Raw genomic sequence first — 137484 nt, 5'->3', positions numbered from 1 at the left:
TACCCCAGGCCGGCATGGAAGGTGACACACGGGGCGGGCTCAGCCCGGTGCCCACATGGCAGACTCACCAAGGGCCGGCGTCACTGCCCGTCGGGCCAGCACCTTCCACGCTCAGAGGAGGCGCTTCCCCTGAGGAGCGGCCGGCTCCTCCCTGACCCCCGCCCCCGGGTCAGACCAGGTCTGGGAACGGGGCAGGGCTCCAGGGTGCTGGAGCACGGGGGCCCACCTGACGCGCAGGCCCTGGATGCGCCGGCCCGGCGCGCCCGGAGCCGAGGGGCTTGCCGGCCCCCAGGCCGCAGTGGGGCCTGGGCGGAGGCGTGTGCGTCGCCCGCCCCCCCGCCTACCTCCGCCGTGGCTCTGGCACAGGTAGGGGAAGCGCCACACGTTGCCCAGGCCCACGCAGAAGCCCACGCAGGTGAGCATGTACTGAGCCTTGTTGTCCCACTTCGGCCGGGAGCTGCTCTCCTGCTTCTCCAGGGTCTCCAGCTCGGCCAGCGTGGGGATCCGGGCCTCCAGGCCGGGGTTGGGCAGCAGCAGCCTGACCATGGCGGGCGCAGGTGGGTCCCTCAGGCGCGGCCGGAGCAGAGGGTAAGTGGCCACGGGCCGGAGCCCCAGCACTTTATAGGGAACCTTTGGCACCTCACCCCGAGCACCTGGGCCGAAAGGAAGCGTCAGCAGATCTGGAGGGCGAGTCCACCAGACTGTTAATGCCTTATCTGCAGAGGCGCCGTGGACCCTCCGGGCTGCTCCCTGGCGCTGCCGGCCCCTCCCCCTGTGCAAACGCCAAGGCAGCGGCTCAGGTGAGCCTCGCCCACCCCCACCCCCACCACGCACACCGGACTCTCCGGGAAGAGGGACCCGATGGTAGGACAGCCGCCTGGCTCTGCAGGACTCGGGCTCTCCGCACCCTCGGAGCCCCGCCCACCGGCCACAGCCCCCCCTGAGGAGGACGGGAGGGGCCCTCTTTCCCCAGCTCTCGCTGCCAGCGCGGGGACGCGGGGCATCCTGACCGCCTTCCAGCTGGAGCCCTGGATCCTGGCAGCAGCCCGCAGCCCTGTCTACGCTGAGCTCGGTGCCGCCTAGACCCTCCGGCCCGAGCTCTGGGCTCTAAATAGGTCCTCAGAGAGCGGGGCCACCGGCGCCCGGTGCCCAGAGCTGCTTCAGGTGGGGCCTCCAGGCTGGGTCCTCATCCCCACGGGCTCTCCTGGGGGCTCAGAGCCATTGCCCTGCCGCCCCCGCCCCTCCCCCGCCCCCCAGCTGGAACCCTCCACCAGCTCCTATGTCTCTACGGGCAAAGGCCTCCGGAGCCTGCAGGTCCTGCCTGCCCTGCCGTGAGCTCTCACCTCGCCCCCCACTCCGGCCGAGGCCCCTACTGCTCCTCCGGCCCTGCCGCCCTCCGGGTGTCCAGGGGGCCATCCTCCCGCTTCGAGCGGGACACAGACTGCGGGTGGCCCTGCTCTCCATCCACAGGAGCATCCTCTCCTGTGACGGACGTGCGGCTTACTTAGCTCTCTGGCTGATTGCCTGGTCCCCCGTTCCCGGCTGCACTCTCCTCTCCCTGTCTCTTCACTCACATTTGCCCTAGCAACTTTTTATTACAAAACAAATACATGCTTAGAGTAAGGAAAATTGGAGAGTTTACACCAGGAATTTTCTCACTGTTCTATACAGTTTTATGAATGTGTATGACACCCACTCACCCACTACTTGACATGTCAGTGTCTGTGCATGATTTTTTTTTTTTTGCGGTACGCGGGCCTCTCACTGCTGTGGCCTCTCCCGTTGCGGAGCACAGGCTCCGGACGCACAGGCTCAGTGGCCATGGCTCACGGGCCCAGCCGCTCCGCGGCACGTGGGATCTTCCCCGACCGGGGCACGAACCCGTGTGCCCCGCATCGGCAGGCGGGCTCTCAACCACTGCGCCACCAGGGAAGCCCCTGTGCATGATTTTTACTTAACATCATATCTTGAGAATGTTCCGTTCGTTAAATTAAAACTTTTAAACTAAATTTAGATTCTTCTTTATTTTATTTATTTATTAGCTCTGTGTTAAATTTTTCTTTCAAACATCATTTTTGATGCGGAACGTCAAGCGTGCTCCGGGTGTCGGGCCTGCTGTCATTTACTACAGAAACTTTCCCTGACGTGGCGCACCTCTGCTGCTTCCGACTTCTCCCTGTTATAAATATCGCTGTGATAACTGTATGTGAACACATGTCTTTTTGTTACTGGTTGACAGGTTGGTGAATTTTCGTAGAGTGGGCACATCCCTGTAACAATCACGCGGATCAAGAGACAGAACATCCCAGAACCCAGAGGCCCTGCCCACCCCACCCCCGGGCGCCGTCTGTCCGTCCACCTGCAGCTCTGAAAGCACAGCTGGGTTTGCTGCTCCGGAGGGCACCTCCCGCTCCCGGCTTCCCGGGCCAAGCGAGGTCCCTGGCTTCTTCGTGCCTCCGCCCCGCTGTCTTCTCGCGGGAAGTGCCCGGTCCGTCAATCTGTCCTCAACCTGCGGGACAGCGTCTGGTTTGTGCCGTTTCCACGAGTGCCGCTCTGAAGCCCGTCCTCGCCTCCCGGTGCACTCGGGACGGTACCGGGGCGGATGACGCCCCCGGGGCGTGCACTTGGCCCAGCCTGAGAAGACGCTGCAAAGCCGCTTCCGAGAGGACTGAGCCAGCTACCTGCAGGCCGGCCCCCGGGGATGGTCCACACTGTCACCAATCACCGGCCTCTGGACCTTGTGGCCACAGTGACGCCGCTAAAGGCAGTGCACGGTGGCCTTAACCGGCGTTCCCCCCAGGCCTGTGACACCGCTGTCCTCCCGTGAAACCCATTCAATTGTCCTTTGCTGGTGGGATGCTGGCCCCGTCCCGCTAACCTCGAGGACCTGGTCATGCGCTCTGGGACCCAGAGCTTCCCAAGCGTCTTCCCGCTTAGCCTCTGGCCTCCTGTCCTCTCAGGGTGCCTCTGATGAGAAGAAGCTCCCATTACAATGTTGTCGGATCAGCTCACCTTTAAAAGACCTTGCCCACATCAAGGTCATGAAGACACCGTCTCACGTTTAATCCAGAAGCTTTAATGTTTTCCTGTGTGTTTAAGTCAATGATCCTCTTGTCACGTGCTGTGTGCGGGCAGCTGTTGGCCAAGAGTCCTTCTTGGGGGTGGGGGGGGCGGGGGGACACGTCCAAACAACCTGTGGCACCTTTTACCCAGACTGTCACCCTTTCTCACTTCCTGCAGAGCTGCGCTTGCCATAAATGTTCATACCTGTGGTCTGTTTCTTCACTTTCCACCGTGTTCCTTTGGTCTTTCTGTCCACTCTCTTCTCCAGGGCACACAGCCTTCATTCCTGAAGATGTATTCCTGAAGGTCTTACGTCTTCCAACTGTGTTCTTCAAGGATGCATACTTTGTGGGATAAGCTTGCCAATTTCCACAGAAAACCTGCTGGGATTTTGATTCAAGTGCATTCAGTCTATAGATCAGTTTAAACGGGACCTTAACAATATTGAGTTTTTCAAACCGTAAGGGTAGTACATCCCTCCATTAATGTAGGTCTTCTTTTTCTCAGTAATGTTTTACAGTTTTTGTGGGGTTTTTGGCCACTCCACATTGCTTGTGGGATCTTGTAGTTCCCTGAACGGGGCTTGAACCTGCACCCTCAGCAGTGAAAATGCAGAGTCCTAACCACTGCACCACCAGGGAATTCATTTTATGGTTTTGTTCGTGTGGCGGTCTTGGAGATCTTCCATCACATTTATTCTTGCACTTGGCATTTTTTTAATGTGCTGTTGGATTCTGTTTGCTAGTATTTTTTTTCACACACACTGTATTTTATGTTTACAAGAGATAAATCAACTGTCACCAAGCATTGTAAATGGGTGACCACAACTAAAGCAACAATGATTGCAATTACCAAACACGAAACACACTCACACTATGTTTCTCTGACATGTTTAACCATTGCTTTTAAAAGACATTCTTGGGCTTCCCTGGTGGCGCAGTGGTTGAGAGTCCGCCTGCCGATGCAGGGGACACGGGTTCGTGCCCCGGTCTGGAAAGATCCCACGTGCCGCGGAGCGGCTGGGCCTGTGAGCCATGGCCGCTGAGCCTGCGCGTCCGGAGCCTGTGCTCCACAACGGGAGGGGCCACAGCAGTGAGAGGCCTGCATATGGCAAAAAAAAAAAAAGATATTCTCAATAAAAAAAAATATTTTTTAAAATTTATTTATTTGGCTGTGTCAGGTCTTAGTTGCAACACGCGGACTCTCAGTTGCGGCGTGTGGGATCTAGTTCCCTGACCAGGGATGGAACCCAGGCCTCCTGCATTGGGAGCGCAGAATCGCAGCCACAGAACCACCAGGGAAGGCCCATCAATACAAAGTTATGCCAAGTGAGAACGACAGTTTTAATTCATCTTTTCCCATCCTTTTACCTTTTCCTCTTTTACTTTTCTCACCTCAGTACGTTGTGTCCAGCACTGCACACAGCTGGTAACAGGAGCAGCCGGCTTCGTTTCCCGTCTTGGGAGAAGTTTTCAGCATTTCCCCACTCGGACCATTGAGTACGGCGGAGGTTTTTGTAGAGACTCTTGTCCGGTTAAGGACGCTGCCTTCTGCTCCGCGCGCGCTCAGAGGCCGCTGCCTTCTGCTCCGCGCGCGCTCAGAGGCCCTTGCATTTTGCCGTGACAGCTTTGCTGAGGCGGGATTCTCACAAATGACAATTCACTCCCTTTAGTGTATTCACAGCGCTGTGCACCCGTCACAACAGCAGAGGTCAGAGCGTTCCGTCACTCCCAGAAGAAACCCGGCCTTCAGCCGCTCCCCCCGTCACCCTTGAGGGGCCCTTTTTCTTTTAACGGTCAGCTATAAACTCCTTTTCCTTTGTTCTCTTAAGGTGGTGAACATACAGCTTGATTTTTAACTTTGAAACAACCTCGCATTCCTGGGATGACCCCAGGTTTCCCAGGAATTATTTGTACCCCTGGCTGCAGTTTGCCGCAGGTTAGCCCAGAGGTTTCACAGCTACGTTCCTTTCCAGAGGAGTCAGTCCAGAATCCCAGTTGCTCACGGGCTCTGGTTCCTCCACCCCCAGAGCAGACGCGGGTCACAAACCACCCCTTCCTCCTGCCAAGACGAAGACGGGCAGCCTACTCTCCGCACTTTCACCAACCGTGGGGATTCGTGTCCTTAATCTCTGCCAATTTCATAAGCTTTTTAAAATGTGCTTGAAACGGACCAGATGGTTTGTTGACGCCTTTATAAAGTGGGTCCCCCCCGATCAATTTCGCATCTTTTCTATCAGGTTCGATCTCGATGGGGCTGGAGGCCAGCTTCCTACTTCTCTTCCAGTTGTGTTAAGAGGACGCCCACCTTTCAAATCCTCGGGAAAAGGAGCCGAGCTGTGCCGTCTCCCTGGGCCGGGCAGGACGGCGCCCGTAAGTCCCGGACAGCAGGGCCTCGGACAGAATTGACTATGCTTGAGTCCTGCCCTCGCGGGCTTCGGGCGACAGGTGGGGGGCCGTGTGGTCCCCTGATCCCCGCAGCAGTCACCTTTGCCTCTCGGGCGCTGTGTCCTCACGGAGGAGCTGATTGCAAGGCCCCAGGTACTGAGTCGAGGTCCCGGGACTCTCAGGACCTTGGCTGCTTCTCCGTCCCGTCCCCGCCTGCCCCCCACCCCCAGGCTGGATTCACTGCCTTTGGGGCCCAGAGTTGAGCCCACAGCTTGGCGCCAGCCACCCGCAGGAGAGGCTCCTGGTCTTTATCTGTGTTTGCTCTGTGTTTGTCTTCTTAAGGGGAAGAGGGAGCAGAGCACTGTCTCTGCAGGAGAGAGACAGAGACAGAGAGAGGGAGCTGGTGCGGGCTGTCCAGCCCCTGCACCTGCCGCACTCGCCCATCGCTTTCCGGAAGCGCCCCACGGCCCGCTCTCCAGCAGCAGGACTCCCCAGGGCGCCTGCCGGAGTGCAGCTGGTGCCCAGGGATGCTGGCTTTGGGCCCTTGCTCACCATGGCCGGCAGAGGCCAGAGTCCCCTGGAGTCCCATTCCCACCTGATTGTTTACCGCTGGGTTATCTAGAGAACTGATCGTTAGCAACAGGATCTCTGAGGAAATAACCCCAGATAAGCAGGGATGAGATGCAGTGTGGTTCTGCCTTCCTTATGATAACAGCTGCCCTCAGAGCTCAGCGGAGAGAAGTGGGAGGGGCAGGGAGGATGCCGCGGCTGTCCAGGAGGCCTGGGGAGGGGGTGGTCCGCCTGGGAGCCCCGGGTCCACTGCGCAGAGCCCTCCGACTTGTATTGTGTGGTTGGAAAAAGCAGACAAGGCATTAGCTACAGGGTCTAAAGTTTTGTCAGGTCAGTAGTAACACGTCCACATTTATATTTTTATAACTTGTGATTATAAAAGCAATACATTTTTGTAATGGAAATGTGCAATGTAATTTGGAAAATGCAGGACAAATACAAGACATGGGTAAAAAGCATTCATGATTTCACCATCCGCAGACGGTTGTAAAAAGCTAATTTCGCATTTTTCTTCTGATACGTATGTATGTACGTGTATATATATGTGCATACACACATATGACACGTATATCCTAATATATATTCACAATCGGTATCATTTTGCATTTTCCAGTTAACATATTGTGTTTTCCTACACTATAAAACACACTACCCACTAGCCCCCGTGTAGGGACATACTAGAATTTTTATGACCCATCTTTACCAGTAGAACAGGTTTACTCAGGAGCCGCAAAGAATTGCAGTCCTGGCACGCAGGCACGGGGAGCCGGGCCAGCCCGGAGGACACGGGGGAGGCACGCAAGCACGGGGAGCCGGGCCAGCCCGGAGGACACGGGGGAGGACCTTCTTTCACAGGAAGCAGAGGAGTTGGGAGGGGCTTCTACACCCAGAGAGCCCATCGGGGGGAAACGGGCTGTTCATTGGCTGAGCCGTTGCCGGGCGGGGTGAGGATCTTTCCTCCTCCTGCTGGTGACCGTGAAGGGGCACCATTTCCTGCGGGAATGCAAGGCGGTGGCGTCCTGCTGGCCTCTGTGCCCATTGGCTTCCCTCCTCCCTGCTGGCTCAGGCTCCTTCTGCCGGCTCCCCACCTGCTTGGCCCCCCACCTGGGACAAGGACTTCCCCGGCCTCTCTTAGGGGCTGCGTCACCTTCCACCTGCAGCTGAGGACGTCCGAGCCCTACCCTCTGCAGCCCAGAGAAATGGGCAGACGGTGGGCACAGGGGTGCCGGGGTCCCTTGTGAGAATGTGTATGGGGGTCCTCACGTCCATCCACTTGACCTCCGGGCTTTGGGAGCAGAGGGGTGGCCCGGCCTGCCCTCCCCAGCGAGGCATGAGCGCCCACAGTCACTGCCCCTCCCCCGCTCCCGCTAGCTGCCCAGGTCAAGTTGTTTTTATGCCTGGGCTCGAGATTAACCATCAACCTGAGGCAATGACTTCTCAGCGGCCTCCCAGGCCAGTACTTTTCCAAGAGGCCCTGCACCCCCCAGCGCCCCGCTGCACCCAGTGTCCCTGGGGAAAAATCCTGGAGGGTGGGGCAGTCCAGGAACCCCGCCTCTGCACCTGTGGTCCCTGTGGGGTTCCCCACAGGACCCCCACATGGCACCCCAACTCCCCCAGTTCAGGTCCCTTCTCCCCAAACCCTCTGGCCCCTCAGCTCCCTGCCAGCGCCCTCCCCAGCTCCCCTCAGACCAGTCCAGAGCCTTCACGCCCCTGCGTCTGCCCCTCCCCGCAAAAGTCAGCCCCCCCGTCCTGCATCCCAGCTCCCGGGACACTCAGAACCCTTCCTCGGGCCCCATGGGATGAGCTCAGCAGACCCAGCCCTGGGGCTGCCCATGCCACTCGCCCCTCCTTACAGGGGCCCTGAGTCCCCTGGGAGTGGGGGGCAGGGCTCCTCCCTTAGCACCTGGGGAGACCTGAGGTGCACAGAGGTCACCCAGAGCAGGTCCGGGGGCATCTGCTGTGGAGGGGCGCCCAGGGCCTCCGCCGCGGCCCCCGCAGCGCCCTCTGGGCCAGAGCGTGGGTGCTGGCGGCCTGGGCAGTCGCGCGTGAGCGAGAACCGTGGTTCAGGGGACATGTGGTTTGAGGAGCATTGCTGAGCCTGGACAGGCAGGTGAGGCCCCGGTGCCGCTGCACCTCTAAACAGAGGTGCTCAGGAGGGAATGTCGTTTACAGGGAGCATTTTTATCATGAGAGCAAAGTTCGAGGTTCACCCAAAAGAACAATTTTGGAACCGTTTCCATGTGATCCACAGCTCCCTGGGTGCCAGGGCCCGAGAGAGAGTCTTCACTGGAAGCCGTGTTGACCTTGGGCCAGAGTGGCCGGTTCGCGGGCTCTCCCAGTGGGTGTGGACTCTGCTGGGGTTCCCATGGCCTCTGTAACAGACGGGCGCAGCCGAACGAAGGGGTGACATCCGTGGGGCTACGCTCACCAGTAGGCCTTACGACGCCCGCCAAGAGGTCACCGACAGCCTTCAACACGGCGGCCCCGCCTGGGCAGACGGCCCCATCCCGAGCACCTACTGTGTGCAGACGCCCCTCGGGACGGGCCACTGTGGGGCTGGGCGGAGTGGAGAGGAGCCGGGCGAGGACACCAGGGTCCCCACATTCAAAGATGACCAGGGGAGTCAGGGTCGGGGCTGGGCCGGAGAGGCGGGCCGGGGTCAGGCCTGCAGGGCAGGCTAACCGCCCGAGGGCGAGAGTCATCAAGCCGGGCAGGTTGGGGGGCCCCTCGGAGCTCCTGGAGATGAGACGGTGCTGGCTGCAGGGGGGTGAGTGGAGAGGGCGGGGGCCCCTGCCAGGGGGGTGGCCTGGATGCGTATGCCTAGGGGACACTGGGAGGGACACAGGAGGGGTGCTGCGAAGATGCCACCCCCTAGTACCAGCGCCTCCTGAGGTGGGGGAGGTGACCCACCGCCCTTCCACTGCTGCCACTGGAGGGCAGACCTGGGGGCTCCTGGGTGCGGACGGGCCGACCTCAGGGATGCCCATGGTTGGAAGCCAAGAGCGGCTCTGAAGAGGTAACTGAAAAGAGTTAGACAGAGGGGGGCTTCTGAGCAGATCACGTTCCCACTTACACGGTGCGCAGTTTGCGAGAATTCGTGTACAGGAAAGTTAATTCCTTCAGGAGAGCTGCCGGGAAGGGAAGGAGACGGGGAGATAAGCCCAGGCATAGTCAGCTCACCGGGGGAGCGGAGGTGGGCTCAGGGCCAGGCGGTGAGGCTGGACGCCGGGGTTGCGGACACCACTGAAAGCCTGAGGTGGGGGAAGGGAAGCGAACCAAGCTCTGGGGACCCTCCTGAGCGTCAGAGGGCCCCCCGGGCATGGGGCCCCCCAGAGCAGACCCGGGAAATTTGGAGGGGGTGCCGGGGAGAAGGTTCTAGAGCGGGAGGACGGGTGAGGGCTGGGTGAGGCTGAGGGTCGAGGTGAGCACAGCCAGCAGGTGGGTGCTGCGGCCGGAGGGCCCAGGGTGTCAGGAGCTGCCCTGAGCTCCCAGGGCTGCAGTGCTGGCCGGGCTGGGCTGGGGTCGGATGTGACACAGGCCCGGGTGTGGTCTTGGCTGGCAGCCGGGGTTCGGAGGGCAAGATCACAGGGCGGCAGTGCCTGAGTCAGCCCTGAACACGTGAGAGGCTGGCAGAAGTGTCAAGGAGCGGGGCCGCCTGACCAGAGTCTTCAGAGCAGGGACAGGTCGGAGGTCAGAGGTCGGAGGAGGGGCCGCACGGGCTGGGGTTTGGGCAAGGCAGGGTCAGTGGTGGCTGGGGAGCAGGGTCGACCCTCCGCCCTGAAGTCCACAGGGCCGGGAGAGGGACAGCCTCCCCGGAAAGCCCTTCCCCACCTGAGCGCTCACCTGAGCCAGGAGGGGCCCACCTAACTCTGGGGTCGGGACGCCAGCCTCACTATCCCCGTCTAGGCCCCACTTCAGGTGCGGAAGCCAGACCCCTCCCCCCTGCCCCTCCCCTCCGTGACCCAGTGGCAGGTGTGGCCTGCCCCACCCCCCCCACCCCCCGGCCCTGGAACTCTGCCTGGGCGACAGCCACGCCCCGTCCCTTTGCTTCCCCTTGACCCAGGGCAAGGCCCGGGCCCACCACGGACCCTCGGTCACCATGGCTCAGACCCCATCTCGCCTGCCGTGCCCCGCTCAGAGCTCTGGGCCTCTGCCGGCCCAAAGGGCCAAACTGGGCCATCCAGGAGGGCCGTCCCGGGATCCACCTGACCCCCGCCCAGCGCTCCTGTCTGAAGTGCTGACAGGACAAGCCGGTCCCCTTTGCAGGGATGGTCCCCCCACCCCCGCCTCGGCCCTCACGTGCAGGGGAAGGTGTACAGGGTCTTGCTGGCATGTGTTTTGCTGTCCAAGAACCCAGAGGGCCCGGAAACTTGGGTCAGCGGATGCCTCTACTCTGTGGGGTCTCCTCCCTGCCCTGATGGAGGGCCCTCAGGCCCCCACCTGCCACGGTGGTCCTGCCAGGGGCGCCGAGGCTCCTCCAGACCTCCCCTCGCCCCCTCAAACTCCAGACTCTGGCCGGAATCAGATCCCAGGACACGCTGACCCGTCGGAGACGCTGAGCCCTGAGCCGTGCTTTCCCAGGATGCGAGCACGGCAGGTGCGAGGGTCCAGCTCCGACACGGCTGACGGTCTGCCGGCGGCTGGCCGGGCCCTGCGCTGAGACCCGTCGCCGGAGGGTGGAGACACTCCCCCTGGAGGTGACACCTGGTGGCCTTCTCGGTGTTTGGAACGTGGTGAGACGGCTCCGACGGAACTGCAGAAACCAGCAACGCGGCCGCTCCTGGCGCCTGAGGTCAGGAAGCAGCCCCCGCCTCGGCGCCTGCCCCGCACCTTGGACCCAGCAGGTGCCTCGTCTGTAGCTACAAGTCAGCCTGCTTACCGAGGGGCCGCAGGGCTGCCTGATCTCTGCACGGCCAGCCCACCCCACTGGGGTGCTGACCACGGGGGTTCCCGCGGGGAGGGGAGGGCCTTCAGGACGCAGAGCTCAGCCTTCCCACCTGCGGGCCGTTCACTTGCGTACAAGGAGCAGTGGCCGGAGGGACCATCTACACCAGCCCCTGGGCAACCGCTGCTGGTTTGGCTGACGGCCGGCCTGGAGGGCAGGCGGCCAGAAAATTGGCAGCCAGATGGCCTGGGAGGTGCTTTGCAGACGGACCCACCCAGATGCACAGGGGCCACAGGATGTTTGCGCCCATGCGTGCTCCCCAGAGGGCCCCAGAGCCCAGCAGGAAGGTGGACGACACGCCGCTCTCGGTGGGTGGACAGCCTCTTCCCAGCACCTCTCCTTCCCGGAGGAGCTCAGGTCTGCGAAGGGGAGGCAGAGAAGAGGCTCGGCCTCCCCTCGCCGAGGCCCCACTGGCTGCAGGGCGCCGTCCAGCACCGAGTAACCAGCAGGCCCCCTATGCGGTCTGGAACGCAGCGGTAACGCGTCCTTGCGGGGCACATGCGCCCATCAGTCTTCCCTGGCCCGGAGGTGTTCTCACTCCCCCTCCCGTCTGCCTGAATGTTTATTCAGAAGATTCTCCTCCCTGCGTTTCCGACCCCGAAACTTACTTCACAGCAAAGAATGAGGGATGGCCTCACGCTCACAGGGTCCCTGGGACACGTCCCGTCCCCCAGAAGCAGCTGACCCGAGGGAAAGCAGGACTGCACGCTGAAAGCCCAGCGCTGGCGTGGGGCACAGCCTGGGGCTGGCGTGCTGCCCGTCGGTGCCGACCTAGGGGGCCTCCGTCTCCTGGGGCCATGCGGGGCTTGGGGGTGAGGGTCATGCCCTTGCTGCTGTCCTAGTGCCCCACTTGCAAAATGCTGATCCCAGCCCTGCAGCTGGGAGGGCGCTCCCTGCAGGGACACCAGTGGGGCGCTGCACTGCCCGGGGCCTCTCTGGCTTCTGGGGCCTCCGAGCTACACGGCAGCCGGCTGGAGCGTGGCTCGTGGTCACCAAGGACCCCAGGCCGGGGGAACCGGCTGCCTGCTCGGCCACCGTGGCAAGCACTGCAGGCTGGCGGCTGAAAGAGCAGACATCTAAAACGGCAGACATCTACTCTTTCGGTTCTAGAGGCTAGAAGTCCGAGCGCAAGGTGCCAGCCCAGCCGGTTCCTGGTGCGGCCTCTCCCTGGCTGCAGACGCCCTTGTCCCCTGTGTCCTCGCGGGGCAGAGACAGAGCCCCCGGGCCTCCTCCCCCAAGGACACTAGTGCTGTGGGATCGGGGCCCCTCCCCATGACCTCATCTAACCGTAATCCCCTCCTTAGAGGCCCCATCTCCAAACACGGCCACACTGGGGGTCAGCCCCCAGCAGGTGAATCTAGGGAGGAACACAATTCAGTCCACGGCAAGGAGTGTGTCTGGAGGCGCTCTGCGAGGTGCCTCCTGGCTTCCCGGGGAAGTTAGGGGAAAGTTTCAGCCCCGTGCAGGCGGGACTCCAAAGGGGTGAGCTGCTCAGGAATGAGAGGCGTCACCGTGTGGGTCAGGACGGCACAGCTGAGCTGGGGCAGGCGGGGCGGAAGGACCGGCGTGGGGGAAGGACCCCCGTGGGCAGCCGGAGGTCAGCTTCTCTGGCTCTGGCTCTCTTGTTGTCCTGACTGAAGGGGTGTTTCTAATCCTCAGGCCAAGGTAGGCGCTGAGGCCGGGGGCAGGGGGGAGGGGGGCACACGGAGGCGGGACTTTGGACGTCCTGTCGGGAGGGGAGGGTGGCCGTGGGCACGGTGGGGGGAGGCGGGGAATGGTGCTGGTGAAAGCATCAGCTTGGGGGGCTAAATTTGGGGAAAGAGAGTTTACAGAGGCCCAAGCAATGAGCAGGCAGGGTGGCCTGGTGGGGAGGCGTTTCCCTCTTCCGAGCACTTTCCTGGGGGCTGGGGGCCTCGCTCCCAGAGAACTGCCACCGGGGCTGGGCCGCATCCACAGTGAGAGGCGGTCACTGAGCCTGGGGGCAGAGCGGGGCTGCTGCCTCCTCCCTGGCGGGGTCAAGTGGAGTGGGGTCCCTGGGGGGCCGGGTGGAGGGACACAGCAGAGAAGACCCTGCCTGTGGGGGACTCCCCCAGTGCAGCCAGCTATACCCAGAGGGAGGAGCCTGCGGCCCACGTGAGCTGACCCAAGAATGGCAGGTCCTCTGCCACATGGAAGCCCCCCTGGCCTCCCCCACCGCAAGGGATGGGCCGGGCTGGCTTCTGCTGCCCTCAGGGCCACCAGAGCCCTCCTCGGTCAGCCGCCCTGGCTGGGGGCACCTTTGGATCTGTGGCTGGAGGGGAAAAGGGTCCCCCCAAAGAGGGGGCAGTTCTCAGAGGAAGGGAGACGGTCCCAGGCCACCTGTGCTGGACCGCGGGCTCCCTCCATCGGGTGCTAAGGCAGCTGGTCCCCAGTTCCTTTCGGAGTGACATTCCCACAGTTCACTGTCAGTGTGAACGTCGATGAAGCGGACATCTCTGCGCAGCCTGTCAGGCGCCAAGACCCCCTGCCCTTTAACAGCCCAGGAAGCACCGGGGTTTCGGTTAATTCCAGGCACGCCTGATGAATGCAGCCTACTCAGGCTGCCCTGCTTCACTGTGATGACCTTCCCCACCCAGGAGGGACCCAGCGATCGCCCTCCCAATCTGGATGCGGTGCTGGGATGAAGTGGGCAGGCGGCGGGGTGGGGTGTGGGCAGAGCATGGGCTAGAATCCAGCCTCCCTCAGTCCCAGTCGCCCCTGCCAGGTCCATGGGAGGCTAGCTTAAGGCCCTGGGTGGGGGACAGGGTGGGGGACAGGGCAGGCGGTGGGTGAGGGTCACTCCCAGACAAGTCCGTCCTGGCTGGACCAGGTCACACACTCAGGACGCGCTGCTGACAGTAATGTCCGGATCGGCCAGCAGGGGGCACAAACACTCAGAGAAACGGAGAGACCCACACTGCAGGCGCCTGCAGAGGGACACAGGCACACACGTGCACACACACGCACACTAGCAGGGCCCCCGAGACTCCTCTGAGACTAAGGCTTGCAAATTAGCTGCTGAAAGCCCTACAGATGGCAGATGAAGGCATAAGCCACACGACCGTCCATCCCTAGCCCCCGGCTTTGTGGGACCCCTGGGAGTGAAGCGGTCTGGAAATGGGCACTTACCAGGCTCCATCTGCCCCGAGCTCACAGCCTCAAGAACAGCCGTGTGGAGGCTGAGACGGTGGGCAGGGGGACCAGCCCCTCGAGGGGCCACCTGGGGCTCTCACACAACTTCTCAGTGCTGCTCCTCTGGGGAAAGAGAAAAGGCTTAGACAGAAGTTCTAAAGTCTCATTCAAGTTGAAAACATGTTCATTCTTTAGCGAGGAGCACTGGAGATCATCTTGAAATGGCGTCCAGCTTCTGTCTGTCTGTCTCTCAGACCCACTGCCCGGAAGGAACTGGGGGTGCTCCCGGGGCGGGGCACTTGCCCAGCAGAGGGAAGGGTCAGAGCGGAGGGCCCTGGGAGGCGGGGGGAGGAAGGACACCCCCGAGGGCCTGAGTCAGGAGGCAGCGGGCTCTGCAGCTGCGGGGCGGGAATGACCAGAGGACCGGTATACGGCGCCCGGCCTGGCCCAGCCTCTCGGGCGGGATGGCTCAGACCCACGCGGGGTCGGCGTGTGCCAGCCTGGGGGCTATGGGCCGAGGCCCCTCCCAGGCAGGCTGAGGCCCTGACAGGCCCGCGCGTGCCCCGCAGAGACAGACCCTGTGTCCCCAGCCTGGAAGCAACTGCCTGACTTTGGATCTTAACAGTTGAGCTGAGTCGGCATTTGCGGCCGTCCCCTCCTGCAGGGCCTTGAGGCCGGCTGAGACCTGCTCCTGTCCTGGCTGCCCCTGAGGCCGGGGCGCGGCTCTGCCGGGCATCGGGGTCCACGGTCACACGGGGTCCTCCAGGCAGCCGTTTGGGCCAGTCCTCGGTCTGCGGCCCGTGGCCTCCCGCACATGCCCGCAGGCTCCTTCCCACGCTGGCCGCTCCCTGCTCTCAGGCGCAGGAAATCGGGGTGTCCGCCACGCAGGCCCTGCGGGCCGTTCCTGCTCTGTGCCCACTCTGCCTGGAATTTGCCTGTGATCAGGGCCAGCACCCATGGGGGCCCGTGAGGACCCCGGGAGCCGCCTCAGTTGGTGGCTGGGGAGGCCCTGCTGCCCCTGCCCTCATTCTGAGAGGCCACCTCCTGGGTGGGGCTCCAGGGCAGATCCGCCAGTGCCTCCCTCTCTGTGGCCCCCCCCAAGGCAAAGGCCCTCCCGCTCCGTGTCCGGGCAGGGCCCAGGCTGGGGGGCAGTTGGAAGGGGCTGATGGGCCCTCCAGTAGCCCTCAGGACCAGGAGGCGGGGGGAACGGGGGAGCCGGGCAGGGGCTCTGGGCACAGGCGGGGGAGGGACTGACAGTGGGGGGATTTTCCCTTCACTCTGAGAGACTTGGGGTGCATGTTGCCATCTACTTTAATACATATGTGACACACTGAATGCAGACAGCGGCCAGACGAGCCGTGAAACAGAGCTCGGCCCCGCGGCCTGCGGCTGGAAGCCACCCACCACCTACAACGGGCCCAGCGTCCCTGATTCTATGTCTCCAGCTCAGGACCAACCACAGGGGGCCAGGCGCTCCCCTCACCAACCTCGTGGGACGCCCCCTTCCAGCCCCAGCCCCCGGCCTCCCCGGGCCGCAGCCCCTGTCAGGGCACCTGCGCCCCTTCTCCGCTGGGACGCTCTCCCCCCGCGCCCGCCTGGGAGTGACGTGGCAGGGCCAGCCCCCTGCCCCGCGAGCCCGGAGGGCAAGCCACCCACTGTCTGCTGGGTGGTCTTCACTTGAGTCCACGGTCGGCCTCTTGCCACTTTGGAAGGTGACCCTGCTGACGGGGGCTCTGGGCTCACACAGGTTTTCACGGCCCTGGGAAGCTCTGTTCCCTCCGCACAGAGGCATGGTCCCCAGGGAAAGGCCGAGGGAAGCTGAACCGCGGGGAGGGGCTTCCGGGGCCCCCTGCCCTCTGCAGACACGGTCCTGCCGGGGTCCAGCTGGGTGGACCTCAAGGAGCGGGCCTCCCTCCCAGCCCCGCAGGAGCCCCCCCACTCGGCTGGCTCTGCAGCCCGGGAGCTGGGTGAGGGCTGGCGGCTGCATGCGCCTCCGTCACGCGCTTTTGCCACCCGTGTGACATCCTTGGCGTCTGGCCTCGGCCTTCCGAGTTTGCACATCTGCTCCTATGCCCGTGGGCTGGCCTCCAGGTCCATGACGGCCGCCAAGCTCACGAAGAGCCCCTCGGGGGTGGGGGACACAAGTGGCCGCCTGGCCTCCCAGACCCTCAGGCAGGGCCGTTCGGGGGACCACAGCCTCTCACCCTCGTGCGCATGGACTTCTGGTCGGTCCTGGCCCCCTGGCCCTCCCTCCTGCAACCCCAGTGCTCACGGTCAACTCGGCGTGATCCTCGCAGCCCAGAGCATCCCCCCCGCCCCAGAGAAGGTGAGCCCAGCTCCCGAGAGCGTCCGGAGCTGCTGCGAAGCCTGCTGCTCGCCTGACGTTGAAGGGCAGGGGCAGCTCCTGAGGGACAGACAGACAGTGCCCGCTCACAGGCCGGTGGGTGTGGGGAGCCAGGTGGACAGCCACAGCATGCAGTGGACTGTGGGGGCATTGGCAACAAACGTGGGTGACAGTGAGGCCAGGGGACCACACCGGCCCCGGGTGTCCAGGGAGCAGGGTACGTGGCCTCAGTGGGTGGTGGGCTGGGGCCAGACACCAGCAGGGATATGGGGACAGGAGTGCAGGGGCCCTGGGCATGATGATGAGATGGCCACCCGTGCTGCAGGGACCCCCATGGAGCCCCCAGGGGACAGGACGTGCTGATGCCTGCTCAGCCTCGCCTACCTGCTCTCAGTCCTGAGAACACAGGGCACAGGGGCCCTGCCTTCCTTGAGTCTCTCCTGGTCGGCAACTCCTGCCAAGCCCTCTGGCCCTGGCCTCCTGAGCATTCCCCCACCCAGCACCGCCCAGGCCAGCCCCCCGGTGAGCTCCAGGGCTGAGTTCTAGCCCGGGGTCTGGCAGGCATCTCGCACCCAGCAGCTCAGCCCTGCACCTCCCCCAGCTTACGAAGGCCCTGGCCCCCTTGGAGGCTTTCCAGAACAAAGCAGGAGCCAGTCCAGGCCAAGCGTGAAGACGGCGCTCCTGCCTGTGGGGGCCTCGCCCGTCACACAGCCGTGAGGACCTGTGTCCTCCACCCCACGGCCCGCCCGCGCGGAGGGCGTGGGGGGCAGGAGAGGAGCGGGCAAGGGGTCAGCTCCGAGCGGGCTTTCCGACGAGGAGATGTTTCCTGGTTCCCTGTTTAGGAAGGAGCTGCCGGACGCGTGTGAGCAGGCCACGCAGAGCGCCACACGCCATCCGTGTGGGCCCTTGGAGCTGAGCGTGGGGCAGGGGGATCGTGGTGCTGCAGCCAGTGACCGAGGGGAGAGGCGAGTCCCTGGGTCCCCCGGCGGGGACCCCGAGGCCGCCTCCTGGCCCAGGGAAGTTGTTCACTAGCTCCTGCCCTGCCAGGTGGGGGTATTTCCAGGCCCCTCTGTGCCCCGTCCACGTTTGCCCTGATGCGAGCGCCCCACTGGGCAGGGCAGACAGTCCCAGCCGGCTCTACAGGACCTCTGTCTGGGCGCCCCACTGCTAAACTGTCAGGTCCTCTGGAGGCGCTCAGGGAGCTGCCCTCGGGAGGGGCCTTCGCGGGGAGGGCGCTCATGGGTCTCGCTCACCTCTGCTCGGCCACCTGAGCTCCAGCCACACTGCTGCTCAAGCAGGTGGGACGGTGGCTCAGACCTGCAGCCACGGGGCTCCCCACCCCCAAGCTCACCCCCCTACGTGGGCATCCTCCGTGCCTGTCTCATCCTGGTGGCCTCTTCAGTATTGGAACAGGTCCCCCCGGCTCCATTTCACCCCAGCCTCCTCTTTAAAGGTCCCCGTCTCTCCAAACACATGCTCTGAGGGGCTGAGGGTCAGGACTCCAGCATACGAATCTGGGGGACACAGCTCAGTCCATAACAGCTGTGAGATGGCTGGATAATTTGCAGCTCCGGGTTATTCTATTCACAACCCTGTAACCCCACGGGGGAGCCCGGCTGGTGGTGTCTGGCCCCCCTCCCCAGGTGGTGACCTCACCCCTGCCCTTGCCGCTCCCCAGGGTCTGCTCAGAGGGTCTGAATTCCACCCAGTGCTCCGGAGGGGGAGGCCTGGATTCTGTCCGATGTTGCAGGTTCCTTTGCTGGGGGGCTGGAATTTCTTGTTTGTAACACGAAGATGCGGATCCTTGGGTCCTGCAGGTCTCCAACCTGTGCAGATCCTGGCAGAGCCCAAGCCAGACCCATCCCGGGGCACAGAGCACGCATACTTGAGGCCCTGGCCCTGGAGCTCTCTGCCTGGTGAACTCGGGCTGGGTGCACGTTCCAGGTCCCTGAGTGGCTTTCCACGGACCCTGGGGGCCCAGCGCGGTTCAGGCCGGAGCTCTCAGATCTCCTCTCCTGCGGCTCTGGCGTCGGGCGGGGCTGCCTGGCCGCCGGTCGGAGAGTGAGTCCTCCTGAGAGCCAGGAACCACCGTCCAGCAGACCTGCGGCCCCACCTCGCGACCGTGAACCCTGCCCCACGAGACCAAGGGAACCACACCAGCCGCCTGGTCTGTGCCAGGTTGGCTGGCCAGGACCCCGGCCAGGACGCAGGGTGGGGCGTCTGGGCTCCACCGGCTGGTGAAGCACGTGGAGACTGGGGTTTACTTGCAGGCACTCCTCTGCCCACATAGGCTCTGCTCTCCCACTGACCGCCCACCGTTCTGTCCCCGAGGCGGTGGCTCTCCCTCAAAGCTCCATGCAGCTGACTCTGTCTTGGGCGCCTCTCCGCTCTGAAGCCCTTCTGGAAGGTCAGCTGGGTCTTCTCAAAGGCCCTTTAAAATTGAAACACATTCGACCTTCAACCATTTATCCTCTGCTTTTGTCAACACCCCACACAGCTCAGCAAAGACTTCAGAGAAGGTTTCAAAGAACAATCCTGCTCAGGTGGCCCCCAAAGAGTTACCCGCCAGGGCCCCCGGGGGCCAGCGGAGGTCTCCATCCACGGCCACGTGGGAGCGTGTGCAGCTGCCGTGCCACGCCCACAGGGATGGCCTGGGACGCTTGAAATGGCCGGTGGCGTTTATAGCCCTCTCTGTTCCCACGTGGATGCGAGGTGACAAACAGATACAATTTAAACACTGGGGCAGAACATGACGCAAGGCCAACTATTTTGAACACAGTATGATTTTGGTTCTTATTTCTGTTTCAAATGTGACCTAATTCCCTTAAGTTTAAAAAAATCAGCGAACGTAAAGCCGCATTCACAAAAGTGTCATTTATCTACCAATGATGTGGCCAAAAAATGCACCCATGGTGAATTAATGACCAGCAGGCCTCAGAGAGGCTCCGCAGTGGCCTGGCCCCGTAGGGTGGTCCTTCAGGCACACTGCCCGGCCCCCTCCTGCCCGGCTGCACCCCGCGGTGGCAGGCTCCGGCTGACCTCAGAGGTCACAGTGCCGGGACCTTTGATGGGATGACAAGCGTTGTTCTTTAACCTCGCTACCACCCGGCACTCTAGAATGCTGGGGAAGCTGGGCACCCGCTGCCTCTGGCCAGTGCGGATTTAAGCCCAGGAGGCCTGGCTCTGGCGCGCCCGCCACAGGCGCCGCGTGCTGGAATGGCTGGTTGATGAGTGGACAGAGGGATGGGTGTGAGAAGCAGGCTGAGTGCACCGGCTGTGTTCTGTCTCAGACCTTCTCCAGGAGCAGGCTGGCCGCGGCGTGGGAACACTCTGGGGCTCAGACCGTCCATCCGCGGGCAGCGCCCAGGCCGCCCAGCGTGGGAGGCGGGGCCACCGGCGTCTGAAGTCCCTTGAGGCTTGACGATCACAGGCTCCAAAGCACCACGTGACCCCCAGGCTGTGGGAGGCGCCCTGGGGAGGCTCAGGGCCAGGGTCACCCCGGGTCCCCCGCGCTCCAGCGGGCTGAGAGGCCCAGCCCAGGAAACCTGACCTCCCAAGGGACCGAGGGGCTGGAGGAGCCCAAGGGATCCAGTCACCATGCTGGGCCAGGCGGTGGGTCAGGTGGCCCAAGTTTCCGTGTTTGCACATCCAAAGTGGGGCAGGTCTTGTTGCAGGGAGGGGCCCAGAGCTGAGGGCTGACCCGGAGACCTGGGAGCAGCGTGGCCAGGGTGGGCTGCAGTTTCTGGAGGGGGAGGCCAAACAGGTCCACCAGGGGGGATTCTGAGCACCCTGACCCTGGGGTCCCCCGAGACTGATTCTAGAGCCAGGACAGGCCCAGCTGAGGCTGACTGGACCCTGTGGCTGAATGAACCCAGGTAGGGACCAGGGCCATCTCCCATTGTACTGGTCGCAGAGTAGCAAGCAGACGGACCCCACACCCAGGCACGGGGTCCCCCACACCCTTACCCCACAGCTCGCTGGCCAGACCCTCATCACCTAAACCAGAAAAAGCAAGGGGGTGGGGCTGTAGAGATGGGCTCAGAGCCCCAGCACCTGCTGGAGTCCTTCCAGAGAGGCGGGTACCTGGGCAAAGCCGGGCTTCCCCAGCAGTGCAGAGTGACGTGAGGGGACGGCCATAGAGACGGAGGGCAAAGAGGCCGCCCCCACTGCCACAACCTGCCCCCGCTCTGTGGTCTCCCCGCCCCTGGATTGGGCTCCCATCAAGCCCCACTCAGTGACAACGCCAGCAGCCTCAGGGCCAGCCCAGCATCCCCTGGACCAGCCCTGGCATCTCCCCCAGCACAGCTGGGCCACAGTCCCCCTCCTGTGCGCCCAGCTCCTCACCCTTCTCTCCCTCTCTGTTCTCACCTAAACTCCTCGAGGGCAGTTACACTACCCTCCCTCAGCACGCGATTCAAGGTGGAGATGTGGAACTTAAGCCAAACAGCCATGAGGGTCAGCAAACAACAGCCATTTTGACGCTTTCCAGAAGAAAACAAGAATGAAAATTAACATTTACTCAGTGTCAGTTGCACTCTAAGGGGGACTTCCAGGCATTTATTCTTGCATCCATCATCCCTGCACCCACCATCCATCTACCATCTTTCCCTCCATCCATCCACCATCCATCATCCACCATCCACCATCCATCAAACCACCATCCACCATCCACCATCCACCATCCACCATCCACCATCCACCATCCACCATCCATCATCCTCCATCCATCAGCCACCATCCACCATCCATCACCCACCATCCACCATCCATCCATCCACCATGCATCATCCATCATCCACCATCCATCATCCATCATCCACCATCCACAATCCATCCACCATCCACCATCCACCATCCACCATCCACCATCCTCCATCCATCCATCCACCATCCGCCATCCATCATCCTCCATCCACCATCCACCATCCACCATCCACCATCCACCATCCACCATCCACCATCCATCCATCCACCATCCACCATCCACCATCCACCATCCATCCATCCACCATCCACCATCCACCATCCATCCATCCACCATCCACCATCCACCATCCACCATCCACCATCCACCATCCACCATCCATCCAACCACCATCCATCATCCACCATCCACCATCCACCATCCACCATCCACCATCCACCATCCACCATCCATCCAACCACCATCCATCATCCACCATCCACCATCCACCATCCATCCATCCACCATCCACAATCCGCCATCCGTTATCCGCCATCCGCCATCCATCCAACCACCATCCACCATCCACCATCCACCATCCACCATCCATCCATCCACCATCCACAATCCGCCATCCGCCATCCGCCATCCGCCATCCATCCAACCACCATCCACCATCCACCATCCACCATCCACCATCCATCCATCCACCATCCACAATCCGCCATCCGCCATCCGCCATCCGCCATCCATCCAACCACCATCCACCATCCACCATCCATCCATCCACCATCCACCATCCACCATCCATCCAACCACCATCCACCATCCACCACCCATCCATCCACCATCCACCATCCACCATCCACCATCCACCATCCATCATCCTCCATCCATCATCCACCATCCACCATCCATCACCCACCATCCACCATCCATCCATCCACCATGCATCATCCATCATCCACCATCCATCATCCATCATCCACCATCCACAATCCATCCACCATCCACCATCCACCATCCACCATCCACCATCCTCCATCCATCCATCCACCATCCGCCATCCATCATCCTCCATCCACCATCCACCATCCACCATCCACCATCCACCATCCACCATCCACCATCCATCCATCCACCATCCACCATCCACCATCCACCATCCATCCATCCACCATCCACCATCCACCATCCATCCATCCACCATCCACCATCCACCATCCACCGTCCACCATCCACCATCCATCCAACCACCATCCATCATCCACCATCCACCATCCACCATCCACCATCCACCATCCACCATCCATCCAACCACCATCCATCATCCACCATCCACCATCCACCATCCATCCATCCACCATCCACAATCCGCCATCCGTCATCCGCCATCCGCCATCCATCCAACCACCATCCACCATCCACCATCCACCATCCACCATCCATCCATCCACCATCCACAATCCGCCATCCGCCATCCGCCATCCGCCATCCATCCAACCACCATCCACCATCCACCATCCGCCATCCACCATCCATCCATCCACCATCCACAATCCGCCATCCGCCATCAGCCATCCGCCATCCATCCAACCACCATCCACCATCCACCATCCATCCATCCACCATCCACCATCCACCATCCATCCAACCACCATCCACCATCCACCACCCATCCATCCACCATCCACCATCCACCATCCACCATCCATCATCCTCCATCCATCATCCACCATCCACCATCCATCACCCACCATCCACCATCCATCCATCCACCATGCATCATCCATCATCCACCATCCATCATCCATCATCCACCATCCACAATCCATCCACCATCCACCATCCACCATCCACCATCCTCCATCCATCCATCCACCATCCGCCATCCATCATCCTCCATCCACCATCCACCATCCACCATCCACCATCCACCATCCACCATCCATCATTCACCATCCACCATCCACCATCCACCATCCACCATCCACCATCCACCATCCACCATCCATCCAACCACCATCCATCATCCACCATCCACCATCCACCATCCATCCATCCACCATCCACAATCCGCCATCCGCCATCCGCCATCCGCCATCCATCCAACCACCATCCACCATCCACCATCCACCATCCATCCATCCACCATCCACAATCCGCCATCCGCCATCCGCCATCCGCCATCCATCCAACCACCATCCACCATCCACCATCCACCATCCACCATCCATCCATCCACCATCCACAATCCGCCATCCGCCATCCGCCATCCGCCATCCATCCAACCACCATCCACCATCCACCATCCACCATCCACCATCCACCATCCACCATCCACCATCCATCCAACCACCATCCATCATCCACCATCCACCATCCACCATCCACCATCCACCATCCACCATCCATCCAACCACCATCCATCATCCACCATCCACCATCCACCATCCATCCATCCACCATCCACAATCCGCCATCCGCCATCCGCCATCCGCCATCCATCCAACCACCATCCACCATCCACCATCCACCATCCATCCATCCACCATCCACAATCCGCCATCCGCCATCCGCCATCCGCCATCCATCCAACCACCATCCACCATCCATCACCCACCATCCACCATCCATCCATCCACCATGCATCATCCATCATCCACCATCCATCATCCATCATCCACCATCCACAATCCATCCACCATCCACCATCCACCATCCACCATCCTCCATCCATCCATCCACCATCCGCCATCCATCATCCTCCATCCACCATCCACCATCCACCATCCACCATCCACCATCCACCATCCATCCATCCACCATCCACCATCCACCATCCACCATCCACCATCCACCATCCACCACCCATCCATCCACCATCCACCATCCACCATCCACCATCCATCATCCTCCATCCATCATCCACCATCCACCATCCATCACCCACCATCCACCATCCATCCATTCACCATGCATCATCCATCATCCACCATCCATCATCCACCATCCACCATCCACCATTCACCATCCACCATCCACCATCCACAATCCATCCACCATCCACCATCCACCATCCACCATCCACCATCCACCATCCACCATCCACCATTCACCATCCACCATCCACCATCCACCATCCATCCATCCACCATCCACAATCCGCCATCCGCCATCCGCCATCTGCCATCCATCCAACCACCATCCACCATCCACCATCCATCCATCCACCATCCACCATCCACCATCCACCATCCATCCAACCACCATCCACCATCCACCACCCATCCATCCACCATCCACCATCCACCATCCACCATCCACCATCCATCCAACCACCATCCGTCATCCACCATCCACCATCCACCATCCACCATCCACCATCCACCATCCACCATCCATCCAACCACCATACATCATCCACCATCCACCATCCACCATCCACCATCCACCATCCACCATCCATCCATCCACCATCCACAATCCGCCATCCGCCATCCGCCATCCACCATCCACCATCCACCATCCATCCAACCACCATCCACCATCCACCATCCACCATCCACCATCCATCCATCCACCATCCACAATCCACCATCCGCCATCCGCCATCCGCCATCCATCCAACCACCATCCACCATCCACCATCCACCATCCACCATCCATCCATCCACCATCCACAATCCGCCATCCGCCATCCGCCATCCGCCATCCATCCAACCACCATCCACCATCCACCATCCATCCATCCACCATCCACCATCCACCATCCATCCAACCACCATCCACCATCCACCACCCATCCATCCACCATCCACCATCCACCATCCACCATCCATCATCCTCCATCCATCATCCACCATCCACCATCCATCACCCACCATCCACCATCCATCCATCCACCATGCATCATCCATCATCCACCATCCATCATCCATCATCCACCATGCACAATCCATCCACCATCCACCATCCACCATCCACCATCCTCCATCCATCCATCCACCATCCGCCATCCATCATCCTCCATCCACCATCCACCATCCACCATCCACCATCCACCATCCACCATCCATCATTCACCATCCACCATCCACCATCCACCATCCATCCATCCACCATCCACAATACGCCATCCGCCATCCGCCATCTGCCATCCATCCAACCACCATCCACCATCCACCATCCACCATCCATCCATCCACCATCCACCATCCACCATCCACTATCCACCATCCAGCATCCACCAACCACGTCCATCCATCCACCATCCACCATCCACCATCCACCATCCACCATCCGTCATCCATCATCCACCATCCACCATCCACCATCCATCATCCACCATCCACAATCCATCCACCATCCACCATCCACCATCCACCATCCACCATCCACAATCCATCCACCATCCACCATCCACAATCCATCCACCATCCACCATCCACCATCCACCATCCATCCATCCACCATCCACCATCCACCATCCACCATCCACTATCCATCCATCCACCATCTACAATCCATCCACCATCCACCATCCACCATCCACCATCCATCATCCACCATCCACCATCCACCATCCATCATCCACCATCCGTCATCCGTCATCCACCATCCACCATCCATCATCCACCCAACCCAGTCCATCGTCCGTCCTTTCATCCTTCATCCCTCGCTCCATCCACCCATCCATCATCCATCCACCCCTTCACCCCAGCATCCATCATCCCTGCACCCGCTCAGCCCTCCATCCATCTACTATCCATCCACTCACATTCCACATCAGTTTCTGAATGTCAGAGGCACTGCACACCATCCTGGGTGCCGCAGCAAAGCAGGAAGTAATACAGAAGTGTCTCTGGGGAGAACCAAGGGCCACAGGCAGCTGCATCGTCCAAGAGGGGTGTGGTGGGCTGACGGGTGCCACCCAGTGGGCACTGGGATGGTTTCGAGCCTAAGGAGGACATTCTAAAAGTCGGGAGGGTGAAACCGAAAGAAAACCAACTCCCCCGTGGGTTGTCATACGGACCCCGGGGGGCACCTGCTGTGACCCTGCATGTAAGGGGTCCACCTCTGCTTACCCAGAAAGGCTGGGGCACCCCTTTTTGGCCTAGTGAGGACCCTCCAGCCAGGAATCATCTTTCAGAGGCGTGGGGGGCGGCTTTCCTGACCCCTCCTGAGGCCCCCATCAACGCCTCAGTCTTTAGCGTGAGTCACTTCCAGTTGGTGTCAGAGCCCAGCACACACCCAGCACCCTCCATCACACCCCCACCCCAGCCTCACCCCTAACCCCCTCACTGCACCCCTCCCTTGGGCTCCTCATGGCCAGCCACAGAGGGCTGGGCTGGGCAGCTGGGACAGAAAGCGGCCCCTGTGCTCCAGGGCCCAGGGGAGCGTCCCAGACTCCAGGGCTGGGATGGGGGTGGCCGCTGTGGGCCTCTGCGCTCCCTGCTGAGGGGAAGGGAGTGCTGAGGCTGGGTGGGCCGCTCAGCAGATGCCCCCGCCCGGGGCTGGGGACGCCAAGCCCCCCCAGGTAGGGGCTTTGTGTCCTGTCACCGGCAGGGCCCCCATTTCCCGAGGGCAGTGCCGTGCCCATAACACACCCAACCCTGAACCTGTCCCCCTCCAGGAAAGTCTCAGAGCTGCTAACGGGGTGCCCAGCCTTCCACCGAATCACAGGCAGCAGTGGGCCTGTGCTTCATCTTCTGCAGACAGGGTGGGCTTGGCCCTCGCAGCCTGGAGCCCTAAAGGAAGCCTGTCTCCATCTGAAACCAAACCCAGGAGACGTGAGGGAGTGACCGTGACGCGTCCACCTTGGGGGAGCGGGTCTTCCTCACAACAGCATGCTCGACAGCTTGGGACACGCAAAGCCCGGCTCTGAGCCCAAAGCGTCACACGACACTCTACAGCGTTAGGACACACCAGGCGGTCTGCCGTCTCACCTGGTCCTGGCGGCCTGTCAGGTGACCGGGGACCCCGTTCACTGGAAGCTCGCTGAGCCGCGCAGTTAATTCCCAGGACCCAAGTCACCTCGCACTCGAGCGAGCCCTGAGGGGGGCACCACTGTTATCCCCACCTCGTAAGCCGGGAAGCCAAGGCTTTGAGAGCGCACAAGCCCCTTAGCTGCCGCCCAGAACTACGCCTGTCGCCTCCCCTCACGCGTCACCGTCCGCTGGCTCACCTGGCCGTGGTGCCAGGCTGCAGGTGCGCCCAGACCTGCCCCCGGCTCTCCTCCTCCAGGGCCAGTGGGCTGGCCGGGCACGTCCCTGTCATGGTGACACCGGGGAACAAGCCAGCCTGGCCAACCCAGCACCACTGGGGCAGGAAGCCCCCCGCCGTGAGGGGCCGTCCTCCAAAAACTCCCAGGGGGCCCGTGACGGAGCGGGATGGAAATCAGCCACTCCGGCCACAGAGGCGGCAGGACAGTGGGGGCCCCAGCCCAGACTGGCCGCCGGCTCTGCCTGGAGTGCCTGGGCGCCTCGGCCCGCAGCTCCAGGCAGCCCTGGAGGAGCGCCTCCTGGCGTCCTGTCCAGAGCAAACGGGAGCGCCCCCTTGAGGCCTGAGGAGGGAGGCGGGTGCCCCTGCGGGAGCCGCACTGCGCGGTCCCTTACCAGTGTCCGGGGCTGGGGGCCCCGCCAGGCCCAGGAAGGCCGCGCCCCCTCAGGCCCTCGCAGGGCTGCAGAACGAGCGCCTCGGGCCGGAGCAGGGCCCAGCGTGTGCCTGCCTTCCCGCTCACACGGGGGCTGCGCGTGACCCGCCTGGCAGGGGCCTCCGTCCTGGATGGGGAGACCCTGCCTTGGGCCGGTGGAGGGCCTGGCACGTGAGGCCTGGACGTCACGCCTGTGCCCCCAGCCTCTCCTGGCGGTCGCTGCCTGCCCCATTCACTTGATTTTTTTTAACTTGCAGACTTTATTTTTTAGAGCAGTTTCAGGCTTACAGACAAATTTGTTGGAAAGGACAGACGGCTGCAGCTCCCCACCAGGATTTCGGAGCGCCACCCGTTAGTTTATAACACTTGACGAACCGACCTTGACACGTTATTGGCGCGGCTGTTATGATGTAATCTTCACTCCTTTGTGAACTTGCCTGAGCTTTCAGGACAGCAGGAGCGGCTCCCAGATCTGGGCTCAGAAGGCAGGACTGAGGGGCTGCTGTGGGGACGGGGCGGTGGGAGGGCCCGAGGCCTCGCTGCCCGCCCCCCAGGCCTGGACCCCAGGGTGCGGGGGGAGCAATAGCAAGACAGCCAAGGAGTGGAGAGAACGTCCACTTCGGGGGACCCAGCAGCAGAGCAGGACGGCCGGGCGCCCCGTCCTCTCCCCGCCCTCACGGGAGGACCACGCGTCCCACACGGGTGGGTCTGTCTTCTCTGAGCCCCAGGAAGCTCTGCCTTCAGCTGGGAGGGAGAGAGCACGGAGCCTTGGGCTTGTGTCCACGGAGGGAGGGGGTTGGGCTTGTTAAATAAAAGGGTCACTTGCAGGTGAGGCCCTCTGACGACTGGGTTTTGTTCCCGACGACACAGGTGGGTTGGACCCACCTGTGTGGGGCTCGGGCCGAGCCAGGGCGGGGCGGGCGTCAGGTCAAGCCGCCTGCCTCCGCAGGGTCAGACCCCTGCAGTAAAGAGCTGCAGTAAGGAGCTGCGGGGGGCTGCCTGCGACAGCCCAGCCCCCGCAGGGGCTCCTGACCCACGCACAGAGCCCCGGCCGCGCGGCATCCTTGCTGCCGTCACAGGTGTACCGGCCCAGGCCTTGCAACCACAGGGCTCAGCCCAGTCACAGACCCAGACGCAGGGCCTGGGCCCCAGCCGCCTCCCCGGCCCCGTCTGCCCTCACGGCGGCCTGTGGGGTCAGGTGCAGGTCCACGCCGAAGCCTTCCCACACCCTGGACTCACGCTGCCTGGGAGGCTCAGGGGGCTGGCCTCGGACACCGAGGGGCGATCCCCCCCGACGGCGCTGTGCACCCCTCACCTCATCTCCCCCCTTCCCCGTCCTCTCTTCACCTCCGAAGGAAAGTCAGACCCACGAGGGCCCAGAGGGGTCCCAAGGCCCAAGCACGCCCTGTGCTGTACAGGCTAGGAGGGCATGGGTCACGCAGGGCCCGCCCGGCTCAGGGGACAGCAGGAGGGCCAGCAGGCCCCGCCCCTCCCCGTCTGTCTCTCTCTCCCTCTCTCTGTCCTCTCTGTGTCTCCATCTGTTTCCCTCCTCGGTGTCTGTGTCTGTCTCTTCCTCCTCTGCCCACACCCCTGCTCTCTCTGCCCGGGAGCCTGCTCCTGGGGTGGGATAGGGGACATGTTACCTGGGGACGCTCACCTTCTTGAGGTCCTCACAGGACCTGCTGACAGCGGGGGTTGGGGGTGCGGTGCAGCCTCCAGGTTTGTGATGAGGCCCCCAGGGTCTCCCAGCAGAAGGCCTGCTGAGTGAGGTAGCAGAGCCCAGACCCCTGGAGTAGTTGCTCAGGCCTCTGACCGTGGGCTTCCCTAAGCCGCCCTGGAGGAGCTCCCTGGCCACGGAATGAAGCCCCGAGGCGCCCCGTGTGTGCGCGTGTGCGCGTGTGCGCGTGTGCGTGTGCATGTGTGCGTGTGCACGCGCACGCGTGTAGTGGGGTAGTCCTCCCTCGGGCGGCTGACAGAGGGCCCTGGGCTGTCCGCACCTGCTAGAGACAGTCCTGCCGTCACTCGAGCTGTCGGTTCCTCTGCTCTGGTCACAGCGGTCCGGGACAGCCCAGGGCAGCCACTGCCATCAGCGGGGTCTGTGTGGTCCGAGCCCCTGGAGTGACCGCCAGGGGCTCAGGCCAGCAGCAGGGGCAGAGGGGGCTCCTGTTCGGACGACTGATGGCACGCTGACCCTCATGGACGCCCAGAGCCCCTCCACACACGCACACAGTCCCACGCAGGCGTGCCTGCTGCCCACCATCTTCTGCGCACAAACCACCCTGAAGCTGTGCGTTTTGGGTCCCCCGAAAGAGCCTGTGCTTTGCCAGGACTGCAGCCTGGAGGCCCGGCTTCTGGAAGTTAGACGGTGCGTACAAGTGCTTCCCTAAGACGCTTTTATGGCCAGGATGGGCACTTTTAATGCTGCTTTGCAATTTTCCATTTCCATTTTCCTGCTGGTCCCATTCCTCAGAACCTGGGGAACTCCGCCGGGAAATGGTGAACCGTACTGCCTATACGTTAGACCTCAGTTAGTAAATCAGTGAATACACACAGACATAAAAAACAAATTTTTAAAATTCGAGGCTATAAACTGGTTGTTAGCTGATGAGATAAAATTATAATTACAGTTTACGTATAAAACAGTGACACTGAGAGGATGCTCAGAAAAGACCAACCTCAGCAACGAGGCCAAAGCTATTTTCAGAGGAAAATTCTAGTCTTCAATGTTCTGTTTATTTGCCAAGACACAATGCAGATCAGGTTTCTTAAACTGAGTATCCGGACCAAGGCGGTAGCAGGAAAGTGTGCACAGGAAGAGGTGATGAGAAGGGCAGCAGGATGTCGTGCACTGGAGGAGGGGCAGGCAGGGTGATGGCCAGTCCTCTGCCCTCCAGCCTTCACCTCTCCGCTCACCATGCACAGGAGAACTCACGTGGACCAGGCTGCATTCCTCTGTTCTGAACATTTTAAAGAAGAAACAGATATTTTCCATCTCCCCTCTCTCGCTGCCGTGGAGCCGGGATCTGGAGCCAGGTGGGCTTCCACGGGTCAGGTCCCAACCACGCCACAGGACAGGCAGGACCCGCCCACGTGGTGCCGAGGACCTGGGGGATGCAGTGAGCCCGTTCGCCTGAGGCCCACTAGCCGAGGTCGGCATGGCCTGAGTCTTCCGGATTCCCAGCCACGTCCTGAGGGTCTGGGTGGGCAGAGAGGGAGCCTGGCTGGACCAAGCAACTTTGGGCGTCGTGGACGGAAGTCTGGGGACGCAGGCTGTCCTCGGGCAGAGGCCGGGAGGGCCCCTCACCTGATGCGCCCTGGACAGAGGGAAGAGAAGGCATCTTCGTTCCAGGCCTCCACAGTCCAGCCTGTCCAGGACGCCTCCGGTCTTAGGGGTGGTGTCTCAGGGCTGAGCGGAGCTCAGTGGTCCTTTCCCAGATCGGGGGGCTTCTGATGACCGGGGATGACCACCAGTGCTGTTGCCATTTCAGTTCTGACCAGACAAGGAGCTCTAGCAAGCATGTTATTTATTTCCCTGCAATTTCTAGAAAATTCCAAAACAAGGACAAAAGGGGGGGAAGAAAACAGAAGAGGTAAAAGCAACGAAAAACGACAAAGCTATCGTTCTTTACAGGTAAAAAGAGTCCCAGCAAAACCACAGAGGAAACTAGAAAAACAAGCGAATAATAGAATTTAGAGCTCTGGGAGATAGCAGGCTACAAAATAAATACACAACGGCCAATCATGTTGGTCTTGTTTCTGTTTTTATTAACAGATTTCAGCATAGTTGCAAGATCCATTACAGTAGCAACAAAAAATGTGAATTCGTATGACTTAAGTTTACGAGAAAGATGTGTGGAACCTGGGTAGAAAGGTCAGACACCATAAAGAGAGTTCTCAGCAAATTTATTTTTAGATTGATTTTTCAACCAAAACATGAAGGGGAAAACTTTCCACCATGATTCAAACATTCATGTTGGGGGAAAAAGAAAAAATCAATGGGCAAAAATGGCCTAGAAAATATTGAAGAACGGGGTGGGGGAGGGGCAGAGCCGCCATCTCCGCGAATCACGGAAAGCCTGGGATCTGTGGAGGCCCCCCTCCCGCCAGGAGGGCTCCGGAGCACCCAGAAGAGCCCAAGGTGTGCCCAAGGCCAGGTGTGCCTGCCGTTGGGAGAGCCTAGGGCCTGGTCATCCCCTCCGCTGCCACGTGAATGGGTGCAAGAAAGGGGGTGTCACCGTCCACTGCCCTCCGTCTCTCCTCCTGTGCTCCAGGTGCCGCTGACCCTAACCTCTCGTCCTTCCTCCTTAGCAGAGCCCCAGACATTGGCAGGCACACGTCCCAGTCTTCCTAATGGGCAGCTGTGGCCACATGACTACGTTCCGGATAATGGGTTAAGCAAAGGTGCTGTGTGCAACTTCTGGGTCGTGCTCTTGGGGAGGGTGCTAGTTGCCCTTCCACCGTTTCCTCCACCCATTGCTGGAATACAAATGTGATGGCTGGACCAGGAGCAGCCATCATGGGTCATGAGGTGAGTGAGTAGAAGCCAGACACAACTGACCACCGACCTCCTTCAAGTCACTGCTTGAATCTCACCTCCTCCTGGTGCCACCCCAGACACCCCATTTAAAATTTCATCCCCCAGACCCCTTCGTTGTTTGCCTCTTAATCAGAGCTCTTACGGCTGCCTCTCCTCTAGAATGCAGGCTTCAAAGAAGCAGGGATTCCTGCCTCCTTACGGCACTGCTAGGCACCAATACACATTCACTGAATGAATGAATGAGTGAGTGAATGAATGAATGAATGAGTGAGTGAACGAATGAATTGCTACCAGGTAAGTGTGAGGTGGTGGCAGACTAACCCGAGACGTGGAGGGACAGCAAACTGGAGCACCCCTGGGGCCTCCTTCAGGCGTCCGCGTGCAGAAGGGCTGGTTCCCGCCCGGGGCCTTCCTGGCTCCCCAGCCCCACCTCCGCCCTCCCGGGGGCTTCCACCAGGTAGAATTCTGAGGGAGGCCATCGGCCTGACCTCCTGGGACTGAATGGCTGGACCCTGGTGGCCAAGAGGCCAGAGGTGGGGGGTGGAAATGCCCCCCAAACGTCCAGGGCTCCCTCCCTCGGGACCCTCCCCGTGGGAGGCCTTCACCCTCACTCACCCCTGGAATCTTTGGTCCTGGCCTTCAGTGGGCATCCTCAGTGGTCCCCGGGCCACTGCCTGCCGCTGGGGTGGTCAACCTTCCCACACCAAAGCCAGATCTCCAGCGTCCCTGGCCTGTCCCTCCCCAGACCAGGCCCCGGCGCTGAGCCCTGGCGCCTGGGGTGGGGTCTCCAAGGTCCTGTAAGGAGTCCCCGAGGCTGCGCTCTTCTGAAGGGACAATTGTGGCTCCCGGATCCGGTTTCCGTGTCTCACGGGGGGCAGGGGACCTCGGCGAAGGTGGGCACTGCCTCCGCCCGCTGCCCGACGGCTTTCCCTGGTGCCCTCGCCCCCCGCCGCGCTCCTGCTGCCCCGCCCGGCCCCCGGCACCCCCAAGGCCCACACAGCCCCCGCTCACTCCCGGGTCCCTGACGGCTCGGGTGCATCCTGCCTCCTCCCGCGGCGCCGCCCCGCCCCGCCCCGCCCCGCCCACGTCCCCCGCCCCGCCCCGCCCGCGTCCCCGCAGCCTTCGCCGCGCCCGCCCGGACCGGCGGCTGGGGCTGGCGCTGGGGCCACCATGTCCCAGCGCTTCGTGGTGACCCCTGCAGCGGGCGGGGCGGGGGACGCGGGGCCCAGACCCGGGGGCGGCGGCAGCCGGAGCTCCAGTCCCTGCCGGGGGCCTGATCCGGACCCCGCAGCCTCCCCGGAGCCGCCGGGGATGGACGCGCTGCCCATCTTGCACTACAGCCGCGAGCCGAGCCGCTACGGTAGGTGCGGGCAGTCTCCTCGGGGCGCGGCGTCCTCCGCGTCGGGGCGCGGAGCCGGGTCGGGCGTCGGGTGGGTCCCAGGCGGTGGCCGGTGGTCGGGCGGGAGGGCTGCCCAGGCGCTGGCCTTGGGGTCCGCGCGTGGCGTCGAGCTGGTGTCCACCTGGTGTTGATCTGGTACCGCACGTCCTCCGCGCTCTCCCCGGGGACCTTGGCGCTAACGCCCCCCATCAGCGGCCGCCCTGTGGTGGGGCTTGGACAGGAATTGGAGTCCTGGGCGGTTGTCTGCGGGGACTGGCTGGTGACAGCCCCTGGCGCCCTCTGACCTCATTGCTCCTGGAGCGCGGGGTCCAGGCCAAGTCACATTCCGGTGTGTGTGGGGAGGGGGCTTGGAGACCGCCGAGGAAGTGGCCGGTTCCTCCTGTCTGGTCGATGTGCTTGTGTGACTGCACCGCCCTCCCGTCAGCCCCTCGCTGTGTCCTTCCCCGGTGCCCCCACCCCTGCCTTTAATCCCTGAACTTCTGCCTGCAGCTCACCTTCGGTCCCAGAACCCTGAGGAGGGTGATGGGCGTGGGGCACATGCCCCCGTCTGATCTGCTCTGAGCTCTAGGTCAGGGGCGACTGGACACTTGTCACCACTGCTGGTTCTCAGGTCACCCTCTTGGCCCCGGGAGCCATTTCTTGGGCTCCAGGAGGGGTGCGTGTGGCACCTGATGAGTGACCTGTGGTCTCAACCCCAGAAGCGGAGGGGACCCTCCCCACGGCAGCCCTCAGTCAGCCGCCACGGAGGGCACTCCCCAGACGGGCTGGGCTGTCCAGCTCCGGCATACCCAGGAACCCTGTGAGCAGGCGAGCGTGAGTCAGAGCAGTGCGTTACTTCTGGGGTGCCGTGCAGCATTGGGTCTGTCCTGACGGAAGTAAGTGGCTTGACAGAGGGAGCCCGAGCGTGAGTGCCGGTGAGAGTGGCCGGCAGCCGTAGAGGCGCCAGGTCTCCTGGACCCTGAGGGAGCCGGTCTAGGCTCCCCCAGGACCCCAGCCTGGGCTTACTGGCCCCCCACCCTCCTCCCCACAGGAGCCAGGGCCTCCGCGGGCCGCAGCCTTGCCTCTTGGCTGGACTCCTGGCGGGCGCCACCCTGCTTAGGGCGGCTCTCACCCCAGAAGGGCCTGGGTCAGGCCGACCCTCCAGGCCCTCCTTGCACCTCATTGCCCTTTCTGGCCCCGCCGCTTTGCCCGCCCTCGGTGCCCAGTACACTGGCCTGAGCCGCTGGGGACGCCCCCTGCCGGGCTCTTGCTGTCTTCATCCTCACGCTGACGTGTAAGGAGGGCATCACCCCGAGTCCTTGACGATGCAGGTGGGAGAACGGGGAGCCCCCCGCCCTAGGACTCCCCCCACACCCACACACCTCTTCTCGTGGGGCGGCTGTCGGAGCTCAGGCTTCCCTCCCCCCTGCCCCTCCCTCCCCTGCTGACGCTCAGGGCCGGGGGACCCCACCCGTTCCCCGGTCCGGCCCTCGGGTGTGGAAACTGTGCTGAGCCCGCGGCCACTGCCCGGCCGCCCGGCCAAGGACAGCTGGGCTCCAGTGGTGCAGGAGTTACAGGGCACAGTGCCAGCCGAGGACCAGTCAAGTGATTTTCTGTCATTCCCACTACGTGAGGACAAAGGACCTACTGTTTGACGCTGCTATTAAGACAACGTTGGCGAAGTTTAAGAACGGGGATGCGGGCTGTTGGCACACCTTGGGCCAGAGCCCGGAAGTGGAGTGGAGGCACTGTGCTGAACTGCCCTTCACTGGCAGGTGTGCGCTGGGTGACGGGGCGGGGGCTTCCATCCTCGGGAGACACCCGGCCTCTCGGCGCACAGGCTGAGGCTGTCAGTAGCCCTCCCCGGCCTCTTGGCTGCTCACGACCCGGAGGGGGCCTCCCGCGGGTCTGGTCACCGACTTGGCCGAGCGCGCAGGGCTGGAGGGCAGTTGGGCAGGTGAGGCGACCGCACAGCCTCCTCCCAGGAGCGGCCCAGCCTCGGGGGACGAGCAGTGTCACAGATGGTCTGGGAGGACCTGGGAGTGAGTGGGGAACCAGTCCTCCCCCCTCCCCGGGGAAGGGATGCTGGGCAGAGACGCCAGCGCAGTTCTTTCGGTAGGATCGACAAGGGTTCCAGATCCCCCCCTTCTCCCATGGGCCCCGCACCCAGAGGCCCACACCTCTCAGAGGTCAGCTTGGCTCCCCAGGGCCAGATTCCCCTCGGCCACCTCCATGTCTGCGTGGCCTGGGGCAGGCCGCAGCTGAAAGAGACTCTGAGTGGAAGGTTCTGGAAGCGAGGGCCGAGGCCCCGCGCTGTGGCTCAGAGCCAGTGGGCAGCAGCCTGTCACTTCCGTGGGGCCCGTCTGGGAGGGAGTCTCCGCCTGGGCTGACGGGGCCTGCGGGAGGCTGTCTGCACTGCACTGGCCAAGGGAACACGAGGACCAGCCGGCCCGTCCCTCTGGGTGGCAGGAGCTGAGGCCCCCGGTCTGGTCAGCCCACAGCTGCCCGGGGAGGAGGGGGTTGTGGACACAGCAGGCCCTCTGCCAGGGTTCCCAGCAGCGCCCGCGGCATGGGCACGGGCCTTAGGAGCCTCTGTCCTGCCTGGTCCGGGCCCCACGTCCCAGTCCCGACGTCAGCGGGGCAGGTCTGCAGGCCTGGGGTCGGGGGAGACAGGGGCCTGAGGCTGAGGGGCTCCAGGGAGCTCAGCTGCCTCTGTGGGCCTGCCCTGCGTCTGGGCTCTCGGAGAGGCGGGGTGAGGGGGTGCTGGCCAGGGGCCCTCGCCCCGGTGCCTCCCGCCCCCATCCTGCCCTGGTACAGGCCGGTTTCCACCGGGTCGGATTTGGGTTGGCCCTTCTGGTCCTTCTGAAGCTGGGGCTGTTATGCTGGTGGGGCCGGAGTCCTGCAGACCCGCAGGGTTATGCCCGGAGGGTTGTAGTGCAGGCTTCTCGCTCTGAACTGGAGGGAGTGTGCTTCGTGGTGTCTGTGTGTGTCTGTGTGTACTGTCTGTGTGTCTGTATGTGTGTCCTTGTGTGTGTGTCCTTGTGTGTCCTTGTGTGTGTGTGTGTGTGTGTGTGTGTGTGTGTGTGTGTTTTGGCTGTTCACTGATCAGGGGATGAAGAGTTGACCACTGAGCCTTGGGAACTGCTCCGGCTGGAGAACAATTGAGGACCCGACGCCTCCAGTGCAGGGGCCCAAACTTGGAGGACAAAGCTCCTTCATGAGTTGGGACCCGGGGGACCCGGTGACATGAAGGGGACGAGGCCCAGAGCCAACCTCAGGTTCCGCCCGCTGTCCCCCCTCTGCCAGGCGCCAGAAGGGAGGCCCTGGCCCCGACACTTCTGTCCGTGGGGAGCTGCTCCCCTGTCACCCTCTGTGACGGGCCCCGTGCCGGGCGTGGACCCGGGGAGAGCCCACCTCCCGCCCTGACGGTGCGTGTGTGCCTTCACACGGCTGCACATGTGGGTCACGCCTTCATCCAGGGCGTCGGCCGTAGTCTCTGCTCGAGGTGCGTTTCAGGGAAGCGTCCTGTTTCTCTGGCTGCATCGGAGCTTCCCTTCGGGAGGGAGCGCAGCAGCCGTCTGGGCGGTGGCGGCCCAGCCCCGCCAGGCACGCTCCATCCCCTGCGGCTTCAGGATTTCCCAGAGCGCAGCCGCCGGTCAATGTGTAAGCGCGGAGGGAAGGAGCAGAGGCTCGCAGGCTTGTGGCTCAGCGGCCGGCCGAAGGGCTCCCGCCCAGGGATCCCTGCTGCGGCTTAAACCGCCCCAAGGCACGTCCCTCGCTTCTCTTCTTTGCTAACGAACGTTCAGCTCAGGTCTCTTCCAGGGAGGAGGGGGTGAGGCGTCATGGGTTTTGAGGCACCAGCTCCCTTTACGCATCAAACTTTTCTTTAAATAGAAGCTTTAATACCCCAATGAGAGAGTCCGGGCCCAGTGTGACAGGCAGTGGGGCAGGGCCTCGGCCCCTGACGCCTGGGTGAGCCTGGCTCCCAGCATCCACACTGCCCGTCGTGCACGTGGCCAGTGCACACCGGAAACAAACACGAGGTGTCGTGTTCGGGCGGCTACCGCAGATGTCCTTCACCCACCGGAGGCTGCGAGGACAGGTCAGCTCCACAGAGGGGGGCCCCTGCAGCTGCCCCGCTGCCAGGACTGCCTTCCTGCTGCCCTGCTGCCCTGTGCTACCCGCCTGGCCCCCAGATGCCCTGCCCTCGCCTCCTCCCACCCGGCCTCTGTCCCCATGAGCAGGGCTGTGCCTGCAAACATGGGCTCAGGCTGGAGTTCTCGATGTGTGTCCACAGTGCTGGCTACTGGACCAGTATGTTGCGGCGGGGGGCGGTAAAAAGGTAACTACAAACACAGGGTTGAAAAACGCAACTGTCAAAAGACAGCCCACACTTGGGAGGAAACCTTTGTAACTCACTTGTCTGATAAGGGATTAGTATCCAGAATATATAAAGAGCTCCCACAACTCAACAACAACAAATCCAACCGGTTAGAAAATGGGCAAAGGTCTCGAATAGACGTTTCTCCACAGAAGACATACGAATGGCCAGTAAGAATGTGGAAAGTTGCTTGACATCACTGGTCACCAGGGAAACACAAATGAAGACCACAACCAGCTACCATTTGAATGGCTATTATAAGAAAATACCAAGCGTTGCTGAGGATATGCAGAAATAGCAACGCCCGTGCGCTGCGGATGGGAATAGAAGATGCTGCAGCCCCTGTGGAGAACAATTTGGCGATTCCTCCAAAAATTAAACATAGGATTACCACCTGACTCAGAGGCTCCACTCCTGGGGGCGCACCCAAAGGAACTGAAAGCGGGGGCTTGGACAGACGCCTGTGCACCGTGTTCACAGCAGCCCTGTGGAAACAGCCCGGGTGTCTGTCGACGGATGCGTGCGTGCGTCCACAGAACGTGGTCTCTACGTGCGATGGGATGGGGTTCAGCCTTAAACGGGAGGGACGATCTGACACCTGCTGCAGCATGGGTGAACCCTGAGGACATCATGCTCAGTGAATTAAGCCAGGCTCCAAAGGACAGACCTTGTAGGGTTTTGCTTAGGTGAGGTCCCCCGAGCACCAAGTCCATAGAGACAGACAGAGTAGGATGGTGGGGGCAGGGGCTGGAGCAGAGGGAGCGGAGGTCAGTGTCAAATGAGGACAGACGTCTGGGAAGATGAAGTTCTAGAGATGATGGTGGCAATGGTCGCACGACCACATGAGTGTACTCAGTGCTGCTGAGCTGTGTGCTTTTAAATGGCTGAAAATGTAGTTTTCTGCCATATATATTTTACCATAATACAAAAAAATACCCAAAAAACGCAAACAGGAGAGAAGGGCTGGGCTGAGAGGAAAACTCAATTCTCCCCCAGGCCCCGTTCCTCCCACGGAGCCCTGGCCTTTTGTCTTCCGGGAGAGGCCACGTTGATTAAATCAATTCACACCATGCAGGCTCTCCCAGGAGTGGTCCTTTTTAATCGAAATTACTCTCTGCAGGGTGCGAGGCCAGGCCTCTTACCAGCGTGTGTTTGTCCAGGGACCTTCCTGTTTCAAGTGACCTCCTGTGTGGCCCTTCCTGGTCCTGGCAGCGGAGGGGGGCGACAGGTCAGGACGCCCCGGGCCACACTGCCACCCCTGACCGGCTCCCCATGGGGCTCGGTCACCCAGCGGGAACAGAAGGGCGTCCCGTCAGGCGCCTCCGCCCCCTCCCCCGGACGCCCGGGGGTCTCTGCAGACTGGCCCCTGTTAGCTCCAGGGCCGCCCTCAGCAGGCGGCACAGACCGCAGTCCCCCTCCCTCTCCCGCTGGCGGTCCCCAACCACAGACAGGGCGGGCGGCCAGATCTCTGGTGGAAGGAAGGGTGGGTGCTGGGTGCTGGGCGCCCTGGGGCTCTCGGCCTCGGGGTCCTTTCTCGCGGCCTCAGCGGTTGTGGGTCCTCTGCCCAGCGACGGGGAGACGCTGCTGCCCGCTCGGGGCGCGGTGAGCCTCCCTGCTCAGAGTCGGCCTGGGGGGCTCCAGTCCCGGCTTCGTGCCCTGGAGGGGCCACACGCGAGGTGAGACCCAGCAGGCGGGCGGTGCCCTGGGTTGACGTGTGTGCTGTGTCTTGACCACGGGCAGGGAGCGTGCGTGTGTGTGTGCGTGCGTGCGCGTGCATGTGTGTCTATGTGCTCCTGTGTCTCTGTGTGCACGAGTGTCCGTGTGTGCACATGTGTGTGGCGGCGAGGCCCTTGCGAGGGGCTCAGAGCCCACTGGTCCAGGCAGCCTTCCCCTCCCGCCATACAGCCGCCCTCTGACCTCTGTGGGGCCGCCCGGTCCTTTCGGGCGGCCTCTGAGTGAGGCAGGTGTGTGGCGCCGGCCTCCCTGCCTCCCTGCCTGGAGCTCGGGTGGGAGAGCGGGGCGGGACCCAAGAAGAGTCGGGGAGGTTCACACTCCACACGGCTCAGAGCATCTCCAGCTTTTTGGGGAGGGATGCTTGGGACGTTCCGGAGCTCCATGGGCGGGCTCACCTCCGGGGCTGTGGGGACGACCGCCTTCCAGGGGGACTGCCGGGGGTGCTGGAGGCTCCGGGGCAGGCGGGGCACACACAGGGCCTCCCTCAGGGGAACTGCGTCTCCTGATGCACAGGACCGCGCCCTCCTCAGCCCCTGCTGGCCTCCGCCAGCGCTCAGGACCCGGCACCCACGCTGCGGTGGGAACGGGGGAGTAAAGTCCGTTTTCTTCTCTGGTTGTCCAGCTGCGTTTGTCTGCCCTGAGCTCCACACACGCTGCCTGGAGAGCGGGGTCCACCAGGAGAGTGCGGGGGTGGAGGGATGGGCCCCGTGGAGAGCGGGGGCCACCAGGAGAGTGGGGGTGTGGGGGGATGGGCCCCGTGGGGTGGTACCACATGGCCAGTGGCCCGGGGCGGGTCAGCGGGCAGCTCACTGCCAGGTTTTCTGGGCAGTAAGTTCAGCCTGGGGGAGGGGGGCAGAGAGAGAGACAGAGACAGAGAGATGCAGACAGAGAAGGAGGGGGTTGGGGAGAAGGGGGGAGAGCACGCTTTCCTCCTCCGTTAGGAAGGTCACCAGGGTTTGCAGCCCTGTGCCGCTCCGGCCCGTGGAGCGTGTAGGGACCGGGTCAGTCCAGGTCTCTGTGGGGTGGCCCTGTCCACCGGGAGGGTGGCCGGCCCCGCAGGGCCCAGAGGCAGAGCAGCGTGACTGTGGCCGAGTGTGGCTGGGGTGAGGCTCGGCCCCGAGGCCCCGGGGCCACGACAGAGGCCGTGCCCAGCTCCCGGGTCTGCAGGGAGTGGCCGTCGTTCCAGGTGGTGACCACAGCCCTTGACCCCTGAGCGCTTCCGACTCGCCTCACGGGATGGGACTTGGGTCTCCGAGTTACAGTGGCTTCGACACAGTGAACGTTCATTTCTCTCTCACCGCGTGGCACGGGAGGCCATGCTGGCGTGCGTTCATTCATTCATTCCTGTGAGCCCTGTACCCTGGGCGGAGGTGTCCTACAGAACGTCTGTGCTGTCCGTACGGCGGCCATTGGCCACAGGTGCCCACTGACCGCTTGAAATGCAGCCAGTGCAACCCAGGAGCTGGATTTAACTTTTAAATTTTTTAATTAATTTAAATTTAAGCTTAACTGACCACGTGTGCTTAGCAGCTGCTGAGTCAGACAGTCCAGGAGCTGGGGACACAGCAAAGGAGAAAACAGAACCCCGGGACCTCGGGGCTTCTGTCCAGGAGATGACAGGTGGTGGACCAGGGGCAGCTGTGACACCGTGACATCGTGACACTGTGAGGCTGTGACACCGTGACGGCCGTGCTGCGGACCGGCTTGTGTCCCCAACATTCTTCTATCGGAGCCCTGAGCCCCAGGACCTCAGAATGTGACTGTCTTTGGAGACGGGCCTGTAAACAGGCAATTAAGGTAGAGGAGGTCACTAGAGTGGCGCTCGTCGCACCCGTCCCTACAAGAGGAGCTCAGGACACAGACGCGCGCAGAGGGACGACCGCAGGAGGACACAGGTGCTCGTTACGCGTGAGCGGGTCGCGGCCTCCGTCCCCGTAGGCGGGCCTGTCTCAGCTCAGCCTCCTTGCCGACCCGGGCCCCGCCCCCTGCCGGCCACCTGAGCCCTCCCCCGGGCCGGGCTCCTGTTCTTGTCGCCTGGAAACCCGAGCGCTCCTTCCGCCTGGATTAGACTGAGCAGAGCAGGCGGTACCGTGCTTACGAGCAAAGGCCAAGGCCGTGCCGGGCACACTGGGCAGCCGCTGAGCCCTCATCCCCTGTTACCAAAGGCCACCTCCCTGGGGGGGGGCGGGAGGGGCCGTGAAGCTGGCAGGTGAGGCCAGCAGCCCACCTCCGTCCCACCCACCTGTGTCCACTGGCCTGGGGTGTTAGAGAGCCGAGGGGACCAGACACAGATGTGCCCGTGTTCAGAGAGCGGTCAGCGTTTGCCCCCGGGACCTCAGGGGCCCCTGGGCCACAGCACGGGTGGAGCCGGCTGCCGCCAGGCTGCCCGCGCCGCACAGGCCACGGCTCCCCTACCTGGGCAGGGGCTGCAGGTCCTGAGCGCCTGGTGCTCCCCCGAGCAGATGGCACAAGGCGAGACCCCTGCCTCCGGTGGACAAGGTCCCTGTGGTGGCCTGCAGGGCGTGGGCACCTGCCCACCGCACGCCCTCTGCGGGGTCCCGACCTTCAAACCTGCCTGGTCCTTGCCGCCCTGCAGGGTTTCGCCGTCCGACGCGCGTAGTGCCTGCAGGTCCTCACGGCGCCCCTGACGAGAGCAGTGTTGCCACGGGTCTGCTGAGGGTGGCTGCCTCGGGGCGCCGACCGCTGCAGGGAAGCCCCGATCACACCTCGGTCTGAAACGCTGGGCTGAGGTGTCTGTGCCCGCTGCCTACGATGAATTGAGACGAGGATGTGCCGGGGGCCGCGGCGCGTCTGTGGCCAGAGGTCTTAGCTGCGCACTTCCCGGGCCTGGTGGCCGGAAGCATGGGCACTCAGGGGGTCCTGGAAACGCGCTTTAAGGGCAGATCGTGAGGGCCTCAGAACGTGGGGGGCTGGGACGACGGGGAGGGGCGCTCACGGATGCACGTAAGATGAGCAGACCCGCGGTGGGGGACTCAGGTCGCGGATGCGGAGCCTGGCTGCCCAGGGGTCCAGCGAGGCCTCTCCGCCCGTCTGGGACCACGTGTCAGAGAGCCTTGTCTGCTGGGCGGGCCAGGCCTCACTGCCCCCAAGTCTCTGCCGGGCTGTGCCCCCCACGGGGGGGCCGGGGGCTCAGGGCACTCGCTGCTTTCTGCACTGCCCACCCTGCGTGCACGGCCCTCAGCCCCTGCTCTGGGCATGTGTGTGGGACCCGGTTCTGAGGCTATTAGTGGGCCGAATGGTGATCCCAAAAGATGTGTCCTTTGCCCTGACCCCCGGTTCCTGTGATGGGACCTTACCGGGAAAAGGGTCTTTGCAGATGTGATTAAGGGTCTGGAGATGAGGTCATCCTGGGTTACCCGAGGGCCCTGAATCCAAGACATGTGTCCTTAAGAGACACAGAGGGGAAGAGACAGGCCCACAGAAGAGAGGCCACGTGAAGACGGAGGCACAGGCTGGAGGGACGCGGCCACGAGCCCAGGACCGCCTGGAGCCTCAGAAGCTGGACGAGGCGGGAAGGACCCTCCCCCAGAGCCTCTGGAGGGAGCAGTCTGCGACACCGCGCCATCAGACTTCCAGCCCCGGAGCCGGGAGCCGACGTTTCTGAGTTAAGCCACCGGCTCCTGGTTCCGGGTCACAGCAGCTGCAGGACCCTCACACGGGCTCTTGAGCGGTGCCACTGGGGGCCAGATGGGTTTGCCTGGAGGTGTCTCTGGGGCTCCCTGAGCCCCCTGGGTGCAGAGGAGACTAGGCACAACGCCTGCGCCTGCCTCCCCAGACTTCCGAGGGCAGCCCCGCCGTGTGGCATCGTCGTGGCTTCGTGTGGCCGCCATCCGGGGGTCTTCCGTTCGCTGCTCTGGGCACCTGGTTTGGCCTGCGGGCAGCGCCACCGTCTGCATCTACAGAGCTGGAGGGGGAGCCAGGGGGCAGCAGGCCCCAGCCTGCACCCACAGCCCGTCCTGGAGCGCCCACCCTGCAGCCCAGGAGCCCTGCACATCCTCCCCGAGAACCACGGACCCGCCTTCCCTGGGGCTCACAGGGCTTCCTGAGGCGGCCCCAGTGTTACCCCAAAACCGGGTCCGCCTCTTGGTGGGTGCTGAGCCCAAAGGCACAACCAAGCCAGAGGGCGGGAGAGGAAGGATGTGTTACTGCTTGCGGCAATAAGGAGAACACCCGGGATCTTCCCCAAAGCAGGGTCTCCCCGAAAAGCAAGATTGGGGCAGTTTCAAGTGAACGGGACATGCATTTCCCGGAAGGGGCTTGAGCAGAGGAGAGATCAGCACAGAGCTGGGGCAGGTATTGAAGTCGGGCGGGTCCGCATCATCACGCTGTCCCTCCTCCGCTGGGTGGGGGCCGCAGTTCCTGCAGGACCACTCAGAGGCTGGATCAGGCTGTGGTGTACGTCCCTCGAGGAGGAACTAGGGATGAACGGAACTGGCGTTCCTTGAACTCCTGTTCCTTGACTACTGTCGTTTGTTCCGACGTTCCCTCACTTCCCTAAAGGTCACTGATTACCGAGACCTGTCCAAGGGCAGGCACTGTGGCCAGGCTTCAGTGACGAAGTGGCTTAGGCCAAAAAACATCTTCTCTGAGGTCAAGGAAGCCGTGCCTGGTTCTCTGTCTTCAGGGACTCCCACTGTCTGCTTACACCAGGAGGAGGGGGCTGGACCCGCTCCCAAGCGGCCCTGGAACCAGTGGGAGGGGATCGTTGTGTCCTGGAGCCGGTGGGCTGGACAGTGAGAGAGCGGGACTGAGGGGTGACCCGAGGAGCTCACAGAGGCTGCGACCTGGCGAGTGGCGGAGCGCCACCCCCAACCGGTGCCCTGCAGCCTCGCCACCCCCAGTGCCACTCGGTGATCCGCAGCCTTCAGAGCAGCCCTGCAGGAGGGACCCCCACCGGCTCCCCGTGGCCAAAGCGCCCTCCCACGCAGACCCTTGTTCAGACCCAGGGGTCCCCCCCCGGCGCCTCGGCCGAGCGCCCCTCACGGTGTCCACGGGGACGCGGCACCGAGCACAGGCCGTGAGTGTTCTCGCATCAGCTGCCGGCTTGCAGGGACAAAGGTGTCCCCTGGAATTCAGCGGGGCCGTGTCCGTCCCTGGCCGCTGTGTCCTGTCCCGGCGGTGACCGCGGGCGGCGTGAAGTTGGTTCACATTTGGGAACAGACTCGCTCTGCGCGGAAGCTGGTCGTGACCCGGAACCTGTGGGGCGAGTGTCTCGCCCGCCCGCCCGCCCGCTGCTGCGGCAGCACGGGGGCGGCTCCAGGGTTGCCAGTGATGATGTCAGGGGCAGACGGGACAACGGTCCTGGGGATGCGGAGGGCGCCGCCCCAGGCTGAGGCCACCGCAGCATCCTTGGCACGGAGCGCGTGCGCGAGAGGAGCTGGGTGAGGACCCGCGGGTGCCGTCTGCCCAAGCGGGGAGGTGGTGCCTGGGTGGGGCAGTGGGCGCCTCGTTCTCACTCACTCTTATTTGACGGCAAAGGGCGCTCGCAGGGCTTGCTGATGGCAGTCCCACCACTCGCGGTGGTGCCGACTGGCGCCTCTCATGGGTGACGGGATGCCTGTGGGCGAGCCCTCCCCACCGGAAGGCCCTCGAATCAGTGCAACCCCCGGAGGGAGCGGCCCCGCCGCAAGCAGCCTCAGAGGGGCCCTGCGTTGTCCAGGTAAAGCCTGGTTGACCCCGGGGGGGCACCTTCACTGGCTTCAGAGGCCGGGAGGGTGTGGGGCCCGGCAGAGGCCGCTGGTGGCCCGAGCACAGGGAGTGAGGGTGGCAGGCGGACCTCGGACTGGCTGAGGCCCCAGAGCCGCCCAGCACAGTGGGGTTGCCCCGTGGAGGCCAGTGGTTTCTCCCGGAGCGGCACCTGCCCGGGCGTCATAAGCTTCAACCTGGCGATTATCCCCAACCTAAAGGCAGGTCGCGAAGTGGGGGTGCAAAACGTCCCTGGTCTCAGAAGCGGGGCCGGGGGGATGGATTGCCTACCGCGTGCGGGGCCCTGATCTGACTGCCGCGGGCACAGCTCAGATGTCGGTGCCCGGCCGTCTCCCCGCTCCGTCCTGACCGTGGGTTCTGATGATGCTCTGGGGTGAGAAGGGGGGCCTCAGCTGCAAGGGCCACTTCCAGGAAGATGTGTCCTTGGCTGCCAAGTGCAAAGGCCCTGGGGCAGTGCCGGCTCCAGGATGGGGCTGTGGATGTGAGTGAAGACCTGCTGAGCTCACAGGGTGAGGGGGCGGCCCCGCCAATCCCTTGTTCGGCAGAAAACCCCAGGCGGGCGCGGGGGAGAGCATCCCAGCCGAGAGCGGGCACGGGTGCCCTGACAGGGGCCGTGGCCCAGGGAGGCCGAGGGGGGCTGGAAGGTGGCGTCCCACAAGCTTGGTGAGGGGAGCGCTGAGCCTCTGTGGTCGGTCCTGAGCTGGAAGAAGACTGGTGCTGACCGGGGCCCGTCGCTGCCGAGGCTGCAGTTCGGCTTCTGGGCTGGTGGCTGCAGAGGTCGTGGGCCGAGGAGCCGTGGTCACCTGTGGTCCGGCTGCCGTGCGCTCGGTGTCTCTGGGGCAGGTGACGGGGCTGCGTGCGGAGCGGGACTCGAATGTTCCGGCTGTTGGCACGTTTTTAGGTTTCCGGAGGGGAACACGTGGCCCTGCCTGTGTGGGGTGGACACAGGGGAGCTGGAACCTCGTGATGGCCAAGGGAGAGTTGCCAGCCGGGTGGTGGGGCTCACCGAGAGGCACTTAGTCCGGAACAAAGTCCCTGCAGCTGCAGGCACCCGGGCGTGACTTGAAGGGTGAGGCCTGGGCCTGGGGACGCAGGTGTCAGCCTCCACGGCAGACCCGCCAAACAGCAACTGGAGGGAGCCAGGCCGGCCGCCGGCTTGGAGAATTCACACCCCCGACCTGTGAGCTGGCCAGGCGGCCCGTGTCGACCGCTTTCTCTTTCACTCTCTGGGCCTTGATCGCCTCTCTCCCAGGTCCCTGGCCTCCTTGCGATAGGAGGGTGCGATTCTGTTCCGAGGAAAAGTCCCCACGGATGCTGAGTCATGAGTCACCCGCGGTGTAACCGGCAGAGCAGCTCGGTCCCCACACAGGCCCCTGGGAGGGTGTGAGGAGCTGATTTCACCCGGCCGGGCGTGGTCACAGCCCCGGTCACAGCTCCAGTCACAGCCCCGGCCACGGCTGTGGGCACGGCTGCGGGCACGGCTGCGGTCACAGCCCCGGCCACGGCCACGGTCACGGTCATGGTCCTACAATCCCAGACGCCCTCGGCATCTCGCGGAGGCCTGCGGGTCTGGAGAAGGATCCTTCCTTTTCCCCTGCGGGTTCGCCGAGGTAGTGGAAACACACCCCAGACACAGGTGCCCTTTGCCCTCGTCTTCCCTCCAGTCCTGGGGCTGGGCAGGGCAGGCACTGGAGGCCGTCCAGCTCTGCCGGTGCCCATTCTGTTGTCCAGACCCCGCTGTTCCTCTCTCCAGGCTCCCCTCCCGGCCACCCCCGGCTCACCGCTGCCCCAGGGGTCCCACACCTGCCCCAGGGGCACAGCCCCACACCCTGATGTCCAGCTGGGAAGCTTGGCCTGCCTTCCCCACCCCCTCAAGGACCCACTCATCTCCTGGCCCTGGGCAGCAGTGCGCGTCCAGCAGGGGCCAGGAAGGATGCCTGCGGTGAGCGGGAGACTGGGCCAGTGCTGGCACTGCTGTTGAGCACACCCACATTGCTGTGCAGCCATCACCACCATCCTCTCCAGAACTTTCTCATCTTCCTAAGCCGATCCTGTGCACCCGTTGAACACTAGCTCCTCCTCCCCCTCCCCCGGCCCCCGGCCCCGCCGTCCTCCTCTGTCTCCAGGAATCTGACTCCTCTGGGTCCCTTACGTGAGTGGAATCCTACAGGATCTGTCCTTCTGTGACTGGTGGAGCTCACTGAGCATAATGTCTGTCCTCAAGGTCCATCCGTGCTGGAAGCCTGTGTGGGAGTTGCCTTCCTTTCTAAGGCTGAATAACGTTCCGCTGTGTGAACGGACCACCGTGTGTTTACCCTTCATCTGCTGATGGACACTTGGGCTGCCTCCACCTCTTGGCTATTGTGAATATGCTGCCGTGAACTTGGGTGGACGTACATCTCTCGAGACCCTGCTTTCAGGTCTTTGGGTCGGTGCCGGGAGTGGAATTGCTGGGCCACACGGTAGCTCCGCTTAATCTTTGGAGGAGCCTCCGTTCCGTTTTCCAGGACGGCTGCACCGCCTCACGTTCCCTCCAAGAGCGTGCGGGGGCTCCCGCTTCTCAGCGTCCTCGCCTGTTAGCCTGTTTGCTTGATAACAGCCACCCTAACGGGCGTTGAGGTTTCCTAACCCGCTGGGGACGTGTGCTGCCCCAGGTCAGGAAGCTGGGGCTACCTGGGGACCAGCGCTGTGGCTCGCTCAGGGCCGCGGCACCATTACGTTCGACGGGCTCTGGCGGGCTGTCCCGAGAGCAGCCGCGGTGCCCGGCCGAGCCGCTCTCCCTGCTGCGCACGCGCACCTGAAGGCGGGGGGCGGGGCACTGCCTCTGCCTGCCTGTCACACGGTCGCTGCCTCGTGGTCTGGACGTATCTCGGCTACCTGAGGTACCCGGGGAGGTGACTAGCGTAGCAGCCGAGCCCCCAGTCTCTGACTTCTTTGAGGAAGCCTGACAGTCCAGTCGGAAGCAGGAGCCTCTCCAGGAGGCCCCTCTAGCCTCCTGCCCACCCCCGCTCTCTGGGGGATGCCACTGTGTAGACACTGGTCAGTGATGACCCCCGGCGCGGCCGGGTCTGCTGCCGGGAGGCACTTACTGGGACGCCCCCCGACCCCCGGCCCCCAACCCCGGCTGCAAGGTCCCGTCCCCTACGAAAGAGATGAAAATACGCCCCTAACTGCTGGACTCCTCTGGCCTAATCGTCCCCCCGGGGGGCCTGCGGGCCAAGTCCCCGGCCACTGGAGAATCTTCCGCTCAGGTCCGGAGACCTCGAGGCCGAGGCTGCCACACCTCAGCGGCGGGGCCAGCTTTGCCCATCCGCACCTCCACCCTCACCCGGGCAGGGCAGGCAGGCCCAGCCCGTGGCACGGGCACCGTTACGTTCAAGCTCCAGATACATACAAATAATTCTTAGGGCGAGCAACGTGTGGGACACACGTACCAAAAAACCAGTATTGACTGGAAATTTGAATTTGACCGGGCGCCGTGTGTTTACCGGCAACCCCCATCGGTGCCCTGTGACCATGGACGTCGTCCCAGAGCGATTCAGAGAGGGCTGCAGCCACCCCTGAGCCCGCCTCCCCGGGAGACCCTCCGAGACCCGCAGGCTGGTCAGGCCCGGTGCGTACGAGGCCCGGGTGCGCCCTGCGCGAGCCGACTCTGCTTCTCCCAGTTCCGCGCAGCTCCTGCAGTCGAGCCCCGCCGGCGTCGCAGCCCGATGCTCGGGGGGTTCCTCCTCCCGTTGCCAGAGCCCGGGCTGGGGAGCCTGACCTGCGGCTGGGAACTCTCACTCCTGTGGGGCAGCCCTGCGGCGTCATTATTCTCTGGTTTGCAGGTCCCCCCACCCCCGGGTATGGCATCTGTCGTATCGCTCGTGCGCCCTTCCCACCGTCTCGCTGGCTCTCATCCTTGTGTCTTTGGACGTGGAGTATGGTTTCCGGCTGACCCAGTCCTCTTTGCTGACGTCGTTCAGCGGTTACTTGTGAGTTTGCTGTGCTCACGGCTGAGGTCCCTCTGCTCTGCCGTCTTGTCTCTGACCCTAGAGTGATTTTAGGACGTGGTGGTGCCCCCAGGCCCTGGTGGGAAGGAGGCCGGGACCACGCTTGGCGGGAGGGACCTGAACTGGCGGAGGAGACGGCAGGGGAGGGGGCGGCGGGACAACCTCGGGGACTGGGGAGATGCCCAAGGGGCAGAGTCTGGAGAGTGGACGGCGTCTCCGGGAAGAGCAGGGAAAGAGCAGAGGCAGGTCAGCACAGCAGGCTGAGTGGACGGAGCCAGCACACCGTTCTCCCTAAATCTCCACCGTCGCTCTTGGGAAGCTGCGCCCAGTGCCCAGGAGGCCTGGCCGCTGCTCAGGGCCGGAGTCCGGCCGGGGCCCAGCTCAGCTGCCACCCGCCCAGAGGGGACGTGGGGCTGAGGGTGGCGGCCCCCGGCGGCACCTGGTTACGGGTGAGGACGGCGAGGTGAGAGAGGGCAGGGAAGGTCCCCAACACGGAGCAGGGGTGGGGACCCTGGACTGGCCGCCTCTGCTGTCCTCAGGGCCCAGGGTGACCACCGACAAGTGGGGTGGCCGTCTGGGGCTGTGTGTGTCCCGAGGCTGGCGAGGGGGGTCGTGAGTTTCCAGAACCTTCCACATGTGGAGCCGACATCGGCCTCCTCCTCAGCCCTGCAGCGGGGCTCCAGCGCCGAGGGCGGCGTCCAGGCCCCGGGCCTCCAGGTGACCGTCGGGCGAGTAACGGGACAGCCGGTAAGGGTCGGGGAGGACCGCGTGGACGGGGGCTCCGAGTCACACCTGGTCCTGCTGCCCCAGCCTGTTTCCTTGGGAGCTGCCTTGTCCTCGGGTCTCCTTGGGCCGCGGGCCAACCTCCGCTCTCCCTGGCTCCTCTCAGATCCTGCAGGAGGCCGGGGGTCTGGGGAGGAGATACCGAAGGCTGCAGTCCCACCTCCCATCCTTACTTACTCCTGGGCCCTCCCCTTCCTGCCAACCCCCCAGCTCGTCTCAGGGTGTCTCCCCCGCCCCCGGCCCCCAGACCACCCTCCCTGGACAGATGCCTACAGGCCCCTGGCCCCCGCCATCTGGCTCCCTGGCCTGCACCCCTCAGACTGGCCTAGGGGTTCCCCTTGGTGAGAGGAAGCAGCTCCGCCTCCCCCATGCCAGGCTGGGCCGTGTCCCCTCCCGGCCCCCTCCCCTGTCGCCTCTGGTGGCCCTCATCCTCTGCCTCCCCTCCGCCCCAGGCGGCCTGGAAGCCCAGGGTTCCCTACTGGTGCCCGTCCAGGTGTGTCCGAGGCTGCAGGTCCAGGGACGGGCGGAAGCCTCTCCCCTTCCTCCTGCTGTCGACGCGAGGGCACCGGGCAGAAGTCAGTGCCGTGGCCTCTGGAGGGTCCTGGAGCTGCTGAAGCTGCCACCTCGATGGGCAGCAGAAGGTCACTAGCCTTGTGTAGACCAAACAGGTGCCATTTTCGGTGATTTTCACCCTATTTTCTGAACCACATCCAGAAATAAAGTCATGGAGGTGACATCAAAGGCTTCCTGGGCTTTTTAACTTTCCTTTTCAGGGGAGACTAGCATCGGGTGCCCTGGCCTGCCCTGGCGTGGATGTCCCTCCCACGTGGGCTGACCCCCGCCTGCAGGCTCGCGGCCCAGGAGTCGGGTGACAGGGCGCAGCACAGATTCCCAGCCTCTGACGACAGCCAGACGTCTTCTCCTTCTGAATCACCTGGTTTCGGGGCAGAGGAATAATGCAGCGCCGTGGAAGCGGGCTGTCTGGCATTTGTGAATGTAATCCCAGCCGGGATCTTTTATTTCCTTCCAATTTAATCATGTCAGTTATACCCCACCAGAGTCAGGCTGTAACTTTCCCCCAAGACAATGACTCCTGGGTGCTCTCATGTTTATTCCGTGGCAGTTTCGGAGGCCCTGGCCCGGCCCTGGATCGAGGCCAGTGGCATTTGGGGTGGAGGCGGCCAATGCCGGCCGGGCACCTGGAGGCCACCCCTTTCCCACCGCTGGGGATCCTGGAGGTGAATCCATGATATCTTCTTACTATCCGTATCAAATGCTTCAAACTACTGCAACGAATGATCCGAACTGGTAGCTTAAAGCAGCACAAACGTGCCCTCTCACAGCCTGGAAGCCACGAGTCCTAAATCAAGGCGTGCGCTCCCTCCAGAGGCTCTGGGAGGACCTTTCCTGCCCGCTCCAGCTCCCAGGGCTCCAGGTATCTCTGGCTTGTGGCTGCATCTCTCTGCCCTCTGCCTCTGTGGACGCTTGACCTCCTGCCCTGTTATCTCTCCTCTGGTGTCTTCAAATCTCTCTTACAGACATCAGTTGTGCTGGATTAGGGCCACCCCAACCCCTACCACCTAACCTTAACTCACTTGCCTCTCCAATGACCCTATTCCCAATACGGCCAAGTTCACAGCTGTTGGGTATTAGGGCATCAGCGCGTCTTTGGGGGACCCAGTTGGACCCACCACACTGCCTTTGTCGTTTTCGCAGGCTCTGCCGTGCTGACCACATTTTCTCACACGTTTTGCTAGGCTGTATTTTCATTATCATTTAATTCAAAATATTATCTGCCTTCAACTGTGGCTTCTTCTCCAGCACATGGGTTTCTTGGAATGAGTTGCTGAGCTGCAGGCACCTGGGGGTCCCCATTACTTCTCAGGCTGATTTCCTGCACGTGTCTCTGGGGTCCAGGATGTGGCTGTGTTATTTCACTCTTTGAAATCAGTTGAGATTGGCTCTGTGGTGCAGACCGTGATCCGTTTTGCTTACTGTTTTACTTACTGTTTTAGTGAATTTGGGGAGAATGAGGGTCTGTGGTTGGTGGGTGCGTGTTCTGGAATCTGTCAGTTAGGTCCGTCTCGTTACCTGCGTGGTTCAAATCTTTATCTCTACAGCTTCGGGAGTTTTTCTGGTCCACTTGTCCTATCGCTAGAGAGGCATCTCAGGCTCTCTGTCGGAGTGAAGTGTTTCCTCGTTTCCTCTGTCACCCTGCCGTGTGGGGCTCTGTCACGAATGCAGGGGCCGGGGGCTCCCCCCTCAGTGGGTCTCCCTCCACCGCCTTCTTTGGTCTCAAGTATGTTTACCCTTGTGCTGTCTCCCGTTAGCTGGTTAGTCACGTGTCCTCCTGTTCTTGGTGGCGTTGCCCTCTGCCTGTTTGGGGAAATTAGCACTTTCCACACAGCCCAGGAACCCAGGACTCCCCCCCTCCTTGGGCGCCATTGCTTGTGTTTAACCCACCGATGTGTTTAAGGCTTTGCGCGTTTAAACACTGACCCCGTGGCCGTTGCCGGCTTCTGCAGTCACGTTCTGGCCCATTTCCCTAGGTCCTTATGCTTCGGTTGTTCTGTGTTTCTGTGCTTCTGTTGAGCACCTTATTCTAGCTGCTTCCAGCTTGGAGAACTCTCTGAGGTTTTGCTCGTCTGGAGGTGTCTTTATTTGCCTGCCTTTTTTCAAATGTAGAGTTTTTTCTACTTTTTTCAAGTAGAGTTGAGTTACAATGTCGTGTTAGTTTCGGGTGTACAGCTCACCCACATGTGAACACACACACACACACACACACATATATATTTTCTTTTTCAGATTCTTTTCCCTTGTAGGTTATTACAAAATACTGAGTATAGTTCCCTGTGCTGTACAGTAGGTCCTTGTCATTTATCTATTTGATGTATAGTCGTGAGTGCATGTTAAATCCCAAACTCCTAATTTATCCCTCCCCCACTTCCCCTTTGGTAACCGTAAGTTTGTTTTCTATGTCTGGGGGTCTGTTTCTGCTTTGTAAATAAGTTCACTTGTATCTTTTTTTTAGATTCCACATATAAGCAACATCATATGATATTTGTCTTTCTCTGACTTACTTCAGTTAGTATGACAATCTCTAGGTCCATCCATGTTGCTGCAAATGGCATTATCTCACTCTTTTTTATGACTGAGTGGTATCCCATCGTGTATATGTGCCACATCTCCTTTATCCACTCCTCTGTCGATGACACTTAGGCTGCTTCCATGTCCTGGCCATTGTAATTAGTGCTGCAGTGAACATCGGGGTGCAGGCATCTCTCCTTTTCAACCACCACATGTGCTGGCGTGGGCACCTGGGTGGGCAGCCGCTTTCCTTGGGCACCTTAAACACTCTTCCTGTCCCCTCTGGCCTCGTCCCTCCTCTGACTGCCTCCCAAGCTGGAGCTGCACGTCTTTTCTGGTTTTGCCTTTTTGATGTGCATCCGCTTTCTCCTCAGGAGCCGACTGTAGCAGTTAGACGGTCTCATCCCTGATTTTATTTTTCCTCTGTGCTCAGCGCTCCTTTGCATCACAGAGTTTGGCCCCTGGACTTTGTCTCTGGGAGGATCGGGCTCTTGCGTTGGGCACAGATTGGCTTGGCGGATTCTGAGCGACCTTGGCCTTCAGTGGCAATCAGAGCTTATTTTTAAAATGTATTTTTAACTCATTGCCCTGAGAAAATAGAAATTAGTGGCTTGCAGTATTTACACACAAAAAGCTGTTCTCTGTAAAAGCAGGATGTAAGTTATTCTTACTAGCACAGCCCTCTCTGCTCTCACATGATTCAAGCCAAGAATTTAAGGTTTAAATGAGGTAAACTGAGAGATAGTTATCTAACTCAGAAACTGTTAACCAAACATACTTGCCTTCTCCATGTCCTGGCTACTGTAAATAGTGCTGCAGTGAACGTTGTGGTACATGACTCTTTTTGAATTATGGTTTTCTCAGGGTATAGGCCCAGTAGTGGGACTGCTGGGTCATATGGTAGTTCTATTTGTAGTTTTTTAAGGAACCTCCATACTGTTCTCCATAGTGGCTGTACCAATTCACATTCCCACCAGCAGTGCAAGAGTGTTCCCTTTTCTCCACACCCTCTCCAGCATTTGTTGTTTGTAGATTTTTTGATGACGGCCATTCTGACCGGAGTGAGGTGATCTCTCATTGTAGTTTTTTATTTGCATTTCTCTAATAATTAGTGATGTTGAGCATCTTTTCATGTGCCTCTTGACCGTCTGTATGTCTTCTTTGGTGAAATGTCTATTTGGGTCTTCCACCCATTTTTTAACTGGATTGTTTGTTTTTTTGGTATTGAGCTCCATGAGCTGTTTGTATATTTTGGAGATTAATCCTTTGTTGTTTCATTTGCAAATATTTTCTTCCATTCTGAGGGTTGTCTTTTTGTCTTGTTTATGGTTTCCTTTGCTGTCCATCGACAGATGAATGGATAAAGAAGATGTGGCACATATATGCAATGGAATATTACTCAGCCATAAAAAGAAACAAAATTGAGTTATTTGTAGTGAGGTGGATGGACCTAGAGACTGTCATACGGAGTGAAGCAAGTCAGAAAGAGAAAAACAAATACTGTATGCTAACGCATATATGTGGAATCTAAAAAAAAAAAAAAGGACTGGGCAGGAATAAACAGGTAGACATAGACAATGAACTTGAAGACAGGGGTGGGAGGGGAAGCAGGGGCGAAGTGAGAGTGGCATCGACATATATACACTACCTCATGTGAAATAGATGGCTGGTGGGAAGCAGCTGCATAGCACAGGGAGATCAGCTCGGTGCTTTGTGACCACCTAGTGGGGTGGGATAGGGAGGGTGGGAGGGAGACACAAGAGGGAAGAGATACGGGAACATATGTATATGTATAACTGATTCACTTTGTTGTACAACAGAAACTAACACAGTATTGTGAAGCAATTATACTCCAACAAAGATCTATTTAAAAAAAAAAAGACATACTTCCCTTCTGTCTCTTCATGGAGCAGAAGAAAGCCAAGGAAAGGAGGTGGGTTTGGTTCAGTTTGCCAAGCAGATCTGAAGTTTAAAGCCTGGGGTGGCGGCTCAGCCTGCTTGGGAAACGTTTGGCAGAATCGGCTGCAGCCTGGTCTGTGTCCCCGCAGCCCCCAGACATGCACACGTGCGTCCCTCAGAGGCTCGTGTGCGGAGGTCTCAGCCCAGAGCCACGCGGGGCCCCAGCCCGTGGGCGGTAGGTCCTCTCCCTGGGCCTCAGGACCGTTGGTGTGACCTTGGGACAGGTCCCGGTCACTTTATCTGTGCTGTGGGTAATAATAGGATAGAAATCACTGCCCCGGGCGCTGGAGGGTGACCTGCTTATCTCTGGGCTTCAGCAGCTGTTTAATTTAAAAGATTGTAAAGTATTTTTGTCTCAGTGAGTCTGGCACATGCCCCCAAATGCAGCAGGTCCAGGAAAGCATCCAGCGCCTTCCCCTCCAGCCGTGGAGATGCCGCCTGTCTCCTCCCGGGGCCGGGGGTTGGGGGGGGGTGTGCATGCGTGCGCACCTCTGTGTGATTCCTCACGCAAAGGGGAACATAGTTCAGATGCTCGTGTTTCTTACTTAGATACGTACCCCGGACAGTGTTCCCCACCACTCTGTACAGGGGAAAGCATGTACTAAAGCAGATAGTCAAGAGGTGGAAGGAACCCAGGTGTCCATCGACGGATGACGGACAAACACAGTGTGGTCCGTTCAGACCACAGACTATGATTCAGCCTTCAGAGGAAGGACATTCGGACACAAGCTGCAACGGGAAGATCTTTGAGGACCCTGCTGAGCTGGTCGGGAAGGGACAGGCGCCGTGCATGTCCCCTGTATAAGGACAGGAGGAATGAGGTCCATAGAGACGGAGACCAGGGTGGCGGTGGCGGGTCCCTGGGGCCGGGGAGGGGGCGGGGAGTTAGGGTTTTGCAAGATGAAAGAGCCCCGGAGATGGAGGCGGTGATGGCCGCACACCCACGTGGTGAAAGGTGAGATACACGGGGCACAGAGCTTGTGTGAGTGAGCACGGATCTGAATCTGGCAGTGTTTGTGGGGGCCCCACCCGCTAGGAATGGGGGCATTTGTGGAGACAGCAGGGCTTGGTGGGCCTAGCCGGGGTGTGGCCTCCCTGGGGAGCCCCCTCTCTGTGACGGTGGCTCCGTGTGACGGGGGTCTCGCGCTTCCCGCTCTGACTGTGGCTGGGCTTCCGTTTGACGTCTCGGCCACCAGGGCACCAGAGTGACCCCACGTAGTGGCCTCCTTGATTTACTGTGGTTGCCAGCGTGAGAGTTCCTGATGCCACTGGCCTGCTCACTCAATTACAGCTAAAATGGTTAACTTTATGTTCTGGGTGTTTGACCACAATTAAACAAAATTCATTTTTTTAAAAAGGGAAAGAAAAGCTGAGAGGAGTAGACGGTGTGATGCGTTTCTGAGCCACAGCCCGAGGTCCCCGCTGATGTAGGGTGACACTCGGCGGGTTTGAGCTGCACCCCAAAACCTCAGCTGGTCCTCACCGGGCCTGCGAGGGGGTCAGAGGTGGACGCTGTGTCTGCCGGTGGCGGACTCCAGGCTGACCCAGTGACCCAGCGGCCATCCCCCGTGGGGGCTCGGGGAGAGGGGGAGCGACGTGGCTGCCGGTCCTGAGAGACAGAGTAGGGACGCTGGGACCAGAGGGGCCAGGACTGCAGCCCCACCCGGGCCACAGGGCTGCAGTGCCCGACGTCAGCCTTCCTGAGACCCCTCAGGAACCTGCAGGCGGGGGCCCCGCCCAGCACTGCTGCGGGGACCCAGAGGGTGTCCCCCGCTGAGCACAGGGAGCCCCGAAAGGGTGGGAAGTGACGGAGGCTGAGGCTGGGGCTGGGGCGGCAGGGGTCTCACCTCTGAGACAGCGCCTGGCCGGCTTCCTGGCCCCCAGGCAGGCCAGTCCCCTGAGGAGGCTTAGAGGCCCTACTCAGCTGCCCCGGGGTTGGGAGTCTGGGGCACAGACCCCCAGGTGACCGGCGAGATGCCTCGAGCAGACGCTGGCCAGAGGAAGGCAGACGTCCGCCCCGCCCCGGCGTCTTCCGTTTTCCCCGTCCACGCAGCGCCCAGCGCAGCCGGCGGCCTCCTGGCCAGCCCCCATGCCACAGCCCGTCCGGGAAGATGCCTGCAGTCTGCTCCCCTTGGGCCTGGGCCCCAAGCTGGTACCACAGGGCCTCCCCACGCCGCCGCCCCTCCCTCCGCCTGCTGGCCGGGCCTCCTTCCCCCTGTGCCCACTCCTCGTGCCCTGTGTTTGGTCCCCCTCCGTCTTCTAGCCTGGGGACTCGCCTCCCAGACCAGATGGCCCTGCTGGTCCATGCTGTGTGTCCAGCCTCAGCCGTAGTGCTGGGGGATGGAGCGTTGAGCTGATGAAGGAACTGGTCAGTGAAGGAGCCCACGCTTCCCCAGAGCCTTGTGACCCCACCCTCTCACGGCCCCCATCAGGGAAACCACTGCCCCGGCCCCTCCCAGGCTGCGTGCGCACGTAGCTGTCCTTCCCTAGGAGAGCTCGTACTGGCTCCCGAGGACACCCGTGGATGTGGGCCAGGCGAGGTCCCGACGACAGCGGGCTCGCGTCCAGGAAAGGCACAGCCCCGTCCCAGCCCCCATAGGCTGTGTGACATCTAGCAAGTCGCACAGCCTCTCTGGGCCCCGCAGAACGGGTGTCTTTATTGTGCCTGCGGTCGGTCGTCTTTTTCTTCCTCCGTGATTAGTTGAGGTCCTCTGCACGAAGAGTCCGAGCCGCCCCTGACTCGGGGAGCGCCAGGGACAAGCCCTGCTGGGGGCCTGGACGCCGGCCCCACCCTCCCCAGGAGGCTGTGAGCTACCCGAGGGGAACAGGCGCCCGCCCCCATCAGGGCCTCCTGCCGGCTGGGCTAAGCAGACCGTGTTCTGGGGACCGAGGCACCTCCGATGGGCTCCGATGCTGGGCACACGGCTTTGTGATGTCACAGGTGTTTGCTGGCTGCTCTTACGGTCGGACAGAAGCTGCCAGGAAGATGAGGGGTGCGGACCTGCCGTGATTCAGGGGTCCGCGTTCTTCCCTGCGAGTTGCAGACGGGACTGGATGCCACGGGTCGGTTTGAGCCTGACTCTGGCTCAGAACACGCCTCAGAGCCCTGCTGTCCTTCTCCTGTGACGGATGCGCCCACCGTTCCACGCCCTGAGTGTTCTGTGCCCGGGATGCCCGCGCAGCCCCATCCAGGTCAGAGCGGGGCCCGGTCTGCACTCCAGACGCGCCTGCCTGCCTGGGAGCTGCCATTCTGGCGCCTGGCCACGCGCAGGTCTTCCTGCCCTGGAGCACCTGGTGGGCAGGACGGGGCAGCCTCCTCTCGTCCCGTGGCCGCGCGCATCCCACCCGATGCACGCGCCGTCCCGTTTGCCCGCCGCTGTTGATGGGCGTGTGCGTGTTCACAGCCGGGCCGACCCGACGGTGCTGCTGGGACCGTCCTGGGTGTCTCTGGCGCACACGCGTCGCCGGGTGGTGACGGAGCCTGTTTTACATGCCCGGCGTGTCAGGAAGTCCCCGTGTCCCACCCTGGCCCGCAGTGGGCCTTCCTGCAGTGATGGGTGGACCCCGTCCCTGGAGGGGCTGCCCCACCTCCACTGTGGAGTCCACACCCCCAGTGTATCAGTGGTCCTTATACAGTCCGGGCAGGCCTGGGTCGGTAACACGGCTGGCAGCGGCCTTGGGCTCTGGGGCCCACTTTCCTGCCCCGATGGCGTCTTTGAGGAGCAGCGTCTAATGCTACTGAAGACCGCTTAGTTTCCTTTCATGGAGGGTTCCAGGCCACGAAGGAGTCCCCAGTCATCACTTCTGTGTACTTCTGTGTTTTGCAGCCCTGACTTCAGGCTGTGCTCCTGCAGGCCTCGGGCCTCCCCGATGGCCTCACGGGCTGGCCAACCTAGGGGCCGCCCCACAGGGTGCCCTGGGAGCCTGCCAGGAGGCCAGGCTCACTGCAGCCCCAGAGAGACCCACGGCACTCAGAAGGGTGAAAGGGGGAGCCTGGCCACCACGTCAGCAGAAAGGTCCCAAGTCGACACCAGTGCCACGTGGTGGAGCCTGACGGCTTTTAGTGGGACCGCAAGGCTGGGAACCGCCTGCCCGTGTGCCAGGCTGCGGGGGACAGGATTTTGGAGGGAAGACAGAGCAGCAAAGGGGAGCCGTTGGGCCTGAAGGGAGGTCAGAAGCACTAGAGCTTGAAGCTGGGTGCTCCTGTCCCCCCAGCCCCTGCCCCGTCCTGGCACAGGAAGCCGGGGCCAGCCCATGCCGCCCATCCTGGAACTCTTGGGGAAGTCCAGAGGGGGTGGCTGTGTCCCTGCTCTGCACCCTGAGATGTGGCCTCCTGGGGAAGGGTGGGAGGACCCCTGCCGGCGCCCTGAGCCATCTCGGGCCTGGGGGTGTGAGGCAGGGGAGCCCAGGGGGCTGGGGGCTGGCGCGGAGATGGCAGGGTGGGTGAGACACGCGGCCTGGACCCCTGATGCCCTGAAAGTCCCGGCTGTTCCTGAGGCTGGGACTGGCTGCCGGGGCCCTGGCGCACTTGACCATGGGCGAGACGGGCAGCGTGACAGCTGTGTGTGGACAGGAGTGGACGGGAGACGGTCTCACACGCGCACATTGCCCAGCGGAGACGCGCGCCTGCTCCCAGAGTTTCCATGGGGCTGACGGTCCTCGGGGGTTCTGGGGAGCACCGTGGGGTGCTGGCGAGGGCCCCGGGCGTCTGGGCTCCGGCTGTGGCCCCCAGGACAGGGTTGGGAAAGGTGGCGGCGGTGACCATGGGTCTGGCCTTTGCATCCCCGATCCCAGTTGCTTGAAAAACGCTGTGTTGTCAGTGGTGCTTCCTTCAGCGCCACCGGTGAGACTTCCCATGTCCTGCGAATCAGAGAACGAACTCTTTAAGCTCGCCTGGCACGTCTTCGCCCCAGCACCTATGGTCTCAGGTTAGGAGGAGCACTTGTGCTTTCCCAGGTTGAATTTTCACATACCAGGCTTCGGTTTCACAAAAATGGGTCAGGGCCCTCCTTGCTGGCCCAGTTATAAAATGCAACTCCACCCTCTTCCAGACCGTCCGCCAGCGGGGAGGTCTGCCGTGCTCTCCTCTGGCAACGGGGAGCCACCACTTCCTTTTTTTGAGAATTAAAACAATAGGGCTCTGATCACCGAGGCTGCGGGGTTCCCGGGAGCCGGGCCTGCCTCTCTCCCTGTCCCTCCCACGACTGGTCGGACCCCGACTCTCTTCCCGTAAGCCAGGCCGAGGCTCGCCAGCTGCCCAGGCGCACCGGGGAGAACCCCCAGGAACGGTCGGCGTCTTCGGGGTTTCAGCTCAGTTCATTCTGAGTGCGGCTGTCTGGGGTCAGCCTGTAGCCGGCGACTCCCCCAAGTCCTCTCTGGCCTGTCCTGGACCATGTCCCACCTCCTCCCAGACCCACTCTCACTTTCCTGGTGGGAAGACCCCAGTCTCCGGCAGGAGACTCCCCGAGACCAGTCATGCCCAGAGCAGCCTTCTTTGGCCCTGGTTGGTGATTGAGTTTGTCCGGTTGTCAGAACATTCCATGGGGTGACTGTCGCGAGTCCTGCTGGGCCTGGCCGGGTCGCTCGCGGTTCTGCTGAGCTGGCCTGCGTTCCTTCCCTGCGGTTTTTGGAAAGCTCTTTGCAAACTCCTCAGGTTACAGGGAAAGGTTTCTCAGGGTGGGGGCTTCTCTCTTTTGTCAAGGGGCTCTGGGTCCTCCTGGGGGAACTCGGGCAAAACCGGGTTCCCAGGGCTGTGCCCCCCACCCCACCCCACCCCACCCCATCCCATCCCCCCATCCCCTACCCCACCCCATCCCCCCATCCACCTACCCCACCCCATCCCCCACCCTACCCCACCCTCCTACCCCACCCCATCCCCCAACACCTACCCCACCCTTGCCCCACCCATCCCCCATCCCCCTACCCCACCCCCATCCCCCATCCCCCAACACCTACCCCACCCATCCCCCACCCCATTCCCCATCCCCTTACCCCACCCCCATCCCCCATCCCCCACTCCCAGGAGATGCCCCGGAAGGCCCAGTGGGGTCTCCCAGAGGGTGGGCCTTATGACTGGATCCCTGCCCGCTAGTGCTCAGCCCTGTGCTTTCTACCTGTGTGTTCTTTTAACGTCACTTCCTTTCCTCCGCCCAGCAAGGTCTCTCGGCGGGGGGGGGGGGGGGGGTGCTGGTGGGGGTCCCACCTGCACATCTTCAGATGCCACCCGACAGGGACTTTTCGGGCAGGTGCTGCCTGCTCCTGTGTGCGCACCCCGATCCCGGAGGCGGAGGGGCAGGGTGGGCAAGCCTGGGGCATCGCGGCACCAAGAGTGGGCCACCCAGCCACCAGGCACATGACGTCCTGAGCTGGGGACAGGCAGAGCGGGGCCAGCTGGGGGCAGGAGGAAAGGAGGGTGTGGAGACCGAGTTTCAAGATACGGCTGCGCGTCACTTAGAAACAAGGAACTTCTGTTTATTTTGTAGTTTTAACTGAAGTCTAGTTGATTTACAAACTTGTGTGAACTTCAGGCGCACAGCAAAGGGATTCAGTTGCACGTATCTGTATTCTTGTTCAGGTTCTTTTCCATTAAAGTTTATCACAAGCTACTGAGTGTACTTCCTTGGGCTGTACAGTAGGTCCTTGTCCTTTATCCATTTTACGTGTAGTGAAACAAGGAAGTTTATTTACCTAGAATTATAAAATTATTTTATTTTGAAAAATTCCAAACGTACAGAAAAGCGCAAGAACAGTGCAAGGACGCGCACTCAGCCCGGTGATGTCCTTGACGTCTGCCCTGGCCGTCCCATCCACCCCTCAGGCCTTTCACCTGCCGAGGGCTGGGTTTCCTTTGCTTCTCAGGTGACAATGACGTGATTCAGGGGCCAGGCCATTGTTCTGCAGAACCCAGGGCCAGTTAGGTCCTGGGCAGGCAGCCTGGCCGCAGGGCTTCTGCGTGGGTGGGCCTTGGGTCAGCACAGCCGGGGCCCAGGGTGGGGGTCCTGGACTTGGGGTCACAGTGGGGAGCTGGATGCAGGGTCACCGACAAAGGCTTCTGCAAGTTCAGTACTGACTGCCACCCCAAGTTACTGCCACCTCTGGGGGGCAGTGGGGGTTGAGGTTTCATCGGCAGAGCCCCGAGGGCAGGGGGGCTGCCAGCCTCCCCACAGACCGGGGGTCTCAGCTTCGTCCAGCTGTGTTGGTGACCACGGGAGCTCATCAGCAAGTCCAGCCCCTTCATTTTACAGATAAGGAGACCGAGGCTAGAGGCCGAGGGTCGTCGGCAGGGGTTGGGGGGGCATCTCCTTTCCTGTTCAGAGCCTGTGTTTGGTCCTCCGACTTTGCTGCCCAAGCTTCAGCTGCAGCCTCATCTTTCCAGGCTGGGACTTGCTGTCCGGAAGGGTGTGCGGGGGCCGGGGTCCCCTGCGCAGAGGGCCGCAGGTCCAGGGAAGAGGCCACAGCCCATCTCTGAGCCACCACATCGGGGTCAGACATGGGGTCCTTGTGGGCAACGTCAGGGAGGGGGTCTGTGCTCCGCCCACCCCCTTCAGCGCCACATCTGTTTCCGTGCTGCCCCCGGGCGGCGCCCCCACCTTCCCCACGGAGCTGGTCCCTCACCGAAGGACATCTGGAAGCGCTCCCGTCCTTTGGGGGCGGCCCTTTCCCCACCTTCCACGCTGTTGACCTGGAGAGCCGCTGACGCCACCCAGCACCATCGCAGCCCTGATCTCTAACATCCGACACTGCTGCCCCTTCCGCGGGCCTGCAGATCCCCCCTGGGTGCAAGGTGGGCTGTGACCGTGGCCCAGGCCAAGGGCACCCCCGCCTCAGGAGGCTGGTGTGCTCCTGGGTGGGGCTGCTGACAGGGGAGCACTCCCGGGGGGCCAGGCCCCCTTCTGCCAGGAACCTGAGACAGAGGTGGGAGCCTGGGCCCCCTGCCTGGAGGCGGCGGCTTTTCGGGTTTTGATTTTCTGCGATTGGTCGCTGACAGAGCACAGTGCAGGGAAAGGCGCTTCCCTGTGATCGCTGCCCAGAGACAGGCATGGGCCTCCCCCGTCTTCATAGAAACTCACGTGCACCTTCAAACAGGGTCAGAGCGGCGGATTATTCTGCTACAGTACGTCGTGACCGTTTCTGCCCACACCACCTGTATTTCTGCCTTATTTTTGTAAAACTGTTTTGGGGTGATTCACTGCACCTAAATGCTGCAGCTTTGGGGGCTAATTTCTCTTTGATGGACACTTGGACACAGATTTCCTGTGTCTTTAAGAAACTACCAGGTGATGGCAGGTTACAAGGCAGGTGGCATCCTGGGGAGTGCCTGGCTTGGGTGTGGAGTCCCACCTTGTGCCTTCCCTGCTCTAGCCTACAAGCTTCCTTTCCCGGGGGCCTCCCCAGACAGAACCTAGTGGGGTGGGGGCAGGGGAGGTCTCCCCCGAGCCGGCAGGGATGGGCCTGGGGACCCCGGTGGGCGGGGTCCTGCCGCAGAGCCCTGGTGACTTGTGGCTTCGCGGTTGTGTCCGTTGTGGACCCGGCGCCCTGCTAACCGTGGCTCCCTTCAGTTGGAAGCGCTTCCCTAAACGAAGCGCTCGGTGAGCCTCAGTCAGGCAAGGGGGAGGGGAGGGGAGATCAGATCTCGGCCGGGGTGGACAGTCCCACTCTCGGGGTGAGCGGGACAGTGAGGGCGGAGGGGGGTACAGTTGCGGGCAGGGGGATGGCCATGCGGGCGGAGGCAAGGGGGACAGACCGGCCAGAGGCCTGCCTGGGGCGGCGGGGGAGCGGGCTGTGCAGGAACCGAAAGTCAGCCGCCGGGGGCGGGGCGGCACTGGGGGTCCGGGGGCGCGAGCAGCGCCCGGACGCAGGCTGGGGGCGGGTCCTCAGCGGAAGGAGCCCCGCCCCGGCCCACCGAGCGCAAACTTTTCCAGGGCTCGCGGGGAAGCCAGGTGCGGTCACGTGGGGCGGGGCGGGGCGGGGGCGGACCGCGCTGACCCCGCCCCTGCGCCCTAGTCCGGCCTCGTCGGCGGGAGCGCGCGGAGACGCCGGGGCGCCGGGCGAGCCATGCCCACCAACTTCACCGTGGTGCCTGTGGAGGCGCGGGCGGACGGCGGCCAGGATGAGGGTCCCGAGCAGACCGAGGCGCCGGGCCCCCCCGAGGGCGGTGAGCCCAACTGCCCGAGCCAGGGTGAGCGCGGCCGCACCTGCCCGCGGGACAAAGGCGGAGGCCGGGCTGCGCGGGGCTGGCGGCCGGTGGGAAGGAGAGGGGAGGGGAGGGGAGGGAGGGAGGGGAGGGAGGAGGGGGCGGCCCTGGAGGGAGGGGGTGGGGTGGGAGGAGGGGGAAGGGAGGGAGGCCGCGGCGGAGGGGGTGGCATGGGTGGCAGGGAGGGGGGGCGACCTGGGCCCGGGACGTCGCCCGAGGAAGGGGTGTGGGGCTGCTCTCCGCTCCCCCTCCCCGATTCCCAGCCCGCGCCTTCCTCTCACTCCTCACTAGTTTCCACCGCTTTGCCTGCTTCTGTGGTTCCCGTCTCGCCGAGCCCCCTCTCCAGGCTTAGTGGTGGAGGCGCTGGGCGAGGGCTTCAGGGGCGGTGGGCCCTCCTCTGCTGCGCCCCCATGCCCCCCCCCCCCGGGGCCTAGGAAGCACCTTTCTCCCGCTCGGGGTGGGCCCCTGGGGAGGTGTGAGACGCCCTGGGTAGCTGTGGAGACCGAGGAGGGGCTCTTCCTCCGAGAGTTGCCAGGCCCCCCAGGCCCGGTGACCCGGTGGGGTCCCCACCCGTGGTAAGGCTCCTCGGGGCAGGAGCGCCTGGCTTCTTCCTTCCCAGCCACCTCTGCTTTGCTCGTCTGTGCTCTCGGGCGGTGGGGCAAAGGGCCGCCAGTCAGATAAGCCCGGCTGACCGGGGACAGGCCGGCACTCCGCGGGGTCTTGAGCAGGAAGGACTGCAGGTCCCTGCCGGGGCGGGGGGGAGCTGCACTCAGGCTGAGGGTCCTCCTTGCCCACTTCGCTCCTGGGATCAGGAGGTCTCTGGCACTTTCACTTTCTCTTGGTGCGGGGCATCCCCAGGCCTGTTCCTCCATCATCTGGGCTCCAGGCCCGGGCGTCTCTGCAGCTGATAGGTTGGTCATCCTGAGTCCGCTGCTTCATCTGGGGCTCAGCACCCCTCTAGAAATGGAGGGTTGGGGAAGAGGTATCCTGCTCCAGGCAGGAAAAGGGGCGAGGTCAGTGGAGGCCACAGGTCCTGCGGCCTGGCAGGAGAGGCCGGGCACTCCCTGGGGGCAGCACGCCGTCCTAGTGGGCAGGGGCGGGTCGGCAGGGTCCCGCCCCACCCCTCGGGTGCCCGCCGGCTTTCCTCTGCACGTGGGTGTGGGTGTGGGAGTGGGCACAGAGGCCGGAACCAGGCCGGACTTGAAGGCAGAGTCCGTAAGCCCAGCCTTTCTCTCACTGCGGCTCCGGTTAGCGCGTCCCGGTGTGGCCTTTCTGGGCGAGCGGCGTTTCACCGGCCACCAGGAGCCGTCGTGTCCTCGGGGACCCTCAGCCCTCCCGGGTGTGCGGCCCCTGCCTGCCGGCTCCTTCTCGGACGGGCCTCGGTGGCTCTCTGTAAGCTCGGTGCCCCTGGGCCTGCGCTCAGGGCTGCCAGGAGGGCCGTGGTGTTGCCTGCCCGGCTGGCCTCGAGCCCCCAGCTGCCCTCAGTCCAAGGCTCTTGCTTTCTCAGCCCTAATTCCTCTCCCGGCTCGTCTGGAACCCGCCTTGCCTGTGTGCTCTCAGAGGCGGGAGCGACGGCAAACGCTAAGTGTGGGCGTCCTGCATGCTTTTCAACAAACCCTTTAGGGTCTGAGCTGCACCTGTGACACTTAGACGAGCTGGCGCAGAACTTCAACCTGGGAAGCCTGTGTTCTTCGCTCGTCCTCGTGCTCCCTTAGAGAGACAGCCGCAGAAGGCGTTGGGGAACTGGCCGGAGCCCGCTACGGGGTCACAGGCAGGCGTGCTGTTGCCTTTCGGGGTCTGCTCAGCTGGGTTCTGAGTTTTAACGCAAGCCGTCAGACCAGTCGGTGCCCGGAGAGGCCCTGTGACGCCAGCGTGACGGGGAGCCTGGGACGCAGCCCCACGCCCTGCTCATTGGTGGGACAGTCCTGCGGGAGCCGGAACCGCTGCGTGGAGCCCCTTTGAAGACCCGCGTGCGGGGCCCTTACCCTGTGGTCCAGCTTGTGCCACACCTGCTCATCGCAGTCACTGAAGTTCCTTCCTGACTCCGTGGCCAGCCTTAGAACCTCCAGGGAGGCACCTGGCTTTCTGGGTGGGCCTCCCGGTGGTGCTGGTGAAGCAGGCTTGGGGATACCCTCCCGAGGTGTACCTGGGGCTGTCGTGGGAATAGGGAGCGTGGGACGCCAGGACGAGGGTGGGAGGGAGGTGAGGGGGGCCCGCGCTCACGTCTGCAGGCCCACCTGCCTGACCCAGAGCTTGGTGGGACCGGCCTTGGTTGTGCCTGGCCTGAGGCTGACGGCCTAGGCGGTGAGCCTGTGACACGGGGCGGCCGCCTGGGCTGCCTTCGGTCCCTGTGTCCAGGCTGGGCCTGCTGGGGAGCCCCGTTGTCAGCCTGTGAAGCCGGGGCCCGTTTCCTGGCTGTCGGAGGCTCTGGGCCTCATCAGGCTGCGGTGGCCAATACCACGTGTTGACCTTGAACTGCCCCTGCTATTTTGACCTTGGCCGTGTCCGCTCGGCAGGCCCACAGTTGGTGCTTTAGGGGTGGGAAGGTGGCCTGCGGGCAGTGAGGTGGGGGGGTCCACGTGCACCCCCAGAGGGGTGGCCCCGACCACACTGCCCCCCACCGCAGGCCCGTGGGCTGGGCCCTGGAGGGCCGCTGTTCCTGCCGGTTCCTCCCGGGAGCTGCCCACAGCTCTGCTGGGGCTTCCTCTTCCTTCCTTGTTCCTCTTTCTGGATTCCTTTCCCGTGATTTCATGCTCTGCCGCTCAGGTCCCGTGGGTCACCCGGGGGTCTTCTCTTGCCCCCTGTGAAGGGGACCCGCGCCCCCAGCCACTGACCCAGGCAGCCCTGGGAGCATCACCTTCGTCCTGCGGGGCTCATGGGTCACGGGGAGCGGGATGTGTGCCGATGCGTGTGCCCGCTGCCCTCGAGGGTCTGCTGCCGCTGGGGTGGTCAGAGCACAAAGCCGAGGCCCTGGGCGCTGGGACGTGAGTGCGGCCGGAGAGTGGGCCCGAGACAGAGCCTCGAGCGTTGCTCCGCCACTGGGTCCAGGAAGGAAGGGATGCGTCATGCTGGCGCGGGGGACGTCTGAGCAGGAAGGGCAGGCGGCGCAGGCTGTCCGAAGGGCTGACCCCTGAAAGTCGGTTGCACCTCATCCACCGAGGGAAGAGTGGGCGGTGCCGTGTATCTCCCGGGGCCCCAGGGCGAGGAGGGGTCCCCCATTCCCCAGCAGCGCACAGGGCATCACCAACCAGCGGGGAATCCCACTGCCCCCCAGCCCCCAGGAGGCGCCGGGCAGAGAGGCAGTTAGCGTGCCCCAGGACGCTCGGCGCACGTAAGCCCTGCTGGCCGCTGGGGCCCTCTCCTTGCCTAACAGAGAGCCCAGCCAAGCCCACGGCTCCGCTCTGCCAGGGGCCGCCCAGGACACACACACCAGGCAGTCCTCCCACCAGTCCTCCCAGATGCACACAGACACGCGCGCGCGTGCCCGCGGCAGGACAGCCCCACCCCAGCTGGCTCCGTGCCACCCTTCTGTGGAATCCCCCTGGGCCAGCTCAGCGCCCCATGGCGTCAGACCCTGACTCGTTGCCCCGAGGGGCCTGTCTCAGGCCGGCTCACCCCGTCCCATCCCGGGGGCTGAATTTCGGGGGACAGGCTGCTGCTGGTCCTTGTTGCACATGGACAGGCTGAATCCCACCGGTCCCCTTGTGCGGCCAGGCCCACGAGAGTGCCCATGTCACTGGAGGTGGCTACACGAGCAGAGGGGGTCTGTCTGCAGGGCCAGCCGCTCCGCGCCTGAGGCCACAACCACCTTATGAACGGGGGCAGGTGGCCCCACCTGGGCAGAGCAGCTCCCAGTGACACGGGGCCCCCACCGCACAGAGAGCCTGCAGCTCAGAGGCCCCTCTGGCCGGACGGTCACACGGCCAGGGCTTCAGAACCAGAATGGCCCCGCAGCCCATGGTCTCCGCGCGGACCCCGTTGTTTTCAAATAATTGATCCCACGTGTCCCTTGCTTGGAGGTGGGCAGCGGGCTTACTCTCCGCTTGGCCGTGGTGGGGGGGAGTTCTCGCGGGGCCGCTGGAGGAGGGACCTGCCTAGAGAGGGGGAGGGGCCTTGTGTGGGCCCAGGTCACCCAGGGTCTTGATTTACTGCAGCTCAGGGCATCACAGACTGAGCAGGGGGCGGCCGGGATGGCCAGGGGCGTCTGCCAGGTCGGACCCCGTAGGCGACGGAGCTGTCCTTTCCCTGCCCCCGGGAGACCAGGCCGTGGAGGGAGGCCTCTGCTCAGCAGGCCTGTGGCCACAGTCCTGAGCGGACCCGAGCAGGTCCTGGCACCTGACTGGGTTGGCCCGGGCTCCTGCCCTGGGCGGTGGGTGGCCTTGGGCCGGGGGTTCCTTCCCAGGGCCAGTGTCCTCGGGGCACAGCAGCGGGACTGTGGTCATGCTCGGGGCAGACATTGGAGGCACAGGCGGATGGGAAGACGGTGCTGCTGGCTGGTCTCTGGGAGTCTCCCGTTACCCCCTGAAGGGCTGGGCATTGCTGGGCGCGTGAGGCTGGAGGGCAGAGGCTGCTGTTTGGCGTGAGTGTCAGCTGCCGTGCGCGCAGCCAGGTGCCTTTTGGGGGCGTCCCTCTCGTAGTCGCTTTGCAGCAGCGCTGCTGGCGGGGAGCAGGCGTCTGCAAGCGGCTCTGGGAGTGTTAGGCCAGCCAGGGTGACGGTCAGGGGCCGTCCGGGCTCCAGCGGGTGGCTGCCCTGGGCTCTCTTCTGGGGGACCCTGGGGCAGGGCCGCCCGGCACAGAGAGCAGAGCACAAAGGGTTACACCTTGCTTTTATGAGAAAGCGGGAACTCCCTCTTCAGAGCAGAGGTCTGGTCTGTGCAGATAAGCCTGCAGCTTCAGCAGGACCAGCCGGAGAATGAGGCGCCCCGGTCCCCCGATCCATGGCCGCTCCTCCGTCTGTGGCCCCCGGCGCCGTGTCGGCCCTGGAGCCCTGTGCCGGGGGCGCTGGTGAGGGCCCTGTCCAGGTGCCCCTGTGGCTGGGGGGGTTTGCAGGGCCGTGCTCCTGGCCGGGAAGGGGGTGAAGTGTGGGTGCCAGGTCTGCGGGCCTCGCTGCCCGCGCCTCTGGCCAGGCTCAGCGGCAAGGCCCTGGGGCTCTGGGCTGGGTTTGTTTCCTCTTTCTTTCCTGGGGCGGTTCTCTCTTTGAGAACACAATCGGGGAGGAGAGGGAAGCTCTGTTTCTGAGCTTCCTGAGGCTTGGGTGGGCCCCGTGACCAGCTGTGAGTTCCCTGTGCTCAGGGCTGCTCTCCGGCAGTCCCTGGCTCCCTGTGCCTGTGGCGCTGGGGTCTCTGCTGGGTGTTGGGCTCCTGGGCCTGCGTTTACTGCTCGCAGCCAGAACTGCTTCCCGTCTAAGCGGCCTGCAGCCGCCCTGCAGCTGAGCCCGTCTGGGCGTCCGCGTGTGCCTGTGGCCTGGCGCCGTCTGCGAGGCGGGGGCACCCCACGAGTCCACGTGAGCGGGACGCCCCCCCAGGGTGATGGGGAGGCCTTGTGCAGGCCCCGCGCCGTCCTGGGGGTTCTCCGTGTGCCTGTCTCCCTCTCCTGGAGCCGGCCTGTCCCAGACGTGGCCGTGTCCTGGGCCCCATCTGGTCACGGCGCCCACGGGTCAGGCCTGGGTTCTCAGGGAGGCTCTCGGGACGGTCACTGGGGAGGGAGCCTGTGGAGCTGATATCAGAGGAGAGACGCGCCGGGTGGTTCTTGGGTTTCCTCTTCCCTCCGATGGAGGGTCTTGGCCGCAGCCCAGCAGGAGCCTGAGTCGGTAACGGGAGCCGCCCCGGGAGGCTGGTGGGGCTCCCGGCTGCCCACCTCCCGCCTTTGCCCCGGCTGGGCCGGCCCTGCCGTCCTGAGCCCTTCCCCCCACCCCCAGGCTGGGATCACGACTGCCAGCTCCCGAGGAGGGAGAGGTCGGATCGGCAGCAGACCCCGAGGGGTGGCGGGGAGCCGGGTCCCCGAGTCCACCGGAGGCCCACGCCGCCCAGGAGGGAGCGCGTCCAGCCTGGGAGGGCAGGTCCTTTGGACGGGCGGGAAGTCCCTGAAACACTTACTGTTCTGGGGGAGCAGCTCACAGAGCCGTGGACCACAGCCGTGCCCTGTGTGCCTCTGTGTGCTTGCACACGTGTGTTAACGTGTGTGGCTGGCTGGTTCCTCTGTGTTCTTGCCTCTTAGTAGCCGAGAATCCCGGTACTTTCCTTGTTGTCTCGACTGTGCGAGTGTCAGGTTTGAGGAGAAGGTGCCAGCCAGAGCTGGTGTCTTTGGCCCGACGGCTGGGCCGAAGCCCTTGGCTGGAGCAGCGGACACCGGGGCGGTGGCCGTGACCTTGGTCCGGGTTGAAGGGCGGCTGTGTCCCTCCAGTGCCCGCAGCCTTCCTGAGTCCTTGTGTGCGAGCACCCCGGTCCTTGGGGTCGCCCGGGAGAACCCTCCCCCGGGCGCGGGGTGGCGGGGGCAGCTTAGCGGGTGCAGGGGGCACGGCAGGGGCAGCTTAGCGGGCGCAGGGGCACGTCTGGGCCAGGCAGGCTCTTTCCCCTCGGTTGTGCCGCCTGCTTCTGATTTTGGCTGGGACCTGGTGTCACGGGGGGCGCTGGTGGCAGGGTGCTCCCAGAAGTGAGGGCTGTGTCATTTCCGGAAGGCCTCGCAGAGGTGCTGTGATCCGGCCTTGCCCGCCTCTCCCAGCGGACACCCGCCGCGCCCCGCCAGGTGCTGGGTTCCAGGTGCCGGCACACACGCACAGCACTCTCGGGTAGGGCGGAGCCGGCCTGCCGCCACCCGCGTGCCCGTGGTCCTGGGCCTGGACGGTGCTGCTTCCGGCCCCAGGCAGCGGGGTCTGTGCTTGGTGGGGGCAGCTGGGGGCCAGGCGCACAGGGTCACCTGGCGAGGCCCTTGGGAAGTAGCATCTCTGGACGTCTGGGCCTCCAGCCGGCAAGGTGCCCCCGCAGGCCACGCCTGAGGGTTGGGCAAGGGCCCATGGAGGTCCGAGGGGCAGGGGCACATCCACCTCCTGCCCTCTGGGCTCTCGCCTGTGGGCAGGCAGTTCTCGCTCCAGAGGCCTGGGTGGGAGGCCCAGGCAGCCCTCCAGGAGAGGACGTTGGGAGGTGCCCCGGCGAGGGGCCGCGTCCCGCTGGCCGGGCTGTGGGTGGTTCCTGTCCTGTCAGTGTTTCCCCTGTCTTCGCCAGAGAACGGGTTTCTGTTTTAGCCAGAAACTTGCTGTGAAAGCACGGGAGCTCTCGACCTCAAGCATTTCCTTTTTTTCTGGCTTGAACGCCAAACGGTTTCTTCTCAGGCTGTGCCCCTCGGGGAGTCCACTGGCCCAGGTGGCCAGGCCGCTGGATTTCAGATCCAGCATTGATCCTGGCTGCAAAGCACGGAGGGCAGGGGGCAAGGGCCAGAGGGCATTAGTTAACCCCGAGGGTCGTGGAACCTAAAAACTCCGCTGCAGTGCTGAACCACTTGGAAGGGGATGCAGCCTCGGGGGCCGGCCAGTCGGACGCACTGTTAGGTTGGCAGGTGGGAGGTGGCCCCGCGGCCCCAGGGCAGGACTGCGGGCCGCCCGCTGCCCGTGCCTCGGTGCAGGCCCGGCCCAGCTGACCCTCGGGAACGCCTCTGGCTCTGAGCCTCAGAGGTCACTCTCTGCTCCTCCCCTGGGAGCTCTTCCCGAAGAGAAAGAGACGGTGGTAGAAATCCCGAACGCTGGCCCGGGGCTGAGGGTGTGGGGGAGGCTGGCGCACTGGGAGGGGAGGGCTTGTGCGCAGAGGTTGCAGCGGGGCTGGCGGAGGCTGTGACCAGAGACGGAGGACGCTGCACTCGGGACCCTCAGTGGGGTTGGGGCTCTGACCACTGGGTCCGGGCCTGCCGGGCTCCACTTGGCCCCCGAGCTGGCGCCCCCGTCCCGCCTGCCTCTCTGGCCTGGGCCGTCCCCTCCCGCCCCGAAGGCCCTGCTGCGTTCGCTCGATGCTGAGGACGCACGCGCCTCTCCTGGTGGCTTCCTGTTCCCGCCCCCTCGTCCAGAGCACCAGGTCCCACGCTGTCCCTGGTGACCACCACGTTTACTCAGGGTTAAGTTTGCATTTCATGGAGCCAGAAACCGGGCATCAAAACGGATGTGGGAGAAGCAGATCGAGGACAGGTGGAAAGAGCAGAGGCCGCCTCGGCGGGGGGCCGTGTGTCTCCGAGGGCCGGGCGCGCGGGCTGGTGGAGGCAGCGGCGCTCTGAGCTGCGTCAGGCCTGCACCGGATGGGGAGGGTCCGCTTGGATGTGTGGCCGGCGCTTGCGGGCGCGGGGGCTTCTCAGGACGCCCGTGAAGACACGAGACACACGGCCTCATGCGAAGCTCGCTGCTGCCTCCCCTCACGGGGAGGAGGAGGGCTGCCCTGCCCACTTCGCCCCTTCCTGGCCACGGTTGCTCCCCGGGCCTTGGGCTCTCACTGCCAGGCACCCGCTGTTCCGCCCGTTTCTGGGGGCGCTCCTCGATGGCCTTGGGCCGAGGCTGGTCTGCAGCTCTGGGTCCTGGGCCTGGTCTGGTCCGGCCTTGCTGGCCAGTCATCCTGGGAGCCCAGGGCAGGATGCCGCCCCGGCCCCTGGGGGCGGTGGGCTTGGTGTGCCGTGTTCAAAAGGTGCTCCAGGTTCCTGGAACTTTCTTTAGAACCTGGAGGGAGACCAGCAGGTGGGTGGACACTAAGGCCTGGCTGGGCCGCGCTGGGAGCCACCCCTGACGCGCTGGCTTCCTCGGGCTCCTCGAGCGCGGGGGGCGCCGGGAGCACGGGAGGGGGCTTTGAACAGGCCACTCCTAGGCTGTGACGGTGTCTCAGAGCTTCCTAGTTTTTGTGATCTGGGCAGTTCTGAGGGTTGCTGGCCAGGTGTGTTGCAGGTGCCGTCGACTGGCATCTGTCTGATGGTTTTCTCGCGGCTCGGCGGGGTGTGGGTTTAACGGGAGGCCCCGGAGGGAACGTGAATTCTCACCGACACCGGGGCTCAGCACTGGGGTGTCCGTCAGGTTCTGCCGTGAAGCCTCTCTTTTCTGCAGCACCCCCGCCCCAGCCTTTGGAACGAGTGGATCCTGGCTTTGTGGGCGCCTCCTTTTCAGCCAGCGCCCGGTGCCGCTCTGTCCTCCTACTCAGCCTGCCGCTGCCCGCGCTGCAGGGGCGGCCAGTAAATGTACATCGTAAAGACTTAAAAAGGTTAGTTATGGCACCTGGCTGCTGTGTCCTGGAAAAGCAAAACTCGGGTGTGCGCGCACGTCGGCAGTCCAGAGCTGGTGGTGGAGCCAGAGGCCAAGGGGCCGTAAACCGAGCGGCCGGCGCTCGGGCCATGTGGTACCTGCCCGCGGCCCCCGGGCTGTTTGAACTCACCAGCTGTGAGCGGGCTGGGGGTCACCTGTCCCAGGCTCCGGACTCCCTGGCGGGCAGCTCTGCGCGCGGGCGCCCACCCTCCCCATGCCGGCGTGTGGGGCGGTGCTGTGGGTGCTGCGTATTCGTCAGCTGTTTCTGCGCGTCACCCCCAGTTCCCTCCTGTCCTCTCGGGCCCCGGGCACCTGTGGCCCCTCTTTCCTGGTGCCGAGTCCGCAGCGTGGCCGTTCTCGGGCGTCCCCAGCACACGGGCACCCCCGCCGGTTGGACGTGTCCCGGCCATGGTGTCCTGTGGGTTTACTGGCCGAAGGATCCTTGTTTTAAAACCGAATCAGTCTCCTTCCTCGGTGACGAGAGGGGTGAGTCACATGCAAGGTGGCTGGGCTCTGGGACCTCCCGGCCTGGCAGGGCCTCCCCGCCCACTGCGCCCGCCCGGCTGGACACTAGGGGTCCGGGGGTCCTGGACTTGCGGGGTGCTGTGACCTTGGACCGCGTCAGGCTGTGATCTCTGTGCAGTGAGCCCCACCGGCGGCGCCCCTGCCGCGTGAAACGAGCAGGCCGAAAGCCCCACCTGTGCGCGAGGCGGGGAGCCAGCTCTGCTGGTGGTGGGGAGTGTTAATCGCGTGGCCTCCAGGCCGTTTCTGTTTGACTACACAGCTGACGGCCCAGCCCTGCCCGTCCGTTAGAGCAGGTGAAAGGTGAACGAGGCCTGAGCGCTCCTGCCCGGAGACAGCAGGTGTGGGTCCTGCCCTGCCGGCCGGCGTGGCCCAGGACACCTGACCGTCGGGGGGCCCCTCCCACATGGCCCGGCAGCCACCGCTGCGCAGCGAGGGCGCCCGGTGACCTCCGGGCTGTGTGCCCGGCGGGGGCACCACAGGGGACCCGCCCCAGGAGGACGGAGGCGGCGGGGCCGGTGAGGCGGGCCCTGCGCCCCCGGGATCCCCTCTGCTCGGGCTTGTCCTGGGTCCTCATTGTCATGACCAAGCAGAGTACGCAGCCGGCGCAAGCCCAGGTGAGCGGCCTCCTCCCCGAAACGTGGGGGGAGGGTCTCAGCCAGAGGAGGACCCCTGCTCTTCAGAGCCGCGACCGGGCCTGGCAGGGTCGTGCCGGGCGCCATCAGAGTCCCGGTGGAGGCGGGAGGGGTGTCCACCCGGAGCCTGAGGTCTTCAGAGCCCCCAGCGTGTACCAAGGGCTCAGGCCCTGGCGGGGTTTGTACCAGTTTCCTTTGTGAAGACTTGAGTTGTAACCTGCCCCTCCCTTGAAAAATAAGAACTGAGATTTGAGTGTTCTCCAGCGGTGAAAGCAATTAAGGGAATTTTAAGGCTCACCCGGGTAGCTTGTGACGGTTTTGCATTTTGTGGGATGGGATCGCAGGTGTGTCCCTCAGGTAGAAGCGTTTGATTTTTTTTGTTTTTGCGGTACGCGGGCCTCTCACTGTTGTGGCCTCTTCCGTTGCTGAGCACAGGCTCCGGATGCACAGGCTCAGCGGCCATGGCTCACGGGCCCAGCTGCTCCGCGGCATGTGGGATCTTCCCGGACCGGGGCCCGAACCCGTGTGCCCTGCATCGGCAGGCGGACTCCCAACCACTGCGCCACCAGGGAAGCCCGAAGCGTTTGGTTTTTAACCAAGAGTCTCGGCTCCAGCAGGTCAAGGAGGAGATGGCTGCCCGAGGCTCCCGCGGGAGCCTCTTCTCTCCGCTGGGTCCCCCAGCGCTTCGGAAAGCACGCCCGAGGACTGCCTTCTCAGAGATGAAGGGAAACGTGTTCTCGTTAAAGGATTAGCGATTAAGACGGTGGTTTACGATGGATAAGGAGACTCCCTATTGGCCGTAACCTCTGGTGTGGGCGGTGCAGCCCCCAAACCAGGGGAGTCGGGGTGGGGGGATTTACGGAGACGCTGGGGCGTGTGTTGCTGTTCCCCCGGTGCGTTTTGTGTGTGTTTCCCCATTCTCTGTGCGTTAATTCTGGTTATAAGCAGCGAGCCGGAAGACCAGAGCCTCACGGCCTGACAGCCCAGTCCTGGCCGTCCCCGGGCTTCCTGTGCACACGTGCCCAGCACACGGGTCCCCACGGGGCGGGCCATCCTGGCCTTTGTGGGGCGTTCACGGCACCGTTTCCCACTCCCCGGTCTCCACGGTCGTCCTGTGTGTAAATAAGCCACTGCCGTCCGCCTGCCTCGAATCAGTTGCTCCTGGCCGCCTCCCTGGGCCCCTCGCCCAGGCGCTTCTCGCCCATTCTGCTCCTTTCCGACCCTCGGCTCCGGGCCACCCCCCGGCCCTCATCGCGGCGGATGGGCCAGCTGTCTCAGCTCCTGTTTGAGGTCGTGGTTCACTTTCCCAGCCAGCAGGAGCATCACATGCTCCAAGAAAGATGTTGTCTCTGTGGATTGAACGTGGTTGCAGGTGCCCATCTGCCCCGTGCCCGGTGGGCTTTCAGACAGACCCCCAGAGCCCCCTGGACCAGGCTGTGCTTCCCGGGCGGGGGCGGCAGGGGCACCGGGGCAGCCGGGCCTGAGCTGAGTGGAGGCCCTGTCCGTGGTGGCCGCCTCTCCCTGGACGAGAAACACAAGACCTGGGAGCCACGAATTTGTCCAAGGTTGGGGCAGAGGGAGAACCCAACACCCCTCCCGGGGTGGCCGGCACCCTGGCCTGCGTGGCTGAAGCCTGTTGACCGGGACAGAGCCGGCCTACGTGTCCTCCAGAGTCTGGTCTGCAGAGAGCTCTCTGCGGCTTCCGTTTACACCAGAAACCCAGTCGGAAACAGGATTGTTACCACCAGAAAAATACAGTCATTATCACCAGGAAGAAGGTGCCGGGCAGGAGCCCGCTTGAAGCAGGAAGGAGGGAGACAGGCTGGCGCCCTCCCGCAGACGCCTGCAGAGCGGGGGAGGGCGCTCAGGAGGGATTTCTTGTTTAATTGAATGTGGTTGCATTTTTTAAGCTGTTTTGACCCAACTTCAGAACTTGGACTTGAGAAAACTTTCAAGAGCACGGGATCACGTGTCATCTGCCTGAGCACTGGTCCCACCTGCCTTCTGCCTCCCCCTCCCCCTCTTCACACGTTCCTTCCCGATGTGCTGAGAACAGACAGCAGGTGCGATGCCCTTTGTGTGTTTCCTAAAACAAGCACGTTTCCTCTCATGATTCCTGTAGTACGGTTTCCAAAGTCAGGACGTTTTCATTGACTGAAGTCTTACTTAGATCTTGCCGTCAGCCCAATAATGTCCTTTATGGAAAGAATCGGGCTGCTTCCATCTTCTTCCTCTTTCCAGAACGTTCCGGAGCCGGCCCGTGTCCTCCGAGGCCTCTGAAGAGGGCCGGCGGCTCCTTTGCTTTGCTTCAAGCTCCTCATGCTGGAATCCGGGGACCCAGGCAGTCATGTCCTCCTCTGGGTGTCAGTCAGCCTGCGACCCTCGTGTTCACCTTGACCCCTGGGTCGGTGGGTGGTCAGCTCTTCCTGGCACTGCCCCTGCCCCATGGTACTGAGCAGGTGGCTCGTGGGGCCGTGGTGTGTGTGTGGGGGTCCTTGCCCCGTCCCCTCCAGGTGTCGGCCCTGGTCCCAGCATCTGCTGGTGGTTCCCTCGCCAAGCGGTTCCCCGGCCACTGGCTTCCTCGGGCCTTCTGCTGCCCCTGAGCTGGTCACTGGGGCTCGGCAGTGAGGGGCACAGGGTCCGTCCGGCAGGAGGGCAGGGCTCTGCCTGCCATGCGGCCTCCGCGGGCTGGACCCTGGGAACTTTCCGGGGGGGGGTCTGTGGATTTCGGGGGGACTGGACAGCTGAGTGGGGGGTGAGGGGCGATGCCTGGACCCTGGTGGCTCCTGAATTTGTGTCCGTTGTGAGGGGCAGGCACGTGAGTTCACAGGGGACGGACTGTGGGCTCCCCTTCCCTGTGCGTCTGGGCTCTGGTTCCTTCTGGGGGGTTGGGAGATTCCATCAGGAAGTCCCGTGTCACCTCTGACGGGACCCGGTGAGCAGGTGATTCCCCGCTAAGGTCATGCTCCGGGTTGCCCCAGGGCCCCTGGGGGCCTGAGAAAAGCCAGTTTGGAGCGCTTTTTCCTGGTGTCTTCGCTCGGTCATTCTGATACAGGGCCACATCACACGCGGAAGGCCTGTGGGTGGGGCTGACGTGCAGGTGGGCCCAGGGTGGCTTCTGGGATGGCATTGCTCCAGGTCCGGTGGGATGGGGCAGGGCTGGGAGTCAGAGCGATGCCATCAGGTTTTTCTCTCTGCTTTGATGGGAGAACGTGGTAAGGCTCGCGTTTCAGGATCTGGGAGGAGCTCCCAGGGTGAGTCGGGGCTGACCCTTCGCTCCTCTGTGGCCTGGCCACACCGAGGGCCTTGATATACTCTAGCTGGGGACGGCGGGCCAGGGCTTCCTGACAGAAACAGCCATGGAGACAGCAGCCGCGATGGGCCACCTGCCGGCCGTGCGCCTACGTGTGGGCTCCGTGGCACTCCCCGCGGGGACTGTGCTCTGAGCTAATGGGGTCGCCAGTGAGGCCGCCGTAATCCACCAGGATTGGGGGGATTGGAAAGCTGAGCTGCTGTCAGAACACAGCAGCGAACCTCTGTGCCGCCTGGTGCAAGTGCTGGTCCCCACCCCGTCCCCGCCGAGGACGGTCGCGGGCCAGCCTGTCCGGATCTGCTGGTCTCGAGCCGTTTGTCCCGCGGGACCCAAAAGGGCCGGGGTGGGACTTGAGGTTCCTGGACCCAGCGCCACCTTTGGCCTTCTCTCTACCTGGCCCCTCGCCCCCTGACAGGTAACTTAGGAAAGTCCGAGGCACGTAGACAAGCGCCTGGCGGGCCCCTCCTCCTGTTCCCTCGTGGCCTTTAATTCCTTTCACATCTGAGCGAGCCCTTCCCCACAGGAGATGGAAACCCCGGGGAGAACAGCCCGTTCATCGGCAGCATGGACGTGGACGGAGAGAGAGCCTTCGAAAGGAAGAGCATGGCGCTCTTTGAGGTGGGTCACCGCCCCCTGCTCTCCCCTTCAGAGCGGAGGCGGCAGTGCCCGCGAGAGAAGAGCCCGGCCTAACGGTGCCCTGGGGTCCGGGCAGAGGCCTCAGGGAGCCCCGCGGAGGGGCTGGGCCTGGGCCGTCCGGGGAGCCCCGGGGCCCTGAGCCCTGACCGTTGACCCGCTGGGCACGTAGAGCGGGAGCCCTGCTGGGAGGTTGGTTTGGTCGGTCTGGGGCGTCTCGGGGTGGGGAGGTCACTAACTCCACGCCTCGGCCCCAAACAGGAGGAGATGGACAGCAACCCCATGGTGTCCTCGCTACTCAACAAGCTGGCCAACTACACCAACCTGAGCCAGGGCGTGGTGGAACACGAGGAGGCCGAGGACAGCCGGCGGCGCCAGGCCAAGGTGCCCCAGCCCGGCCCCGCCCCGCGCCAGGGCCGCCCTCCCCCACCGGATCCCCTGGAACCCCCCCCTTCGCTTCTCAGTCGCGGGACTTGTCCTGCTGCCACCTTCCTGGGAGCCTTATTTCTGAGGGTTTACCTCTGGGAGCCTCTCCTAAGATGCGCCCAGCTCTCCGAGGATTCTGTGCAGAGACCTTGGGGCGGTTCCGTAAGCCCAGCCTGCCGAGCTGCGCGCAGTGCGTGGGGCAGATCGGGACCCGAGCGGGCAGCTCCTGGCCTCTGTCCCCAGGGCACCCGGGAGCCTGTGCCAGAGGCTGACGCAGGCCACCCGTGACCCTCAGCACGACCGTGTGTGGCCAGGTGGGCGGGTTTGGCGGGATGACCCGGCCGCCCCACCCCCGGGCATGGGTCCGTGGGAGCGGCCCTTGTTGTCCCTCTGACCAGGGGGCACAGAGATGGGGGCTCGGTCCCCCAAAAGTGCCTTCTCCAGGGTCTGGGCGCCTCTAGTATCTTGGGCCTCGTAACCGGCCAGGTTGATCCTTCAAAGCTGCCTTCTATGGGAGTGCCGGGGGCCCCGTCACGGCCTTTCAGGACAACTCAGGGTCATCTCGCCACTGTACAGGGCCGGGCCAGGCGGGTGGGGGCCCCGCGCCCGTGAGACTGGAGGGTTTGCTTCTGGTGTTTCACGGTCCTTGAGCCAAAGGCAGGGGCCAGAGCTGCTCTCAGCTTGTGTCGCCCTCACCCTTCTCCACCGTCCTGCGCCCAGCCAGGAACCGCCACGCTTCCGTCATCCACAAACAGGACATGGGTCCGCGGGGGGGCGGGCTGCCCCGGACACTGGCGCTCAGGGCCCAGGTGTGAAAAGCCAGCTGCCGGGTGCTGTCCAGGCCTCAGGCCGAGTCTGCCCAAGGCTTCTGACCCACCTCCATGCTCCCCGGGCGCCCCCTTGGGTTACTTCCCCGGGGTCTCTGCTCCATGCCAGCCCCATGCCAACTCTCTCGCTGCGGGCATTCCTGTGGGTCGACCTTCCATTCTCACCCTGAGAAGCCCCCCGGCTTCCTTTGAGGGGGGTCCGCCTTTCGGCCCAGCGAGCGGGCTGGGCCACGTCTCCCCAGCCTCCACAGGACGCCTCGTTTCAGGCAGCCTGTCCCCTTTCACGGGAAATGTTTCCAAAGCAGATCTTTCCAGCTTTTTTTCCTTTTATTCACCTAAGTTTAAGCAGCTTCCCCATTAAACGTTCTCTTGCTCTTTTAGCCAGGTGTCCCCAAATCCCAGCTGTGTCGCCTGATGCTGCCGTCACGCTGGCCGGCGGGCAGGACGGGCTGGCCCCCGGCCTCGTTCCCGAGCTCTCCTCTGGGCAGCTTTGCTCGGCTCTAGTCTGTCTGGGGTTGGGGAAGGCGTTTCTGTCAGGCACCCTCCTGCGGTTACCCCGCGGCGGGGTGACCCTCTCCCAGGCCGCATCTGGTCGGCCGTGCTGCGGGGCCTTCGGGAAGGGGGTCGCTCACAGGGGGCTCGTCCTCTCTGAACTCTCGCTGGGTCCCCTCCCCTCGCTGGGCACTTCCTGCCGGTGGGTCAAGACGCGGCAGATTTCTCTCTGGACTTGGTGCCTCTGCGCCCTTGCAGCCTAGGGAGTGGTGGCCGGTCCCTAACCCTTCCTTCCGGCCTCTCGTTTCCCCCCATTTCGCGCTCTCCTGAGGACCTGGGCTGCGGTCGCTGCGGGCAGAGCCCAGGTCGGCTTGCTCCTCGTCTTCTCTCCAACTTCCCCACCTTCCCGCTGTGCCCCTGATGGAGGGGGCGCCGAGCCCTTCCCTCCCCTCCCTTCCCCCGGGGCAGTGATGTGGTTTTGCCCCGCCCCCCTGCTCCTGGGCAGTGAGGGTGTTGCCCAAATCTTGGCCCCTGTACGCCAGTGCTGAATAGAAATACGGAGACAGAGTTTTGGAGGAAAGAGAAAGAGTAGCTTTATTTCTTTGCCAGGCAAAGAGGGAACACAGCGGGCTAGCGCCTCAGGAACTGCCCACCCTGCAGCGGGTAGTCTTACAGTGGTCAAGGAGCAGGGCGTGGGCAGCTCGTGGGCAGCTCTCGGATTGGTTGGCATCAAGGTGAAGTTTCAAGCATCGTCCGCCTTCTGGTTTCAGCTGGTCTGGGGTCTGTGCTTGTGGCCAGCAGGTTCCATCTGCAGGTTCCATCTGGTGGGCGTCTGCTTCCCGCAGAAACAACTTAGGAAGGTGTGTCAGGCCTTTATCTATGTGTTTCGGGGAACTGGGAGTTCGTGACTCTGAGACGCGGCAGAATTATTGTCTGTTTCTGTTGATACGTCTTCACGTTTCCCAATCATTCACTCTTGAGTCAGACGAGGACCCAGGGGCTTGTACACAGTTTCAAGGGTCCTACTGTGGGTTCTGTCCAAGCCCTGGGCTCGCGTCAGCCGCCTTCCGCGTAACTGAAGTTGGGCCTTTGCTGGTCTTCGTTCGTCTTCCTGTCCCCTGACCTCTTCACAGTCTCTGGGACCCACGGTGTGGACTCGGCGCCCGGCGGGGGCAGGGGGGCTCTGGGGGAGGCGCTGCCGGCCCCGGAACCTGCTCCGCTCTCTTGCAGAGCCCCCGCATGGGCACCCTCATCGGCGTCTACCTGCCATGCCTGCAGAACATCCTGGGTGTCATCCTCTTCCTGCGCCTGACCTGGATCGTGGGGGCGGCCGGCGTCCTGGAGTCCTTCCTCATCGTGTCCATGTGCTGCACCTGCGTGAGTGGGGCGGGGGCAGCTGGATGTCGGGGCTTTCCGGGGTCCCCGGCCCCAAGGGCACCCCTCACCTGCGCTGGTGTGGGCGCAGGTCAGCACCCGGCTGCTGACGGGCCGGGGGCGGTCTCGTGGGCCCGCCTCCGCAGAAGCCAAGGGTCAGCGTCCCCTGGTGGCCACCACTCACGGCCATCCCGTCCTGCATTTAGACCAGGTCCCCTGCCCGCTGGTGACGCGTTTAGCCCTGCACCCGGCTCACCAGGCCCTCCTCCACGTGGCCTCCGCACCCACGTCCCCGTCTGCCTTAGCGGCCCAGGAGCCTTTTCTTGCGACAGCTTGTCGTGCCTGGTTCAACCCCTAAGTGGCCCTCAGCACCTGCCCACCCCGCCTCCCTCCTCCCCTTTCTCCATCGCTGTTACGAGGAGGGTGATTCCGCTGCTCTGAGCCCCCCAAGTGCCACCTGCCTGAAAGAATCCAACGACGCAGATGAGCCAGGGTCCCCTCGACCCCAGCCTGCTGCCCTGCCTGTCCCCCAGCTGCGTCCCCCGACCGCCCCGGGCCGCCTCTGTCCACGGCCTTCCCGCTCCTATGCTGTCGTGTCTGAAGGTCTTGCCTGAAGGTTCTCGCTGTTCCGCACGTGCTGCATTCGCTTAATGAGCCTGGAAGTGTCTTTGGAGCAATCACCCCGCCTCTCCCCCAATAAGAGCCGATGAAAAGCAGGAGACAGAGCAGGGCCTTTGTCAAGCTAGAAATGTCCCTGGCAGGAGCCAGTCAGGTGGGCACTGAGGCTGCAGGCTTCCCGGGGGCTGTTTCTTCCGGTCCTCGGGTTGTGAAGTAATTGCTCCCCAGCCCACAGGTGTGGCCGCTTTCCTGCGCAGCGGGTGAGAAGGCCCGCCCTGGACAGGCTCTGACAGTCCCCCAGCCCCGTGGGGTGGGGGCCTACAGGGGGTCCCCCCGCATCCCATCAGGAAGCGGGCGCCCACTGGAAGCAGGAGGCGGTCCCGAGTTGGGTGTTTCCTGGGGGCTCACGGGAGCTCAGCTTTGGGGGTTACTGGGAGAGAGCAGGGCTGCGGTCCTGAGCATTATGGCGCCCGGTTACCCAGCAGCGCTCTGAGGTCGGCAGCCGGGAGTCGGCAGGCGGGCGCCGCCCCAGGCCTGGTGCCGTCCGCCTCCCGGGGTGGCTCTTGGAAATGCTCGTTCTTCTAAAAGGCCCCCGTCTTTCTGCAGACGATGCTGACCGCAATCTCCATGAGTGCGATCGCGACCAATGGCATGGTCCCAGGTGAGGGTGCCGCGGGGAGCTGGGAATGGCGGGGAGTGACCGAGCGGGCTCCACTGTGGACGGAGTGTGACGTTCACCCTTCACCCCGGGCGGCGGCAGAGGGCGGGTCCCAGCACAGACACGCCCTCACCCGCCTGCAGGATGGATCCCCACATCTGGAGGGGCGGACATCCCCGCGGTGCGGCCAGCCCCTTCCCTTCCGGAGGCCCCGTCGGCAGTGACCCTGCCGTTGGGCAGCGGAACTCGGGCGGCTCCCGGCCCCCACCTGCACCTGACGCTCCCCCCGGCGTGCCCCCCCATCGAGGGCACAGTGGGGCTTTTCTAAGGCCAGGGAGGGGTGACCCCTGCGGCTCGTCCCCCAGAGCCTGCCCGTGCGCTTGGGGTCCCTGAGAAATTGGGGTTCTCCTCGGGGAATCTACGTAAATGCCTCCAGGGATTTTCTTGTCGTGTTCACGCTGTCCACTACTTGCTCTTTGGGGGGGGCTGCACCCCGAGATGTCCTCCAGGTGCCCAGTGTCACGCACGGTCCCTGGTCAGTGTCCGAGTGGGGTCTCAGCCAGCCGACAGGACGACCGGGGACGGGCTGGCGAGGCCGTGGGTGTCACTGTGTCTGTAGGTGTGACACACAAAGGATGACTGACGAGCTCTTGGTATTTTAAATCTTCTTGGCGAAAGTTGAGTCGAGGTTTCGGGTGTGACGTCAGCCGCGGGCTCCGTACGGGCACGGCCGTCGGGGTCCAGGCCCCTGACTGTGGCTCGCCCTCCTTTAGTCACAGCTTCCAAAGACGGCCGCCAGCAGGGGGAGGGCGCCCGTGGACGCAGGCGCGTGTCCCCACCCTCGCGGCCGGGCTCCCCGCCCCGCGGACGAGGCCGTCTGCCCCGGGAGGTCTGTGCTCGCGGTCGGCGGCAGGTTCGTAACCCGCTACTCCCGTTTGGCGTACTTGCAGCGGGCGGCTCCTACTACATGATATCGCGGTCTCTGGGGCCGGAGTTCGGGGGCGCCGTGGGCCTCTGCTTCTACCTGGGCACCACGTTCGCGGGGGCCATGTACATTTTGGGGACCATTGAGATTTTTTTGGTAAGTGCAATGTTTCGGGCGGGTTCCCTTGTCCAGGCCGCAGACGCGCGACCTGAGGGTGTGTCCCAGAGGCGTCTGCTGGCGTGGAGGCTCACGGGGCGGGGGGAGCCCGGTGCCGCGCCCCCTCAGAGAGGGCCCGTTGGGAGGTGCAGGGGCGCGCCTGGCCCCGCGCTCCCGTGCGGTCATCTTGGGGAGGGGTGGGTGACCGCGCTTTGCCCTGCAGACCTACATCTCCCCCAGCGCGGCCATCGTGCGGGCTGAGGGGGCGGGCGGCGAGGCCACAGCCCTGCTGCACAACATGCGTGTGTACGGGACCTGCACGCTGGCCCTCATGGCCACGGTGGTCTTCGTGGGCGTCAAGTACGTCAACAAGTTGGCCCTGGTGTTCCTGGCCTGCGTCGTGCTGTCCATCCTTGCCATCTATGCCGGCGTCGTCAAGACCGCCTTCGACCCACCTGACATCCCGTGAGTCCTCTGCCCGGCTCCGGGCCGGCTTCCGGACCAGTCTGTGGCCCGGGCCTTAACCGCTGACCACGTTGGCTGGGCTGGGCATGGCGCCCTGTGCCCGCAGACGTCCCCACTCTGGCCAGGTCGAGGGCGAACAGGTCACGGTGCTCTCGTGGCCGTGCTGTCTGCGAGGACAGGACAGGCCTGGTGACTCCAGCAGCACCGAGCTCCTCCCGGCCGTGGCCCTGTCCTCATGGAAGCCCCTGAGCAGGGTCTTCTCTTGTCCCCTGCCGGGAGAGGATGCCGTGCGAAACAGGGTAGCTCCAGAGCAAGCGCGCGAGCCCCCGTGCGGCTCCACCGGGCTGAGCCAGGAGGAGCCCGGGGTGGGGGCGGCCGCTCTGCGCACGTGGACACGCCACGCGGGCCATTCACTCCGCGTCAGGCGCCCCAGAGCGGAGGGCGGCAGGACGGACCGGGGCCCGGTGCTGCCGGAAACCTGCCGAGGGCCGGTCCCTCACGCGAATGCCCTTGTCGCCCTGAGTGGAGGGGGTCCGAAGCGCCTCACGAGGGACCTGCGAACTCCACTCGGTTACGGAGAAGAGCGGTGGGCGAGGCGTCTCACCCCCTGCTCCCGCCCAGGGTCTGTCTGCTGGGGAACCGCACGCTGTCCCGACGTAGCTTCGACGTCTGTGCCAAAGTCCACGCCACCAGCAATGGCTCGGTGACCACTGCGCTCTGGGGCCTCTTCTGCAACGGCTCCACGGCCAGCATCTCCTGTGACCAGTACTTCGCCCAGAACAACGTCACGGAGGTCCAGGGCATCCCCGGTGTGGTCAGCGGCGTCCTCCTGGGTGAGCGTCTGGCGGGTCTCCGCCGGGGCCGGGCCTTCTGAGCCCAGTCCCTTGGGTCCTGTCCTTCCGCCCAGCCTGTGGCCACATCACCCCGCCCCCAGCTGCTGGCCCGTTGGGGTCCCTCTGGGTTGATTCTCCCAGAGCCGCAGACGCCAGGTGAATCTTGCAGGCAGCAGGTAAGGGCTTCAGTTGACCCTTTATCCTTAGAATTGCAAAGCGGTAGGCACGGGGGATTCGCATGTCGATAAGGGAAATAATTAACGGGTGGGGTCCCTCAGGCAGCTCCTCACGGGTAGATTGTTGTATGAGGTAAGTTTTTTCATCAGACTTGACTTAAGGACCAAAATCTTTCATTCAGAGATCAGGAGAGGGTGGTTTTCTTAGAGAGCAGTTTCTCCGGGTCAGTCGTCCTTGTCCTGGTGTGAAGTTGGAGGCTGGGGTGGGGATGGGCACCCGATGCCGGAGCCCTGATGGCAGGTGTGGAGTCTCGTGACGCGCCTGTTCCCCCCAGATAACCTGTGGAGTGCCTACGCGGAGAAGGGGGTGTTTGTGGAGAAGAAGGGCGTGCCCTCGGTGCCCGTGCCGGAGGAGAGCAGGGCGGGCGGGCTGCCCTACGTGCTCACCGACATCACGACCTACTTCACCATGCTGGTCGGCATCTACTTCCCCTCCGTGACCGGTGAGGCCTCGGCGCTCCCGGCGGGTCAGGGCCCCGTCGGCTCTAACATGCCCACCCCCGCCCCGTCTCTCTTTTCCTTTTGGCTCAAAGATGAGCTTCGGGGTCTCCGTTCCCCACGTGTCTGAGCCGGGGGCTCAGGAGCTGTGGGCGTCAAGGGGCTTGTCCGTGTTCTTGTGAGACACCAGGTTATTCGGAGTGGCCCTGCGACCTTGGCCCTTAGCAGTGGACCCGAGGGCCGTCAGAGGCCGGGAACTGCAGCGTCCGTGTCCTTATAAGAGTCTGCTGACCTCCCGGAGGGCCCCGGTGCACAGTCCCCCACACGTGCACACACACACACACACTGGTCCGCACGCTCACACACGCACCCGTGGGCGCACACCTGCTCCTGGGGTCTCCTCAGCCTGGCCCAGCACAGTGGAGCCCCGGCCCCCCAGGCTGGCGCTGGCCGACCGAGGGGCCCGGGGCCATCCTCGCGCCTGGCCCCCACTCAGGCCTGTCCCCACGCTCCGGGAGGCTGGCCTGCCAGGGGCTGCTTGCCCCGCGCCGAACTTCACCTCCGCCTTCCCCGAGGCCCCGGTGCCACTTGGACGGGCGTGGGGGGTTGTGGATCCGGCCCCTGGGGGGTCTTTCTCCTGTACTCCTGTCCCCCGCTGTCAGGGATCAGGGTGGGGACACCTGCTCTGTGGATGTGGGTCTTTCCACGCCCCGTGGCACGCCCACGGGCTCAGTGCTGGCGCGTCAGGCCACGCCTGGGATAGGATCACAGGTGTCGAACGAACCTGCCGCCACCTGGATTTTCTTTGATCCCAGTAGGAATCACTTACACTTTATGTGCCAAGTGGAGTGACCGGTGCGGGGTGGGGGGCGGCGGCGGCAGAGGCGGCGGTGGCCAGTCACCGCGTGGGAAGGAGGAGGGTTGAGGCCAGCGAGGAGTCTGTGCTGAGGCTGAGCTACGCTCTGACCCAGGCCTGGCCCCAGAAGTGAGTCAGCACTTGGCCTCACTCTCCAGGGAGTTTCTCACTCCCGGCCACGGGGATCAACAGAGATCACAGCGGGGATGCGGTCGGGGCCGATGCACTCGGAGGCCAGGTCTGGTCTTGGCGTCCGTGGCGAGTGTCTGGGATGAGCCATGCCCTAGCCTGCACCGTGGAGGCTACTCCACAGCTGGGCTGGCTGTCCCCGTGGAGAGCGTGGGGGACATGGGGGCACCTGCCCACGTGCCCTGCAGCAGCCTGCCCAAGACGTGAAGAGAGGTCCAGCCTGGCTCTGTGAGGCCCGGCGTGCAGGCTGGGGGTCTCTCCTTTGCGTCGTGAGGAAGTCCCAGGCCCGTTCTGACTCTGCCCCAGATGGGCCAGGGCGGGTGGGCAGGCGGGTGGCATCTCCCAGGCGCCATCAGTCCCTGTGACCCATCAGTTCTCCCTCCATCTCCGTAGGCATCATGGCGGGCTCTAACCGGTCCGGGGACCTCAAGGACGCCCAGAAGTCCATCCCCACTGGAACCATCCTGGCCATCGTGACCACGTCTTTCATTTGTATCTTTGGGGGGTCGAGCGTGGGGGCCAGGTGCTGAGGGTCGACGGCTCTGTGCCCTTCTCCACTCACTGCCGGGCCCTCTGTGCCTCCGGGCGGGCCTCCCTGCTTTGGGTAGTTCTGGCCCAACACCCGTTCTCAGAGGGGGCTGGGCTGGCGTTGGCCTGACTTAGGAAAATAAACACAGACTCCTGGACGCCAGCCTGGGCTGGTGGCAGAACATGGCTTTGTCCGAGAACCACGCGTAGTAACCACACTGTGACGTGTCACTAACGTGTAGCCACGTGTGTGCTCACGTCACGGTCTTGTCAGGTGGGCTCACTGGCTTTGAGGGGCCAGCGGAGCCTTTCTCACTGAGCTCATCCCTTTCCAGCCGGCGAGGTTTCCAGCCCGGTGCCTGTGGCGGTCACCCTGCAGGCCAGGCCCATCGTGACTGACCTGAGGTCCCCAGAGCAAGGACACGGCCCGGGGCCCAGGGCGGGGTGGGCAGGGTGTGGGGTCAGTCCAGGGCGGGTTCAGCTTCTGCATCGTGCCCGCCGCGTCCTTGACCCGAGCCGCAGACCTGTCCTGCATTGTGCTCTTCGGGGCTTGCATCGAAGGCGTGATCTTACGGGATAAGTACGTTTCATTTATGGCTTCTGGGAACTCCTGGGGCCAGGGCTGGTTTTCTCGAAGGTGATTTTAGCTTTGAGATTGAGAACCCCAGGATTTCTAGCTTTGTCGCAGGTGGCCCTGTGGCCACGTGTTGGGGTCTGATCTGTGCATCTGTCTCCCGCTCAAGCCTGGAGCTGGGGGCCCGCACAGTGACCTCAGACCCCGGTAGAGCTGGGGTGCGGGAGCTCCCGGGAGAGGCCGTTCCCACTCAGCAGGTGGGAGGAGGTTTCTGTCTCCAGCTCGTGTCTGAAAGCTCGCCGCCCCTCCAGGTTCGGGGAGGCCCTGCAGGGGAACCTCGTCATTGGCATGCTGGCCTGGCCGTCCCCCTGGGTCATCGTCATTGGGTCCTTCTTCTCCACCTGTGGGGCTGGCCTGCAGAGCCTGACGGGGGCCCCACGCCTGCTGCAGGCCATCGCCCGGGACGGCATCATCCCTTTCCTTCAGGTGAGCCCGCTGCTGAGAGCAGGAACCGCCCCCCACTCCCCCACCGGAAGGAGCGCGTCAGGAGGGGCCAGAGATCCTGCCCGGGAGCGTGATGTTTACGGTTGAAGATGGTGGGGCCCACATCCCCGCCTCCAGACTGGCAGCCCACCCCGAGGCCTGCATTTCTTGTCCCACCCTGTGTCTGCTGCATGTTCTGAATTTCCCTTCTCAGGACTGCTGCGCAGGGGGAAGGCTGGTGGGAAGGCCTCCTGAGCCCTGCCCTCCCGCAGGGCTGTGCTCCAGGACCCAGGGCCTGCAGCCGGGCCCTCACAGAATCCTCCCAGCGGGTGTGTGCCGTGGGGAGAGCCCCGTCCAGTGCTCGAGGGTGTCGCCTCCTTGCCTGCGCTCGATGAGGGCGTCTGGGGTCTGACGGTACCTGGGCTGCCGTCTGCCCTCTGGGTGTCGGGTTTTCTTCCTGGACGTGGCTGGGTGAGGTCCAGGCCATGTCGTGAAAAGTCCGTCTGTTTCTGCCGCAACTCTGAGACCGCTTTTGGGTTGGACCCAACTAGCTCGGCTTCTCGCATGAACATGAGCTCTTTTTCCTGCGTCCTACGCCTGCCGCGGCCACCTGCCCGTGGCCCCAGCCCACCTGCCTTTCTCCTGGCAGGTGTTTGGCCACGGGAAGGCCAACGGGGAGCCCACGTGGGCCCTGCTGCTGACGGCCCTGATCTGTGAGACCGGCATCCTCATCGCCTCTCTGGACAGTGTGGCCCCCATTCTCTCCATGTGAGTGGCCACTGGCCCCGTTGGCAGCCACCCTTGGGACGTGAGGCCCCTGCTCAGGGGACGGCAGACGGGAGGGCATAGGGCAGAGGAGGGAGCCAGGTGGTGGATGACGGGGCAGGCAGACCCCACGGGAGGCGACCGCGATGTGGGCAAGGGGGCTCCCGGGGGAGGTGGCGGCGGCTCAGGCAGCGCAGCGGGACCCTGCGGGACCTGGCCCGCCCCTCACGCCGCTGTTCACGTACCCAGGTTTTTCCTCATGTGCTACATGTTCGTGAACCTGGCCTGCGCCCTGCAGACCCTGTTGCGCACGCCCAACTGGCGCCCGCGCTTCAAGTATTACCACTGGTGAGTGGCCGTGGGGAGCCCGGTCCCCTCCCTCCTCTGGGGCACGCGGTGCATCTTGGGGGCCAGCTGCCACCCGGGTCCCTGGCTAGCCTTCGTGGGACCGGCCCGGTCTCCGAGCCGGGTCTCTTGTAGGCGCCTCGGGGCCGTTTCAGCCCTTGGGATGGTCCGGGTGGAGAAGCCGGTCCCAGCAGCCTTGCCGTGCTCTTGATGAGACCAAAGCAGGGTGTCTGCTGGGGCCCGAGGGGCTGCTCAGGTGCCGGCCTGGGGGCCTGGGCGGTGAGGTGGGCCCCCTCTGAGCTGCGTGTCCCCCAGGACGCTCTCCTTCCTGGGCATGAGCCTGTGCTTCGCCCTGATGTTCCTCTGCTCCTGGTACTACGCGCTCTGCGCCATGCTCATTGCCGGCTGCATCTACAAGTACATCGAGTACCGTGGGTGAGCTGCTGCCGGCCCCTCTCCCGGGTGAGGGCTCAGGGGCCTCTAGCGGCGGAGGGGCCAAAGCCCGTGCCTCCTGCTGGGGGCTGCGTGGATTTCGGCCTGTAGCTCCTAACCAGTGGATGGCCACGTTTACTCTTTCTAACTGACGTCGTTCGTTACGACGTTTCGTTAGGTTTACCTACGTGTATCTGTGTGTAAGTGTAACGTACTTTTTTAGCAGTGCTCCTTGTAAGCTTTGAAATCTATTTAACAGTAGCACTGATGCGCAATGGATTTTCAGAAATAGACGTTTCTGAAAGGTACACCGTAAAAAACCGAAGCGGTGGGCAGGTTAAGTGCATCTCAGAGCCCCTGGTCCGTCACTGGGGCATTTCCCCTGGACCCCCTGGACCCCTCCAGGGGGCGAGGCCCTGGGGAGGTGGGACCTGGGGTGGGCTTCTCAGGGCACGGGGGGTGGGAGGGCCTCCAGGGACACTGCCTGAAGTCCCTCCCAGCTCTTCCAGGGTGGCTTGGAAGGAGGGTCTGGGGGCCTGCTGGTGAGCCGGGCCACGGCCTGTGAGTCAGAGTCCCCCCCCCCGCCACGTCCTCTCCTTCCTCTGCCCCATCGATGGCCCCGACTCTGAGATCCTGCGTGGGTGCCAGTGCCGCCGCCACCCTCCCCGTGTCCTGCTGCTTCGTACTCCCGCCCGTTCTGGGGAGCCCCCTCCTCTGTCACAGGAGCGCCGAGAGGCCCTGAGTGGCCACCTGGGTGCGCTGTGGGCGGGGCCTCACCACCGCACCCCCACCGCAGGGCCGAGAAGGAGTGGGGCGACGGCATCCGGGGGCTGTCGCTGAACGCCGCCCGTTACGCCCTGCTGCACGTGGAGCACGGCCCCCTCCACACCAAGAACTGGAGGTGAGTGTCCCCATGCCCTCTGACCCCACGGATGCCTCTTCCTAAAAGCAGGCTGCAGAGAGAAGACGGTGCCCACCCCCCCACCCCCGTCAGGAGACGGTTGTCAAGGAAGCTGTTAGCACCTTTGTCCCTGCGTCAGCCTGGGCTGGTCAGCTCGGGTCTCAGCGCCCGCTGGTCATGCATCGGGGGTGGAGGGGGACGAGGGCGGCGAGCTGACCCACCCGGGGGCCTGCCGTGGATGGAGGGCACTGACAGTCTTCTCGCCTCTGGGAGGAGGGAGGGGAGGCTGCCCCTGCAGAACCCGAGGCTTAGCTGCACGGAAAGCCCGCTGCCCAGCAGGGAGCCTGGGGCACGTGGCCCGGGAGGGGGCTCACGCAGCTCACCTGGCGCGAGAGTGGGGGCGAGTCGCCGTGGTGACAGCTCCCTGCCCCCCGCCCCGGCAGGCCGCAGGTGCTGGTGCTGGTGAACCTGGACGCCGAGCAGTGCGTGAAGCACCCCCGCCTGCTGTCCTTCACCTCGCAGCTCAAGGCCGGCAAGGGCCTGACCATCGTGGGCTCCGTGCTAGAGGGCACCTTCCTGGACCAGCACGTGGAGGCCCGGCAAGCCGAAGAGGTGGGCCAGGCGCCAGGGAGGGGGCGGCGGGGCCGCGCCGTCGCCTTTCCAGCCGTGCGCCCGAGCGCAGCCCTGCGTGTCGCGCCGCGTCCTGTCTCAACCTGGGTGGCACTTTTTCAGTTTGAAACCAGCAGGAGGGAAACCTGCGGAGGAGAGTGTGACGTGCGTGGCCCCAGGACCTCAGACGGCGGTGGGGCTCCGGGCTGTTGAGAGCAGCCTCGGGGCAGGTCTCCCGACAGGCGGGCCCCACACCTGTCGCATCTGCTCCCACGTTTGGGGCCTGTGCTGCCGGGTCAGCCCGTCCAGAGGCTCCACGGACCAGAGAGGGGGCGGCGGGTCACGGGCACCCAGGCCAGGCCTCCGTCACCCTGACTCGGACGCTCAGCTGGTGCCGCTGCGACCTCTGATCTCGGTCCGGGGCAGCCCCAGCACCTGAGCCTCAAACCCCGTCTCGTGGGCAATTTCAGACATGTAGAAACAGCAGATGTACCACATGGCCGTCCCAGCGTGGCCCACGTCCTGTCACCTCTGCCTGCCCGCCCCACCCCGGGAGTGTCAACACCGACCCACCACTCACTCTTCACCCCAGACCCCACGTGTCTGTCTCGGAAACAGGAGGCGATTCTCACAGCAGCCCCACCACGCCCGTCCGTCCACAGGCCGCGTGCAGCCTGCCGGCTGCTGGCCTCGGGCGGCTCCCGTCTGGCTGGGGCGTCAGGGTCTTGCTCTCGGGTGGGTCCTTCGTCAGCCGTCCCCACGTCAGGGCTGCCCGCTGTGCCCGGGCGTCCGGGTCAGCCCTGCTGTCCAGGCGTCTGTAAACCGGGCTGCGCCCAGAGGTCTCCAGAGCACCTGGGGGAGGCACGGCTGCTTGGAGGGGGTCGTGGCCTGTGTAGCCCGAGGCGTCGACAGCCCCTTCCTTGGTTGGCCGGACAGCCGGCCCCCGGGGACCTGCCCTGGCAGCCAGCGGCACCAGCCATTCTCTCAGCATCGTCGTGGCCCAGAGCTTTAACGGGGTAGTTGTTGGTGTTGGCTGGGGGTGTAGACGCCGGCGCTGTGGCTGCGATCCCAGGTGCAGACGCCGGGGTTGTGGCCGTGATCCTGTCTGTAGATGCTGGAGTCATGGCTGTGACCCTGGGCGTAGATGCCAGTTTTGGTTGTGAGCCGTGGGTGTAGATGCCAGGGTTGTCTGAGAATTGTATCCTCCCTGTCTGGTATTCCAGTTTCATTCACTCTTGGACTCCTTTTCCCCTGCCCAACGCTTAGGGGTTACAGTTCCCTGGGTGATCTCACACGTTTTCTTTGGTGACCTTGGCCATCTGTGAGCCATGGGTGTAGACACCAGGGCCGTGGCTATGACCCCGGGTGTGGACCCTGGGGTTGTGGCTGTGATCCCAGGTGTAGATGCCAGGGTCGTGGCCGTGACCCTGGGTGTAGACGTGGTGTGTCATTCTCGCTGGTGGGACAGCCTCCTTGTGCTGGCGCCTCGGCCTTCTCGACAGCTCCCTGCGTCGGTGTGAAGAAGCTCTAGACCCGTGTCCGAGGGTGGGAAGGTCCCAGCTCTCGTTGTGACGTTGCCCAGGCGCTGACGGACAGCGTCTTCCCTCTCTGACACTCGCGGGTCCTCTTGTCCTCCCAGCGTCTCTGGGGATGGGCGGGGGCACAGTGGGGCTGGGGAGGTGGGCTCCAGCACCGAGCGGGGGGTTGAAGGCTCCGAGCCCCTGCCTGAAATGGCGCTGACTCGGCTGGATTCACAGCCCTCTTTCCAGACAGGAACGTCATAGCCCGGTATGTGTCCTTTGGACTTTCTCCTGTTGGTGTTTTTTAAACAGACGATCCCGCAGAAATACCGTCTCACACACTTACTCTGCTTTGAACTGTTGCTTCTCCAGTCGGCCGGGTGCTTGTTTTGTTTATGACGGCCGCACGGTGTGTGTTTCGTGGACGTGCTCTGAGTTTTATTCCGTGGAATTGCTGTCCTGCGGACGGAGGTGGTTCCCGTTGCTTTGGTGTCAGGAAGTGTGGTGTGAGCACCGCTTAGATGTAGTCCACGGGGGTTGCTCTTAGGATGGATTCTTGGGGTTAGAGCCTCCCTCCCTGGTGCCGTGCCCCTGAGGCTCTGAGCCAGGTTCCAGTTCTGGTCTGCCGGGTAGTTTACGTAAAGGCCGGTCCGTGTGGCCGGGAACAGGGGGACCCCAGACCCCTCTCTGCCGCGTCTCTTACTGGGAGGGCTCTGTCCCGTTGCTGCCATGGGAAAAGGAAGGCACAGCTGGGTTTCGCCCCAGATGTCCGGCACGGATGCAGCTCAGGGCCAAGTGTGTTCCCGAGGGGAGGGGCTGGGTGGAGGCACTCACGGGGTCTCAGAGGGTGAGGACCCCAGGGATGCTGCAGTCGGGTGCAGCCCACAGCGTCTCACCCGCTGGAGGGTCACTGGGCACCCACCCGGTTTTGTAGGTCGAAGACTGGGCAGTGCGCTTGGACCTGCCTTGAGTTTTTCAGCGTGTGTCCCGCCGCGGAAGCAGAGGCCTCGTGAGGGGAGAGCCCTATAGGTTCCTGCTGGGTTAGGGGGATTGAGCAGCTCACGTCGGATGGCTCAGCAGCTGAGACGCGCTGGCCGGGATGTGGGAGAGGCTGTGCTCTGCGCTCCCCTTCCCGGGGGCGTGAACGAGGCTCGTTTTCTGTGGGGCAGGGAAGGGCTCACACGTTGACTTTGAGGTCCCACAGGGCCTGGTCCTCAGGGCCCCAGGAGCTGGGTGTGGAGGTAGTGCCCGAGGCCCCGAAGATACCGCTGGGCCCTCGAAGTTCCCGCGAGGCCAGGGTAGCGGAGTGGGCTTTCCAGCAGCGGGACAGAAGAACCACAAAACCCCACTGTGTCTCCCTGAAGCCATAGCATCAGGTCAGCATCTCCACCAGTGACCTGAGAAGCTGTTGGTCTCAAAGCTAGAGCATGCGACCTTTAAGCCCCTCGAGCGACCGTGTCCTGACGGGGCCGAGCCCCTGGCCTCTGGTCTCCAGGAAGCGTGGGTCCAGGGATCCCTGAACTGCACTGCGGCTGCACCACGGCAGCCCTGGGTCACATCCAAGCACCTGTTTGGACTCTTCTTTCTTGAGCCAGCAGCCCTTCGACGTGGTGGCTCAAGTCCGGGTGGTCGAGGGGGGACGTGGCTCCAACCTTCCATATGAGGTCCTGGGGCGTCCATCCCAAGTATCAGCAACAGGGGCTTAGAACAGCCAAGATTCACTCTGTCTGCGCTCTGAGGCCAAAAGTCACACATCGAGGTGCCCCAGGGCCAAGCTCCCTCCTGAGCTCCAGGGGAGGGTCCTTCCTGCCTCGTCCAGCTCCCGGGGCTCCAGGTGTCCCTGGGCTCCTGGCCACGTCCCTTCGGTCTCCACCTCTGTCTTTTTTTGTTTTGTTTTGTTTTTGTTTTTTTTTTGCGGTACGCGGGCCTCTCACCGCTGTGGTCTCTCCCGTTGCGGAGCACAGGCTCCGGACGCGCAGGCTCAGCGGCCACGGCCCACGGGCGCAGCTGCTCCGCGGCACGTGGGATCCTCCTGGACCGGGGCACAAACCCACGCCCCCTGCATCTGCAGGCGGACTCCCAACCACTGCGCCACCAGGGAAGCCCTCCACCTCTGTCTTTACGTGGCTTCTCTGTGCCTGTCTTCTCTCCTGTCCCTGACATTGGATTTGGGACCACCTGGATAATCCAAGATGGTTTCACGTCAAGACCCTTAACTTAATTACATCAGCAAAGACTTTTTTCCAATAAGGCCACATTCACAGGTTCTCAGGATTAGGAGGTGGGTGTATCTTTTGGGGGCCACCATCAGTTAACCCACTGTGGTCTGTCCTCTGGCCCCCAGAATGCACACCTGCCTGATGTGCAAAGTACGTTTATCTCATCACTGCATCCTCCCAAGTCTCAACCCCTTACAACATCAAGTAAGTGAGGAATGTCGTCTAAGTACCCGCAGTTCAAAGGTCCCAAATCTCGTCTTCTAAATCACCTGGCTCAGGTGTGGGTGAGATTCTGAGTGGAGTCCATCCTGGGCAGAACCCCTCTGCCCACAGCCTGTGCGACTCGGAGATAAGCAGTCCGCGTTCCAAAGTGCATTGCGGGACCTGCACGGGGGACACGTCCCAGCCGGGGAGGCACAGGTTGGAGGAGCCGGGGGGTTGGACTCCAGGGGGCAGTTCCATTTGGTGTCGGGCGGCAGTGCTTCCCTGTGGCTTGAGGCCCCACCCCCAAGCCAGGCCCCCGAGGGCCGGTCGGCGCGGCCGGCAGAGGACCCGCTTCACAGGCGGCACTACCTCGACAGAAGGCCTGCCGTGGTCACGGTGTGCCGGGCTGCGCTGTGACGCGGAGCTGCCCCAGTCGGGCACGTGGCATGTGGCTGAGGGGCCGCAGTGCACCCGCCGTGCACTTCACTCCCGCACCACCACCTTCTAGGAAGAGCTGTGTGGTTTGATGCTTTCTGACCAAGGTTCCCGCAAGCTAGGAGTGAGGGCCAGGGTGTCCGTGTGCAGTAGGGGGTGGCCTGTGACCCCGCTCTCCTGTGGGCACGCACGCGTGTGCGCACTGGGGCTCACGCGCACACGCAGGCAGTGCCCGAGAGCGCCGGGCCCTGGCCTCGACTTCAGGTACCGAGGGGCGCCCGCTGAGCTTCTGGCCCCCACGCGTGAGGCTGTGAGTCCACCTGGGGCCCGCCCGGCCCCGTGTGGTAGGCGAGTGTGTGCTGGGACCTGCTGCCCCCAGCCCACCCCTCACCCCAAGCCCGACCCGCCTGTGTCTGCAGAACATCCGGGCCCTGATGGGCGCCGAGAAGGCCAAGGGTTTCTGCCAGCTGGTGGTGTCGTCCAACCTTCGGGACGGCATGTCCCACCTGATCCAGTCGGCTGGCCTGGGGGGCATGAAGCATAACACGGTGCTCATGGCCTGGCCCGAGGCCTGGAAGCGGGAGGACAGCCCCTTCTCCTGGAAGAACTTCGTTGGTGGGTCGGGCCGTTCGGAAGCCGCGTGACGGGAGCCCCTCCCCCTGGTCTTGCCCCCATTGGGCGGTTCCCGGGGGCGCCCCGGCTGGGCCGCAGAGTGATGGGGGAGCGTGCCCCACGAGGGGCTTCGTGGGGACCCCGGGCTCCCCTGCCCCCGTCCCGCTGGTGAGTCCAGGCCGCTCGGTTCTGCTGGGTGGGCCTGTGACCCCGTGACCTGCCCGCCTCTCCACAGACACCGTCCGTGACACCACGGCGGCGCAGCAGGCCCTGCTGGTGGCCAAGAACGTGGATCTGTTTCCGCAAAACCAGGAGCGCTTCAGCGACGGGCACATCGACGTGTGGTGGATAGTGCATGACGGGGGTCTGCTTATGCTGCTGCCTTTCCTGCTGCGCCAGCACAAGGTGTGGGCGGGGCCACGTAGGGGGCGGGGTCATGGGGTCGCGTAGGGGCGGGGTCATGGGGGTCACGGGGGAGGGGCCACGCGGGGAGCGGGGTCATGGGGAGGGGCCACACGGGGGAGGGGCCACACGGGGAGCGAGGTCATGGGGAGGGGGCCACACGGGGGAGGGGCCACACGGGGAGCGGGGTCACGGGGAGGGGGTCACACGGGGGAGGGGCCACACGGGGAGGGGGGTCACACGGGGGAGGGGGTCATGGGGAGGGGGTCACACCGGGGAGGGGTCACGGGGGAGGGGCCACACGGGGTAGGGGCCCCACTGGGGAAGGGAGTGGACAGCGGGCAGGAGTGACCGCCCCCCGCCCCCCAGGTGTGGAGGAGGTGCCAGATGCGTATCTTCACGGTGGCCCAGGTGCACGACAACAGCATTCAGATGAAGAAGGACTTGCAGACGTTCCTGTACCACCTGCGCATCAGCGCCGAGGTGGAGGTGGTGGAGATGGTGAGGGAGCCGGGCACCGGGCGGACGCAGCTCTCACCTGCAGGGTCCCCACGGCCCTTACAGCCCAGGGCCGGCCTGCTGGGCCGTCGCGGCATTTTCTCTGTCCTCTGGCTGTGACGGCGGCTCGGGTTCCTTCCTTCCTCTTCCGTGACCTCGACAGCTTCAAGGAGGGTCAGGCGATGTGTAGTGAGTCCCTCAGTTTAGGTTCGCCTGATGCTTTTCTCGTGGCTGGACTGGGTCGTGGGTTCACGGGAGGAAGACCCGGCTGGACCGGGCTTGACCACGGGGCTGGCCGCCTCCTGAGGAATCTGAGCTCCGGGGCCGGCGGGAGGGTTACGGTCGGTCCTGTGGGGCGCGTGTGGGCCGGCCTGTGTCTGGAGCCCACGGTTGTGGTGCCTTCTCGGGGGTGTCTCGTGTGTCAGTGAATGTGGGTCCCGGGGTAGGTGGAGGGCGTTCAGTCGTGACCTGCACGCTCACACGTAGGGGTGGGGACGCCGGGGCCGGGGCTGTGAGCCACAGAGGGTGGCCCGGGGGCCCCCGGGCCTGCAGCACGCTCGCTGGGGGACGGGGGGTGAGTGGTGATCATTCTGTGCTCGTGTCTGCTTCCGTGCCTCGGAACCTGTAGGTTGAGAACGACATCTCGGCCTTCACCTACGAGCGGACGCTGGTGATGGAGCAGAGGTCGCAGATGTTGAAGCAGATGCAGCTGTCCAAGACGGAACAGGAGCGGGAGGTGCGTGGGGCCACACGGGGGTGCTGCTGGGCCCCTGGACAGCGTGGGCTGTGTCCCCCGGTGCCGCACTGGCCTGTCCTTTCCCGGACCCCGTGTGACTGTCAGGACAGCGTCCCTGAGACCTTTTCGAGCTTTTGTCCCCACACCTGGTTTTGTGAACAGCTGGTGGCGCGACTTCTGCCCCCACCTCCCCTCGCCACGTGGCTCGAGGTCACGCCCTCACAGGCCTCTGGGGTCAGGGCCCGTGTCTGCCCGGCCGTCCTGCTCGTGCACGGCCCCGCCTCTCTTACATCATATCCCGACTGGCCACCTCCTGTTCCTCCATTCTCAAACCAGCAGCCACCAACTCGTTACACCCCTCCCAGCCTTGCCCCGGCTCACGTGTCCCTGCGGCCTTGCACGGCCCGACCCTGTCCCTGCCTGAGTGACCTTCGCCCTCGCCACACAGGCCGCTGCGGCTGCGCTGACCCCTCACCCCCACAGGCCTCCGGCTCCTAGTTGTCGTCAGTGCCATCTTTGCATACAGCTCCCGGGCACCTCGTGTGACATGGGAGCTCCTTCCCCCTGCACCTCCCCTTCCCCAGACTCCATGGCGCTCACAGCCCCACCCCAAGGATGTGGGCTCCCTGACAGCCCCTTTGCTGCTGACGAGTGAGGGGGGGTGAACGGGTGAGGGGAAGGATGGATGGATGGGTGGGTGGGTGGGTGGATGGATGGATGGATGTGTGGGTGGATGGGTGGAAGGACGGATGGATGGATGGGTGGATGGGTGGGTGGGTGAGGGGAAGGATGGTTGGACAGACGGATGAATGGACGGATGGATGGAAGGATGGATGGGTGGGTGGGTGGGTGGATGGGTGGATAGATGGAAGGATGGATGGGTGGGTGGATGGGTGGAAGGATGGATGGATGGATGGGTGGGTGGGTGAGGGGAAGGATGGTTGGACAGACGGATGAATGGACAGATGGATCGATGGATGGATGAGCAGGTCGAGGCAGAGCCTGTGTGTGCGGGGGGCGGGGCTATGTGCAGTGTGCAGACGTGCATGTCAACGTCTCCCGTCAGCACGTCTGAAGAGGTCCTTTCTCAGGGGCTTTCAGAGCTGGGACAGGAGGAGACAGAAATGTAACGATGGGTTTGGTCTGGAAGCCCAGGAGGAGGGGCCTGGGAGGGCCGGTCCAGATGTCCCCAGGCCCTGTCGGCTGTGCTCTGTGTGGGGCCCGGGGCTGGCCGGCTCCTCGCCCCGCGCACGCGCCCTCCCCCGGGCTGGGCTCCTGCCGTCGCGGCAAGGCTGGTCACTGTCCTGCTCTCTCTCCAGGCTCAGCTAATCCACGACAGGAACACCACCTCCCACTCTGCCGTGGCCGCCAGGACCCAGGCCCCGTGCGCGCTGGACAAGGTGCAGATGACCTGGACGAAGGAGAAGCTGGTCGCCGAGAAGTACCGCAACAAGGACACCGGCGTGTCCGGGTTCAAGGACCTCTTCAGCCTGAAGCCGTGAGTGTCCACCTGCAGCAGCCCGCAGCCACGAGGGGCCCCTTTGCCTCCGCGAGGAGCGGCGGGCACATCCAGCCTCGGAGAGGCCAGAGCCGGCCCTGGGCCGCAGCCTCCTTCCAGCGCCAGTCAGCGGGGACGCGGGTGGCGGGTTGGCGGCGGTGCCACCGTCAGTGTTCCTGGTGGGTGTCCCAGCACCTAGGGGTCAGGCCTGAACCCCCGCGGTGACGTCCAGGCTGCCCGTCGGGCCGGGGCCCGTTCCCCTCCTCGGCTCTTGGCTGTGCTGTTGAGCTGAGGGCCCCCAGGGCTGGCACAGGTGCCCGTCGGTGGCGTGGCTGGACCTGGGGAGGGGTCCCGAGTGGGAGACTAGGACAGTATCTCCCGGGTCTTCGGTGGCAGAGCAGAGCCCTGGAGCCCTGAGTCATCGGCAGGGCCTGGGGGGCCCGAGGGGGCCCGAGGGGTCAGTGTGCTTGAGGAGGGCCACAGTCAGATGAGAGGGGCAGCGGGGATGAGCCGAGTAGCGGTTCAAAGCGTGTGTCGTGTTTCCGCTTAAAGTAACGTGCTCTCTGTTTTTTCTTCCATGTAGAGAATGGGGAAGCCTGTAAGTCACTCCCTTTACGCGGGACCTCGTAGCCGTGGTTGCCTTGGCATGCGCTGCACGCACAGCCCCCGTGAACCGTGTGTGCATGTCCGAGTGTGTGCACAGCCCTGTGTGTGTGCAGGGCCCCATGTGTGGGTGTGCCCGTGAGTACATGTGTGCGCACGTCCCGGTGTGTGTGCATGTGTCCATGCATACGTGCTCGGCCCTGTGTGTGTGCCCGTGTACATGTGTGTGCCAAGTTCTGTGTGTGCACGCACGTCCCAGTATGTGTGCTCAGCAGGTGTGTACGCGTGTCCGTGTACGTGTGCCTCGGCCGTGTGCGCATGTCTGTGTGTGTGCGTGTTCACGTATATGTGCCTGGGCCACGTGTATGTGTCCGGGTGTGTGTGCACGTCCTCGTATATGCGTCTGGCCCGTGTGTGCGTGTCCGTGTATATGTGCCTGGGCCACGTGCGCATGTCCGTGTGCAGGTGGCGCTCGCCTGTTTAGTTTGCTCACTCTGTCTGGAGCGGCTCAGGGCGCACCCCAAACCCCTTCTCTGGGCAGCACGTGAGGACTGAGGTTGGAGGGAGGCTGGTCCTGAGCGGCTCTGCAGCGGAGCAGAGCGTGTGCTGTGCCTGTAGCTGGTAGCGATCGTTCACCCACATCCCTTGGGGCTGGGGGCTCGGACCTCATCTCAGCTCGTGCAGGACGGCGTTTCCTCCTGTCTGCCCAGCACCGGGTGCCTTTTTGCCCCATAGGAAGCGGCCACCTTTAGTCTCGTGGATGAACCTCTGCGTGGCCGGCCCCTGAAGGCTTAGGGCCAGGCCTGCAGGGCCCGCCTGGGGTTGCTGTCTGTCTGTGCATCTGTCCACCCCTTGTTCCCCCATGATTTTCTGACTGCTGTCCCTCCCGTGGGAGCCCGGCCAGCGTGCTCCGTGGAGCCTCGGGACTTGGGGTGCACTTCCTGTTGCAGCCCCGAAACCCGAGTGCATCACACCCTGAGGGAGCAAAACGTGCAGATGAGTCGGGGAACGCTGGGCCGAGTCCTGCACTTCCTGCCGTGTTTTCACGACCTTGAAGTGTCCTACGAGTAAAGCCTCCTAATTAAAAAGACAAAAACAAACCCGTGGACGCAGGAGTGCGTGTCCCCCCCAAGAAGGTGCGGTGAGCCGTGGGCCCGTGCCCCGCGTGCGCCTGCCGGGGGTCCGCAGGGTGCGAGCAGCGGACGGAACCCCACTCCCGTCTGGCTTCTCCTCGGGGTGGGCTGGAGGGGCTCCCGGAAGGTTGGAGGTCGGCCCACAAGTGGCACGTGCCCCACTAAAGCTCCCCACGGTGGGCGCCCTGCGGTGGGTTCGCTGGCCCCCGGGCGTGTGGGCGTCTCTCTCTGTTTCGCCAGCCTCCTCCGTGTCTCCGTCTGGAGCCAAGGGTCTGGATTTCCACCTTAGCCCCCACGGAGCCTTCCTCCGCCCCGGGCGGCCCCCGCCCGAGCCGCAGTTCCCAGCCTCAGAGAACCCCGTGTGGGAAGCCCCTCTCCAGGCTCAGCACATGGCCACGTGCTTCCATTCGGTGGCCTCGTGGCCGGTTGTGGAGGCAGTGAAGGTTTCCGTTAACTTCCTGGACACACGGGCTGCCCCGCCCCACGTCCGTGCCTCTCTCGCCTCCACAGGGCCTGTCATCTTGGAGCTGCGGGTCTGTCCAGACCCAAACTCCTGATTTTAAGATTATAAGTGTTTTCAGACTGTGAACCCTGAGAGGCCCTTCAGTGTCACACACGCATTCCTGGGATCGCCTTGTCCCCAAACGCACTGGTAATTGTGGTCCGTCCTGGCACCTGATTCATGGTTCTTGTAACGAAAGACCCCTGACTGCTGTGGACGGAGACCCAAGCTGTAATTTTACCGGATAAAATTGGAGAGAGGACAGCAAGGCTCCGTCTCCCTGTTTCCCTCCTGGTGATTGGAGGCTGTAATTGGGTTTATTTAGCTTAAGGCTTGCGTTGAGCAAAGGGTGTGGCCTGGAATGCATCCTGGGGGCTTTTCCCCTTGTGTGGCGGCCTCTGTCTGTATGTCTGCCCATCCGCCCGTCCCTCTTACGTCTGAGGCACGGGTGGCCTTTGAGCTACGAATCCTGTGTGCGGCCCCAGAGTTGGCGGTGGTGCTGGAGCGCCCAGCGCAGGCGGGGTGCTGGTGCAGTGAGGCGGGTCTTCCCAGCCGGGGTATCTGCCCCCTGCTTCTCGGAACCCAGCTCACTGGGGAGGGACCTGGGGAGGGGGGAGGACAAGCACGCAGGTGCCTGCGCACCTGGTGTCCCCAGTCTTGCTTCCCTGGGGATCCTGCTTTGGGGGCCGCTGCCAGACCTGGTTGCCCGGGACGCTTCGAGAACCACCGGTGCGCAGTGGATGCCCCGCCCGCCTTGAGGAGTGTGGGCACCGGGCAGGCAGGGAACAACGGGCACAGGGTCCGGGTCTCCAAGGGCGGGGGCTCTCGTCTTTCAGCTGTCGGCCGGGTGGACGGAGCCGGGGCTGGGCCTCATGGCGGACACGCTCAGCCAGCACCTCTGGCTCTGTTCCAGGACCTGGGGCCTCCAGAGCGGGTGGAGGGCTGGGCCCTTCCTCGCTCACCCTCTGCGTCGGAAGCAGTGAGGGGCAGCGTTTAGGGCAGGCTCAGCTGCAGGGCAGGGGTCTCAACGGGAGACACTCCGTGACCAGGAGGTGCACGCTGTGCCGTCGAAGGGGCTGCTCCCGCCCAAGGGGCGGTGCTCGGGGAGCAGAAGCTGACGTGCCCGGCTGTCATCTTGGCCTCCGCGTGCAATCGCCGTGCCGGGGGTGCTCCGGGTGGCGGGTCTGATCTGTTTTCACCCGGCCTTCCTGACGGAAGTGGAGCGGGCAGGGTGGGGCCTGAGCCCGGCACCCAGGACCGCGGCTGGAGGTGCCGAGTGACCGTCCTCCTCCCACAGGGACCAGTCCAACGTGCGGAGGATGCACACGGCCGTGAAGCTCAATGGCGTCGTCCTTGACAAGTCCCAGGATGCCCAGCTGGTCCTGCTGAACATGCCGGGCCCCCCCAGAAACCGGCAGGGGGACGAGAACTGTATCCTTTCTCGGGCGCCGTCCCCACGTCGGGGCACCGCTGCCGCAGCAGGGTAACACCCCCTCCTCTCCTGCTCAGCGGAGACACCCGGGCCAGGGGTCAGGAGCCGCAGGGCCCTCGACGTCGGGCGGGGCGGCCAGCCCAGGTGGCCCAGACCAGAGCCGCTTTGCCCCGGGCCGCCCGCGGGGCCGTGGGCAGGCGCACGCAGAGGCTGCGAGCGGGCGGCTCCTGCCGGCTGCCTGGGCCCCTCGTGGCCAGCAGGGGGCGCGAGCCAGCGGGCGAGTGTGCTTCTCTGTCCCACGTTTGAGCTGCTGGGGCCCCAGGGCAGCTGGGCGGGGGAGCCCCAGGAGTCGCCCCTGATCGCCTCGGGCGTGAGCAGTGGGGCCGAGGGGCAGTGTGGCCACGTGACTGAGGAGGGGGCCTTCCGGGGCCTCCACGAGGATCACAGTGGCCCCTGGATCAGGGTGGTGTGTGAGGAGCACGTGGGCTCAGAGACCGACCCGGCGGGGAGTCACCGCATGACCAACCCCGATCCTTCCTGCTGCAGCTCCGGCTCTGGGTCCTCGTCGGCGCCGGGCTCTGAGCTCCCGCCCGGCCGGGTCCCTTCCTGCCCGTCTCCAGGACGTGGCAGAGCCGTGGCTCCACCCCCAAGCCCTTCCTGGCACCAGGTGCCCTGAAGCCCCCTGGCGGGTGGAGCCCTCGTGGGTCAGCCGCGGGGCGCGAGGCTGTCATCCTGGCCTCGGGGTCACAGGCCGGTCCCCCGGGGGCAGGACGAGGTGGGAGGAGGCACGCAGCCTGGTCCCGGGTTCTGAGCCTCAGGCTGACCACACGCTTCACAGGTCTGTGCCTCGTGGTAACCAGGACTCCCCGGCCTATCCAGGGTCTTGGGGGTGGACAGGCCCCTCCTTGGCAGGGTCAGTGCCCCTCGTTCCCTCACACTGGCTGTCTCCTCCCCCGAAGGCCCTGGGTCCCGGCCTTCCCTGTCCCATCCTCGCCTCTTTCTCCAGCCAAGGCCTAACTGGCCGTGGGCTCCTGGGTGGTGAAGGTGCTCCGTTCACCCTTTCAGCCACGCACCTGGTTGGGTTGGCTTTGTCCTTAACTCGGTGCCCCCAGACATGGAGTTCCTCGAGGTCCTGACTGAGGGGCTGAACAGGGTCCTCCTGGTCAGGGGCAGCGGCCGGGAGGTGGTCACCATCTACTCCTAACGTTCGGCCGCACCGGGGATGTGCCCGGCGGTGTGCGGATGGCGCTGCGATGCTCGCGGACCAGCACCTGATGCCCCCGGGGGCTCTCCTGTCCAGGCCAAGAGCCGGCACGTGACTCGAGGTTTCCTCGCGGCCGAGGGGAGGCGCGAAGCCCTCGTGCCCCCCTTCCCCCCGCCCCGGCGAGGCTGGCCGTGACCTGGGACGTGGCTGGCCGTCTCGTGGTGACAGAGGAGGTGGGAAGCCCCTTGGATTCTAGAATCGATTTCCCTGGGTGGGGTCTTCGGGCCGTCGTGCAGTTACGTTCACTCAGATCCCCCCGACCCGCGAGAAGCCGCACAGACTGAGGTGGAGCGTCGGCAGCTGGGTGCAGGCTCCTCAGGGGCCCGGGCTCAGGCCCCGGCGCTTCCCAGCTGGGTGTCCGCCTGCGTTTATGCTCCGGGAACCTGCAGGCAAAGGGGGGAGCCTTCGGGGCCGGGAGCGCCACACGCTTTAGCATCTGACATGCGCCTGCCTGTGATCTCAGCTTCCACGCTTCACGCTGGAGAAAGGGGACGAGGCTGCAGCCGCGGGAGGGCCTGTGACATCAGCAGCTACAGCAACCAGCTGTCAGCTGAGCCTGTGTGTCCCCTCCCACCGGCACCGACGGGGGTCCCAGCTGTGTTTAGGGCGCTGACAGGTGGTCCCAGCCCCACTGAGGGCACTGACAGGTGGACCCAGCGACATCGGGGGCACTGACACGATACCTTCCAATGATCCTGGACTGTTTGCACTTTACACACGTGATCACATCCATTGTATATTGTCGCAGTAATTTGTGCCTCACTTCCCCGTGGCTTATTTATTTATTTAAACACCTGGGGGAGTCTGAGTGATAAAAGTTGACCCTGAGGATATAGCTTCTGTGAAAGGGGCTCCAAACAGACCAGCCGTTGGCCTTCTCTGGCTTCCGTGGGCTCCCAAGGGAATCGGCCTGGTGCATGGATTTCAGGTCAGGCAGGGGCTAAGCATGTGCTTCCAGACGCTTCTGAGGGGTGGCTGGGCAGCGTTCGGCGGCCACAGCGTGTGCCAAATGCCACAGCTGGGCTGGGGAGTGGGGGGGGTCTTGGGTCAGTGCCGAGTTAGGCCTCCAGACCCCTCGCGCATCTGGGGAGGGGCCCGCCAGTCCCTCTCCTAAGTCACATGACCCCGGCTCACGTGGAACGGAGGTGCCCGCGCCCTCCACCTGCTTCCTGCTGTGTCCGTCTACACAGGGCATCCTTTCCACACTGTCAACTGTGTAACCGTAACTGCAGCCATTTTAAAGTTGATTTCACGTTTTCCTTTTTTAGGTCCTTTGTATGATTTTGTTAGAAGAATAAAATTGTATAAAACCTGAGTATGTTGAAGGGTCTCCCGTGACTCGCTCAGCGTAGAAATTAAACGTTTGGAGGTGCCCCCCTCCCCCTCTTCTTGGAGGACTTTATTTCAGGTCTATCAGCCAAAGCACACTCAGATGGCGAAAGAGTCAGCACGTGAATTGGCGGAAAGAAGTAAAAACCAAACCGCTGTCAACGGGGAGCTGCCCTGCGTCCCCCCCCCCCCCCGGCTGGGTGTGCAGCACAGCAGTGAGATCCTGCTGCTGGCTGACACGACTCCACCTGTAATTTCTATCAGGGTGGAATCGGCAAAGAGTCTGTGACCAGGGGCCCTGGTCCCTGGTCCAGGAGACCCAGCAGTTCCACTCCTGGACGTAAAAGCCAAGAGGAATGGACGCCCGAGCAGACGTGGAAGCGCCGGTTCCTAGCGCTCACAACCGCCCTGCTGTAGAGCAGCGCACGTGCCTGTCAGCTGACGCACGTGGACGAGCACAGTGCACACGTGTGACGGTGTGTAACGCAGTCCTGAGACGGACGAAGTGCTGCAATACAGCTGGGCCTCGAGAACACTCTGCTGTGAGAAGGATGCCGGGCACGACCGTCACGCTCCCGTTACACGTCCAGGGTGGGCAGAGCCAGAGCCAGACTGGCTGACGGTGCAGCCACAGGGGCGGGGGTGGAGACTGGGGGCCCGTGGTGGGCACAGGGTCTCTGTTTAGGGTGAAGAGAAATGTTCTAAGAAGGTGGTGACTCCTCAGCCTCCCCGGCCGCTGCCCCGGTGCTGCCTCCCTACCTCTGTGTTGGCGGCTGGGCCTCCCCGGTTTCCCTGGCAACGTCCGACCCCTGCTCCGTCCCAGCGCCCCCCTCGTGCTGCCCCCTCGCCGTGGACGCCAGCAGCGGCTCTAACTCCGGCCGCCCTGCTGTGTCTCCCACCTGCTGTTCGCCGAGTCTGCAGAGGCGCCGAGCGGTCGAGCCGTCGCCGCGGTGCACGTGGACCCTCAGCCTGGAGCGCCTGGGGTCGCCGTGGGGATGCAGCCCCGCCAGACTCGGCGCCAGGCGCTTCGGAGGGCGAAGAGGCAGCTGGGGGCGCCGGCTCGTCCCTGGTTGGCCCCCCCTGGGGCAGCGAGTCCCAGCCACCCCCAACCCTGACAGAGGTGCTGTGGGCGTACGCACGGTGGGAGCGTGTGGCTCACGGAGCCCATGGGAGGCCCTGGGTCCCACTTCTCGGACGATGGCCAGTGGCGGGCACCGCCCACCCCATCCTTCCAGGCTCAGACTGGGCAGCAGCCGTCCTGCGTCTGGTGGTGGCGGGCGGCGTCCACTCACTCATCCACCCACTCACCCTCCATGCTCGCTGGGCTCCCTCGTGAAGAGCCTGGTCCCAGGACAAGCTGTGGGTCCCCCAGGAGCAGACGGAAACGGGGCCCGCGGGCAGCAGGCACAGGCGAGCCCGGCCCGGCACGCGGGGTCGGGGCACGGGGCTCATCTCAGGTGCAGAGAAGCACGAGGGTTGAGGGCAGAAGCGAGGGAATGAGGCAGAGAGTGGCCTTGGGAGCAGGAGTGGGGTCCAGGGTCTCCTCCCACGTCCCACACCAGGTGCCCCGGGTGCAGAGACATAAGTGACCACGTTGTGTCTGTGCTCAGAGGAACACGAGGAAAGAGACTCGCGGGCTCGGGGGCCGGCAGGGGCCGCACGCACGAGCGGAGCGGCCAAGAGCACGGGCCCGGGAAGGGGGCAAGAGGGAGGCCGGCGTGCAGACCGGGGACCAGGAGGTGGGGTGGCCAAGCCGAGGGCCCACGCCCCCTAGTGTCGCGAAGACCTTCGCTCGTGCCAGGTTCTCCGGCAACACACTCTCCGGGAGGGCCTCTTTAGGAAGTAAGACTCAGGTCGGTCCAGTTGGGATCGTCCAGTAGCCAGATCTACACTTAAATAAGTAACGAGGCTCTTTGTTTCTGTTACAGAAGGCATCTCTCTGTACTTGCCCAGTCACCACGAGGCTTCCCTGGTGGACTCGGCGCTGGGGCCTCCTCCCCGTCACCCCCGCCCAGGCCCAGCGGGCAGCAGGCTGGACAGCTCCGCTGACCCCGGCCACCTCTGTCTCACAGCCTTTCTTCCAGGAGGGCATCTGCTTCCCCTGATGCATGTGGTCCCGGGGCCCCGCCCCAGGTCAAGCCGCTGCGTCCACGAGAGACGAGCTGTTCTCCACATGTGGACGTTTAGTTCCTGTGTCCACGGCCACACGGCGCCCTCTGTGTGCTCATAAGTGATCTTTCTCGTCGCTGCTCTCAAACAGCTTCTCTGTCCCTTTCAGCCGTCCTGGACCCGCACTGGCGGCAGGGAGGGTGGGCTTCTCTCCTCCATGCATCCACAGGCAGCAGACACACACTCAGCTTCTGGTCCGTTCAATGGCATTTCAGTTACATTTTGTCTTTAAAACCGGGGTCTGGACTCAGGCTGAAGTTGAGGCCTCACCACACTCCCGGCCGGCCAGCGAGCTCTGCCTGAGGGCGGTGTGGGCGGTGGCAGGACCGGATGGGTCTGCTGGGACTACAAGTCCCCTCACGTGGGGACCGGGTGCAGGAGCTCTGCACACAGACGAAGGGACCGGGGTCGGGGCCAACATTTGGTGCCGAGGGGCAGGTGACATGGAGCTGGGTTCACGACAACAGAATGGAACGTGGACTCGTGTGCGCGGGGCCACACCCGGCCGCTGGCCTCCGGGCCAGCCAGGCCCGGCCTGCGTCTGCTCCTGAGACCCCCGGAGCCCTGAGGCGTGGGACGCCTGCGCCTCCCTAAGCACGCGGGTGCAGCTCACGGAGACGCCAGCTACTCGGAAGCCCGGAGGGGTTTTTTAAGCAGCACGAACACGGCGCCTAGAAGGGGGGCGGAGGAGGTGGAGGGGGCGCATCCGCAAAGGGCCAGCATCTCCACGTGAGCCTCACCCGCGCAGCCCCACAGAGGCGTGGAGTGTCCCCACAGCACGAACCCAACCTCAGGCTTAGGGTTTTATTTTGCTCTTTTAGAGCAGTAAAGGGGGGGAAGAGTTACGCAGAAACGCGGAGCTGTGTGCGCGTTAATTTTACTTCTGCAAACGTACGAACAGCGACGGACATGCTCTCTCCGAGCACCGTGGGCCCGTCCCGGCTGAGCGGCCAGCTGTCTGCACTCGTGGCCACACGCTGGTGCAGGGGATCAGACCGATTCGACTGAAAACTCACTTTAAAACAAGGGGTGACATGTTACAAAATGCACGTATTTTTATTATGACGGGGGAATAACTCGATCACAGACCAACCACCACTTTGCTGTATCCTTAAAAACAGCGCCAAGGAGGCAAATACAAAACCAGCTGCACCAGTTCACAAGCTGCTCACCTCAGACGGAGCAGCGGCACGTCCTGCCTCGGGGGGGGTCCGCGGGCCGAGGTTCCAGGACACCCAGGCTTCCTGCTCGCCTGCGGCCCTCTTCCCAGCCTCCCAAAGGGAATCGCGCTTTTCCAAAGCTGAGGCTGTGCCCCGCACTCAAGGTTTTCCGCCCGCCTCCTGTCCAGCTGTCCACGCGTGTGCGGTTCTCGGGGGCGCCCACGCTTCCCTGGCCCCGCCGGCCACGTCTGCGTCCTCGTAGGATGCTAGCGGCACCGCCTGTGGCCCTGCCTGGCCGCCCCTCCTCTTGGCTTTCACCTCCGCCTTTCTGGACTCCGGCAGCGTCCCTGGCCCCCCGCGGGGCCACCCTTCTCCCCGTGATCCGAGCCGGCCTCGCACACGCGGCCCCGAGCAGCGACTGCCCCGAGCCGCCCCTCCCTGGTTCAGGGTGGATGAGCCACGGGAACCACAAGCCCCTGGCCCCCCGGGGCCAGTGACAAGCCTCGCGCCCCCTGCCGCGCAGGAGAAGCGCCCCCAGCGGGGCTCCGAGAGGAAAACACGCCCAGGCCGTCCGAGCAGGGTCCCTTCGACCCCGCGGGCCTTGCTCTGGCATCGCGACAGGAGCAGGGGCAGGCGTCCGAGTGTACAAATTTGTTTATGGATGACACAGAAAGCTTCGGGACGGGGACGCCGCTGGCGGGAGACGCTCCTCGCCGAGGAGGGAGGAGGCTCCTCCGCGTGGGTCCCCAGCACCGGCGGGGCCGCTAGGCCGGGTGGTGGTGGTGGTGGTGGTGGTGGTGGTGCTCGTGGTGGTGGTGGTGCTCGTGGCGCTGGACCGCCGGCACCGCGCAGGCCTCGCCCAGCAACACGGGCGGCAGCTCCCGCGCTGCCTCGTGCTCCAGCGCCGCGGGCTGGCCTGGTGCGGCCTTGAGCGGCGAGTGGCCCTCCCGGCCCCTCTGCCGGCAGCGCCTGTGGCCGTAGGGCGGGGGCAGGGACTGCGGGACATGGTGACCGTCCTGGGGCGGGGCCTGGGGTTGGGGGGCCGGCGGATGAAAGCTGAACGCTCTCCCGGGCCTGCCCCCACTGGGGGCCCCGGGCGGCCGCCCCGAGCCCTGCGGGGACCTCAGGAACGGCCTCTCCGGCCCCTTTGGCCGGGGCGGCAGGTCCAGGGCCCGCGGCACAGGCTCCGCGGCCAGCAGGGCGGGCTCGGCCGGTCCCAGGCAGCGGCGATGGTGCGCGGCGTGCGCGTCCGACTCCTGGGAGCGGGACCGGCCCTGCGGGTGCGCGGCCCGGGCTGGGGGCTCCTGCCTGGCCTGCGCCGGGGGGGACCCTGCAGACACGGCCCCCGTGAGACCCCTCGCAGGGCCTGGGACGTCCCACCCGGACCCGGTCCTGCCCGCACACCTGAACGGCCCACTCTGGGACTCGGGGCCCCAGCTGGGGTCGCCGCAGGGGCCCGGAACCCTCAGGCCTGGCGCCAGGGGCCCAGTCTCCAGGACCCACCTGGTCCGAACTTAGAGGCGTAGTTCTCGATTCCCGCCAGGTCCAGGTAGTGGTTCCTCCGCTCCGTGCTCTCGTCCACACAGTAGGGCCCCCGCTCGGGGCAGGGGTGGGGGTCGGCGGTGGGCCTCCTGGTGGAGCGTGGGGGGGGCGAGGGTTTGCTCTCTCATGCTCTGAGCAGCATGCCCACCCGGCGCTACGACAAGCAGGGGCCCAAGGGGACCCCAGGACCACGGCCCCACCCAGTGTCCTCTGCTGTCTCTGTGTCACCTAGGACGCCAGCTAGGGCTCCGTGGCTGCTGCCCCAGTGAGTGGAGCCGTAGGGCACAGGAGCAGCTGGGCTGAGGGTCTGGAGGCCAAACGCCTGCTGCCCTTCAAGCCCCATGGCCTCTCAGACGACACTGGAAGCGCCCAGCTCCAGCCTGAGTGCCGGCCACCCACCCGATGGCAGGGAGGGACCGGGGCTCCCTGGCCGCATCCGGCCTTCGTGCCCAGGTGCCCGTCCTGGCGGGCCACCCCAAGGGGACAGCCCCTGAGGCCTGTGGGGCGCAGGAGTGTGGCTGGGCTGCTCGCATCTCAGGAGGGCAGAGCTGGACGCCAGCCCCTCACCTGATGTGCGTGGACAGCCTCTTGTCGGCCACCCTGGGGTCCTCGGGGAGCTCCCCCTCCATCCTGCATCGCGTGGGCTCCCGGTCTGAAAGAGGCAGGTGGGCACTCGTTCTCTCACCCACTCGTTCACTCACTCATTCATTCGCTCACTCACTCACTCGTTCACTCATTCAATCACCCACTGGTTCACTCACTCATTCATTCATTCACTCACTCGTTCGCTCACTCACTCAGGCACCCACGCACTCATTCTTTCACCGAACAAACAGCTTCGAGCCCTCGCCAGGTGCCAGGCCCCGCCTTCCATGTTCAGGAGGCCATAGATTTTTTCTGTGATGGGGGCACTGAACAGTAGACACAGTTAACACCCCCCGGCAGGGCGGGTGGGAGCTCTGGAGAGATGCAGTGTGGGGGCGGGGGGGGCAGGAAGCCTGCCTGCGAGGAGGGGCGGGCTGACGTGTAAGCAGGGTCTTCAGGGCATCTGGGCAGGGAGCTGCTGCAGCCCAGGAGCCAGGCCCTCACCCTGGCTGGCGGGGGGACCGTCCTTCCTCTTGCCGGAGGGCTCAGGGCTGACGGTCAGCTTTACCCGGAGGGTCTTGCTCCTGCCCGAGGAGTGGTTGACCGAGGCATCGACGACCTCGTAGATCGTGTGCATCAGGCTGGACATGTCCTGAGGGCGGGCACGGACGTCACGGACACAGGCAGACGGGGGGGAGGACCGCCCCACCCACACTGCCTGCTGCCACCTCCAGGCTGCCTGCTGCCACCTCCAGGCTGCCTGCCTGATTGATTCACTCGGCATCCCAGCAGAGCCCAGCTAAAGGAGGCAGCTCATCTGAGACGCCTTTCCTCATCCTGCGAATGCACCACGCAACCTGAGCCAGCAGCCCTGCTGGAATCACACCTTTCCGACCTTTTAAATTTCAAACCGAATCTATGTTCAAAAGACTTAGCAGTCAGATAAACTATCAGATTCTGCTTTTAACTCAAACACACTTATTTCAGTCATCCTACGTGTCTGCTTCCTTTCAAGAGGCACTTTGCCCCTCCTGGACACACAAGCCAGCAGAGCAGAGCGCCGGGGGCACCCCTGGGGCCCTCACCACCCTGCGGAGGGGAGGGGCTGCTGGCCGGGGCAGAGACAGGCGTGCAGGGCTCTGCCAGGAACCGCACAGACAGCAGCCGGGCGCAGGAGGGGACACGGACTCCAGCCGGCTCTGTCGGTGACCTGGGTCCTGCGGTGGCTCCCCTCCCGCCCCGCGCAAGCCCGTCTATGAAGGGTGCCAGCTTCTCCCGCCGCCCTGGAGGGGCTCAGCCTGTCCCCATCGTGGAGACCCGGGCATCGTTGTCTGTCTGCGGCCAGCGCCCTTCCAGGGACCGTGGGATGCAGACGCAGAGTGTCACCTCTCTGGTGGCCTTGCCACTGTTGTCGAAGCCGTAGAGCGTGAACGTCCACTCCTGGCCGTCGTCCTCCTCCACCGAGACGTCACACTGGAGCGCCTGCAGGGTGACGGGGACAGGCAGCCAGGGCCAGCCTCGTCCTCGCGCCGGGGCCCTGACCCCCACCGCGGGCGGGCTGGGGAGCTGAGAGGTCTGCACAGTCGACTCCTGGGTCACTTCCGTGGTGCTGGCACTGGTGCCGGGCAAGTCCCCTGAGTTACTTGGGGCCGCTCAGGCCGAGTGCAGGGCGACACCTCCCCCCAGCAGAGCCTGCGGCGTGGGAGCTGCAGGGCGCGGGGACCCCATGTTAGCGCGGTACGCGCCCCTCCCCCGGCGCTGGCCGCCTGCAGGAGGGGCAGCCGGGCAAAGACCTACGTCCACGTTCAGGCGCCGCTTGCCCGGCCCGCGGGGGCCCTCGCGGTTCACTGCTCTTTCTCCATCGTCTGTGCCGAAGAGCTGTCCTGGGCCCTCTCGGCCCTCGGCCTTCTCCGGCGGCAGTGCCACTGCAGGGACGAGAGGGGTGGGACGGGCCCGTCTCCCCTGGCCTGGCCCGGGGGCTGACGCAGGGCTGGGGAGGGGGTGTGGCCCCGGGGCCACCGCATCCTTGCTGGGCCTGTGACCTCTCCAGACGGGTCTGAGCTGAGGGCCTGGGCTTCTGGAACACGCGGCATCAAGGGACCTGAGCGGAGGCCAGGGCGGCCCTCCCCGGGGTGAGCTGTGGCCGGAGGCGCGCTCCTGCCTCCCTGGCTGCAGTGGCTTCGAAGCCTGGGGCAGGGAGAGGGCAGCCCCGCAGGCCCACAGGCAGGCAGCCCGGCCCGAGGGGCCCCCGGGAGGGTTGCTTCACTGTCTGGCTTCCCCTCCCCAGCGACACGGTCCGGTTTCCCAACAGCCCGCAACACCAGAGCCCGGGAGGCTGCCTGTGCGCCGGGCAGCCCCCTCCCCAATCTCCAGGCCCGACGGACAAGGAGTGCCCTGGTCTCCGGGCTCACTTACTCCCCAGGACAGGAGCCGGGCGTGCCTGGGAGACACGCAGCTGCCAGGAGACACCCAGGGCCTGAGCTCCTGGGCAGGGCTCGCGGAGCCCCTCCGAAGGCAGCCCTGCGGTCAGCCTCCCCGCCCACGTAATGCTGAGAACGCTCACCCGGCAGGTGACCCTCGGACAAGCCTGGTGGTCACTGTCACACGCCACGGGGACCCACTCCACGGCAGATGCACATGTGTGGCGGTGACTAGGGCGGTCATGCTTCGCACGCAGACCACTTTGGACGCCTTACGCTAATGCGGCACATCACACCCACAGGTGACCCGTGGATTCACCGAAACACCCGTGCGGAACCTGTCCTTCCGCCCACGGGCTCGCGGGACTCCAGGGACGCGGACGGGCAGAGGCCCTGAGATTCGCCTTTTGTTCTCCAACCCCCAGACCGAAGTCCACGTCATCTGCTCCACGGAGGAGCCCACGTGAGATGTGTTTTTAAGCACATCTCAGAACAATTTGCTTTTAAGACCGGGGAACCTGGCTTGCACCTGCAAACGGCCACCGGTGGGGACCCGCGACCAGCCAGGGCTGGCCTGGGTGTGCTGGGATACGTCGGGGAGCGTGGGGTGTGGGTGGTCCCCATTGCCAGGGTGTCCTGGGGGCAGGTGCCTGGGGTACGGTGTGGCGTCAGTGAGGTCTGGAGAGCAGGACTTACCCTCTAGGGGACACGGGTCGTCCCGGAAAGGTCCTTCCTTGGGGTCCCCGCCAGGCAGCCCCTGCAGGGAGAGAGGACAGGGCAGACGGTGTGCACCCCCACATGCGCTCCGGGTGCCGGAACCGGACCCCACCTCCTGGGGCGCCGAGAGTTCTTGGTCTAGAAATACCAACCTCTCCACACTCACTAAGCCTCAGGTTTTTGAAAGTAAGACACACGCACATCCCTGGATGTTGTCTGGTTCCACGAGAAGCGTCTCCAGGACGAGACGTGGCGCCCGTGAGCGCGCCGGGGCTTCAACAGGAGCCCCGCACGAGGGGCACGGCCTTTGCCCAAGGGCGCAGCCGCAGTGAGAACGACGCTGCGGCCTGGCCTTTGCTGTGAGAGGTGAGCACAGACCAGAAGCCTGGGCTGCGGACAGAAGCCGCCTGCCCTCTGCTCCCTGGCCCGCACGCAGCACCTCCCGTCACAGCCGGGCAAGGACCCTAGTGACCTGCCCCCGAAACCCCCGCGAACCCAGGGGCCGGGGCTGCAGGGGGACGGCATCTCCTCCAGGGCGGCCGGGCCGAGGGCACAGACAGAAGCCCCCCGGCTTCCAGGGCCGATCCCAAGACCAGTTACGGAAAAACGGGACAAGACTTCCAACGTATCCAAAGGGTGTTTCAGCCAGAAAACCACAGAACAGAAGTTCACGTGGCCCGTGGAGACAGCCCACAAAAGTCAGAGCACAGAGACGGGAAGAAGGGGCGACACGGCCAGGGAAGCTGCCTCGGGTCCCGGCTCCATCCAGTGTCCCAGTGGTGGGTCGCGTGGCGTCGCCCCCAGGACCCGGGTGTTTCCCCAGGTGACTCTTGGGCAGACGGACGTCTCTGTCCCCCACATTTCCGTTCTGACTCCGAAGCCACAGAGCTGTTGAGAGCCCGGCCAAGGATGCAACGTTCAGATGTGTGTGAGGACACGGCCCCCCAGGCTGCTTGGCTACACAGCCCTCTTGGGCCCCAAGGCTCTATCGCACCTCCTGACGCAGCACCTCCAGGTCACTTGGGGCCCCTCATCTCTCCCAAGGGCTCAGGCCCAGGCTGGAGTCAACTCGGCAGGAGCCCCAGTGGGGTTGCCCCGCCAGGCCGCCTGACACCCCACAAGCTCGGGGCCCCGCAGGGGATGGTGGAGGGTTCCGACCGCTGCCCCTCAGGCTGCGGGCAGTGGCCGGGGACCAGCCCCGACCTGTCCACAAACAGGCCTGACGTCATCTCCACGTGGTGGTGGTGTTGGGTCAGACTGTCCCTCTGTCGCCTTTTCACGCAGGTGGACTGGGGGTGGGAAGCAGTGAGCCCATGCCGGTGCCTCGGAGGGTGCTGACCAGGCCCGGCTGGGAGGGACCACATGCGGGACCAACTGGGCGGCAGGGAGAGGGGGCCACAACGCCTGCGCCCCGCGGGGGCGGCCTGGCGGCATCCTTGCCCTGGCCGATGAGTGCCAGAGCCTCTGCCAGCCCGAGGCGCCCCGGCCACCACCGGAACAGCAGAAGGCCCTGTGCCGGCTCGGCCCACGCGGCTGTGACACTGGTCCCTGCTCCCAGGTTCCTCATCTAGGGGCCTGATGCCACCAGCCAGACCCAGCCCCTCGTGCCAGGCCCACCAGTGCCCTCGGGATGGCCGTGTCCGTCGGCAGGAGGAGAGGGGACACAGGCCAGCCTCAAACACAGCTCTGCGTCTCTAGCTTGTTCTTTGTGAGAACAAACAAATCAAAACAAACCCCACGAAAAACACCTGGAATGCTGTTACCCAGATCTTCAAACTGATTACTTTGAAGAAGACCTTGATGACAAACACACCCTAAGATACTTGGGTCCACGGGAACGAGGAAACAGACGCACACCTCCTGTTCTGCGCACATGCTGCCCTGGGCTCAGTGAGGACCGGCCCAGATGCCCCGCTCTGCGTGGGGAAGGGAACCCCCCCCAGGAACGCGGGTGCCAGCAGGGCGGGGCCGAGGGACAGAGCGCGGGCTCCTCTGGGTGAGATCCCGGCTGTGCTGGGGGCCCCTACGCACGTGACATCAGGGAACCTGGCCTGGGGCTCTGACGGCCGTGGGCACCACAGGAGCACCCGGACGGTGCAGGGACCATCGCCGCCCAGACGGAGCCTCGAGGAGGATGCGGGGTGGAGCCGGTGTCGCTGGGCCCAGGAAGGAGGGGGACCCCTGCCGCCTGTCTCCAGAGCCCCTACAGGTGCCCCTGGCGTCTTCCTCTCTCCTAATCCCCTGCCCTAACCCCCTCCACGTCACACCCTTCAGAATAAGGCTACTTCCATAGTTCTCTCAGCACGCCAGGTGGGCAGTGAACTTGTTTTAATAAGAAGTCACCCGATTATTAAGATGCCACTCCCTCGGCCACCCAGCATGCTGGCATCGAAAGCACCCGCTTCGCCTATAGCTCCAAGCGTCCTTGGGGTCCTGTGAACGCCCTGCACACGCAGCGCCTGGGCTCACAAGGTCCTCTCCCGCCCAAAGACAGGGCTGAGCTCTCTCCCGGGTGGACGTTAAGATAACTTCCAGTCACTTTTCCTGAAAACCTGATTTTTGGTTAAATTTTTTTCTGTAAAATCAAAATAAGTCATGAAGCTGAGGTCCCAGGCATTTGTGGGGAGCAGCGGTGGCTTCCGGACAGGTGCCGGAGGCTTGCAGGTCAGCTGGCAACAGAGCACAGCACTTCTTGCTAGAAGAGCCAGTCTCGGGGTGGAACGGCTGAGGCCCCGAGACGCACTTCTGGGAAAGCGCCGGGGCACGCGGCTGGTGGAGCGGCTGGCCCGGAGGCCTCGGCCACCAGCAGCCGGAGCGACAGGCAGGAAGCCAGGGTTTCCACATTGCTCGCCTGGCCCGGCTGAGAGGTCACAGGAAAAACAAGACCCACCCAAGTCCTCTACGTGTGAGCTTAAAAAAGTTGCAAGTTCAAAACTTCATCCCAGTCTTTGTTCTAAAATAATTTGAGACTTGCTTTTGGCGTATCGTGTTGGTTACAGACAAGACGATAAATGCTTTGGGCTGGGGGAGGGTCAAGACAGAAACGGCCTGCACAGACCCTTGGCTGGACCCTGAGCTGCTCGCCTACAATCACAGACACAGTCAGGACACGACGGGCCAGGACGGATACGACAGCCCGTCGTGACCTCCTTCCCTGATACGGCTGCGCGTGCAGCTCACCCACGTACACCCCAAGGCTACAACACGCAGCGTTTACGATCCGAGTCGACAGCAGCCGCTGCACGGCACTCGGGGCAGACAGCGCTGCAGGGAGCGCAGCCGCGCTTCTCCCGCGACTGGTGCCTTCACATCCGCCCTGGTTGCACCAAAATGCCCCTTAATCTTCACCGCTCTGGCTCAACACAAGGGCCAAGGGCTTTAACTGCAACACATAAAACCTCCCGCAGGGCTGCTGACCAGATGCGCGGCCACGCCCCGCAGGGCGACCTCCCAAGTGGCCCGAAAACCAGGGCCCTCAAGCACGACCGGGGTGCACACAGACGCCCCATTTCTGATGGCCCCGCTCAAGGGCCCCGCTTCCGCCGCAGCGCCTGCCCCAGGGCGGTCCAGCCCCACCCCTCCTGGGATGCCCCTCCCATGCTGGCGTGCACCCCCCTTGCTCTGAGCCCCCGCTGCAGACCCTCCCCAGCGTCAACCTCCCCCCTCGCTCCCCTTTGCGCCCCCAGAGGAGCCCCGGCCTCCTGCATACAGAATCCTCCACCCTCACCTTGCTTTCCGGTCCAGCCCCCACCTTCCCGCTTCCCGCTTCCCCGCCTGACCGGATGGTCCTGGGCACCAACCACCTCCTGACGCTCCTGGTGACGGGCTCCATCCCCCTGTGGCCCCGGGACTCCCACATCAGCCAGCAGGGCTACGAGATCGCCATGCTCTACGATCCACGCGGGGCCTGAGCTGCTGCCAACCCCCGGGGCACCAGGCAGGGGCAGCTCCGTCCTCGCCCCTGCAGCATCTGCGTTCAGCCTCCGGCATCCGCCAGGCGCTCTGCTGGCCCCCGGGACGGCACCAGGGCCCACGCGTCCCGAAGCTTTATTCTCCCTGTCCTTCTTTGGACGTCAACATCGGGTGGCCGCGGCCTTCGCTGCAGGGTCCCCATGGTCCCATCCGTGCCCCCCTCACCCGCAGGGGCTCTCGGGGGGCCCAGAGGCCACGTACCCTGCTGTGCCTCTGTCCTGAGCTCAGACTCCCGAGAACATCTGCTCCATGAGCCACGGCACAAAACTGAATCCCTGGTCCTTCCCAGCAAGCGGCCCTTGGCCTGGCCAGGTCCTGCTGAAAGGCCCAGGACAGCCCATCTGCCCAGGTGAGGCCCGCAGGCACACAGGTGTTGGGACATACCACCTAAAAGCTCAGACCCTGGCCTCCCGTGAAAACGCCAAGAGGTCTGGCCGCACGTTCCCACGGCCAGGGTGCCCCCTCCAGCCGCCAGAGCTGTCGACGCTGGGCCGTCCACCCCTCACACGAGCCTGGCTGCGGGGCAGGGGATGGGCTCCTGTTTAAGGCCACGTGCATGTGGGGATGTCTGGCTGACTGAGAAGGAGAAGCCTTCGGTGATGCAAACGATCACCTCCTGAACACCGTCCGCTTTCCAAACGTCAACGTTCACATATTCCTTCAAAATTCAGCGGCTCTGCGGCCTTAGGAAACGTGTTCCCGGGTTTTCGGGGCCGCCCGTTTTCCTTGGAAACCCCACACTCTTGACGGAGCAGAGGCTCCCCGCCCCCCGACTCCCGGGAAGATCCCCGAGGGAATCGGTGCGGCCGGAGTTTCTGCTCTTCCCATGGAGCCGTGAACGGGGCGGAGCATGTGAAAAGATGGCCTTTACAAACCTGCTTCCTCGTCGCCTGTTAAAGGGTCTGGTTAGAAACTGCTCGACAAACATGCTGGGCATCCTGGAAGGACCTTAAAATCCGCTGCAAACTCGAGACCCCAGGGGGACCTCCTGGTCGATCCTGCAGCCCAGCTCCCCGGCCACTCTGGCCCGGCCGCCCCTCTGCATGGGAACCTGCTTCCCTGCAGTCGGCCGTGAGGGGTGCCCGGCGTCCACCGGGCTGCTTGGCTTCTGAACCCGGGTCCACCCAGGGTCCTGGCGTGGCCGCGGGCCTGTGACAAGCCTCAGGGCGGGCGGGGGCTCACATCCCGGCCTTCCGCCACCACCCCCCGCCGATGCTGCCGGGAAAACTCAAGGCCCTTCCAGGCAGCAGCCCATGGGGTTAGTTCAGGCCTTGTTTTGCTCCAGGAAGGGCAGGCGTCTCCTCTTTTCCAAACAGATGTGTTTCCTTCAAAGAGCCAGGTTGATTCAACCCAGATTCTTCACCAGGGCTTAGCACGGGGGTCTGGGGGATTTGGGCTTCAATAAGCAGGAGCTGTCAAGGGTCACAGGGCCCGGAGGACAGTGTGTCCGTGTCCTGAGGCGGCCGTAACAAACGGCCACCAGCTGGGTGGCTTAAAACAGAGAAACAGAAACCACGGTGTGGCAGGGGCTCCCCCGGAGGCCCCAGGGAGGGTCCCTCCTGCCTCTCCCAGCTCCCGGGGACCCCAGCGTCTCTGGGCTCGTGGCCGCATCCCGCCAACCTCCGCCCTGTGGCCACGCGGCCTCTCCAGGGCGCATCTTCCATTCTGGGTCAGCACCCCCGCCCCCCTCCTTCCTCTTACAGAGATACACCTGGTGGCAGTTTGGGCCACCAGCACCATCTCTCGTCTCTAGATCCTGAGTTTAATGACATCTACAGAGACCCGTTTTCCATATGAGGTAACAGTCGTGGGCCCTGGGATGAGAATGAGTCCAGCACCGCCCGGAAGCCGAAAGGCGGCTGAGAATCCTGAACCGGCCGCCGGCCGCGCGGCCTCGGCTGTCCTCCCAGTGACGCGAGGCCGGGGTGCAGTGACTGCCCACGCACACGCTCACCACAGGGCCTTCTCCTGAAGTAGGGGAGACAGGGAAGCACACTGGCCAGAAACCCAGCTGCGACCAGGCCCCTCCTCCGGCCTCAGGGGTGGGGAGACCGCAGCCCCGCTCCAAAGCCAGGGTCACAGCGCAAACCGCGAGGGCGGACTGAGAGCCGCGTCTGCTCCCACAGTGGATTCTTTGGACTCCGAGGGGGCCCCAGGCCTGCGTTTCTGAGAACCAGTTTTCCCCAGAGGATGGAAAACTAGCTCTGTGTGTTGAGTCCAATTTCCTTTCTGCGGAGGGTCCAAGGACACGTTGCTGTCTCAAGAATCCAGACGGTCCCCCTGCGAGAGCCAGGCTGCATGCACCCACCCCCAGGGACGGCTCTGGTCCCACCGCTGATCTTGGAACAGTAAAAATACGGGGTGATCCACTCAGAGAAGTTTGCAGCCCCCCTGCAGCTCAGGAGCTAAAGCCCATAGAGCATCTTGGGGTCTGGAAATACAGTCCCATGGGATGTAAGTTCCAGGCCGCTTCTGAGAGCCTGGACTGGGTGAATTCCGGAGTCCCGAGGTGAGATGTCTGCGGGGGGGGGGTAGAAGGGGGGCCCAGTGTGGATGGGAGTTCAAGCAGGGGGAGGAGAACAACACCGGAAGTCAGAGAGAGGAGGAGAGATGGGGGAGGGGAAAGGAGGGGGAGGGGGAGGGGAGGGGCTCCCCCGGGGGAGCAGCGGGAGGGCCGCGGGGAGGAGGGGGACCTAGCAGGCCAGCTGGGGGCGCCCTCCAGAGCGAATGGCTCCTGGTAGGACATCCTTGGTGCTCCCCAGCTCCCTCAGGAGAGGGTGGCCCCAGTGCCAGGAGGACGCCTGGGGCCCGGGGCCTGCGGGGCCCACGCCCAGGGTCACAGGTACCATCCCGAAGGTGCTGTTCACCACGCGCTCCCACCCGTTCGGAAACCAGACGGATCGCTCCTGCCGCGCCCACCACCCCAGCGAGCCCCTCCCAGCGACGCAGGGCACCTCTCCAGCCACACCGCCTGGCTGCCCCACGGGCTCTCCACCCCGGCCCCGGCTCACACCGGCCCCCCGCGTGGGCTGTCAGCCCTTGTGGAATGTCGATCAGTCCAGCAGGGTTTCTGATCATCAGAGACAGAGCCTGGCCTTACCTCCCCGCCCTGGGCAGGTGAAGCAGGTAGCTGTGAAGCGGCATGTGGGGAGGGCCCTGGGGACGGCTGGAAGGGGCCGTCAGAGCCACACTGATTCCGGCTCTGCGGTCAGCACTGCCAGGGAGCTGGCTTGCCAGAAGCCACGAGGACAGCCGCACCCGCCCTGGACGGCAGCCCCGCCCGTGGTTAATCCTGCAAACGACAGCCCCGGGTGCTGGGCGGCCCGCTGGGGACCGGGGTGGGGACCCCGTCGTGGCAGAGGGTGGAGATGCGGGGCCGGAGCAGGCATCCCAGGCAGCCAGGGGCTCGGGGGCTCAGCGAGGAGGCCGGGGTCCTCAGGGGACATGCCCAGCAGGCTTGTGCTACGTCAGTGACCAAGGCGACCAAGGCTACTTCGGGGCAGTTTGGGAGGAGCCTGGGGCTGGGCAAGGGGCGGGGGTGGTGTGACATCTAGGCAAGTGGGGGGACCGGAGAGGAAGCCGGGCTCCAGCTCGGGGCTGTCAGGACGCCGGATGTGGCGGGATTGGTGTGGGGTGAGAGGTGAGGAGGCCTGGGCTCACCATGCACTGGACAGAACCGGGCCATGCGGGAGAAGGCAAAGGCAGAAACCCCAAGGGCTGGGGCGCTGGGCGGGGGAGACGCCCCAGAGTCAAAGGTCAGGGGTACAGCAGAGTGGACGGGGAAGGAGGCAGGGTGGGACAGCGGGAGGAGGGGGGACAGTGGCCTCAGGCGGGAGAGAACGGAGGGCAGAGGGGGTCTGCCCACCCCGCTGCCTGAAGGCCTGGTGGGCACACATCTCAGAAACACCCGCAAGGGAGACCGAGGCAGCCTGGGCAGAACTGGCTGGAAGGCGCCAGGCCAGCGCGTCTGTCTGGAAACGCCAGGTGGTGGGAGTCTCGGCTTCAGCGGCGGAACAGTTTCAGATGTGACGACGCAGCTCTGGGGCGTAGTAATTCCTACTCAGGTGCGACGACGCCACGGAGGGTCTCCACTCGAGGGGCCACAGCGGCTGTGGCTGTGAGCTCCTGATTTCAAAGCGAAAGGCCTCGGGGGAGGGGCGGTGCGGGGCTTGCCCACAACCACAGAGGCCTGCGGCGTCTTGCTTTCCAAGTTACAACCGCACTTCAGGAGCCGAGGGGGCATTTCTAGATTTGCCCATCGGTGCCCCTGCTTTAGCGCCGTTTAACCAGGCTGGTAATAACCACATTTGGAACTGGAGGCCTAAAAACTCAGTCGTTTGAGGATCAAAGGGTCTCCTAAAATAAATGCCTACAGACCTCACGTGCCCGCACAGCCGTAACCTGCTTCCTGGGTGAGGTCACCTTACCCCACCGGAGAACGGCTGGCACGCGTGTGGCAGGAAAGCCTGAAAACACGCCCCCCGGGGGACTCAGCCCAGGAGCTGGTCCACAGCCCACGGCTGTGGATAAGTTACAGCGGGGCGGTAGGGGCACACAGGCCACCTGCTGGGGAAATAACTCCACCCTAAGACATGTGCAAGGAAAACAAGAAGAGGAGGGTCAGTGAGAAGATATACACACACACACACACACACACACACCCTGCATATGTATACACATGTATATACGTGCACGTACACACATATACATATGCATGGAAACATACATGCACGTGTACACACATACATGCACATATACATATGCAGGCCCACGCATGCCCCCCCACACACAATCTCTACCCCAGATAATTGAGAAGTGCGCATAAAACACGCCAAAAACGTCTTCAGTGACTCAGTTCTCAGCAGCCTGCAATTCTGTTTTTTGTTTAACACTAAACCATTTCGCAACAAATCTGCAGACCGGCTTCTCTCCCGGTCGTGCCGCTCCTGTTTCCATCTTCAGAGCTAACAACGAGGAACTTCGCAGAACACGGAAGATCGCGGGCGATCATCCTTCCAGGGCCTGCTGCTGCCCTCCAAGCTTCCTGGCCGCAGCGGTCACAACACGCAAAATACCAACAAGACCCTCGTCCCCCACGTGCCTGAACCACCGTGCCCTCCAGCGCTCCCGTTCAGACGGCGTTTAACGCCACTGGGTTTGGGCTGCAGACCCAGATTCATCTTCCTCTATCTGGCTTCTTCCTCTGGAAAAACCACTGGGCTTTTCATTCTTTCATTCATATTTAAGCCTCATGTTTTCTATTTCAAAGGAAGATCAACTCCAAAGTGGAAAAGAACCCCACGCACTTGCGTTTTTAGTTTAGAAGGCCTCACGTGTCCACGAGTGATGCCAGGGCCCGCAGCAGAGATAAACAGGCTGGAGACGCTAACGGTTTGTACTTGGTCACGGCTCCGGAGCCCGAGGGCCGAGCTCTGAGAGCGATCAGGGTTTTCCTCTCTTTGGCAGTACCTGTGTGGTGTCAGGTGGAAACACCTCCTCGTGGCTCTGAGGCTGCTTCCGGCCCCCGTGCGTCAAGGCCGACAGAGCCCAGCGCCCCCTCCCCAATTCTACACACAGGAACCAAAACCCACCCTTCAAGCAACGGAGTTGAGACCCCACCCGTGAAAGACAGAAAGTGTTTTGAGGAGAGCTGCACTTGCCTTGCCTAAGCCCTCCTTCAACCATTCCTCCCACCCTCACCCCCAGCCCCGGCAATCAGAGCTCTCGTCTCTGCATATTTCTGGTCCTCATACGAGAGAGATCACATGGCGTTCGTCTTTCTCTGCCTGACTTACTTCACTTCGCATAATGCTCTCAAGGTCCGTCCATGTTTTGGGCAAGATTTTCTTCTTTGTTGCTGAATAACATTCCACTGTATATACACACCACATCTTCTTTATCCATCCATCCATCCACGGACGTTCAGGTGGCTTCTGTGTCTCGGCTATCGTGAACAGTGCTGCAGTGAACGTGGGGCTGCACGTGTTATCTGTCTGAGTTAGTGTTTCTGCTTTCTTTGGAATACACACCCAGGAGTGGGATTGCTGGATCACGTGGTAGTTCTGTTTTTAACTTCTTGAGGAAACTCCAGACTGCTCTCCACAGGGGCTGCGCCAATCTTCATTCCCACCAGCAGTGCACGGGGGCTCCCTTTTCTCCACTCCCTCGTCAACACTTGCTATCTCTTCTCTTTTCGATGGTGGCCACCTGACAGGTGGGAGGTGACATCTTGTGGTTTTGATCTGCATTTCCGTGATGATTAGCGCGACTGAGCACCTTTTCGTGTGCCTGTTGGCCACCTGCGTTTCTTCCTTTGAAAAGCGCCTTTGTTAAACGATGATCTCGCCTCAGAAGCGACGCCGGGCCCAGGGCAGCCGCGTGGTTTGGGAGACTCTGGGGAGCATGGGAAGAACCCCGAGCGCAGGAGACCCGCTCTTGCCTCACAGCCCTTCTCCAGGTTTTCCTCAAGAAGCCTCAGAGGAGAAGCGGGTGTCCGGGCTCATGGGTGGGCATGGGGTCCTCCATCCCAGGGCACTCAGTACCCCTGGAGGAGCTGCCCCACCATACGGACACCCTAGCACCCTCTGCGCGCCCTTTACAGCCACCTGGGATCCCCACGTGACTCAGGAAAACCCAGACGAACACCAGCTTCAGATGCGGGTGTGCCGTCCCGTGAAGGAACCCTGGGCCTGCCGTCCTCCGCCTGCTGCCCGGGCAGCCCGGGAGGGTTCCGTGTACTCGACAGCCGTGGACGCTGATGCCAGTGGAGTCTGGACCCCAGACTTTCTCTTCCAAGATCTCCTTTCACTGTCCTCCTTCCTCACCCACAAACCCCAGCACCTCTGACTTCGCGGGTGCGTTTACGTGCCGGTGTGGGAAGAGCCGTGACACGGACGATCGCTGCACGGCCGTGCCCGCCCGTGCTCTCTCCCGTGGCCCCTTGGCAGCGGCCCCGCCAATTTGATTTGTGGTGTGAGACGGACTCCTCACCGCTTCTGCTGCTCTGCTGACACCCCTCTGGGGAGAGGGTCCTGTGGGCTAGAAGCAGACCGCGGCGTATCACCTGGATCTGAGGCCACCGAGGACGGCCTTCTCCCTGCTCACGGCCCCAGCGAGGGACGGAGGGGGTCAATGTTGCCGAACTTCGGCTTATCCTCCTTGCCGAGCCGAGGTGGGCGTCTCCGACGGTCCTCGCCCCCATTTGCACGTTTGTACATTTAGGTGCATTACCTGCTCACCGAACAAAAACTACTGAACCCCTGGTGCTAACGATCTGCCTTGCTTTCTTGCATCTAAAAGGATTCCGGCCAATGTGAAAACCCAAACCTCCAGCATGCTGACAAATGAGCAGGGATTTGCCTATGCCTGCGGACACTGGCCGTTGACAGTTCCTTGAGATACGTGAGACCCGCCAAGCTCACTGGGGCTCTGCACTCTCCAGACTGCAGCTGCAGGGGGAGGGGCCCCGGGGCTTAGCAGACATCAAATGGAGCGTTCTGGAGCTGTGCTGTCCACGTGGCAGCCACAGCCACGTGTGCCTACTTACATTTGAATTTATGAATGAAACCACGTTAGAAATCCAGCTCCCCTGGCACTCGCCACACTCCAGGCACCAGCGTGGCCGGCAGCGACCGCTGTGGGCGGTGTGGATACAGCCCACATCCAGCGCCGGTTGGGAGCACCCAAATCCCACCCCCACCCCCAGGTGGAGACGCGGTGATCGGCCGAGGTCACAGAGGTCGCCAGCTGGACTCTGGCCCCGCAGCGGGGCTTCCCCAGCCCGGGACCCTTGGGACCTCAGTGACCCAGCTCCGGCTGGCCAGTGCTGGGAAGATGACTCAGTCGGGCAGGTAGAAGGGCAGGGGTCTGAAACAGGCAAGGCGGACAGTCCTAGCAGGCAGCCTGAGGCCCCCCCGGACAGGCCAGATGTCCACGGCAGGGCCCAGGCCAAGGACTGAGCAAAAGTCCCAGGGGCCGGAGCAACACGTGAAACCCGGCAGACCGGACACGAGGGTGGCCGGGGTGGCAGGCGGGAGTCGGTCGGCACGGGCTCCAAGGGGCAGCAGGCGGCTCTGGGCGGAGGGACGTGCCTACCTGGCCGCGTGTGGTCAGTTGGCCGGCGCAGAGGCCCAGCAGGCGGCCCACATGGGCAGTTCTCGACTCCAGGCCGACCGGGGGGCTGGCAGATCTGCTGAGCGATGGGGATGCCAGAGACTGAGGGCCCGGGGACCACGGGGCTGTCCCAAGCAGGCCAGGCTGTGGATGCAGGTCCAGGGGGTGCATCAGGAGCTCTGCCCAGGCTGTAGGGAGTGGACGTCCCAGCGGTAGCCGGACAGGTGCTCCCAGGCCGGGGAGAGGCCAACGCAGACGTTTGACCTGTTGCTGCCAAAGGGCCAGAGGGGCCACCGAGGGGCGCGTACCGAGGAGGAAAGGGCGCAGGCCGCGAGCCCTGAACACAGAAACCAGGTGCCCCGGACGGGCCTGCGGGCCGCGAGGTGCAGGGCCTCTTCCCGACCAGCTCGCGGAAAGAAAGTGTCGGAATCCCTTTCGCGCCCACGTAGAAATCGCGGCGTTAGACTACATTCTCCCGGGCCTGGAGCCCCCAGAAGCTGGAGGAGGCAGGGAGGACCCCCCGCAGGGCCTGCAGACGGAGCGCAGCCCTGGGACAGCTCAGTGTCTGGGTTCTGACCTCCAGAGCGGTGAGAGAGTAAACGTCTGTCATTTTAGGCCGGCCAGCCGGCGGTGCTTTGTCACGGCCACCCCAGGAGACCCACGAAGGGAGCCCAAGGCTTCTCTTCTACATAACTACTTTAAGGCACTCCCAACGTGTGCTTTTAGCCATCAAAGACCTAGAACTCTGGAGAGGTCCACGGTCAGATGCCCCAGTGCCTGCTGACCACAGGGAAGATCACGGGTCCAGCCTCCCTCAGGAAGAATTCCCAACGCCTCCCGGTGAGGTCTGGGGTCTGCTCAACCCTCCCCTGAGGATCCAGGGACCCCAGGGCAGTGGGCCGGCACCTCGTGGGTTTAGGGTGTACACGTGGGCATCTGCAACCCCCCAGGCAGGGACGGCTCCGTCCTCCTGGGGGAGAAAGATCTGAGGGGCAGATGGCCCTCAGGCCAGGATGCAACGTGCCCCAGGATGTCAGGGTCCACTGGCCTCTGGATAGGGTCGCCAACCTCCTACAGCCCAAAGAAGGCGGGGGAGGGGGAGAAGGGAAGGGGTGGGGGGAGAAGAGAGCGGAGGGGGTGAAACCGGGAGCTGCAGACAGACCCCCACGGGCAAGGCTTAGACCCGGGGTTGTGAGACACCCCAGGGCCCGGCCCTCCTAGAGATTCTTTGCCTCCTGGTTGCAGGGAAAGGAATCAGTGCTCAGGGAGGGAGGCGCGTTTCAAGGGTTTCTTCTCCACAGAACAGAGGAGGCTCTTTTATGAGAGCTGTTAACGGGAGACCGTGGAACCAGCATAGAAATATCCACCCTCTTCCAAGCACGACAACCGGAGGATTACAGACCTCAGCTCTGGAGGCAGGAACCAGAAAGGCAGGCACGCGGTCCCCTCCCCCAGGCCCCACTTCCCCGAAGCCCTTCCAGGGGGACCCGGGGCAGCAACGCCCGTGCAGCTCCCAGCGGGGGTGCAAAGGCAGCCGCCGCACGAGGGCGGATGACCGTTTGGTCAGCATGGCCACGGGAGCCTCCCCTGTGCGAGGCCCAGGCCCCCCTCGGGCCTCTGTCCCCAGGAGACCCCGCCCCAGAGATGCACCGGCACAGGGACTCAAGCCGCCGGCCTGGTCGGGACGGCAGAGCCCAGAAAGCTGGCTGAGTGTCGGCTGTCAGAGCAGCAGCGGGGCCTGCACGGGGTGCACGTGGAGGGTGGACATGCAGGGCATAGAGCCGGCCCTGAGCCAAGGAAAGCCTCAGGCCCATTAGGGCCGCACCGCACCCCAATTCCCGAGAAGGTGACCGTGTGCGGAGGTGGGGTCGCCGCGGAGGCCCTCTGGTAAGATGAGGTCACCGGGGCGGACCCGGATCCCACAGCCTGTGTCCTGACGAAGAGACCGTCACGTCTCAGGGGGGTGACCCTGGGAGGACACGGCGGGGGCGGCGCCTCCTGGCAGGGGAGCGAGGCCCTGGTGGGAAGTGGCAGGTGGACACCTGGACCCTCCACCTCCGGGATGGAGACAAGCAGGCCGCCGCCCCGTCCGTCCGCCTGTCCGTCTATCCATGGGGCTTTGCTACGGCTGCCCCAGGAAACCCATACTCGGCCCATCGCCACCTCTCCCCGCGAGGGCCGGGCACCCTCCTCCCCTCCCAGCAGCCAGGGTTCCTGCTGCGATGCTGTCAGCCCCTCGCTCCACACGCGTAGCCGTCCAGAGGGCACCTTGCTGGGTAGGAAGGGCCGCAGGCGTCCGGGCCCCGTGGGGAGGGCAGGCCCGCCGCGCACTCCTGGGGGCTGGTCACCAACCCGGCGGCGCTGCGGTGACCCGCACGCCAGGCCTGCTTCCGGCCGCGGCATCCTTCTCAAGGGCTTCCATTCGACACAGGCGTTTTCTTCCAAAGCCAGCGACTGTCTGATGCAGGGTCAACCTGGGAGAGGCTCCACTTCACGCCCAGGAGGCCCGAGGCCCAGGGCAGCGACATGCAGCAACCCAGCAGGCGGCTTCCCTCGAACCCAGAGCAGGACAGACTCAGGAGATGGGCCGTGCCTGGCCGGGACCGAACCTCCACTCCGGGGACCGGGGACTGGGGATGGCAGCCACAGGCCTCCCCTCTTCAGGAAGAAGGAGAGGAAGGGGCCAGCACGACCCCACGCCCGCCGGGCCCGCCTGGAGCACCCAGTCTCTCGGGGGGCTGCTGACCTGCGGGCGCAGCTCACAGGGCCCTGGGGTGAGAGGCAGGAAGCTCGGGCCCGCCACGCTTATTGACCACGGGTGGGCTGCCATCCACCACAGCCCCTGCCCCGCGGCACCAGCGCCCGCTCCCGTCCTGCTCTCCGCACGTCCCTCGCTTCGTGTCTCCTCGTAGGACCCAAGCAGAGGCATGCGGCCTCCGCGCCACGGAGCACAGGCTGTGGCCCAGAGACGTGAGGGCAAGTGACAGGCGGGCAGCTCCAGGCCCAGAGCAGGGTCTGGGTGGCAATGAGGCCACTGCGCAGGCTGCCTCCCGTGGACAACAGGATAGAGGAAGGCTTGGGGGTGGGGGGAGCCGCCCACATTTCAAAAGGGCCACGTCACGGGGCTCCCAGTCGTCACCTGCGGGCAGTGTTTCTGTGACAACCTTGCTGGGGCTGCCTGGCTGGCTGCCCCCTGGCCATACGGTGGGAGTGAGAACAGGGGACATGGGTGGCCTCGATGTCTCACCTCCAGAGGAAGAGACGGCCTAACCCAGCGGTCCCCAACCTGTTTGGCATCAGGGGCTGGTGGGGTGGAAGACAATTTTTCCACGGACGGGGGTGGGGGATGGCTCAGGCAGTAGTGCAAGCGACGGGGAGCGACCGGGAGAGACGGGGAGAGACGGGGAGCGATGGGGAGAGACGGGGAGCGATGGGGAGAGACGGGGAGCAACAGGGAGACACGGGGAGAGACGGGGAGCAACAGGGAGACACGAGGAGAGACGGGGAACGACGGGGAGCGACAGGGAGACATGGGGAGCGACGGGGAGAGATGGGGAGTGACGGGGAATGACGGGGAGAGACGGGGAGCAATGGGGAACGACGGGGAGAGACGGGGAGCGACGGGGAGACATGGGGAGCGACGGGGAGAGACGGGGAGAGATGCGGAGAGACGGGGAGCGATGGGGAGAGACGGGGAGCAACAGGGAGACACGGGGAGAGACGGGAAGCGACGGGGAACGACGGGGAGAGACGGGGAGCGACGAGGGGACATGGGGAGCGACGGGGAGAGACGGGGAGCGACAGGGGATCGATGGGGAGCAGTGGGGAAGAGACGGAGAGACGGGGAGCGACAGGTGAAGCTTCGCTGTCTCGCCCGCCGCTCACCTCCTGCTGTGCGGCCCGGCCGGGGAATGGGGACCCGTGACCTAACTCCTGACCCCTGGAGAGGCAGGTCAGAGGGGCAGGGCAGCACCGTCCGCCTCCTCCCCACCCAGGGAGGGTCTGCGGACCGGCTGAGCCACGGCCGTGCCGCCCTGCGAAGCGCTGGCCGCCCAGGTGACGGCGGCTGGAGAACCAGGTGCCGCCAACAAGGGACGTGAAACTAAACTACAGATCCTGTTGGTCACTTTGCGGCTCAGATGAGAGATCAGTCTGCTTCGGCACACACGGCGGGGCCACGGCGCCCAGGACAGAATCTACCCGCTGGCGCTCACGGCCCTAACCTCACCGCGAACCCCACGGCGTCGCGGCTGTGAGGGCCTGGCTCGCTCCTCAGCAGAGCTCCGAGCCGGCCGCGCAGCACTGCCGGGCCGGCGGCCGGGGCCACGCCGACGCTCTGCGTTTCCCACTGCATCTGGGTCTGCGCTCACCCCCGCTTAAAAGCTGGTAGTTTCGCCGGGCAGCTACCAGGGCTGAGGGCTGATTTCTGAAGACTGCAGACTGGCATGGATTTTCAAAGACGATAACAGGCAAGACTTCGACAAAAGCCCTGTAAGTCGTTCCTTTAACTACTTCTCCACGAAGGAGAGCGAAGGTGAGATAAGGGACAGGTGCCGCTTGGATGTGGCACCATGGTCTCCCACGGCGGCCTGTCACGCCCTGAGGAGAGCAGGGTGACGGCGGGTCTCTGCTTTCACTCCTGCAAAGTTGGTGTTTCTGCTCACCCAGCAGCCAAATGGGCTGCTCGAGACCCCCCACTGTCCTGCAGGCTCCTCCTCTCAAAACAGTGTCCCCGAGCTGGGGCGCTCCATGAACTTCCCCGTCCTCCGTCGGACCACCGTCCCTGGTCTGCACACGGGGCTTCTCGGGGGCTGCCCCCAAGGGCACACGTGAGAGTGGTGGGTCAATGTCACGTGCCAATGTGTCCCCAGGGCAGGCAGGCAAATGCCACGTCTCCCACCAAACCTGGGGCCTTCTCAAGAGACCAGCACCCCGAGGGCAGGGTCTGCGTCCACCACTGTCCTGCCCTGGGGCACAGCCTCTGCCCGCCGGCCCTGCTACGACTAACACCATCCACCACCCGGGCCCTGAGGTCGGGGCGCCGGCCGCAGCCTCGCCGGGTCCACATCCCAGAGCCCTTGCCAACCACATGAGGATGCCAGAGCACGTGCGAGGCAGGCACATCCTCTGCCCTCGCGCCCTCCCTGGGCACCTGGCTGGGGCGGGTGCCCCGTGCGTGGCGTCTGGCCCGTCCGCGTGCCCTCGACGCCCACTGGCCGTCAGATGCCATTGGCTGCAGGCCCACAAACGACCCCAACCTCCTGCACCCCCGACCCCGGGGACAGCCAGGGGGGCACGGTGGGTCCCCTTCCCCGCCGGGAGGCCCGCGTGCAGACAGCACCCACCCAGGTTTCCAGGTGAGGAAGAGGCACACGTAGGCCAGTCACCCCGGGACACACTGAGCAGCTGGCTGCCTCGCAGGGTCCTCAGGCCGCCCCGTCCTCCCCGCCCCCTCCAGGCATTTCCCACAAAGCGGCCTTGTGGCTCCAGGGTCCCCAGCCCAGCGGCCCCCCAGAGGTGCCTCAGTCAGGACCACCTGGCTCATCCGTAGGCCAAGCGGCATCCAGGGAGGCCATCTGCAGTTCCGGAAGCTTGGGCGGGGGGAGGGACACTGACACCACCCGACCTTGGGGGGATTCCCTGCCGATCTGTGAGGTCTGGGCCCTCAGGCCTGTGGCTGGTGCCCCCCCAAACCCAGAGGAGCCCCCAGGCTTGCGTGCGCACCTGTGCTGGCCTCGCACACGGCCAGGCCACATCCAAGGGCAGAAACAGGGCCCCTGAGAGAAAGCCAAGCCCCCCTGGCTGGTCCTGGAGTGGTGCCCAGACGCCGCACACAGGCCAGGACTCCACAGATCACGCGTCCCCAGAGCACGGGTCATGGAAGGCCAGGGGTCAGCCTGTGGAGCTGCACGGTGGCTACAGCGCCACCACCTGTCCACCCAGGCCACTCCTTCCACGTGGCTGCGGCCCGACGGCTGAGCAGGAGCCCTGGCGTCCACAGGACAGGATACAGCCCCGTAACGTGTGGTTTACACCGCACACCGTGGCTCCACGGTGACTGGGACGGGGGCAGGGGACGGGGGCAACCAGAAGCCTCGGGGCGCCCCCACGCCTCTGGAGCCGCTGGAATCCCCTTTCTTGCGCTTACTCAATAGAGATCTGGGTTTCAGTCACAACAAAGTTTCAGTTGTTAGTGGTGATTCTTGTCTTCTGGACTCTTCCCGCCCCGCAGGGAGCATGAAGAAATCAGACGGGCAGATGGCAAGTGAGCACGTGCCCGGGAGGGGCAGCTGGACCCCCACAGGGCCTCGCCCTGACCTCCGCCAGCCCCACCTCTGGAACAGCGCAGTCAAGCGCTGACGCTGTGACCGCCGTCTCTCCTCCGGACTGTAACGCACGTGCAGCCTCAGTCACCCACTGCTGCATCCTCTGTGCCGCTCCTGCCAATGTCCCGCGTCACTGGCCAGCACCTGCACAACCCCAGGCCCCTGGGGGCCCGTGGCAATGAAGTGAGGCAGCGTCTCTCAGAATCAAGGAGGAGGACCACTCTAGACCATGAAGCGGGCATCTACCTGCCCAAAAACACTAATAGTTATCAGAGACCTTATTAGACGTGCACTACGCGGGCACCAGGGGCCAGCACGGCTCACTAATTAGTGGGCAAAATCCACCTCATTTCGTTTATTTTTGGGGCGGGGGGTGGATGGTGAGTGAGGGCAGGTGAGAGTTAGGTGGTGGACATGTACTTAATTTCCACGAGGTCATTTGGGACAGTTCTTGTGGCAACACGGCGCACCAGGATTGACCTGCGTGGAAGCACAGGAGGACATGTCCCCTCGCTGACCCCAGTCAGGTGTTCTGGGGGCACTGCACAGTCAGGCTGGCCTTCCTTGGGACATCGCCTGGGAGGGCAGGGACGGTGACGGGGCTCTGGACACCACACAAGGGGAAGGACAGGAAACAGGAGGAACGTAGGACCTGACACCCCAATGTCCCCCGACAGAGCAACTTCCGGGCAGAGGCAGGAGTGGAGGTGCCCGGTGAGGGGGGTCGGCGGTGCGGCAGCGAGATACCTGAGTACCTGGGCCGGGGGGGTCTAAACTCCCAGCGTGGCTCACAGCCCCATGGCCAGATGAGGAAAGATGGGAAAAGGCGAGAAAAGATCAAATGTATTACATTTAAAGGCCCATCCCTTATCCTGAGATTCTTTTCTTCCTACGTCGTGGCGTCATGAATGAGGCTGTCACGGTACGTTCAGGCTGCGGCGACGACACACCACAGAGCAGTGGCTCATAAACAACAGAAGTTCATCGCTCACAGTCTCGGAGGCTGGACGTCCAAGACTGAGGGGCCGGCAGGCTTGGCCTTCTGCCTGTAACGCCGCGCGGTGCTCTGGGGCTCGCATACGGGCACTGATCCCGTCGTGAGGACTCTGCCCTCGGGGCCTAATCGCCTCCCCAAAGGCCAGCCTCTGAATGTATCACACAGGGGGGTAGGTTTCAACACATGAATTTTGGGGGGGACACAAACATTCAGACCACAGCTGCGAACAAAACAACAAGGGAACAACCCAAGCCAAACCCCACACTGTTCTTTCAAGAACGTCCCGAGAGCATGGAATCCATTGGCCTAAGAAACCGTCATAACCTGGCACTATAACCCGCGGCCAGAGCGGAAGCGTTTTGTTTTCCATCTCCGTAGCCCGCAGCCCGGGACGAACACCGCCTGCGTGTGGGACCTGCTGTGCTGAGCTGACGACGGCCCCGCCGGGTGGCTGGCAGGACAGGGTTAGGTGGTGGACATGCCCTTCACCGCTCCGGACTGCCTGCCGCCCCCTACACACAGGAGGACCAAGTGGGAAGGAAACACCGTCCCGTTATCAGCACCCACCTGCCCAGGCAAACTAAATCAGGCCAAAGGAGGGCCAGAGAGCAGCTGGGGCGGCCCCGTGGTGCGCAGGAGCACACGTCCACGCAACCTTCCCATGAGTGCCCAGCAAACACTGTAAACTGGAGTTCCTGCCTTCACAGGCGTGGGATTCAAACTTCACTCCCAGACACAGGAATCATAACTCTACCGTGTGTTTGATCTCAGGGCGTATCTGGGCGCCTTCTCGGGACGAGGCCACACAAGTGTTTACGAATACACTCAGAACTTTTCATTTACCAACCGGCCAGAAAAGTGTCTTTCCAAAAGGAGAGCTCACACGTCCACGCGCTGCTGTACCCTGTCTGCGGGGGACTCGGAGGGGAACACGCAGTGGTGGAGGAGGGGGTCTCCGTCGTCTGGCACGGCCACCGACCCGACTCCAGTCCACACTAACGCCCGAGACCATCCACCGGCCTCTCTCCTCCCGGGCGAACGTGCGCAGTCTGGTGTGCCCAAGGCCCCTCTGGTGCCCCAGGCCTGGACGGAACACCCTTCCAAATCCACTCTCAGGGGCGCTGGGTCCTGAGTGGGACCCCTGCGACCCCTGACGGCACCTGCAGCCCGGGTGTCCCTGGGCTTTCCCGTGAGCATCCCCGCAGGCCTGCGGTCACCCACACGGCAGATGGGCAGCACGGTGGCCGTTAACGCTGTGGCCGCCACTGCTGTGCGGTACACTGATCCTACAGCGGGTCATTCCCCAGCCCTGCCCCCACTCCTCCAGCCTGGGAGAGCGAGGCCTCGCGCCACATCCCCTCCCCCAGAGGGAGGGGCCGTCTGGCCCAGCCCGAGTCACTCTCGCTGGGCCATCGGGGCCCTCGCCTTCTCTGTCCTGGGGTCCTGGGTCCGGGTCAGAGGGCACAACTTTGCTACTCAGGTCCCCTGGCCCCGGCGGGGCCGCCGGGCCCACCACGCCTACCTGCTTGTCCCTTGTGCCGTGCTCCACGCAGCCCCGCCGCTCCGCCTCCTCCGTGCCTCTGCGGCCACCCAGGTACGCAGACACCACGAAGCTGTCCCCTGCGGCCCCGTGGGCGGACGCGCGGGAAACGGGGCGCCGAGGAGGGAAGGAGACGCCCGGTAAGCCCGCGGGAGCTGCGCCTGGACGATGCCCCGCCGCCAGGCGCGCCCACCCCTCGCCGCGCGGCCTGGGGCGCGGGGCTCCGGCGGGGGACCGGGGTCGCGGTCTGGGGCGGGGAAACCTGTGCGCTCCCGGAGGCCCCAAGGCAAGGTTCCCCGCCCCCGCCCACCCCACCCCACCCGGCCTCGACGGCAGAAAGCGCGTCGCGCTCTGTGCTCGGGTCCCAGCCCCGGTGGCAGTCGCGCGCCCTGGCCGCCGCCCCGCGCGCTCACCTTCGGGGCTCTCTCTCCGCTTGAAGGCTGCAGCGGCTGCGGCGCGGCCGGAGGGCGCGGGGAGAGGGAAGGGACAGTGAGTGGCCGGCGCGCGCCCGCCCGCCCGCCCGCCTGCCCGCCGCCCCGCATCTCACCGTGCTTGGACTGGAATTTCCCCATGTCGCCCCCGGCCCGCCCGCCCGCGCGCGCTCCCGGCGCCGAGCCCAGGTGCCGGGCTGGGGTCCGGGGCGGGGGCCGGCGTCCGCGGGGGCGGCAGGGACCCGGCGACCGGGTTCCTCTCAGCCGCGGGGAGCGGGGGCGGGCGGCGGAGGCAGCGGCGGCAGCGGCGGCGGCGGCGCGGCTCCCTCTGAGCGCGCGCCCCCGTGCCCGGCCTTTAACCGCGGCCTCCGCAGCGCCCCTCGCGGCCGCCGCCCGCAGCGCACCGGCCCCCGGGACTCCCGCCCGCCTCCCGCTGGGGCGGAGCCAAACCAGGGGCGTAGGCGGCTGGCGCCAGGCGGCGGCGAGGACCCGGGGCAGGCGGCCTCTTAGGGTGTCGAGGGTGCAGTAGTCCCCGCGGTTCTGCGCGGGCCCTTTGAGGGACAGCTCCCCACCCCACCCTACCTCTCACCCCGTGTCCCCGCACCCCCCATTCTGGAGGCGCCCGAGAGGCCCTTCCACTTGCAGGAGAGGACCCTGGGGCACCACCCGGGACTTCAGAGGCAACCGGCTTCCCTGTCTGGTGGTAGCCTGGGTCTTGGAGAGACGGTGGGGGGATCCGAGTGGACAGGAGGCCCCTGGGGAGGGTCCTTTGGCGGGAACAGGAGGTAGAGGAGGGGGTCTCTGGGAAAAGCCAACTGCAGGTCCTGGCCCGGCTGGTGGGGACCCGCTGGCCTCTTTCTGCCTCGGGTTCATCAAGGACAGGGAAGGGCTGGGGTGGGGCCCCAGGGCTGCTTTCGCCCTGCCCCCCATCCCCTTGGCCTTGGCTGGACTCCTGGGCAGTGGGCAGGGGGTCTCCTGCGCTCGGCCCCCTCCGCATCGCCCAGCCCCTGGGCGCTCTCCCTGCTCTTTCCCTGCAGCGCCTGCCCTGCATCGGCCCCTACC

At 63.9% G+C, this 137484-nt stretch overlaps 3 protein-coding genes and 2 long non-coding RNA genes across 5 annotated transcripts in view; 1 reads left to right on the top strand and 4 right to left on the bottom strand.

Annotated features, from left to right (window-relative positions):
* LOC309821176 (sodium-dependent neutral amino acid transporter B(0)AT1) overlaps positions 1-546 on the bottom strand; it is a gene marked incomplete at both ends in the record, with an annotated part of 15841 nt that extends 15295 nt beyond the window's left edge. The window contains one exon of the mRNA XM_082652339.1: positions 345-546. Coding sequence (XP_082508465.1) covers positions 345-546 — 202 coding nt within the window. The remainder of the gene's footprint in view (positions 1-344) is intronic.
* Positions 547-41338: 40792 nt separating this feature from the next.
* LOC309820117 lies at positions 41339-44581 on the bottom strand. The gene is made up of 3 exons (XR_014296486.1): positions 43146-44581; positions 42404-42595; positions 41339-41606 (listed from the first exon to the last, which is right to left on the bottom strand). It is a non-coding gene; the product is annotated as an uncharacterized lncRNA (long non-coding RNA).
* Positions 44582-45304: 723 nt separating this feature from the next.
* On the bottom strand, positions 45305-46585 carry LOC309820118. Its single transcript, XR_014296487.1, has 3 exons — positions 46278-46585; positions 45826-46028; positions 45305-45406 (listed from the first exon to the last, which is right to left on the bottom strand). It is a non-coding gene; the product is annotated as an uncharacterized lncRNA (long non-coding RNA).
* Positions 46586-64421: 17836 nt separating this feature from the next.
* SLC12A7 (solute carrier family 12 member 7) lies at positions 64422-106437 on the top strand. The gene is made up of 24 exons (XM_082650634.1): positions 64422-64554; positions 78825-78919; positions 79196-79318; positions 81910-82056; positions 83278-83332; positions 84280-84410; positions 84634-84875; positions 85497-85708; positions 86220-86387; positions 87821-87919; positions 88478-88535; positions 88841-89015; positions 89662-89780; positions 90027-90125; positions 90438-90557; positions 91351-91455; positions 91899-92067; positions 96862-97057; positions 97290-97459; positions 97826-97957; positions 98583-98690; positions 100010-100188; positions 103724-103857; positions 104971-106437. Exons 1-24 carry the CDS (start codon positions 64431-64433, stop codon positions 105060-105062), a joined length of 3252 nt encoding a protein of 1083 aa, XP_082506760.1. The 5' UTR covers positions 64422-64430; the 3' UTR covers positions 105063-106437.
* A 3213-nt stretch (positions 106438-109650) lies between these two features.
* Positions 109651-136702, bottom strand: NKD2 (NKD inhibitor of WNT signaling pathway 2). Its single transcript, XM_082651903.1, has 10 exons — positions 136539-136702; positions 136405-136440; positions 135974-136071; positions 115024-115084; positions 113705-113832; positions 113294-113389; positions 112412-112559; positions 111890-111974; positions 111284-111411; positions 109651-111110 (listed from the first exon to the last, which is right to left on the bottom strand). The coding sequence occupies exons 1-10, from the start codon at positions 136561-136563 to the stop codon at positions 110545-110547; spliced, it is 1371 nt and encodes a 456-aa protein (XP_082508029.1). The 5' UTR covers positions 136564-136702; the 3' UTR covers positions 109651-110544.
* Positions 136703-137484: the final 782 nt, after the last annotated feature.

The sequence above is a fragment of the Grampus griseus genome (genome assembly GCF_964374135.1).
Source record: "Grampus griseus genome assembly, chromosome: 3".
In the NCBI taxonomy this organism is placed as follows: domain Eukaryota; kingdom Metazoa; phylum Chordata; class Mammalia; order Artiodactyla; family Delphinidae; genus Grampus; species Grampus griseus.
The sequence above is the reverse complement of the archived record's forward strand: the minus strand, read 5'-3'. Positions and strand labels throughout refer to the sequence as shown.

Coding starts and splice junctions, on each gene's coding strand:
- SLC12A7 (XM_082650634.1), top strand. CDS start 64,431: ATGCCCACCAACTTCACCGTGGTGCCTGTGGAGGCGCGGGCGGACGGC. Junction 97,460..97,825: donor TCCTGCTGCGCCAGCACAAG/GTGTGGGCGGGG, acceptor CCCGCCCCCCAG/GTGTGGAGGAGGTGCCAGAT. Junction 103,858..104,970: donor CCGGCAGGGGGACGAGAACT/GTATCCTTTCTC, acceptor CGGTGCCCCCAG/ACATGGAGTTCCTCGAGGTC.
- NKD2 (XM_082651903.1), bottom strand. CDS start 136,563: ATGGGGAAATTCCAGTCCAAGCACG. Junction 112,560..113,293: donor GTGGCAAGGCCACCAGAGAG/GTGACACTCTGC, acceptor GCCCGCCCTCAG/GACATGTCCAGCCTGATGCA. Junction 111,111..111,283: donor CGCCTCTAAGTTCGGACCAG/GTGGGTCCTGGA, acceptor CCGTGTCTGCAG/GGTCCCCCCCGGCGCAGGCC.